The sequence below is a fragment of the Neomonachus schauinslandi genome, chromosome 2 (genome assembly GCF_002201575.2).
Source record: "Neomonachus schauinslandi chromosome 2, ASM220157v2, whole genome shotgun sequence".
NCBI classification, from domain to species: Eukaryota; Metazoa; Chordata; class Mammalia; order Carnivora; family Phocidae; genus Neomonachus; species Neomonachus schauinslandi.
Genome location: NC_058404.1, coordinates 118,693,527 through 118,837,705, shown reverse-complemented (window position 1 = coordinate 118,837,705; position 144,179 = coordinate 118,693,527). Strand labels below are relative to the sequence as shown.

General features: G+C 36.8%; 1 protein-coding gene across 1 annotated transcript; it reads right to left on the bottom strand.

Moving 5' to 3' along the window:
• Nucleotides 1–63,969: 63,969 nt before the first annotated feature.
• On the bottom strand, nt 63,970–141,325 carry TACR3 (tachykinin receptor 3). The gene is made up of 5 exons (XM_021680369.1): nt 140,790–141,325; nt 102,271–102,459; nt 99,442–99,592; nt 65,751–65,947; nt 63,970–64,282 (listed from the first exon to the last, which is right to left on the bottom strand). Exons 1-5 carry the CDS (start codon nt 141,323–141,325, stop codon nt 63,970–63,972), a joined length of 1,386 nt encoding a protein of 461 aa, XP_021536044.1.
• Nucleotides 141,326–144,179: the final 2,854 nt, after the last annotated feature.

Here is a 144,179-nt window from a genome sequence, read left to right as displayed (position 1 = left end):
AACATAGTGTAATTACAGGGTAGAATATATTCAGGAATCAAGAATATCCTCATTTATGATAGATTTTCTGTGCTGGTAGATCCTGGTTCCAAGTACATTTCTGAACTCCATGCTGCAGTATCAGATCCATTCCACAATAAGTACCTGGGAAACCAGTGAAAAGATCTCTGACCAGCTACAAGCTCTTCTGCAATGCCTCAGGGGAAGATGGTTTTATTTATTTATTTATTTTAATTTTATTTTATTATGTTATGTTAATCACCATACATTACATCATTAGTTTTTGATGTAGTGTTCCATGATTCGTTGTTTGCATATAACACCCAGTGCTCCATTCAATACATGCCCTCTTTAATATCCATCACCAGGTTAACCCATCCCCCCCCTCCCCTCTAGAACCCTCAGTTTGTTTCTCAAAGTCCATCGTCTCTCATGGTTCATCTCCCCCTCTGATTTCCCCCCCCTTCATTTTTCCCTTCCTGTTATCTTCTTTTTTTTAACATATAATGTATTATTTGTTTCAGAGGTACAGGTCTGTGATTCAACAGTCTTAAACAATTCACAGCACTCCCCATAGCACATACCCTCCCCAATGTCTATCACCCAGGAAGATGGTTTTAAAAATGAACTTGAATGAGCACTGGGTGTTGTATATAACTGATGAATCACTGAATTCTACTTCAGAAACCAATATTGCACTACATGTTAACTAACAAAATTTAAATTACAAAATTGATGAAGAAATCCAAAACTAAAAATAATACACAAACAAACAAACTTGAAGAAATGGGAAGGATTGTGGCTTTAGCAGTAACAATTTTAGAAGGCACATACATAGCACTTAACTATGAGCCTGGCACTGTTTGGTGTGCTTAGTAAGTGTTAATTTGCTTACTGATGCTATACCTTGTTCCATTACTAACCCCATTTTTCAAATGGAGAACTGGAATACAGAGAGGATGACTGAATGAAATCAAGGTCACTCAGCTAGTGAGTGATGGGCCATGGCTTGAATTAAGGAAGATTGGCACCAGAGACTGTCCCTGACCATTTTGCTGAGCCACCTTGGTATGGCAACTAACCACTCAGTCCTTTATTTTTTGTGTCCTTTATTCTTTTTTACATTTAAAGAGACCAAGAGATGGAGAGGTTAAATCTAAAGTCACATAATAAATTAGGTAATTGGAATTTTTTTGAACCCAGTGTTGTCAGATTTTGTTGACAATGACATATCTTGTTCTGATATTGAACAGTACAACCTACTGCAGGATTTTTCTGCAGGTTGGCTTATTCTGGGATGGTCAAAGAAAAGGACACAATGAGCTTTCTTGTTTGTGACCCAGTTAAAGGCACAGACCCACATTTTCCTAAACTTGAATCCTTTTGAGGAGAAAGTTTCATTTTCAGAGAAATAATAAATTATTACATACATGATGTATCAATTTTATATTTATAAAATTAAACATAAGATAATATATGAATGAGTGCTTATTTTAAAAGTGCCAATAATTTACATATAAAGAGTACATAAGCTAAGTGTTTCCTATTTCTTCACTCCATTATTGTTATATAACCTTAAAAATAATACATCTTTTGAGGTAAATACATCCAAAATCTACTTAACAGTTTCTTATGTCTGAATATTATTCTGTTACAATGTACATTACATTTGTTTACTGTTCTCTAATTTTTCTTAAATTGTCAAATTTTAAAAATTTTATTATGTTATGTTAATCACCATACATCATTAGTTTTTTTAATTCTGTTATGTTAATCACCATACAGTACATCATTAGATTCTTTTTTATTATGTTATGTTAATCACCATATATCACATCATTTGTTTTTGATGTAGTGTTCCATGATTCATTGCATGTAACACCCAGTGCTCCATGCAGTACGTGCCCTCTTTAATACCCATCACCAGGCTAAACCATCCCCAACCCACCTCCCCTCTAGAACCCTCAGTTTGTTTCTCAGAGTCCATAGTCTCTCATGGTTCATCTCCCCCTCTGATTTCCCCCCTTTCATTCTTCCCTTCCTGCTATCTTCTTCTTTTTTTTTTAACATATAATGTATTATTTGTTTCAGAGGTACAGGTCTGTGATTCAACAGTCTTACACAATTCACAGCGTTCACCATAGCGCATACCTTCCCCAATATCTATCACCCAGCCACCCCATCCCCCCCAGCCCCCCACCACTCCAGCAACCCTCAGTTTGTTTCCTGAGATTAAGAATTCCTCATATCAGTGAGGTCATATGATACATGTCTTTCTCTGATTGACTTATTTCACTCAGCATAATACCCTCCAGTTCCATCCACATCGTTGCAAATGGCAAGATTTCATTCCTTTTGATGGCTGCATTATATTCCATTGTATATATATACCACTTCTTCTTTATCCATTCATCTGTCGATGGACATCTTGGCTCTTTCCACAGTTTGGCTATTGTGGACATTGCTGCTATAAAGATTGGGGTACACGTACCCCTTCGGATCCCTACATTTGTATCTTTGGGGTAAATACCCAGTAGTGCAATTGCTGGGTCGTATGGTAGCTCTATTTTCAACTTTTTGAGGAACCTCCATACTGTTTTCCAGAGTGGCTGCACTAGCTTGCATTCCCACCAACAGTGTAGGAGGGTTCCCCTTTCTCCACATCCCCTCCAACATCTGTGGTTTCCTGACTTGGTAATTTTAGCCATTCTGACTGGTGTGAGGTGGTATCTCATTGAGGTTTTGATTTGGATTTCCCTGATGCCGAGTGATGTTGAGCACTTTTTCCTGGATGGCCATTTGGATGTCTTCTTTGGAAAAATGTCTGTTCATGTCTTCTGCCCCTTTCTTGATTGGATTCTTTGTTCTTTGGGTGTTGAGTTTAAGAAGTTCTTTATGGATTTTTGGATACTAGTCCTTTATCTGATATGTCATTTGCAAATATCTTCTCCCATTCTGTCAGTTGTCTTTTGGTTTTGTTGACTGTTTCTTTTGCTGTGCAGAAGCTTTTTATCTTGATGAAGTCCCAATAGTTCATTTTTGCCCTTGCTTCCCTTGCCTTTGGTGATGTTTCTAGAAAGAAGTTGCTGCAGCTGAGGTCAAAGAGGTTGCTGCTTGTGTTCTCCTTTAGGATTTTGATGGACTCCTGTTTCACATTTAAGTCTTTCAACCATTTTGAGTCTATTTTGTGTGTGGTATAAGGAAACGGTCCAGTTTCCATTCTTCTGAGTGTGACTGTCCAATTTTCCCAACACCATTTGTTGAAGAGGCTTTTTTCCACTGGACATTCTTTCCTGCTTTGTCGAAGATTAGTTGACCATAGAGTTGAGGGTCCATTTCTGGGCTCTCTATTCTGTTCCATTGATCTATGTGTCTGCTTTTGTGCCAGTACCATACTGTCTTGATGATGACAGCTTTGTAATAGAGCTTGAAGTCCGGAATTGTGATGCCACCAGCTTTGCTCTTCTTTTTCAACATTCCTCTGGCTATTCGGGGTCTTTTTTGGTTCCATACAAATTTTAGGATTATTTGTTCCATTTCTTTGAAAAAAGTGGATGGTATTTTGATAGGGATTGCATTGAATGTGTAGATTGCTCTAGGTAGCATTGACATCTTCACAATATTTGTTCTTCCAATCCATGAGCATGGAACGTTTTTCCATTTCTTTGTATCTTCCTCAATTTCTTTCATGAGTATTTTATAGTTTTCTGAATACAGATCCTTTGCCTCTTTGGTTAGATTTATTCCTAGATATCTTATGGTTTTGGGTGCAATTGTAAATGGGAGTGACTCCTTAATTTCTCTTTCTTCTGTTTTGTTGTTGGTATATAGGAATGCCACTGATTTCTGTGCATTGATTTTATATCCTGCCACTTTACTGAATTCCTGTATGAGTTCTATAGCAGTTTTGGGGTGGAGTCTTTTGGGTTTTCCACATAAAGTATCATATCATATGCAAAGAGTGAGAGTTTCACTTCTTCTTTGCCAATTCAGATGCCTTTTATTTCTTTTTTGTCTGATTGCTGTGGCCAGGACTTCTAATACTATGTTGAATAGCAGTGGTGATAGTGGACGTCCCTGCCATGTTCCTGACCTTAGGGGGAAAGCTCTCAGTTTTTCCCCATTGACAATGATATTTGCTGTGGGTTTTTCATAGATGGCTTTTATGATATTGAGGTGTGTACCCTCTATTCCTATACTCTGAAGAGTTTTGATCAAGAAAGGATATTGTACTTTGTCAAATGCTTTTTCTGCATCTACTGAGAGGATCATATGGTCTTGTTCTTTCTTTTATTTATGTATTGTATCACATTGATTGATTTGCGGATGTTGAACCAAACTTGTAGCCTGGGGATAAATCCCACTTGGTCGTGGTGAATAATCCTTTTAATGTACTGTTGGATCCTATTGGCTAGTATTTTGGTGAGAATTTTTGCATCCATGTTCATCAGGGATATTGGTCTGTAATTCTCCTTTTTGATGGGGTCTTTGTCTGGTTTTGGGATCAAGGTAATGCTGGCCTCATAGAATGAGTTTGGAAGTTTTCCTTCCGTTTCTATTTTTTGGAACAGTTTCAGAAGAATAGGTATTAATTCTTCTTGAAATGTTTGGTAGAATTCCCCTGGGAAGCCAAGCTTTTGTTTATTGGGAAATTTTTGATTACTGCTTCAATTTCCTTAGTGATTCTGGGTCTGCTCAGGTTTTCTATTTCTTCTTGGTTCAGTTTTGGTAGTTGATACATCTCTAGGAATGCATCCATTTCTTCCAGATTATCTAATTTGCTGGCATATAGTTGCTCATAATATGTTCTTATAATTGTTTGTTTTTCTTTGGTATTGGTTGTGATCTCTCTTCTGTCATTCATGATTTTATTTATCAGGGTCATTTCTCTTTTCTTTTGATAAGTCTGGCCAGGGGTTTATCAATCTGTTAATTCTTTCAAAGAACCAGCTCTTAGTTTCATTGATCTGTTCTACTGTTCTTTTGGTTTCTATTTCATTGTTTTCTGCTCTGATCTTTATTATTTCTCTTCTCCTGCTGGGTTTAGGCTTTATTTGCTGTTCTTTCTCCAGCTCCTTTAGGTGTAGGGTTAGGTTGTGTATTTGAGACCTTTCTTGTTTCTTGAGAAAGGCTTGTATTGGTATATATTTTCCTCTTAGGACGTCCTTTGCTTCATCCCAAAGATTTTGAACAGTCGTGTTTTCATTTTCATTTGTTTCCATGAATTTTTTAATTCTTCTTTAATTTCCTGGTTGACCCATTCATTCTTTAGTAGGATGCTCTTTAACCTCCATGTCTTTGAGTTCTTTCCGACTTTCCTCTTGTGATTGAGTTCTAGTTTCAAAGCACTGTGATCCAAAAATAGGCAGGGAATGATCCCAATCTTTTGGTACTGGTTGAAACCTGATTTGTGACCTAGGATGTGATCTATTCTGGAGAATGTTCCATGGGCACTAGAGAAGAATGTGTATTCTGTTGCTTTGGGATGGAATGTTCTGAATATATCTGTGAAGTCCATTTGCTCCAGTGTGTCATTTAAAGTCTTTATTTCCTTGTGATCTTTTGCTTAGATGATCTGTCCGTTTGAGTGAAGGGCGTGTTAAAGTCCCCTACTATTATTGTATTGTTGTCAATGTTCAGGATTTTCTCTTTGTTTCTGAGACTCATAAGTTTTACTATTAGATGTTGGGGTGTTACCTATTTTTATTGATTTTGAGGGGGGGTTCTCTGTGCCTCCTGGATTTTGATGCCTGTTTCCTTCCCCAAATTAGGGAAGTTCTCTGCTATAATTTGCTCCAATATACCTTCTGCCCCTCTCTCTCTTTCTTCTTCTTCTGGGATCCCAATTATTCTAATATTATTTCATCTTATGGTATCACTTATCTCTCAAATTCTGCCCTTGTGATCCAATAGTTGTTTATCTCTCTTTTTCTCAGCTTCTTTATTCTCCACCATTTGGTCTTCTATATCACTAATTTGCTCTTCTGCCTCATTTATCCTACCAGTTAGAGCCTCCATTTTTGATTGCACCTCATTAATAGCCTTTTTGATTTCGACTTGGTTAGATTTTAGTTGTTTTATTTCTCCAGAAAGGGTTTCTCTAGTATCTTCCATGCTTTTTTCAAGCCCAGTTAGTATCTTTATAATCATCATTCTGAACTCTAGTTCTGACATCTTACTAATGTCTGTATTGGTTAGGTCCCTGGTAGTCAGTACTGCCTCTTGTTCTTTTTCTGAGGTGAGTTTTTCCATCTTTTCATTTTGTCCAGAGGAGAACAGATGAATGAGAGAACAAAATGCTAACAGGGTAACAACAACCCCAGAAAAATATACACTAAACAAATCAGAAGAGATCCGAAACTGGGGAAAAGAAAGGGAACAAAAGAAAAATGAAAAAAAAAAAGAAAAAGAAAAAAAGAATATGATCAAAAAGGATTAGGCCGGTGAATAGATCAGTGTCACATACAGATTTTGGGCGTATTTTGGTCTGTTAGAAGATACTGCATCCCACAATTTTAAAGAAAGAAAAACTTATGTATGTACAAAAATAAGGGTAAATATGATGAAGGGATGTAATATGACTGTAGAGATGAAAATTATAAAAGATTTTATAAAATGAATTGATAAGAATTTGGTTGAAAAAAGAAAGAAGAGAAATTAAAAAAAAAAAGGGACAGAATGTGGTCAGGCAGGAAACCAGAACAATGCCATACACTAGAAATTTAGGATATATTTTGGTCTGTTAGAAGAAACTGTATCCCAAAATTTTAAAGAGAGAACAACTTATATATATACCAAAAATAAGGTTGACTACTATGAAGGGATAGAATATGAGTCTAAAAATAAAAAATAAAAAAGAGTTTTTAAGAAAGGGATTGATAAGATGTTGGTTGAATAAGGGAAAAAGACAGATTCAAAAAAAAAAAAGAAATGAAAAAAAGAAAATTAAAAAATTAACTTTGAAAGACTAAAGAATCAGGGGAAAAAATCCATGAATTCTATATGCTGTATTCTCCTAGGGCTGGTGTTCTGCCATTCTCATTGATGGGTAAACTTCGTTTTGGCTGGCTGTTCTTGCAGATCTTCTGGGGGAGGGGCCTGTTGCCATGGTTCCCAAATGTCTCTGCCAGAGGTGGAATTGCCTTGCCCCTGCAGGGTCCGGGCTAAGTAATCGGCTCAGGTTTTCTCTCGGGAGCTTTTGTTCCTTGTAAGCTTTCCATACAGCTTTGGGGGATGGGAAAGAAAATAGCGGCCTCCTAATCTCCTCCCCAGAGGAGCCGAGAACTCAGGGCCCTGCTGCTGTCTCTCTGGTCTCCGGCCGCACTCTGTGCTCACCCGGCCTGTGACCAAGCATTTCTATCTCTGGCACACGACTCGGTGTGGAGTCTCCAAACCCAGCAGATCCCTGCGGTGCTCCCATACCACTCCTCCTGGGGAAGGAAGAGGAGTCTCCCCGGATCTGCCACTTGTTGGGTCCCTGCTGGAGAAGCAGTGACGTGACTGTGCCACAGATCATGGTTTATGGCAACCCTGAGCTGTGAGCCCACTCCTTGGCTCCGTCTCTGCAGCCGGCTTCCCCGCTCCAACACCTGGGAGCTCTGCCACACTCAGGCATCCGTGGTCTTTCTGTGACCCTGAGGATCCTGAGACCACACTGTCCCAGTGAGGATTCCACCCCCCGCTTAGCCACTGGAGCGACATCCCTCAGTGGAGCCGACTTCTAAAAGTTCTGATTTTGTGCTCCGCTGCTCTATCACTTGCCGGTAGTGGCTGACGGAGGCCCCCTCCCCCCGCCATCTATCTTCCTCTTTGTCACCTCAGATTCACTTCTCTGCTTGTCCTACCTTCCAGAAAGTGATCACTTTTCTGTTCATGGAGTTGCTGCTATTCTTTTCTTCGATCTCCTGTTGAGTTCGTAGGTGTTCAGAATGGTTTGATCCCTATATGGCTGAATTCCTGGGACCAGACAAAATTTAGGTCTCCTACTCCTCCACGATCTTGCTCCTCCTCCAAATTGTCAAGTTTTTAAAATGTTAGTGAACATGATAGCTGCTGACATCAATGTTTATCTTTTATATGAATTCTCTTAGTAGTTCAAATGTTTCAGTTGATTCTCTTGGATTTCCTAGTTACAAATTCCTATCAACTGCAAAAAGTGATGGTAATATTTTTTTTCCTTTTCATTTCTCTCTGATTTATGCAGTATTGAACAGAGGTAAAAAGCAGGGCTCTCAGTAGTCTTTCTTGGTATGAATCTCAGCTCTGCCTTTTAGTAGTTTTGTGACCTGGAGCAAATTACTCAACTTCTTTGTGTCTCATATTCTTCAAATATAGAATGGATGTAGAAATAGAGCCTACAGCATAGGGTTCTTGTGAAATGCTGAGACTAGGTGCTTGCTTTAGGTTTTACCAAACTAAGTATTCAGAATAATTATTGTTTGATGTATAATAGTGTTGACTGACTTTTTCATGTAGTTTAATGGGTAAAGTATGAAATTGGGTATCAGGAACTGAACAATTTGGGAGTGTTTAGGAGAATGGGCAATGCTTTCAGGCAAATCCATGTTTAATTCAAAGGTCTAAATGCCTTGATTGGTCTGACTTTGGGTATTTTATATAGCTTTTCTGAGCATCAGGTTTTTTTTTTTAATTGGTACAATGGGAATAAGAATAATGTCTATCCCTTAGTTTTTTGTGAGAATTAAATACTTAATACATATAAAGTACCACATTGTTTAGCATTTAATAAAGACTCAAACAAAGGTCATTATTTGTCTCTAATGAGCTGATTGGTGTTAGAAATGTCTCTAAATTATTCAGGTCCAAGTCTTCATCTGCAAATAGACGTGGAGTATACAATTTTCTCTAATTTCTTTCCAGGTCTAAAATAGAAATTCAGGCTATGATAGACCATATATAAGTCATAGGACAACTTGTACACTGTAATTTATAGGAAAGCAATTGTCCACATAACTAGATGCTCCTTGAGATGTTGGTACATAGATCCTTAGTTTAGATCTGTGAGGACAGGCAGAACAGTTTTTCTCAGACTCTGTTTAGGTAATCTGACACAATATCATTTTGGGAAATTTAGGATGGAATTTAATATAATCTTCTCTTTGGCTGAAGGGAAGCTAGATGCATCAATGGCATTTGCCATAAATGGGAAAGATAGGTTGTCAAGTTATTTAATTTGTTGACCTGGTAACCATCCCAGCACAAAACATAGCACTGAGCTCATAGTAAGTGGTTCATCAGTCACTTTGCCTGAATAATCAATTTGATCTTTCTTTAAGAATTTTAATATTTTACAAATAATTCAAGATCACAAGTTCTTTTAGGGAAAGTGCCTTTTCTTACTAATTTATTTTTTATCTACAGCATCTAGTGTGCTATTTTGAACATATTAGATCATTAATGTATCCTTATTAAGTTATGAATGAAAATGTATTTGAAGACTGACTACTTTTCATGATTTTCTTCACACTGATTTCTACAAACTAGATAATTTCAGTCAAGGTTAGGGTATTGGAAGGCTTTGATATAGCTAAAGAGACATGAATTGGGAAAGAAAACATATGATTGTACAAAAAGATTGTTGAATAAAAATTGTCTGAATTACCTGCACATCCTTAAATAACTCAATCATATCCTGCCTTAAATTATCCATATATTGGGATACTATTTTCTATTTCTTTTCTTTTTTTTTTTTTAAGATTTTATTTATTTATTTGATAGAGAGAGACATCAACAGAGGGAACACAAGCAGGGGAGTGGGAGAGGGAGAAGCAGGCCTCCCGCGGAGCAGGGAGCCCGATGTGGGGCTCGATCTCAGGACCCCGGGATCATGACCTGAGCCGAAGGCAGACGCTCAACGACTGAGCCACCCAGGCGCCCCTCTATTTCTTTTCTAAGAATGAGCTGGATTCATTGGTTTTGTTCTCTGAACTGTAATCTGACACTCATGCATCCCCTGACTACTGAACTACTAAAGATGAGTAATTTCTTTTTTGTCTTCAAGTTTATTATCTGTTCTTTTATTCTCAAGAAAACTTTAACCAAAGCATCTACACCTGTTTTGGTTTCCATCAAATAATTCATGATTTCAAACAAGCATTAGTGAACTCTATAGAATTGATTGAGGTTAGAAATTACCCACCATTAGGGTTATACCCTCTATTGTTACTCAAAGCATTGGTATCTCAATTACCCACCCCTATAAACTTATTAAAGCATTCCTTCCAGTCACAAACAGACTTTCTGAGAATTCTTTTTCTCTTATTTTTGTTTTTTAGTGTGTGCGTGTGTGTGTGTGTGTGTGTGTGTGAGTGGGTCAGGGGCAGAGAGAGAAGAGAGAGCGAATACCAAGCAGGCTCCACACCCAGCACAGAGCCTGATGCAGGGCTTGATCCCATGACCCCATGATCCCATGATTCCAAGATCATGATGTGAGCCAAAATCAGAAGCCCGATGCCCAGCCGACTGAGCCACCCAGGTGCCACTTTCTAATTCTTATGAATACACTTTTGCCTCTTTTATTTCAAAGTGGTTGAATCTGGGGATGCCTGGGTGGCTCAGTCAGTTAAGCATCTGACTTGATTTCAGCTCCGGTCATGATTTCAGGGTCATGAGATGGAGCCCCAAGACGGGCTCACACTCAGCAGGCAGTCTGCTTGAGATTCTTTGTCTCCCTCTGCCCACCCCAACCCCGCATGTTCATGCTCTCTCTCTAAAATAATAAATAAATCTTTAAAAAAATGATTGAATCTGAAAGCCTTATTTTAGTAATAAAACAACAATAATTTTATAGGAGACAATCTATTAGGAGGTAACCACTCCCCTCGCCCCGAAAGTCATCTTAGTGTTGTCAAATCTCCTGATTTGTAGAAAGAATCAAGTGCACAAATGCATGTAAAAACTGTTATAACTTGGAAGCTCTATCCAATTGTAAAATAGTGGTGTATGGGACAGGGCCCATCTGGTTGGCGGATACAATCATACATTTTTCTAACTACTAGAGACTCATCTGTTAGCAACCAGACTGAGGCATACTCTTTTTCTTTTCTTTTTGTTCTTTTTGATATAAAGAATACATGTAGAGCAAGTTTAAGAATTTTCTTAAAACTGAAAACTAAGGGAGCTTGGTTTCTGATTAAATTTCAACTAGTTAGCTTGAGCGATAAAGAAATGCCATTTTTTATTCTTTTCCACCCTCTCTGATATATTTACTGACTATGGAATAATTCAAGTAGACAGCGAAAATGTAGCTGTGTTTAGATAAACACCTCACCGATAAAACATTTAGAGAAGTAAAATAATTTAAAACTTACTTGTGTAATTTTGCTGTGGTAGGCAGAATGACAACCCCACCCACCAAGATGTTCACATCATAGTCCCTAGCGTCTGTGAATGTGTTACATTATAGGGCAAAGGAGAATTAAGGTTGCAGGTAGAATTACACTTGGTTTGCTAGTCAGCTGACCTTAAAATAAAGAGATTGTCCTGGATTATCTCAGTGGTCCCAATCTAGTCTCAAGGGTTCTTAAAATGTGGAAGAGGGAGACAGAAGAGTTGGTGTCCCAGTGATGTGATGTAAGAATGACTCAACCAGCCATTTCTGGCTTTGAAGAAGGAAGGGGGCCATGAAATGAGAAATGCAGGTGATCCCTAGGAACTGGGCTAGGGAATGGATTCTCTCCTAGAGCCTCCAGAAAGAACATCTTGATTTTGGTCCAGTTGAGTCCCATTTTTTATTTCTGACTTCTAAAACCATAAAATAATAAATCTGTGTTGGTTTAAGCCACTAAATTTTCGGTAATTTATTACAACAGAAGTAGGAAATGAATGCACTTGCCTAAGAGAGCTTGTTTAATTCTTGACTAAATAACATAAATTATTTATACCTGAAATTCAGATATAAATTTATATTTTCAGAGTCTTTAGGCCCAGTATTTCTGATTTTTGCACTAATATAAAGTACTGCTTGTATTACAGAAACCCCTCGCTTAACCACCTGAGCCACCCAGGCGCCCATGTACAAGACTTTTGATGGACATGTACATTCATTAGTCTTGGGCATATACCTGTGTGTACCTGACAATATACCTTGTGTATACCTGTATATATTCCAGACTAATGAATATACATGCTTACCAAAACTGTTGTACAAGAACGCTTATAGCAGCTTTATTCACAGTAGCACAAACTTGGAAATAATAGAAATGCCCAATAATAGTAGAATGACTTAGTAAATTATGGTCTATTCATACGTACACAGCAATAAAAATTATGACTATATTACTACATGTAATACATGAATCAATCTCATAGACATAATGTTCAGTGAAAGAAGTCAGACATAAAAGAATTTATATGGTATGTTTACATTTATTTGGAATTCAAGTATTGTCAAAATTAATCTATGGTTTTAGAAGTCAGAAAAGTAGTTTCCTTGTGATGGTAGTCTTATTGATTTGACAGTGGCATGAGGAAGTCTCTGAGGGGCCGGAAGTCTTTCATATCCTAATCTAGTTAGCGATCACATAATTCATATATATTTTTAAAATTCATTGAACTATATGCTTAGGATATATGCATATATCTTACATCTTTTTAAAAATCTACTGAACTGTACACTAAGAAATGTGCACTTTACCTTACATGTCTACATCTCAATTAAAAAAGATTAAACCCTCTAAATTAACTCATTACTAGTCCCAGTACTGGCTCTGAGTAATTTTGCAACCTGTATTGACAAATGTGTTGAATCTTTTGTTTAAAAATAAAATAAAAATAAATTTAGAAAATAGGGCCAGAACAGATAAAAAGTAAAAATTACTCATGTCTAATTAGCATGTTTAATTAACAACTCATATTTATGCTTAGCTCATAAGACCGTGAATTTGTATACACTTTCAGGGAGATGCAGCAAATTTCCTAACCTATCATATCTTCTAATAGAAGCCTCAGGCTTTCTGGCTTTCTTTCTAAGTAATTAGGATAAAAGTTAACGTTTATTTTACATAATCAGTGCATTGTCTTGAAAAGCAGTTCAGGAAATGAATTTTTTGCTCAAGCAAATACTGCCTTAAATATCACATTAGAAGGCCTTTTCTACCTTGTCATTCCAGATATTCTCAAAAGGGGGATGACTGAAAAGTATAATTTTTTAACAGAGATGCTGTGTATTTGATTAAATGGCTACTTAGGGCGAAACGCTGACAAGCGCAGTTTCCAAGCACACCTACCGCCCTCTTCCCAGCCGTGTGTGCGCGTGCGCACACATGCGCCACAGAAACGCAAATCTCAGTGGATTCTGCCACCAAGAGTAGAAGAAGAACATCTGAAGTGTTCATGGACAAAAGGAACTGGGATTCCATCCAGGGGTTAAACATGAATGGCCAGGAGGATCCTAATGAGAACCTGAACGATTTTGAACCTATATCCTAAGTGTTTTAGGAGCCTCCTGGGGATGTAGTCATTGACAGCCCTGCAACAAGCACCAGCCCACACAGAGGAATGAGTTCCCACAGCACCACAGTCCTCAGTGCCCTATCAGCAAATTCAAGACGAGGAGGGAAATACTGAAGTAGGAAAACAGACCAGATTGTAGGAGAAAGCCTATATCTTTTCAGGGGAAAAAATAAAAAATATTTGAAATGAGAGTCATAAAATTCTTAGAAACGCTGTCTGTGAATAATTCTGTATCATGATTGCCTAAATAAAATTTTATTATCAAATTTCATGGATGTACAATCTTTAAGAATTTCATTTTCTGAGAACAATACCTCCTAAAAAAGAAAAATATATAGTAATGTCTTTTCGGAAAGGTAAACTTAAAGAACTGACTGTGAAAATTCTACTGAGAAAAATAGCTAAAAGACAGAAAACACATTTTATCAAAAAAATAGTTGACTCTATGACAGGTCATTTTAAAAAGGGAAGAGTTGCATACTTTCCTATAAAAAGAATTCACTCAGTTTGTGTAAAGACTTTGAAGGGTAAAATGTAATGCCATTACCTACAGTTTAATCCTATCTGTGAACTGTTTATCTTTTTAATTTGGTATTTTACCCAGAGAAAGTCTATTTTGGGGGCCTTTTTCTAATACATTTTCCTTTCTTTATTGGCAAGTAGTCGTGACTCAAAACAGGGGCAGTGGTCCAAGGGCAGGAACAGAGGAAAAGCAAAACAAGTATGATAAAGACATTACCAGAAAGCTTGAAAAGTCATTGTCCCAGCAGGAAACAGCTCAACACAGCTGGGTTATAGAGGACTATTTACAAAAGTTTGTACAGGGTGTAGGGAAATCAGAAGAAATGATGCAGTACCTCTATGGATGGTAACAGTAGAGAGCTATTACCAACCTCATTCCTAAGGGGCAAGGGGAGAGAGCAAAGAGGACAGCCTGTGTAGCCGGTTATCCAATAGGAGTCGGTGGTGGAGAGAGGCGGCCAGCAGAGGGTGTCCCAAGACAGGGCCTCACTCACTCTCCTTCCTCCTAACCTCTTAAGCCTCCACAAGAGGCCAAAGAGCGAAGGAGCCTGTAGCCGTCCATACAAGATAGCTGCCTAGGGCACAGAAAAAGGCACAGAAAGGAGAGTGAAACTAGGGCACAAAACAGATGAAAACCAAAACAAAGTTTATCAAAATAACACCACTGTGCGGTAGTTTATGAGAGCCTAGTGAAATTAAACACTCTGCTGGAATTGCTCAGCGGAGGAAATCTCCTGATTGTAGTAATCAAGGAACATTTCAGAAAGGAAGCATTGCTACAGAATGTTGGCTGCCAGGGGTTGGGAGCAGGGGACGAGGAGTCATTGTTTAATGGGTACAGTTGCAGTTTTGCAACTCTTTGGAAAAGAGTTCTGGAGGGCACCTGGGTGGCTCGGTCGTTAAGCGACTGCCTTCGGCTCAGGTCATGATCCTGGAGTCCCGGGATCGAGTCCCGCATCTGGCTTCCTGCTCGGCAGGGAGTCTGCTTCGTCCTCTGACCCTATCCCCTCTCAGGTGTTCTCTCTCTCTCATTCTCTCTCTCTCAAATAAATAAAAATAAAATCTAAAAAAAAAAAAAAAGTCTTGTACAAAAATACTTATAGCAGCTTTATTTATGGAGGGGTAGGCATATAGTGTTATTTTCAGTAACTTAAATTATTTAGCTGTGGTAGAGAATGTCATTTATCTATTTTTGCTTTTATTGCCTGTGTTTTTGGTGTCATATTCAGAACATCTTTGCCAAGACTAATGTCGTGAAACTTTTCTTCCATGTTATCTTCCAAAAATTTTCTAATTTCAGGGCTTACATTTAAGTCTTTAATCCACTTTGAGTCACTTTTTGTATATGGTGTAAGGTAAGGGTCTGATTTTATTCTTTTGCACACGGATTTCCAGTTTTCCTAATACCATTTGTTAAAAAGAGTGTCTCCGTTGTGTATTTTGGCACCCTTGTTGAAGATCAGTTGACCATATATGCATGGATTGATTTCTGGGAATGAATTGATTCAGTTTCTTTGGTCTATATGTCTGTCTTTATGCCTGTACCATATTGTTTTAATTACTATAGTTTCATAATATTTAAAATCAGGAAATGTGATGCTTTTTCCAGCTTTGTTCTTCAGGCTCAAGATTGCTTTGGGTTTTTGGGGTTCCCTATGGTTCCACAGAAATTTTAGGGTTTTTTTTCCTGTGGAAAAAAAATAGCCATTTGGATTTTGATAAGGATGACACTGGATTTGTAGATCACTTGGTGTAGTATGGACATTTTAACAATATTAAGTTCTTCCAACCCATGAGCATGGATGTTTTTCCATTTATTTGTGTTCTCAGTTCTTTCATTAATGTCTTGTAGGTTTGAGTGTGTAAGCCTTCTACCTCCTTAGTTAAGTTTATTCCTAAATATTTTATTCCTTTTGATGCTATTGTAAATGGAATTGTTTTCCTAATTCCTTTTTGGATAGTTCATTGACAGTGTATAGAAACACGATTGATTTTTTAAAAAGATTTTATTTATTTGAGAGAGAAAGAGAGGGAGAGAGAGATCACGAGCGGGGTGAGGGACAGAAGGAGAAGCAGGCTCTCTGCTGAGCAAGGAGTCTGATGTGGGGCTCAATCCCAGGACCCCACGATCATGACCTGAGCCGAAAGCAGATGCTTAACTGACTGAGCCACCCAGGCTCCCCTGATTTTTGTATGTTGGTTTTGTGTTCTGTAAATTTACTGAGTTTGCTTATTTGTTCTAACAATTTTTTATGAAGTGTTTAGTGTTTTCTATGGGCAAGATCATGTTCTCTGCAAACAAGGACAATTTTACTTATTTTCTGGTTTGGATGTTTTTAAATTTCTTTTTCTTACCTAATTTCTCTGGCTAGAAGTTTCAGTACTATGTCGAATAGAGAGTGAGCATCTTGCCTTGTTCCTGTGTTAGAGGAAAAGGTTTCAGTTTTTCACCATTGAGTATGATGTTAGCTGTAGGCTTTTCATAAATGTTTTTTATTATATTGAAGTAATTTCTCACTAGAAACCTTCTGCACAGCAAAGGACACCATCAACAGAGTGAAAAAGCAAGCTATGGATTGGTGGAAAATATTAGCATGCTTTATATCTGATAAGGGATTAATTTCTAAAATGTAAGGAACTCCTACAACTCAACAGTAAAAGAACTAATTAGTTAAAGAAAGGGAATAAAGACTTCAATAGACATTTCCCTAAAGAAGACTTACAAATGGCCAACAGGTGTGTGAAAAGATGTTCAATGTCATCAAGATTAGGGAGAATACAAAATAAAACCATGAGGTATCATCTCACACCTGCTAGGATAGCTGTTACCAAAAACAAACAAAGCAAAAGTCAGCAGGTGTTGGAGAGGATGTGGAGAAATTGAAACCTTTGTACACTGCTGGTGGGAATGCAAAATGATGTGGCTGCTATGGAAAGCAGTATAGTGATTCTTCAAAAAATTAAAATAGAACAACTATATGACCCAGCAGTCCCACTTCTCATATTTATTCCAAAGAATTGAAATTAAGATCTTAAAGAGATAATAGAATTTCTATGTTTATTACAGCACTATTCACATCAGCCAAGATATGGAAACAACCTAAAAGTCCACTGGTGGATGAATGGATAAAGAAAATATGGTATATACATACAATGGAATATTATTTAGGCTTGAAAATGAAGAAATTCTGCAGTATACGACTACATACATAAAGCTGGAGGACATTATGCTAAATGAAACAAACCAGACAAAGACAAATACTGCATGATTCCACTTATATGAAGTATCTGAAGTAGTCAAACTTACAGAATCAAGAGAGTGGAATGGTGGGTGCCAGTGGCTGGGAGCAAGGGGAAATGGAGAGTTGTTAATCAACAAGCATAAAGTTTCAGTTATGCAAGATGAACAAGCTCTAGAGATCTGCTGTAGAATATTGTGCCTGTGGTTAAGAATACTGTATTGTACACTTAACAATTTGTTATAAGAGTAGATCTCATGTTGAGTATTCTTCCTGCTTCTATAATCTGATTATTTGATTGCATTTGGCCTTTTATGAAAAACTCAGTATAAAATTATTTTTAAAGTCTATGTCTTTCTAGTGTTATTTATTATTAGCTTTCCCTATTACTTTCTGGTACTATATTCTAGAAATGACATTAGAATTTTTATTAAAAAAGAAAAAAATCAGAAACTGTATTCTAAGGTCTGGTGTTAGAATAGATACTTATGAACACAATGAACAATACCAAATATTTGGGCTACCCTATATTAAGATTTAATAATAAAATATCCTCGCTGAAGAAATTGAAGCATTCTACTTTTTGCATAATTTAGTATGCTATCAAGTTTTTCTCTAAAAAAGATGTAATATTTTCAGTAATACAATGATAAGTTAGCAAGAAAGCCTTTTGTTAAGTGTTCAGTTACAAAAAACAAAACATGCTGGAATAGATATTGCTCTAGAATATAAATCATTTCCTGGGGGGCGCCTGGATAGCTCAGTTGTTAAGCGTCTGCCTTCGGCTCAGGTCATGATCCCAGGGTCCTGGGGCTGAGCCCCTCATCGGGCTCTCTGCTGGGCAGGAAGCCTGCTTCTCCCTCTCCCACTCCCCTTGCTTGTGTTCCCTCTCTTGCTGTGTCTCTTTCTGTCAAATAAATAAAATCTTTTAAAAAAATAAACCATTTCCAATTTATAATATTCTACATAGCTATTCAAATATAGATGGGATAAATTAAAATTTTAATTATTTTTTATTTGTATGCAAGATTCTTTATTAGATCACACTTTGAGTCTTCAAAAATAAGTAAAATCTCTGGACATTAGTAATTTTAGTAATGCTAAATTAATTTACAATTAATGCAGGTAACAGGAGAGCTGTCCATAATTAGTGCTCCGTGGCCTAGAAAATGATGGTAAGATATCCTGGAAGAGAGATCCATTTACAGTTTTCAATTGGCTATGGATTAGTATCTCATAAAAGCTGTAGAGTTATAAAACAGGTTCAGTTATAAGGATTTTATCTTATCTCATTGTGACTTAACAGCTGGGTCTATATTGCCAAAGAGAAATAAAAATTCTTTGCAATTATTTGACAAATGTTTATCAACCCATGGTGTACTGGAATCAACTTATAAAGAGAGCTGATGGTGCACATCTTTTTGTTCAATCATATTATACTGGTAACAACAACAGCTATGGTGGGAGTATTTACACCACAGAAATTGGCAAATGCTACAAATCATGTTCTTTATTTCTAGAAGGCTGTTTGTTAAACATTACCAGCATACCACTGATATTAATTCACATTTTATTTCATCTAATCTTCACAATAAGCTAACAGCGTAGGTTTTTGTCACCATTTCATAAGAGAGGAAGTTGGAATTCAGAGAGATCAAATAATTTTCTGAGAATTTAATGCAAAACAGAGTCAGGATTCAAACCCAAGTCTATCTGATCCCATGGATAATGAATTTGTAAAATTTATCCTCTTTCCTTTTTGAGATAGGTATTTAGGTGATATCTTGATATTACTCAAGTCCTATCTTGAAGTAATTATCTATTCAATAACATCATAGAGCTGACTCTTCACAGGATGTTAGGATTTTTAGGGTAGGCTTGGAGAGAAGGGGGAACTAGAAGAAGAATGTAGTATAAAGTTTGTTTTGATAAATCTATATACCGTCAAGGATGGGTGAAGAGCTGAACAGGAAAAGCATACATCACATCTACAGTGTAGAAACCTGATTTGGGCATAATTCTTGTTATTCTTAGCACTTGGAAAAATGATCAAGCAATCCAATATTAAATAAATCAATATTAACATTAATTAATGTTAATATTAACATTAATAGTACCCTATAACTATCATAAGTACTGACATTACTATTATTGCTATTACCCCTTCTACCATATTTTGAGTGCCTACCATGGCCCAGGTTGTGTCAAAATGTTTTAAATAGTAATGTCTTATTTGAATCAGTCATTCAACATATATTTAACACCTGATCTTATAAGACATTGTCAAAATCTCAAAACTTTATAAAGAAGTGTTATGGACTGAATGTTACGTCCCCGCAAAATTCATGCTCAGAACCTAACCCCCAATATGATTGTATTATATGGGGATTTGGGGAAGTGATTAGGTCATGAGGGTAGAGCCCTAATGAATGGGATTATTGCCCCTACAAAGAAGACCACAGAGAGCTCTTTCACCCCTTCACCATGTGAGGACACAGTGAGAAGACAGCCATCTATGAACCAGGAAGAGTGCCCTCACCAGACACAGGATCTGTTGGCATCATGACCTTGGACTTCCCAACCTCCAGAACTGTGAGAAACAAATATTTGTTGTTTAAGCCACCCAGTCTATGGTATTTTTGTTACAGTGCCCTAAATAACTAAGGCAGCAGGTATTATTGTATTGTTATAAAATGGGGATCCATTTTATAGGTGAGAAAAATGGGCTTTAGAGAAGCTTTCCAATTTGTTTAATATTCAAGTGTTTGGACTCTTTCTTAACCTTACCTTGTTAATGTGTGATTTGCTAGACTTCTGGAATTCCTAGGCAATTTTCTCTGAGATAATATAACTGTGCATGACTGAAATGAAATATTCATCTAATGGGCCTTGGGGTGATATTGGAGAGCACCATCACACCTCCACTTATCTTTTGAAGGGAAAATTTGAGGGCTTATAAATCCATGTGAGATGTGATGATATAAAACCTACTTCCTTGGCCATGTGAAGCCATGATGTGCATAAAAATTCACATTGATAAAATCCACAGCTTTTTAAATCTCTGTGTTCCTCCAGAGAATGAAAGGGACCATAAATACTTGGAGAAATGACCAGGTGTTAACACAGGGAAAATGATTAAACAAGTACTGAGCAGTTCTAATTATTCTAATAATGATGAAAATCAGTAACATACATCGACAACAAGTTATAGATCTTCATCATTATTAGAAGAATTAGAGCACTGGGTGTTATATGTAAGTGATGAATCACTAAATTCTCCTGAAACTAATATTTACATTATATGTTAACTAACCAGAACTTAAATAAAAACTTGAAACAAACAGACAAAAATAATTCCAAATATAACATAAGGAAATAGATTGTTTCTCTATAAAAATTCACTTGGGACAAAGACTGAAAAAAAAATTACTTATACAATGAGAAGTCCAGTAGGCATTTTCATTTCTACTTTGAAGGGATCTTGAATTGGAGTCCTGACTTCACTCCTTAAATTACCCTTGTCCAACCAATAAAAAATTCATTTCATTCAATGGAATTACCCCAAATGCTAGATTTTATTATTTTTACCTGATTCTCATAAAAAAAAAAAAAACCTCTGTATTTATTTCAAAATGGTGTGTTGTTGCTTTAGCCAAGACATGTTAAATTTGATAGTTTTGAGCAACATGGTGATGACCAACCAGGCAATTTAATGGTCTCATGACTCAGACTCGAAGCAGTCTAGAGTGAACGTTATAGAAAACTCTATCCTCAAACTAAAGAAGACCATAATTAAATTGTCAAGGCTAGGTACATTTTACTTTTCTAGGTATACATCTCAGAAAATAATTGCAATTTTGACTTTCATAGGAGTTTTGATTACTCCATATCTATCTGAAAGCATGTAATTCTTGAGCATTTCACAGATCCATTAGAGATAAGGGGGGAATGCAAGGCAGCTATCTGAGAACAATATGCATGACTGGTTGGAGCTGGCAGCATGATGTACTTTTATATTTTATAGTATTAAAGGCATTGTAGAGATCATTGAATCTAACTCCTTTCTTTTAAAACTCTTTATAATGTTTATAACAGAACTGCAGAAACAAGCTAGAATGATCAAGAAGAAAAAGAGAGATGGTCATTTAAAATCCTTTTTCTTGGGCGCCTGGGTGGCTCAGTTGGTTAAGCGACTGCCTTCGGCTCAGGTCATGATCCTGGAGTCCCGGGATCGAGTCCCACATCGGGATCCCTGCTTGGCAGGGAGCCTGCTTCTCCCTCTGACCCTCCCCCCCTCTCATGTGCTCTCTCTCTCTCATTCTCTGTCTCAAATAAATAAATAAAATCTTAAAAAAAAAATAAATAAAATCCTTTTTCTTCTTTGTAATTAGTCAAAATATTAGGGCATATAAAACCAAAAATGTACTTTGAGCATTTCTGAATTTTTAAGTATTATTTCTATTGATAATTAATGATGATAGGAAGTATCAAATGATCATTATTTGCCAGGCACTGTTTTAAGTACTCTATGTAGATTTTCTCATTTGAAGTTTCTGTTGTTATTAGCAGAACTTCCATAGCTATTCCTGTAAGAATATTAATGTTACGGGCGCCTGGGTGGCTCAGTCGTTAAGCATCTGCCTTCGGCTCAGGTCATGATCCCAGGATCCTGGGATTGAGTCCCACGTCAGGCTCCCTGCTGGGCGGGAAGCCTGCTTCTCCCTCCCCCACTCCCCCTGCTTATGTTCCCTCTCTCGCTGTGTCTCTCTCTGTCAAATAAAGAAATAAAATCTTAAAAAAAAAATAAAAATAAAATGCTGATGTAATTTGGGTTTATTTAAAAAAAAAAGAATATTAATGTTACGATCAAATAAATAGCATCTGAGTTGCCCTACAAAATAAATATTTTGAGTGATCATATTTTCACACATATTTATTGAGTGTTAGCTATTTGGAACCACTTTTTAAATTCTAGGTAAATCAGAGAGTCTAAACTTTTGACCTCATGGACCATATATTCTCGAAGGTGAGGCAGGAAATAAAATGAGTATATAATATAATAGGTACTAATAAAAAATTAAAATAGAGTGAGAGAGGATAGTGAGTGATGGGAATGCTATTTTAGATAAGTTAATGAGAGAAGTTCTTTCTGAGATGCGCCTTTTGAGTAGAGGTATAAATGAAGTAAAGGGGCAAGCCTTATGAATCTTCAAGGTGAAGGTATTTGGTGAAGAAGGCTCAGCAAGTCCAAAGACTCGGAGATGGGAATGCACAAGGAGGCCAGGATGACTGGAGAGGAACAGGCATGGAGAAAGCGGTAGGAAAAGGGGAGGTCTGAGAGGCAGCCAGGGGTCAGTTGATCAAAAACTTTGTAGTCATGACTATATAGACACATGCACCTTCAACTGCCTTGCCCCTCTTTTGTTTCTTTGTAACTGTTTAGAAAAATCACATTCTGGTTAAATCCAAATCTCTGTCTACTTCAAGCCTGAACTGCTTCAGCTGAAACTGGAAGAAAAACAAAAACATTTTTTCTACCTGATCTCATTCAAAATCCATGGTCATCAGCCTCAGGTGAACGGGTCAAGAATTCTGTCAGGCACTTGTTAAGTATAAGACACTTATTATAAATCAGATGGAGATGTAGAATTGGATAAAAAGTGAGGAGTGTGGGGTGGGAGATGCAGGCTGATAGTAAAAATTTGGAAGTCATTACTGTGAAAATGGTATGTGAGAGAATATACATGGCTAGAAAGACTGAGTCCTCATGGACACCAACTTAGAGAGTGTAGACACAGAAGAGGGTGCCGCAAAGGAGGCTAACAGAGCAATGAGTTATGTAGGAAGGAAATCAGGGCTTGTGGCATCCCAGAAGTCATGTGAAGACAGTGTTTCAAGTAGGATGGTGTGATCACTCATGTCAAATATTGTGAAGGGTTGAGCAAGAAGGGGTTGATCATTAGATTTGGCAATGAGGTTGTCTTGGGAAGGGCAAGTCTAACTGGAACAGGCTCAAGAGGATGTAGGAAGTGGAGTTTGCAAGTTTGGACAGTCCTTTCCAGAAGTGCTGTTATAAAAAGGATCTAAGTCGAGTGGTAGTTAGAACAACATATGGAATCTAGGGAGGAATGATTTTTAATGTTATAGCGTGTTTGTATGGTGATAGTAATAAGCCAGTAGAGAGTGTGAAAAAATTGATGATGAGACAAGGTATAATTTCAGAAGCAATTGCTTAGAGTAAGTGAGAGAAGGTGAGACCCAGTGCCTGAGTGGAGAAGTTGGCCTTGGATAGGACCCCAAACAGTTTGCCTTTATTTTTTTATTTATTTATTTTATTATGTTATGTTAATCACCATACATTACATCATTAGTTTTTTAAAAAAAATTTTATTGTTATGTTAATCACCATACATTACATCATTAGTTTTTGATGTAGTGTTCCATGATTCATTGTTTGCGTATAACACCCAGTGCTCCATGCAGAACGTGCCCTCTTTAATACCCATCACCAGGCTAACCCATCCCCCCATCCCCCTTCCCTCCAGAACCCTCAGTTTGTTTCTCAGAGTCCATAGTCTCTCATGGTTCGTCTCCCCCTCCGATTTCCCCCCCTTCATTTTTCCCTTCCTGCTATCTTCTTCTTTTTTTTTTTTTTCTAACATATAATGTATTATTTGTTTCAGAGGTACAGATCTGTGATTCAACAGTCTTACACAATTCATAGCGCTCACCATAGCACATACCCTTCCCAATGTCTATCATCCAGCCACCCCATCCCTCCCACCCCCCACCATGCCGGCAACCCTCAGTTTGTTTCTTGAGATTAAGAATTCCTCATATCAGTGAGGTCATATGATACATGTCTTTCTCTGACTTATTTCACTCAGCATAATACCCTCCAGTTTGCCTTTATAATTGGGTAGAAAGTAGAACACGAATGAGTACAGATAAAAGTGGGTAGGTGAGGGGCACCTGGTGACTCAGTTGTTAAGCGTCTGCCTTCGGCTCAGGTCATGGTCCCAGGGTCCTGGGATGGAGCTTCGTATTGGGCTCCCTGCTCAGCGGGAAGCCTGCTTCTCCCTCTCCCACTCCCCCTGCTTGTGTTCCTGCTCTTGCTAGCTCTTTCTGTCAAATACATAAATAAATAAATATCTTAAAAAAAAAAGTGGGTAAGTGAGGTAATGGAAGTTTGTGGAAGTTCTTTCTTAATTGCTTTTTTTTCCCTCTGTGACATAAGAAAGATCAGTAGCTGAGAATAGTAAAAAGGGAGGGTCTTTTGGAGGTTTAAGGAGAAAGAAGGTAGGAATAGCTTCTTGCCATCATGGAAGAATGAATGAAATGAGGAAATGCAGTTTATTAGAATTTTTGAACTTATGTTCTTCATAAGTTTAAAGTCAAGGTGTGGAAGAAATTGTCTAGGCAGGGATTTGAGTTAAGACTTATAGAGGGACAAATGGTTTAGACAAAAACAACCAGCCAGATACTTGAGAGCAGGTATTTTTTAGGGAATAAGGAACAACAATGGTTTAGAAGTGGTGCTATAGAACAGAAGGGCATGATCTCCCTTCCAAGATCAGTGCTATGTGTAGTTTAGGAGATAAAACAGCCAACACATGGGAGGGCTTCAGAAGAAAGAGTGAAAGCATGTATTCATACTTAAAATCAAGAAAAAGAGTTACGCTGTACAAGTTTAGGAATCTAGTTTAAACAATAGTCTTCTCTCATCTTCCAGGGCTGGGTAGGTTTTGTTTAAATATCTAAAAATGTAAACACCTGGCTAATCTGAATTAGGATATCCTAATGAGAACAAGTTAAAAAATTTTACATACATATTAAAATTTATACTTCATTAAGCCTTAAAAGAGTAACAACAAATAGTGCTTAGTTTTAATTTTTCATCTTATTATTCTATCATTAGCATGAAGATAACAGCTTGATTTCCTGTATTTGACTTGTTCTGCTGTCAGAGATGAGACTGTGTTTTAGATTACTTGATTTTAAAGTTTTTTTTCATTGAATTCTTCCTTACATCTCCTGGAATGTAGAAAATAATTATTATATAACTATTGCATTATATGCTATTTGTTTCATTTTTAATACTCAGTGCAAGCTCCATGAGGGCCAGAACCACATCTGGCATGACCCCTGCCTCATTCTTTGTATATGTCATAATGTTTGGCGGATTGGAAGCACTGATATTTGTTAAATGAACTAATCAAGATCAATCTTTGTATTATTATTTTGTATTCTTTCTCTAACAAGATTTTAAGTTCCTCAAGGAGAGAGAGACGCCTTAATATATATGTGTGTGTGTATGTATACATATATATATATATATATATATATATATATATAAATCTGACACACTTGACTAAGTAAATTAATGAGCTGTGAGGCCACTTTCCATCTCAAATAATAAAAACATAAAATGGAAACACTAAGAATTTTCACGCTCTTTATATTTTTTTTTCCAGTCTTTTGTTACAACCTCTTCTTTCCTCTTAGGCATTAACTATTTGGGGGTATTTTTGATGCTTTAAAAGTAATTAATAAACAAGCAAACAAAATCTTGCCTATATATGCTCCTCTCTTTAGCCATCACTTTGGTCTCTCTCTCTTCACTGACAAACTTTTTGAAAGCTCAAACTGCATGGCTGTTTCTTTCCTCAACTTCATTCATCAGTGCCTAAAAATCCACTTGAGTCCTTGCCATTCTACTGAAATAGTTTTTCTGAAAGCACTAATAGCTTCTTAATTGCAAATCTGAAGTCCTATGCTCAGTTTTTATTGTGTTTTATTTCTCATGAGCCTTTGACACAGCAGACCACTCACTGAAGACCTTTCTCTTTTTTTTTGAGACCAGCATATAGCCTGGGTCTCATTCACGTCTAACAACTTTTGAACTCTGCCGTTTCAGTGACTCCTTCTCTGTTTTTTCTTTTTCTTTTTTTTTATTATGTTATGTTAATCACCATACATTACATCATTAGTTTTTGATGTAGTGTTCCATGATTCATTGTTTGCATATAACACCCAGTGCTCCATTCAATACGTGCGCTCTTTGATACCCATCACCAGGCTAGCCCATCCCCCCACCTCCTCCCCTCTAGAATCCTCAGTTTGTTTCTCAGAGTCCATAGTCTCTCATGGTTCATCTCCCCCTCCGATTCTCCCCCCTTCATTTTTCCCTTCCTACTATCTTCTAATTCTAGGTGGTTTCTCTGTTGAATTAATCCCCTTCCATGTTTTCACTTGCCATCTTGCATTCTAAAGATTCGTAAGTATGCATCTCCCCCCCCCACCTTTCCAAATGTTGCTTTGAACAACTGTACTACATACACTATATGAACCTTCAATTTGGCATATCAAGATGGAAAGTTACTATCATCCAATATTCAACTACTTTTACTTCTATATCCATTTTGGCACTCGGAATGGCATCCATCCAGACTCCCAATCTAGAGACCTTTCCTCTCTCACACCCAATAGTTAATGTGCTGTCTGGTGAAGGTGCTTTTTCCTTAGAGTTATCTGTAACTTCTTGTCTTCCACTTTCACTTCCATTCTGTTTTCCAAGGTCACATCATCTTTTGCAATAACCTTCAAAATGATCTCTACTCCACCAATTTCTACCCACTCCAGTTTATCCTTCACCCCTCACCAGAATTACAATGCCAAAAAACAAAATAGAGTGTATTGTTTCCTTAGTAAAAATATCTGTTGATCCCATTGACTTATAAAATATGAACAAAAACCATTCTGGGATACTAAGCCTTTTAAGAATGTTACAGGCTATTTTTTCTGTCCTTTCTCGTTTTTTTTTTTTTTTTTGGTCTGACTTTCCCCAGGCAACTTACATGCCGTCTGCACTGAATGTCTATCATTCCCCATATTTGCTAGGTTTTTTTTCAAGATTCTGAAATTGTTCATGTGTCCTCTCCCTTCCCCCACTATGTTATAAATTCACTTCAAGAAGAACAATACTTACTTTTGCTCACCATTATATTCCAAGTACTTTTTATAGTAGTTGTCATGTAGTGTCATCCAATAATATATGTGCTGGATCAAGCAATGAATAAATAAGGAATAGAACATGCCTACCTGGGATGGGGAGAAGGGAGACAGATATTAAATAATCATCCTACCGAATGCAAAATTTAGAACAGAGATAAATACTCTGAAGGAAAGGGATAGGGTACCATGAGAGTGTCTGAAAAAGGTTCCTGATATTTCCTGAGAGGAGAGGGTAGTCAGGAAAGGTTAAAGTATAAGAAAAAGAAAAAATAACTGGGTAAAAAATAGAGGAACGGGCATTCCTGACAAAGGGGTTAGCATTAGCAAAGACCTCATGGTGGGAATGAACATGACCTGTTTGAGAGACTGAGAGAAGATCTGTGTGGATGGAACACAGAGAGAAAGGGGGCAAGAGGTAGGCACTGAATTTGGACTAGTACTCAGGGGAGCAGCTACACAGGATGTAGGTATCTAGGATGAGGCTTTTGGTCTTAATCTTAACATTGGTGGAAGCTGTCAGATGGGATTAACTAACTGAGCCACCCAGGAGCCCCTATCAAGCTACTTTTTAAACTCAGTTCGTATATTATCCATTCAGTGCTCACGTCCTTAGGTACTTTTGGCACAATGTTCAGGTCTCTTTATGGCACTTAAAATAATTTCTCTGCTGAATAACTATCTCTTCAGTTATTATGGGACTCTGAAAACAATCACCGTGCTTTATTCTTTGTATTGCAGCATGTGAGATCATACCTTTCAAATAATAGATGTTCATTGAAATTGCTTATTGACTAACTGATAGAATAAATTAAAATGTCACAAATAGAGTCAAAATTCATTAAGTCAGCACATATACTGACATATAATAATTAATGCAGTTTCATTTTTTGGTATACATATCTACATACAGATAGGCTTACTTCACTGAAGAAATCAGGAGATTATTAAACCTGAACTCTTAGAAAAAATATTTAGTAGTGTGTACTTTCAATAATTATGGAAGACTCTGCAAACTCTCAATTTGCAGTTTTCATTTATTATCCCATATCTTTTTCCAGTCTCTTCAAAGAACTTTGTGGCTAACTGCACAAACAATATATTAACAAATACACCAAACACAGATTTTTTGAAATGTATAATATTTATTCCACTGAAAAATGGTGTATTTCAAAGTTTTACTAGAACTGTATTTTGCAAATGATTTGAAAATACTATTAAAAGTATGAAAATGAAGTAAGTGAATGAATATGTTGCAGTGATGCTTTATTTTTCAATATCCATATCCTGCTTAATTTAGCAATACCCATATTCTACCTTTTTCTGTATAAATTAATTATATTTCTTTTAAGTACTAAGCATTTTTTATATTTAGCATTTTTGTGAGGGGTTTACATAATTTTGTCTATTTTTCCCATGCTGTGTAAAATACAAGTTACTGAATAGATTGTTAAATCTTTTTTGATTAGTTGATATTTATTATTATGAATTTTATTCTGTATAACTTATTGAATGTTTTGTGCAAGGTGCTATTTGAGTGCTAGAGATTCAAAAGCTTGGAGTCTCCAGGGCTAGGAAAGAGAGACTTTCCATATAAAGGTCAGATATTAGAGCAAGGCAGGAAGAGAATGCTGTGGGAGTGTGGACGCGGAGCTGGCTGACGAACTCTTTCTGAGGAAATCAGAGAAGCTGTCACAAAGACGTAAATCTTGAAATGTCATGAAGAATTGGATGTTTAGGAGGTGGAAGGAGCAGCATGGCTGAAGGTCTGGGTTGTGAACTATGTATGCTCAAGTCATTGGAAATGCTAAGTATGACAACAGCAAAACGTTTGTATGGTTTAGTCTGAAGACGAGGCTGTGTGTTCTTTCATCTTCTGGTAAAACAAACAGCAACCCCAAAAAGCAAAAAAGAAAAATAATCCTTACTATTTAATGAAATAGTATTAATCCTTATCATTCAAAGAATTAATAATAGCAATAGCATCAGAGTCTCAACTCCAAACCATTGACCACCAGCTGAACACTGAAAAGAATAAAGATATTATAGATAGATATGCCAAAATTCACTAAAAATGCACTATTATTTGTAGTATTAATGAAATATGGACCCATATGAGACAAGATGCTGAGATAGTTCGTATCATCTCAGAACCTGGGTATGGTGGTAACTCTAAAAGTAAGGGCTGTGCTTCTGAAGGATTTCTGTAACACTCCTTTCCTAGCTTAGAGCAGCAAGATCTGAGGCATAAAAGGGCTCTGGAAACATGGCAGTGTCTCTAAAGAGCCTCAGCTCTATACCACTGAAACCACAACATGGCTGGGACGTGAAAGTTTCACCCGCACACCATTGTCATCTGCAGTGTAGCCTTCTACTGTTGGAGGCTATATGGAGGTGAGGGCAGAGGTGAAGAGAGGATAAACAACATCACTAGATTCAACATGACGAGAGGGTGATTTAAGGAGCTTCTCTGAAGTTATTTCCTAAATGCTGAAAAGCAAAGTGAGCCATGCCCCTAGGCAGAGGACAAAAGAGGTTGGGTAGTAGGACATTCCCAACTATAAAGCCAGCATTGTCATTATGACCCTTTCCTGGCAGCTCACTATTCCTGTGCTGATCCCACATTTCTAGAAATAGCCTAGCAGATGTCCGGATGGAGCAGGCCCTATTGACAGACAAAAAAGATGAAAGATAAACAGGAAAGAACCCACACCAGGTCTATAAATACAGAAGGGAAAATAAAATGAAGAAACGAACATAAGCAGAGGCATATTGAAATTCAAAGGTAGTGATTTTATTGTCTGGTTTTACAAAAGTGATATACTGTCACCAGGTCTCATTAACGTTGCTGGGGCATATAGACATTGAGATTAGACTTTAGGATAGGGCACATTGTTTGCTAGTCATTCTTCAGGTATTAACTAATAGTTCAGATTTTTATGTGTTAAAAAACCAAGACCTATCTACATTGAAACGTCAATCTCTCTTCCATTCCAAACTCCCACTGTGTCTCTACCCCCAGCTCAGGCCAGCTCTTACAGTCCAGTGGAGAAAGAGGATGTGATCTGCCTTTCCCTCTTTTCCACCTGTTCTTCCACTCCATTCTCACCACACTGCATTCCTTTACCTCCAATGTCAGGGCCGAGAGAAGCCTCAAATGCTGCTGTTGTCACTTGGCTTTACGCCTTCTGTCTGGCAGATGCATAGATGTTAGCTTTCCCTTGTAGCCCCTTTTTGTGGGTTATCGGAAAACTCTACCCACCCCAGCTGATAATCTTTGATATTCTAGCTCCTGATGGTTTGACCTCCACTGGCTTCTTATGGCTCTTGTTCAACAGCTTCATAATGCCATGTGCCATGCTTGCTTCTTTCTGCTTCATTCTCATAAACACAGCAGGTTTTTATCCTGGGAGGGAGTCCTTTAAAAACTGACCAAGTCTGGCTAACTTCTAGAGTGTCCATTTTGGCTTATGGAAATTATGCATATTCATGCTCCTCTGCCAAGCTCTAGAAGTTCAAGCCTTTTTCTGCAGCTTTTCGTCTCTCTTGATCAGCAACCAGGAGTAGCTCTTGCCACTTAGTGTCTTTTGAGTCTTCCAGGCAGAAGGCAAGCTCTGATCTTTGTACCTCATCCCTAAGTTTCTTCAAGGACTGTCATACTATCTCCTCAGTAGCAGCAGAACAAAGACCTGCAAGCTTCCGCACTCAGCAAATACCCAGTCCGTGGATGAGTCTCTCCTCTAGCAACCTCCTTGCTGTCTCCTGGAGCTTTTTATTCCCCTTTCCTGGCTTGGAGGACAGCCTGCCCTTCTTTTGAGGACAGCCCGGAAGGGAATCACAACCTTAGCATAATGTTACTGCTAGGCCTATCACACTTTTCTGCAAATGCCCCCACATGATAGTTCTTATACATAAATAGAAGCTGGAGAGGGTGATGAGGTTAGGGTCACAAACCTAGTAGGATTCTCTTTTTAGCAATTCTGCCATTAACAGTCTATCTTTCAGTCTTAGAAAATATATTTGTTTTCTAGTGTGATTTTCACCAATTACCACAAACTTAATGGCTTAAAACAACACAAATTTATTGCCTTATCATTCTTTCAGTTAGAGGTCTAATGTATCTCACTGGGTTAACATCAAGGTGTTGGCAGAATTGTGTTCTTTTTTGGAGGCTCTAGGGGAGAATTCACTTTCTTACATTTTCAGCTCCTGGGGGCCACCCACATTTCTTGGTTCGTGACCCCTTTCCCCCGTATTCAAAGCAAACAACATGGAAACTCTCTGAACCTTTTTCTGTAGTGTCTTAGTCTGTCCAGGCTGCCATAACAAACTACTACAGACTAGGGGGCTTAAACATTAGAAATTTATTTTCTCACTGTTTTGCATCCTAGAAGTTCAAGATCATGGTGCCCTCAGGTTTCTGACCTTTCTTCCTGGCTCTAGACACCTTCTTTCTGTGCCTTCACACAGTTTCTTCTCTACCCATGAACAGAGGTGGGGGCTGGTAGGGGGGTAGGGAGGGAGAGAGACAGAGAGAGAGGGAGTGACAGAGAGAGGTCTGGTATCTCTTTCTTTTCTTAAAAGGACACTAACCTGGGGCACCTGGGTGCCTGGGTGGCTCAGTCGTTAAGCGTCTGTCTTTGGCTCAGGTCATGATCCCAGGATGCTGGGATCGAGCCCCGCATCAGGCTCCCTGCTCAGCGGGAAGCCTGCTTCTCCTTCTCCCACTCCCCTGCTTGTGTTCTCTCTCTCTGTGTCAAATAAATAAATAAAATCTTAAAAAAAAAAAAAAAAAAGGACACTAGCCCTATCAGATTAGGGCCCCACCCTTAAGACCTCATTAACCTTAATTATCTCTCTCAAGGCCCTCTCTCCAAATACAGTTACCTTGGGGATTAGTGCTTCATCATATGAATTTTGAGGAAACAGGTTTATAATTTATAGTCATACCAGTGACTTTCTGTGACTACCGAAAAAAAACATCCTCTGTTTTTAAGAACTCACAGTGACTGGACTGGGCCAACTCAGATAACCAAGGGTACTCTCTCCATCTCAAGATCCTTAACCTGAACTACATCTGCAAAATCTCTTTTGCCATGTAAAATAATGTATTCACAGGTTTTGGGGATTAGGGTGTGGACATCTCTGGGGGTCCGTTATTCTGCCTACTACAGGAAATTCTAGTTATGGGAAATGTCCAGTTGAACATTCTGTTACATAGGTTACCAATTTACAGTCCAGTGAACACCATTTTAGGATGTGTCAATTTCACTGTCTCTGAACATTTCATTTTATCCATTTATATAAGGAATACTTGTTGGAGAAGATAGTTTAGGCCTGGAACATTGAAAATTTCAATTTATTAAGTTATATCTATTACATTTAATAATTGTGGCTTTTTATGACTTAAGGAACATTTTCTCTCAGTTTGTGAGTTGAATGATTAGCCCACTAAAAGCACCCACTACAGAGAGTTAATAACTTCAAATGAGGGCAGTATCAAGGAATAATGTCCTTTTTCTTTCACACACACTGGAGAAGAGAATGCAGTTTAGGAACAGAGATGGAAGTTCTTATTTGTAGTTTGCAGTTCTTATTGAAACTAAGTTTCAATATGTACTGAACTGCAGAGCAGAGGATATGAAAGACAGAAAAGGAAAACGTTTTCTGCCAATGCATTCAGCAAAACTTAAGGAGAGAGAATTTGGTGAACAATAGAAGAAACCATCCTGATTTATAGGAATGTGTAATGGGTCACATATATAAATTACCAAACCAACAAGTACATAGATAAGTGGCAGTCCCAATTTATCTTCTTGGGAGCAATTAAGGATAAAAAGAGAATTTATTGAGCTACATGTTTCTATAATTACATGGTAAGCTTAATCCTCTGTTATGTCTTTGGGGAGATGAGCTTGCAGCTGGCTTTGCCTTTTTTGGAAGGCAATTGGAGGGTACCAGAAAGACCTTTTCGAAATATCTCTGCCACCCAGATCCTACAATGTCTAGAATTTCACTATGGTGTAAGTGCTCTTTTTGGAGTGAAGTCTTGCTTTCTCCACTGTGTGGTAATGGGACTTTTAAAAAAATAAATATATTAAGTCGTGAACATTTTCACCTGAAATTTAGCATGTTGCTGACTTCTTTCAGGAAGTTTTCTAGGAAGCTTTCTAGGAATAGCAAGAGAATGCTATGAATTTATAAGTGAAGGACTTCTGCAAGGGGAGATGATACAAAAAGGAGAGCTGGAAGGTACTTGGAGCTTTGCCTTCTTTCTTACAAAGTGGGGGACCAGTGCCTTGCTTTCCCAAGCTATTCAGATGTTTGACTCAGAACCATGAGTGAAACTCTGGGGAGTGTAGAATCCAGGAGTTTCCATGTTCTTTCCTAAAACTAGAAAAGTGCTGAAATGTGGGGTGTTGTATTGGACTGGAAGGTACATTCAGATACTGGCTGAAACAAATAGAGAATATGAATAGAGATGGAGAATTTATAACATGACACTTATTTTTCCAGCTATTTAAAATATGAATGCATATAGACAAGGACAAGGTCATAATATGGGAAAAAGAAAGGGTAAGTTAAGGGTAATGTTTTACTTTTTAAAAACCATTTATTTATTTTTTTTTACAGTGAAATAAGAAAAAATATCTATCTGAGGGGTGCATAAGAATAATTGAAATTCTCAACAAACTCAGTCTTTAGAGGAAAAAAAATCACATATATTAAATTCACTTGTATAAAGGAGAAGGCAGACGACAACTAAATATTTCTCAATAAAATTTGATTCTTGTTTTTCCTGAACTGCAAGAGTGTAAGTCTGAAAAATCAAAAAAAGACTTTCAGTATTGGTTATAATTTCTTATAAAAATACTTAGACAAATATATATTTTGGAAGATCTACTCCTGGAGTTCAATTTTATTTTGTAGAATTTTTTCTGATTTCCAAAATATGGAACATGCTGTGGACCATGTCAGATAGAATCTTGAAAACAGTCTGTATAAGAAAAGTGAACAGAATTGTCTTCTTGAACATGTAAGCATTTCCACTCACAATGAATGAGAATTCTATTTGGTTGTATTTTTCAATGATTTTGATAGATGCATACATTGTGATATCTCATTGTTTTCATTTGCATTTCCTAATGAAAAATAATAGTGAGCATCATTTTATATATTTGTTATATGTATATCTTCTTTGGTGAGGTATCTGCTCAGATCTTTGCCTATTTTTAAATTTGGGTTTTTTCTTTATTGTTGGGTTTTAAGAGTTTTATGTATATATATTTAAATAAATATAAAGTTTTATATATATAACATATATATAAAGTTTTATATATATTTATATATACATACACATGCATATAAAGTTTTATATATACATTACATATATATATTATATATATTAAGATTTTTATGTATGTATATTTCGTTATAAGAGTTCTTCGTATATTTTGCATATAAGTCCTATGGCGGGTATGTGTTTTTCAAATATTTTCATCTGATCTGTGGCTTGTTTTCTCATTCCCTTTACAGTGTCTTTGGCAGAGCAGACTTAAAATTTAATAAAGTCTAACAATTTTTTTCTTTCATAGATCATGTTTTTGATATGTAAAATCTCTTCACGAAACCCAGGGTCATGCAGATTTTCTCCTAGAAGTTTTATCGTTTTCCATTTAACATTTAAACCTCTGATCAATTTTGAGTTAATCTTTGGGTACAGTGTGGACCTGTAAATTTTTGACTTGAGCAACTAGGTGTATAATGATAACGTTTACTAAGATGGGAAAGGCTGGGGGTAAGTCAGTTTTGGGGTTGGAGGTTAGAATCAAAAAAGTTCAGGTGTGGACACATTATATGACCCTATCTGATAAACATGGTTATGTCAAGGAGGCAGTTGGAAAGAGAAGAGTAATGAATTTCCACATTCCAGTAATATCAGGAAGTCCAGGAATCTGATTCATACCTTCACCAGCACCTTGAACTCCATCCTTCCTTACCTCTCCCCCCATCCTTGAGGTGCGGGTTCCTAAGGTTAATTGAATAAAGAAGGTCTCATGGATATTTAGTGAGAAGAAATAGTGGTAGAGGTGTAAAGACAGGTGTGCAAATTATATTTGCGAATCTCAGATCAGAAAATGAATTGGGGAAAATGATGAGGTCTGGAATAGAAACTTTAAGAGTGTTTTGTCAGAGGGCAGTGAGAGTGAATTTTGTTAGATGGCTGTCCACATGGGCATTGTTTTTCAGAATGATGACTGGACTCTGTGGAAAGACTATCATCCAGATCCCAAAGTCCTCAATAAATGTTGCATAAGGAGGTGGAGGTCAGTTGATGACAATGATGAAGATGAGTAACACAGGGCATAGTTGAATTTTCAGGGACTCACGTGAGGAGGGGTTTTTGGATGAGTATCAAATGTAGTGAGAATGAAATGTAGTGAGAAAGAATAGTGAGGAGAGAGATGTACATACCTCCTCACTATAAAATGCAAGGAGAATTAGTTTCTTTTGAGGACTTATTGAGTAAAATTATATCATTAGAGGAGAGCCAGGTTATAGTTAGGGCCAAGAGGTAGAGGGAACTGTCAAGGTCTTGTGTATCATGGAGAAGTTTCTTTGAAATAGGATGGGATTCTATGTAGTTTCAGTAAAAGGAGGTAGAAGCAGAATCAGAAAGAGAATGATAGCTCTGAGAAAGAGAAGATATAAATTAGATGGAAGGTTTGCAATGTGAGTTATAGATCAAGGGCACTAGAAAGGCAGGGAATACAGAGGAAGATGGGACATACTTGAAAGTAACTAGCCTCAGGGTTCCAGCTGGGGCTTTGATGGCAAGTTGTATTGTTGTTGCTGCATATCTGGATCCAAGCATCCCTGGGAGCCAAGAACAAGGGGCAGATTGAAATATAATCTCAAGGAATACCAGAGTGAGAAAAAATCTTGTATAAAAATGCAAATTAAAATTTAAGTGGAATAAAATAAAAGGGCATGGTAATTTTGAGGGGAAAATGAGGAAAATAATACAATCTATTTTATAAATTTATCATTTGTGTTACTTACCAACTTTGCAGTGATCAAGATGGCCTTAATATTTTCCTCAGTTAGTCTAAAATTGAGACAGGCTTCTTTCTGTCTTCAGGTCCCTCACTCTCATCCTGGTCCTTACAGAATCTATACCCTAGAGGTCCTTCCCCTCCCTTAGAGTATTCAATTTCGAACACTTGCAATTGTAAATTCTTCCTCTGCCCCTTTGAGATGTAAATCTTTGTTATTATTATTTTTTACTTTTTAAAACATTTTTACTATTGAGGTATAGTTAACGTACAGTGTTATATTAGTTTCAGGTGTACAATATAGTGATTCAACTACTTTATATATTACTCAGGGCTCACCACAGTAAGTGTAGTTATCCAGTGTTATTACAATATTATTGATGATATTCCCTGTGCTGTACTTTCCATCTCTGTGACTTATTTTATAACTGGGCAATTGTACCTCTTAATCTGCTTCACCTATTTTGTCCATCCTCTACCCCCTTCTCCTCTGGCAAACACCAATTTGTTCTCTATATTTATGAGTCTGTTTCTAATTTTTTAAAAAGATTTTATTTATTTATTTATTTGAGAGAGAGAGAGAAACAGCATGAAAGGGGAGAGGGTCAGAGGGAGAAGCAGGCTCCCCGCTGAGCCGGGAGCCCGATGTGGGGCTCGATCCCAGGATTCCGGGATCATGACCGGAGCCGAAGGCAGTCGCTCAACCAACTGAGCCACCCAAGCACCCCGTTTCTGTTTTTTTGTTTGTTTGCCTATTTGTTTTGTTTTTTTCAGATTCCACATATAAATGAAATCATATGGTATTTGTCTGTCTCTGTCTGACTTACTTTACTTACATTAATACCCTCTAGGACCATCCATATTGTTGCAAATGGCAAGATCTCACTCTTTTTATGGTTGAGTAATATTTATAATATTACTAATTTATAATATTACACACACACACATATATATATAAAACATTTTCTTTATCCATTCATCTATCAATGGACATTTGGGTTGCTTCCATATCTTGGCTATCGTAAATAATGCTGCAATAAACATAGGGGTGCATCTATCTTTTAGAATTAGTGTTTTCATTTTATTCAGGTAAATACCCAGTAGTGGACTTACTGGATCATATGGTAGTTCTATTTTTAATTTTTGAAGGAACTTCCATACTGTTTTCCACAGTTGCTTTACGTTTATATTTACATTCCCACCAACAGTGCATGAGGGTTCCCTTTCCTCCACATCCTCATCAACACTTGTTATTTTTTTTTAAGATTTTATTTATTTATTTGACAGAGAGAGAGTGAGAGAGGGAACACAAGCAGGGGGAGTGGGAGAGGGAGAAGCAGGCTTCCCGCGGAGCAGGGAGCCCGATGCGGGGCTCGATTCCAGAACCCTGGGATCATGACCTGAGCTGAAGGCAGACGCTTAATGACTGAGCCACCCAGGTGCTCCAACACTTGTTATTTTTTTATCTTTTTTTTGATACTAGCCATTCTGACTAGTGTGAAGTTATTCTCACTGTAGTTTTGATTTGTATTCCCCTGATGATTAACGATGTTGAGCATTTTTTCATGTGTCTATTGGCCATCTGTATGTCTTCTTTGGAAATATGTCTGTTCAGTTCCTTTGCCCATTTTTAAACTGGATTGTTGTTTTTTTGGTGTTGATTTGTGTAAGTTCTTTATATATTTTGGATATTAACCCTTTATCAGATATATCATTTGCAAATATGTTCTTCCATTCAGTAGGTTGCCTCTTTGTTTCCCATGCTGTGCAAAAGCGTTTATTTTGGTGTAGTCCCAATAGCTGATTTTTGCTTCTCTTTCCCTTGCCTAAGGAGATGTAAATCTTTTTAAATGCCTTTTGCCAGTTTTGACAGTACCAGAACTATCTTTTTCAAGGATCTGAGAGCCGTCTCTTTGAAACGTAAACATTACAGAAGATAATGCCCCTATCTCCTAGTCTCTTTGGGAGGGTAGGTGCCTAATTTCAGTGAGTATCTTGTTCCAAGTTATAAAACTATCTCTTGCCAGAAGGCAAGAGAAAATTTGCTTTTTCTTTGGATGAGGCCAATGAGCAGACACAGATGGACAATGTGTTCCATCTCACCTCAATGCTGAAAATGATCCCACCTTTTGTTTTAGGGAGTTGAGCACAGACTGACTTCTGATCTCTCTTCCTTATTAAAATAAACTTGACTAAAGTCTTCCTTACTTGTTTAACTCTGCTGGAATTTCTGTTTTGACAATAGCTTATAAATCTTTTCTGTCATTTCTCTAAGGACTGACTTTTCAGAAGTAGACGGTTCCTTAACCAAGGGCAGGGAAAAACAACTTGAAATAGCTTTGGAGACATGATTACTCAGAGAAAACTTTCCAAGCCTGCTAAAATTTCTGGAAGCTATTTTCACAGAAAAACAGGGTAAGTATATATTCAAGTAACCTTCTTTTCCTGGGCATGTAAGAATGCCACAGAACACTTACAAAGTCAAGAATAGAAGTTTGCCTTCAGATTACCAGTATTGACCTCCCACCTTTCAATGAGTCATCTAGTGGGGTGATTAAACCTTCCCTCAAGTTGGTCTCTGAGAAATTCTGTTGTATTTGCCAGAGGACACCACTGATGATGCATTATTTCCTCTGCAAATCACCCTCACCTTTATGCTTTCCCATAAATGACAAACCAGGTGGTCAGCCAATGCTTGACTGTAACAGTTTGTATCCTGTTTATAAAAGCAATTTTGGGGGTAATACATGTTAGAAAATTTATCAAAAAATGTGCTCAGTGAGACTGGAGGTGGTCATTAGGAAGCTTCTTAGAATCCTTGTCTTGGAACATTTGAAAGTGTGGTTTAGACATTTTGTAGATCATAATTGTTACTAAGACAGTCTTCATCAATAGACATTAATTTTCTTCTCAAATATTTTCTTCTATTGAGATAATGTATATGTGTACGAAACATTAATTAGAAAAAGTAATTTAATCATCAAATACTTGTGAATATGTAAGTAGATACCATTATACTGATATGAACCTTGTCCTTAAAGAAATAATAACAGCAACAACAACAATACCTATGGAAGAATGACTATGCATTATGTTGTGCTTAGTGTTTTCATATATTATTCAATTTGTACAACAATCAGAAACTTAAATTACACACACATATATATTATATAATATATTGATATTTTGCCAGTGAGAAAGCTGAAGCTTAAAGAGGTTGTATAACTCACCTAAGTTTACATAACTGGTAAGGAAAGGATGAAAATGCAAGTGTAATTGATGAAAAAGTTTGGGCTGTAATTCACTACACAATGCTGACTACCTGGGCTTCATATTTGAGATATAATGAATAGAGCAAGGTAAATAAGTATTTATATTTCCATTTTAGAAGTATGTACTTTTGGTTTCCGAGCTTTAGATCATTAATGCTCCATCATCCAGCTGCAACACTACCATCAGTTGGCATCAAGTGGGAACCCTGGAGGTCAGTGTGCTTGGGATAAAAGCATCACTCACCTGGCTTCCATGCTTCCATGAGTGAGAGTGAAGAGAAGACCTCATAAGTCTAAGATTCTAGTCTTTTCCATTGCAGACAATTGCAGATTCCATGAGTTCCTTTCCCTTCTCCAACCTCTCTTGAAGAGGAGGCTAAGCACCCCTCCACTCTCCCTCAAGAGGGGAACCACCATAATGCTCTCTACTTTTATGGATTTCTTTCATTTTCATCTAGCTTGAAGTTGTCAAAGGAGCTGTTTGCATAGCTCCTATTAAGTTCAGTGTGCTTCTCAAAATGTATCATCCATTTTCTCCAGCTTTAGGCATTAACTGAAATTTTGAGATAGCAGAAAAAGGCCTATTCTATATATTAATGCACTTCAATTGTAAATCTGTTCCTCCTTATCCTCTAAATATATAAACATGCTTAATTTTCACTTCATTTTATTTTAGTGTAAATAATTCACAAAGAGAAAAACTGGAAAAGAAGGTCAAAGAGAGATTAGAAGACAAACTCACACTAAGGCAAAACAAACCAAATTTAAAACTAAGCCTATCACTCTGCCTGAATAAAATGTCACAGAACTGGATAAATGTCTAAGAATCAAGGATTAGGTTATATAATCTTTTAAAGGCATTGAGATATTATTTTAATTATCTTTAAATCCTTTCTATCTTTTTCTATCTTTTATTCTACAAGGTTGAGTTTTACAGAATTCTCCTACAAACCCAAGAGATTAATGTACTCAGAGAGGCTAAAAAAATCAAACTCTGGGTGTGATCTCCCTAGGAAACTGGAGCAAGCTAATAGTCTGTTCTATCCTAGCAGGGTTTGTTTTGTAGGGGAACACTTCACTAGGGTCAATTTCTAAAGCAAATCTGATTTAAAATCCATTTGAGAACATTAGCTGCTTTTTCATTCTCTTAAGAATTAAAATGAACTAAAAAAGCCACACTTATTTTCTCTTTAACTGTCATCAGACTTACAATATTTCTATTCTGGTCTTCCCGGTGTCCTATGAGCATGACTACACTGGGCAGTGGGCCCCAATTAGGAGTACAGGAAACTGATGTCTGCATCCATTTGGGATGAGATTTTGACTATTTCGTGTGTGTGCACATAAGTTTATTTCTCTTGTATAAATAGCCAGGAGTGGGATTAGTATGTTTGTTTTAACCTTATGAGAAGCTAGCTGCAAACTGTTTTCCAGAGTGGCTAAAACTCATGCATATCCTCCTTTACTTGGATTTTTTTCTCTGTACCAGTCATACCTTGACAACCAGGACCTCGCAAGAATAAGAGAATTATGTCAATGAGGACCATGCTGGCAGTGGGATGAGATTAGAAGGAAACAGCTTTCCAGAAGTGGGTTCCTTGAGCTGCAAGCAGTAGAGCTGTGGAACATCCCTGATTTCCAGGTTAGTCCAGACTTCAGTTTAAAATAAAAGGAATTTTAAAGAAGATGTGGCACACATATACAATGGAATACTACTCAGCCATCAGAAAGGATGAATACCCACCATTTGCATCGACATGGATAGAACTGGAGGAGATTATGCTAAGTGAAGTCAGTCAAGCAGAAAAAGACAATTATCATATGGTTTCACTCATATGTGGAACAAAAGCAATAGCACGGAGGACCACAGGGGAAGGGAAGGAAATCTGAAGGGGGAGAAATAAGAGAGGGAGACGAACCATGAGAGACTGTGGACCCCGGGCGACAATCTGGGGGTTTCAGAGGGCAGGGGGGGTGAGGGGAGGGGGTAACAGGGTGATGGGTATTGAGGCGGGCACGTGTTGTGATGAGCACTGGGTGTTACACGTAACTAATGAAACATTGAACACTACATCAAAAATTAGTGATGTACTTATACAGTGGCTAACTGAACATAATAAAAAAAAGGAATTTTAACTTGTTTAAAAGCCAATATGGAGCAATAAGAACTCTCATTCACTACCAGTGGAAATGTAAACTTGTACAGTGACTTTGGAAAACACTTTGACAGTTTCTTATAGAGATAAACAAACTTTTATCTTACCTACAACCTGAAATTTCATACCTAGGCATTTCCTCAAGTGAATTGAAAATTTACGTTCCCACAAAACCCTGTACACATATGCTTATGGCTGCTTTATCCTAATTGCCCAAGCTGCAAATAACCAAGATGTCCTTTAACAGGTGAATGCATAAAAACAAACAAATAAACAAAACAAAGTAAAAGCAAACAAACAAAAACTGTGGTACATCCATACAATGGAGTTCTCTATTCAGCAATAAAATGAAATGAACTATTGATTCTGCAACAATATGGATAAACTTTAAATGCATTTTGCAAAGGAGAAGAAACCAGAAACTACACAGTCTCAAAATGACACTTCAACTTAGCCAATATAATATTATTAAAAATGTTTTATTGAATAAAATGACACATAGGAAGGTAAATTATTAATATCTATATAACTAAGGGAAAAGTAACTTTCATCATATTTTTGTGTTGTTATTTATAGTTTTGCCCAGTTTCTTTAGAGGGAGCCCCTCTCTTTTAAAACTAATGATCCAGGCACTTAGGTGGCTCAGTTGGTTTGGTGTCTGACTCTTGGTTTTAGTTCAGGTTGTGATCTCAGGGTCATGAGATCGAGCCCAAGTTGGGCAGTACTCGCAGTGCGGATTCTGCTGGGGATTCTCTCTATCCCTCGCTCTCTACTCCTCACCCAGTTCACACTCTCTCTCTCTAAAAAATAATTTAAAAAAATAAATAAAACTAATGATCCATACGAAAAAGTTTTTTTTCTTTAATTTTAGAATTAAATATTTTTAAATCCTAAAACAATGGCAGCTCCTCATAAAATGTAAAATTTAGAAATGTTTCCAAAAAATTATAAACTATTTTTACAAAACAAAATTATGTAGTAAACTTACCTTTTTTATTTCTATGTAGGAGGTGATAAGTAAATAAGAAAAATTTAGAGATTTTAAAGTAATGATTCACTGTGTGATTATGAAGTTAGAGAGATTGTAACGAGTATAACGAAAGACCATAGTAACAATACAGTAGAGGTACTGAGAAAAAAATGGGTTAAATCCGAACATGTACACTTTTATCCCCTAAACCCTACTTTAGAAAAATCTAGAACATGACAGAATACACAAGCATGCTTTCCATTAACTACCAGAGTGATGATGTCATCATACATCATATAGTCTCTGGAAAACTCTACCATACATTTATGAAGAAAGGGAGTGAAAAGTCTATTTTGAAAATAGTCACGTATCCACTGCCGTACATTGAGAGCTGCCGTATTAGGCTGTGACAGGTCATTGACAGGTTGGATGGAAGGAGAAATATAGGAAAGTATAACTAAAGGTTCAGATTCTTAGGTGTCTTAGTGATGGAACTTTAATAAAATGAGAACATCTTAGTCTTTATTAAAATAATTGAGAGACAAAGTCAAAACCACTTTATATATCTTTGTCATTTGTTTTTGCCAATATTGCCCATGAACATTTTGATAAATATTTCTTATCAAAATTTGGTAATACAATAGAGTTTTGTCATCAGTGAGCAGGGAAACCATTTGATCTGTCATCTAAGCAGAGCCCACCAAAACTGAAAGGGGTGCTACTATTCTTACACGGAGCCAATAGATGCAAAAACTTTGTCCTAGGGGAACCAGAACATAAAGTCATCTTATCTTCGAAACACATGTTCTGGAGCTTGGTGGATTTCTAAATTTGTGAATATTTCTGTAGCTTATACATTTCACACATTAATACTCAGTAAAGTTTACATTTCTGAGGGTTGCTGAATTTGTATGATAAATAGCAACATTTAAGCAATGATGAGATTTGAATACTGAAATTTTGGTTGGCTCACTCAGTAACTAAGTTACTTCTATACATCCATTTTGACATAGTTGAATCTATTTTATATACAATGGAATTGAAAAGCATTATCTGGCCCTAAATTACATGTAGTTATTAGTATATTCTCTTGACTATACACAGGTTTCACAACAATGCTCAACATACAAGACAGGTGCATGCCCTTTATGAAAACAAAAGATCAGAAGTATGAGAATGAATCTTTAGCCCAATAACTTAATATTAATGTTATTATTATTTTGGTTATATCTAAATGTGTTATATTAAACACGAATTATGTTGATAGTCTTTTTTTTTTTTTAAAGGTTTTATTTATTTATCTGAGAGAGAGAATGGGAGACAGAGAGCATGAGAGGGGAAGGGTCAGTGGGAGAAGCAGACTCCCTGCTGAGCAGGGAGCCTGATGCGGGACTCGATCCCGGGCCAGGATCATGACCTGAGCCGAAGGCAGTCGCTTAACCAACTGAGCCACCCAGGCGCCCTGTTGATAGTCTTATGAAGAAAAATATTTAAGATTGTATCTTAATAAAGGTATATTTGGTGGCAGAGATGGCCAATGAACAAAGACTTGATACAGTTTATCTCTTTTTTTTTTCTACTAGTGGCTAAAGACCAATGGAATTATCTTGAACAGAAACAGAATAAAATATTTATGAGGATTGGCTTAGAAAAAGCTTCAGGAAGTAGTTATTCTTTTCACAGTATTTTAATTTGGGTTTTGGAATGTTAAGCAGTTGTTATGTGTGGTGTTTGTTCCTTTAAGAGGGAAAGAATTCTCCCCAGACATAGTAGAGAGCTGACACATGGGCATGAAAGAATGGTCTCAGAGCTGCCACTGTCTTGCTATGGGCAGTCTTGAGTCATCTAACCCACCTTTCCTTCAGTAGATAAAGAATGGATTATAGGAATTTTGCACTATTCCCCAAAAAGCCATTGAAATGAACAATTAATATGAATTACTGCAAAGCAGTAGTTTCTGTTTTATAGACCTCCAAGGGCCTGATTATCCAATTTCCAGGTTGTCCAGGATCTTCACATTGCCTTCTTTATTATGCTGCGTGCCTTTTCAGATATATATTCTTTTTTTTTTTTTAAGATGTTATTTATTTATTCGACAGAGATAAAGACAGCGAGAGAGGGAACACAAGCAGGGGGAGTGGGAGAGGGAGAAGCAGGCTTCCCGCCGAGCAGGGAGCCCGATGCGGGGCTCGATCCCAGGACCCTGGGATCATGACCTGAGCCGAAGGCAGACGCTTAACCATCTGAGCCACCCAGGCGCCCCCAGATATATATTCTTGAAATAATGCTTTCAATGGAGAAAGAGAAAATTGGAGACTTAATATCCAACATTTACTGAAAAACTAAGGGTTCTTAAAATACATTAGCCCTTTCTTCCCACACTGTGCTTTTTAGTCACGTTCCCCCAAAACTCTCGTCACAAAGCTCGCCATCTACAATGCACTTTATCCCACCAAGCTTCAGATCAGGGAGTGGTGAGCTCTTTCTTAAGTCATCATCTACCATATCTGAATTCTGTCATAGAACATCACATTTAAAGCCTTTATAAACAGGTTCTAGCTTTACTTTTTTTTAATTGCAAAAAGCAATAAACTGTGATAGATTATTTATTCCAATATAGATGGCTTTCAAAAAGCTTTTCATTAAAGTTCCATCAGATTAGTTCAAAGTCTCTTTAACTTGATGGAATCTGTGGAGCTTCAGTGGTTCTTTTATTCACCAATATTCCTTTTTTTTTTTTTTTTAAACTGCTTCTCGTCTAATCTCCCGAAACTGCTTTCTTTGGGAGACATTACCTTTACAACGAGGAAAGGTAGCATGGTGGTTAGGATGTGAGCTCTGGATCTGGACTGCCTAGGTTTAAATGAGGATAATAACTGGACCTTCCTCACAAGGAAATTTTGAATATCAAATAAGTTAATTCATGATATGAAATAAGTATTTAATAAAATTTATTGAGGGCCTACTATAATTCAGGGCCTGTGATAAACAATTTGGGATATAGCTAAAAAGAGAACACATCCTTAAGAACTGAGTTTAGAAGGAAAAGTGCACATTGAAACAAATGGAATGGAATGCAAATGGAAACTGCATTGTTCTAATATCATATAAGTTACAGAGGTGCCATAAATTTGGGGGGTTTCTGCAAAGTCTTCCCAAAGATTACAACTAAAATTGAACTCTGACTGGGTAATGAAGAAGAATCATCTGGCCTCTGTGACTTTGGAAAGACAGAGCAGGTGGCATCCTGGGCAGGTGGCGTCTCTGCCTGGAGGCTTGCCCAGGGCCTACCTCTCAAGGCATTCTAATGATTTAGAAAGTTCAAGGAATTAAATTGCTTTTTGCTCAAACTAGGTAGAGCAAATTTATGTTTTTTCAGTAGAACCCTGACAAATATAGTGGCTTATATTATTTTTTTTCACATGATTTTTTTAAGAAATCATACTTCTGATAACTGTCTGCTCCTAATCCTGTTTACTCTCAATCTACATATAAGATAGGCATCACATCTATACTTCTTAAATGCCAAGTCCTTTTCTGGATCGTATCTTTAAAGTGTATTTTAAATATTCATTAGTATCTATTTGTACATTTCAAAGAACTTAGCCTTCATGAACTCTGACTTGCTTAAATGTAAAATATAGACACTAATACCTATTACATATGATTATTATGAAGAGACAAAATAATTGTTTTTATAAAAATGCTTTGAAAACTGCAAAGGATTGTAGTAAACACTAGACACTACACGTATTTGTTTTGATCCACTGTCATGGAATTCTCAGAAAAAATATTATCAGCTGAAGAGATCCACTTTATAGCAACAATGCGTGGAAGTGGACCCATGAACATGGAATTCACTGGTCATATGACATTTTGCACCATCCAGAAGCTGCTGCCTAATAGAGAATTAGAATGGATTGCTGAAGGCCCAGGTGAAGTTTTGTTTCAAGGCAATATTTCAGTAGCGTTGGGAGTTATTCTCTAGGCCTCAGTATACACCATGAGTAAAAAACTTTTGTATGGTTCTGGGCCTCAAAAGGATAGTACGTGGATCTGGAAAACAAGGGCGTATAAGCAGGACCATCACTTGCCATTATTCCAGTTGACCAGATTGGAGAAATTTGGGTGCCTGGCTTCTAGAATTCCGGGTTATTGAATTAAAAGCTATAAATTCCACTTGTGCATTTTGTCCTCCTTGTGCTCATCAACCATCCTGAAGAAAGAGGAGTCACCAACCTGGCAGAGGTAATTGATTCTTATCATTAGGAGAGGGTATGGACATTATTACACATTGAGGGCAGGAAGAATATGGCTACCAAGCAATCCACTGAGTACTCCCCTTAGGACTCTCTTGCCCAGTTTGTTATTGCTGTTTTTTTTTAATAGTCAAAATAGCTTATTTATTTAATTTTTAGAGAAAAAGACCTGGAGAGGCAGAGGAGAGGGAGAGAGAATCTTAAGCAGGCTCCACACCCACCCAGCCCAGAGTCCAATGTGGGGCTCGATCTCATGACCCTGAGATCATGACCTGAGTCAAAATCAAGAGTTGGATGCTTAAGCAACTGGGCCAGATAGGCTCCCCACAGTAGTTTATTTTGCTTATGAATGTGGGGCTTGGCTGGGCCCACTTAGGCTGTTTCACTCAAGGTTTCTCATGCTGATGTGTCCAGATAGTGCCTAGGGCTAGAGTCATCTCAAAGGCTTATTCACTCTTGTGTTTGGGGCCTAGTCTGGGGAGATTCAAACAGCTGAGGTCTGAAACAGCTGGGAGTCCTTAGGCATCTCTCTCTTTCTCTCTCTCTCTCAATAGTTTGTTCATTTTTGTTGCTGTTTGCAAAATTGCTGTTGCAGTACTTTGTTGAATGAATATACCACAATTGATTTATCCATTCTACTGCTAGTGGGCATTTGGGTTGTTTCTAGCTTGGGGCAATTATGAATAGTACTGGTATAAGCATTCTTGAATGCATTTCTTGGTACACACGTGTAGATTTCTCAGGTATATAGCTAGGACTGGAATATTACAGGTTTAAATGGAAAATTAACAACTTCCAACATAGTTCTAGTGTATGTTTGAACAGAATGGTGATAAAAGTTTCAACAACTGTTTCCTTTGCTTACTTTCTTCCAACTGTCCCTACTCCTACCACAAAGACGAGGGTTTTTTATATCCCTGTGATCTGGTGCTAATCACAATTGTAAAATGAATCATTTGCCTTCTCGAATTTGGCCATATCTTTTAAAAAAATAAAAAGGAATTTTTTTTTTTTTCTGGATGAAATTGTTGTGTCAACATTTCTCTGTAGTTAAAAACCTTTCCGAGTTGTGCCTGGAATTTATAAAATCTTTTTTGGGGGGGTGATAGTCAATCCATCCATCATTCTTCTATTCATCCATTCATTAAATAGCTCAGTGGGCCCAATGTAATCACAAGAATCTTATTAAAAACAATAAGTTTTTTCTGTACCAGAAGCATATAGGTATAAGATAAAATTAAAAATTGATACCATTAATATAGTATCTTAAAACATCTGGTATTTATGAATAATTCCAATGATTTCTAAGCAGAAGCTTACTAGTTACTGAGAAAAATAAAATAAACCTAAAGGAATGCAAGTATATATGTTCATAAATTAAAAACTCAATGTTGTTTAGATATTAATTTTCCTCTCATTTATTCTTATATTTACAATCTCATTTGAAGATGAACAGATTTTCTTGTTAAAAATGCAAGCTAATGCAAAACTTCAAAGAACCTAGAATAGCCAAGACAGTCTTGAAGAAAAGGAAGAAAAGAATTGGAGGGGTTTCACCTACACATACCAACTTAGTAAAAGCTATAGTATTAAAAGTCACACAGAGAGATAAACAAACAGACCAGTGGAATAGAATGGGATCCAGAAAAATAGCTACACATATTCATACTGCCAAAAAGTGGCATTTCAATTTAGTGAGGTGGGAGAAAGATGGTCTTTTCAATAAAGTGGTGCTGAAGCAATTAGACATATGTAAGAAAAAAAAAAATCTTGACACCTACTTCACATCATACACAGAAATCATTCCATACAGATTGCAGATCTAAATGTCAAAAGTAAAACAAAAAAGATTCTGAAAGAAATCCAAGGAGATTATGTTCCTAAATTTAAGGTAGACAACCATTTCTTTAAGGACACAGAAAGCACTAACTATAAAGGGAAAGATTGGTGAATAGTAGTATATTAAAATTAAGAACTATTATTCATAAAAAGATATTAATCAAATGTTAGAAAATTCAAGCTACACAGTAGAAGAATATATTTAAATGTACATATCTGACAAGGCACTCATATTTAAAATGCATAGATATTCGGGGCGCCTGGGTGGCTCAGTTGGTTAAGCGACTGCCTTCGGCTCAGGTCATGATCCTGGAGTCCCGGGATCGAGTCCCATGTCGGGCTCCCTGCTCAGTGGGGAGTCTGCTTCTCCCACTGACCCTTCCCCTCTCATGCTCTCTGTCTCCCATTCTCTCTCTCAGATAAATAAATAAAATCTTCAAAAAAAAATGCATAGATATCCTACGAGTCAATTAGAAGAAACAAATAATCCAATAAAAAATTGAGCGAGAGACTCAAGCAAGCACTTCATAATAGAATAGATTAATATGACCAATACATTTTTTTAAAGATTTTATTTATTTGATAGAGAGAGAGAGCACAAGTAGGCAGAGCAACAGGCAGAGGGAGAGGGAGAAGCAGGCTCCCTGCTGAGCAGAGAGCCGACGTGGGGCTCGATCTCAGGATCCTGAGATCATGACCCGAGCTGAAGGCAGACACTTAACTGACTGAGCCACCCAGGTGCCCCTGACCAATATATTTTTAAAAAGGTGCTCAACTTTGTTTGTTGGTCATAAGTAAAGAATTAAAACAATAATCTAACTTAATGCACCACTGCCAGGACAGCTAATGTGAAAAAGACAGATAATCCAAAAGTTGTTGAGGACGTGGAACAACTGGAAACAGGAGTATAAATGACTGCAACCACTTCTGAAACGGAAGAATGCTAAGATTCAGAGTGATCATACACTGGGATTTGAACAATGGCCTGTATGAATCCAAACTTTATGCTTTAACAATTGCATTCCTTTGTTTTATTCATTTGTTCTTTTAGCCATTAATTTCTTATTATATGTCAATCATGGCCCTGGATACTGAGATTGTAAATAAGACAACCATGATTCCTGCTGTCATCAGCTTTCAGTCTGGTAGCCGAGACAGTTATAAAGCAAATGAGCAAATAAATAAGCAAGAAAGATATCAGATGGTGGTAATGTATGAAGGAAATTAAAAGAAGGTGATATGATAGAGACTGAGAGATCAGGGAATATATCTAAGAGGAGATACCATTTTAACTGATTTTAACTGAGATCTGATTGACAATAATTAGCCAGCCATGACAAGATCAGAAGGAACTCTTTCCAGGCAGAAAGAACAAGTAATGTAAAAGCCCAAAGGCAAGAATCTAGTTCTAGGGACAGAAGAAGGTTAATGTGGTTGAAGCAGAGTGGGTGATGTGAAGCAGAAGGCAAGATGAATCAAGGAGGCAGGCAGAATAAAATCATTTAAGACTTTGTAAACTAGCAAAAGAATTTATATTCTAAGTGTGATGGAAAACCACTGGAGATTTTTAAACTGGCTGTTGTGTGAGTAATGAATTGTTTATGATAAGAGTAAAGGCAAAGGGTCCAGCTTGAGGGGGTCACTGTAGTGATATAGGTGAGAGATAATGTTAGCTAAACATAGGAGGTAATGCAGATGGAAAGAAACAGTTTTTAAGGCAGAGTTGATGGGACTTTTAAACTGATTAGATTGCATAGGAGGAAAGAAAAGAATCAAAGATAGCTTACTGGCTTAAACAACTTGTTGGATGGTAGCACTATGTATTGAGATGCAGATCAGACGATGTTATGACCACCTCCGATTCATTCCATTGGTGAAGGAAGGATCCTGTACCCTAAAATATAGGAGATGGTCAAACACACAACACCTGATACTGGATAGATGAGATTGACAGCAGTTTATTAGTCATGCATTCTCAGCGCAGAGGAAGAGGACACTGCATGCTATGGTAGGCCATACAAGTGTTGCACTTGGAAGCTGGGTGAACCAGAAGGGCTGTGGGGAGGCAGGCCTTATAGTAACAGGAGGGTGCAGTGCCCATTGGTTTCTGCAGGAGGATATGATTAAATAATTTTGTGGGTTGGCAGGGAGGTGAATCTGTTAGGTTGAGGATCAGTTTGGGGGTGGGTGCCACTGGTCCAGCTGATTAGGGGAAGTAGTCAGATGGGGAAACTTTCCCACTGGGTAGGAGCATTTCTGGCAAGAACAGAGGAACTCACAGCTAGAATTTGGGGCCCTGTGAGGCTCAAAGATGTCAGGGCAGCACTTGAAATTCTAAATCTTATAATACAGAGGGGACATGGAGTTCTTTTGGCTATGGTATATTTGAGATAGAGGTTTGTGTGAAGATTCCATTCACATGGAGTTGTCAAGTTGGATATACACATCTAGAACTGTGAGGAGTCAGAATTGGAGGTGATGATTTAGGAGCTATTGATATATCAAGTCATAGTCCTGGATGGGAGAGTACATAGATACAGAAGAGAAGAGAGCTCAAGACTTAGCTTTGGATATATTTCCACTTTGAGAGAAGTATCAAAGAGACTAGGAAGAGTAGCTGGTGAGATAGGGAGAACATCAGGAGATAAAGTATCATGATCCAAGAGAAACATTTCAAGAAGGAAGTGATCATATGTGACAAATAACTCCTGAGTTGTCTTGTAAGATAAGTAATCTTTGGATTTACAACCTGATAACCTTGAGCAGAGGGTATTTGTGAAGTTGTGGGAAATGGAGAGGAAATTGGACATTTTTTGCTGGTCCCCATTTATAGTTCATTGAAACCAGTGGTATCTACTGGTCTCTAGCATTTAGTTATTGTTTGATTTTGACAACAAAATCCCCTATGGAATCTAAAGCATGTAGATATAGAAAATAAATATTCAGGGGCACCTGGGTGGCTCAGTCAGTTGGGCATTAGAATCTTGGTTTAGGCCCAGGTCATGATCTCAGAGTCCTGAGATTGAGCCCTGAACTCTGTGCTCAGTGGGGAGTCTGCTTCTCTCCCTCTCCCTCTGCCCCCCAACCCCCACCCCGCACTTTTTATAAAATAAATAGATAAATTTTTAAAACAAAAAAAGAAGCATTCATTCTTTTTCCATAGGAAGTTAGCCTTATCTGTCTTTCAAAGGCCAATGTCACAATTTGTGGGGTGTTTCTTATCTAATAGGGTAAGTACTTATCCCCTGAGAAATTGCAACAGGCAGAGATATACGCACCTACCACATGGCCCTGCCTTCTGTAAAGTCACACTCCCTCAATACCTATGCTGAAGCTTGGCTAGCCTTTTAGTTTTCACAAACAAAACAAGTTCTTGCTTCAGAATATTTGCATGTGCTTTCATCTGTGCCTGAAAAAAACAATCTCTCATTTTCTTCTGTATAATCAGGATCATCCTAGGTACTGTTTAAATGTCTGTTTCTCAGGAAAACCTCCCTGACCTCTCAGGTTAGGTTATGTTTCCTTGCTATGTATTCTCATTGTGGATTTTTCTTTTACAATTCTGATGATCATAATTAAATGCATATCCAGGTAATTATTTGAGTACTATCTCTTTACTTGACCATAAGTTCTAAGACATCCTAATCTCTATTTTGTTCTTTTTTTAAAGATTTTATTTATTTATTTGACAGAGAGATTGAGAGAGCACAACAAGGCAGAGCAGCAGGCAGAGGGAGAGGGAGAAGCAGGCTCCCCACTGAGCAGGGAGCCCGATATGGGGCTCGATCCCAGGACCCTGGGATCATGTCCTGAGCTGAATTCAGGCAGCCACTTAACCAACTGAGCCACCCAGGTGCCCCTCTATTTTGTTCTTGATGATATTTCTAGTGTTTAGCACAAGGCTTTGTATAGTGTGAATGAACAGTAAATACTTGGATTGTTCTCTTCTCAGTCATAAGGGGAAGTAGAAGGGATCCATTTAACAGTAAGGATAAAAACAAAACCAATTTCAACTGTTTTTTTCATTTTATCTTATGCCTAGGATAGCTTATTGGAATAGTTTTTAAAAAATATTAGTATTACTGAACTTATAAGTTTCTGTGTTCAACTTCACTCTTAAAAAAATCTATTCGAAGTTTGAACTGTCATATTGACTTAAATAATAATAATAATTCTAAGGAGGGACACACTAGTTAATATAGAGTTCTGTAGCAAAATAATTCTATCTGATTGATCGATCTATCATCTATGTTGTTATTCTTATATTGCATACATCTCTTAAATATTAACATATGACAAATATGGGAAGATTTTGTTAAAAATTAAGTAATGCCTCAGAGTTACTTCATACATGATCTTCACTCCAGCCATGACTCACTCTGAACTTGATGTCACTCCATTCTGACCTCTATATATTTCTTTATTCCACCCTAAGCCATTTATCTCTCCACTCACACTTGACCCTCATCTTTTCCTTCATTTCATCCCTGACCTTAAGAGGTCGGTCTCAGACATGGAGTGAACACGTCTATTTTAAACAGTATGATATAAAACAAAGCTGAATATTTCATATTAAAGTCTTCCTGAAATAAAAAAAATGATTGCATTAATGTTTCTGGGTCAAAATAAAATGTTATGTACCCAATAAATCCAACAGCTTGAACCAATAGCATAGAATAATAAAAAATTCTTTTCATTGCTTGCAATGATTCAGGAAATTCTCTGCACACCGAGTTTAATGTGAAATGTTAGACAGGAAAGGCCTTGGTCATTTGTAATCAGATTAGTGTCATTCATATGACTCTGATGCATGGCTGAAAGAACCTAAGAGAATGTGAGGGGATGTGAGCACTTCTTTGGTTGTGTGAATCTAAATTGGTATTATAAAAGCTGGCAGAAGTAATCTATTATTTGGCATATTCAAACCTCAAGACAATTTTAGTATTGGCTTTCTTTACTCTTAACTTTGAAAGTAATTTAACAGCTAGTGAAAAAAAAAAAACTTGTGGATTATTTAGGCCTTCTTGCCTCTGTGCACTCTGTTCTCTGTGACTGACTTTTCTTCTCTTTGGAGAATTCCTATTTATCCTTCAGGATTCAGCTCAAACATCATCTATGAAAATTATTCTCTATGCATTTCTTTCCTTGCAATTTTTCCAGGGAGGCAGAGGTGCTCTCCCCAGTCTGTTCCCATGCCGCCTTACTGTAAATCTCTTAATCATTTATTATGTTGTAGTGAAATTATTATTATTATTATTTTTAAAGATTTTATTTATTTGACAGAGAGAGAGACAGCTAGAGAGGGAACACAAGCAGGGGGAGTGGGAGAGGGAGAAGCAGGCTTCCAGCTGAGCAGGGAGCCCGATGCGGGGCTCGATCCCAGGACGCTGGGATCATGACCTGAGCTGAAGGCAGACGCTTAATGACTGAGCCACCCAGGTGTCCCATGTTGTAGTGAAATTATTGTTCATAAATGCAACTGAGCTTAACATTTTGAAGATTCAACAAGATAGATTCAACAAGGATAGATGCTATATTTATCAACAGTGTCTTAGTCACAGATAAGAATTATAGTCCAAGGAAAAAAAATAGAGAAAACCAATAAAAGAAAATGACTATATAATAACCCTTGTGATTCCATGTTCCTCAGTTTCCTGAATAATTGTTTTTCCATGTAGGATGTTAGTGTGCTAGTTAGCCAACATTCTGGTATTTTCTCCAGTTTCCTGTCAGTTTTGCTAAAATAACTTAACTCTCCTGATTTGGAATCAACCCTGAGATACCCTCAGGCTTAGAATAAGAACCAGGACAGCTGGGCGCCTGGGTGGCTCAGTTGGTTGGGCGACTGCCTTCGGCTCAGGTCATGATCCTGGAGTCCCTGGATCGAGTCCCGCATCGGGCTCCCTGCTTGGCAGGGAGTCTGCTTCGCCCTCTGACCCTATCCCCTCTCATGTGTTCTTTCTCTCTCAAATAAATAAAAAAAAAAAAAAAAAAAAAAAAGAACCAGGACAGCTATTAAATTTCACAGTTTTTTCGACCACTTAGTCTGGATGACTATTCTTAAGTAAAGAAGCAATGTTATTCTGACCTATACTCATGAGGCCTTGAAATGAAAGGGTGAAGAGTGTTGTCTAGGAAATTTATGCTCTTGATCACTTGTACCTTTATCATATAAGCAGAGAAAGTTTAATTTCAGCCAAATTCCTTCATTTTTTAGTAATGAGCCATATTTGTCAAGATTGTCATTTTAGCATGAATTCTATGAATATACAAACATATATTTAACTATGCAAAATTGTTTGAGATGTCTGGGTTCTTCTCCTAGTACTGAACATTTCTGAGTCAGGTTCTCTTGCTTAAAACCATCAGACAACTCTTCACTGATCCAGGGTCCCCACTGTACTCCCCACTAGGTCAGTTTCACTTGCTCTCTCTTTGCCTAGTTCAGGTTCTCGGTAGCTTCTTGGGTGCTCAGAATTTGTTGCTATTATGATTGCTTATTTTGAAATCAATTAGTTCAACCGTGCATCCCGCAAACTCTCTCCACCCACTACACTTGCTTATCTAAGACTTAATGGTGCAGTGTTAAAGAGTCATGTACTTTTGGGGTCTGCCTTTTAGAAATACAAAGTTGAAGCTTTATATGTTTTTGTGCTTTACATGTTTACATGTTTTGTGCATTTTGTTAAAATGCATTTGTCCTCTCAGGCCACCGAGGACTGCCCATACAGATCCACTCTCAGGTTATTCGGAGGTTGGAGGAAGATGGAACCCAACATCTGAGACCTCCGGTGCAAATGAGAATTCTGATTTAGCACACAGGGCCATATTCTGATGTCTTTTCATTCATACGCTAGGATCTTTTTCTATAGCTTTTCCAATATACTTTACAAGGAACTACATGTGTCTTGTTATAAATTGAAAAGACCATTTTATTGCTAATAAAATATAAATTAATCAAAAGAGGTCTTCACCTTGTCCTCCTGAAATCTCAGACTGGGCAATTTCAAGGTCCTTAGGAGGAGATGAGGTCATCATTCATCATTCCTTGTTTGGCTTGTCAGAGTCACAGGAGTTACTTTAATTTATACATGTGTTTATGAATGTGACATTATATTTAGAGAGTAATTATGTTCATTTCCCCTAATAGCGATGTCATCTGCCAATCAGTAGCCAAATAGTCTAACCTCCAAAAACTGTAGCAATTGTTTTCCATGTTCGCAAGCCATGGTAACAATAACCTTGAAAAAAAGTGGACACATTTCTTATGAATTCAATTAAAATTGAAAGCTTCACTTTTTTTTCTGCAGAATAATGCTCTTGAAAATTTTTATAACTTATACAGTATTTGCTTGTTAAGGAAAATATGGTTAAAACAAAAATAAAAGGAAAACTGTAAACTGTGCTTCTACTAACTAAAGGTATTTACATAACTTAAATATATTTCCTTTCCCCAAGGCACCTGTTACAAACATCTGCCATCCTTACTGAATACGTAGCATGTGTGTTTGGGGAATTTCCACCTATGAGGCAGAGCCTGGCTCCCATTTTAGAAGCAGGAAATCTAAGCCTCATTTTCAACTGGGCCGGGAGCTGAGGGCATGCACCCAGCGTAGGCTACCCCAATTGGATGCAGCCGCCATGGGCTTTGGATTGGAAGCGGCTGAGCAAAGCAGCAGAGACGCAGGAAGACTCAGTCCAGCGAAGGCGGTGCAATTTCCAGAGGCTAGAGGCGCAGCGGTTCTTCAGCCGTGCTGGCTGCCTGCTTTGGGGGATGAAAATTTTGTGAAGAACAGTGATTGCGCCCAGCAGTTCTGGTGGCAGTATTGCTACTTTCGTGGCTCTGAGATGTTCTTTTGTCTGTCGCCAGTGACTGCATTGCCCCAGGCCTGTTCTTCCAGTTCTCAGAGTTTGTTAGATGCCTAACGTGTATTATAAAATTCTTTCTAAGAGTACCTGAGTTCATTTCTATTGCTTGTAACCAGAAACACTGAATCAGCAGATTACTTTTTGTTATATGATTGGAATCCTATTGCAACATGCTTCTGAGTCTGGGGTAAATTCTACCCCTGGGCTAGGGTTTTCTGAAAAACATTCTTATGTTCCCTTTCAGGGTCTTTTGGGTTCCTGGACCGAATTGCAAGGCGTGTGTATGTGTGTGTATGGGGGGCGGGGGGAGTCAGGCAGGGGGTCTTCCCACACATCAAGCAATTCTCAGACAGGAGCAGGGTGTCTGAGAATTCAGCTCAATTCGGACAGTCTCAGAATCCGCAGGTTAAAGGCTTGATCCTATAAGACTGCTTCCCCGCCTACCTCCAATTCATATGCCAGTCTGAAGCCAGGGTTGCTATGTGTGTTTCTTACCCTTTGGTTACAGATTGGAAGTTCCAACAACCCTCTCCAATTCAGGATGCCAATTGCAAGTCCAGGTTGTTTACCTGTACTTCTGACCAACTGGCTATAGATCAGAGGTTCTCATCACCTCCTATTGGGGTTCACTTAATTTGCTTGAGTAGCTCACAGAACTCAAAGAAATATTTCACTTACTAGATCACCAGCTTATGATAAAAGGATATAACTCAGGAACACCCAGATGGAAGAGATGCTCAGGGGGAGGTGTGGGGAAAGTGTGTGGAGCATCCATGCCCTCTCCAGGTGTGCCATTCTCCTGTTACCTCCATGTGTTCACCAACCCGGAAGTTCCCTGAACCCAGTGCTTTTGTGTTTTTATGGAGATTTCCTTACATAGACAAGAATGACGGATTAAATCACTGCCATTGGCAATTGATTCAACTTCATTCCATGATCCCTCTCTAGAAGTAAAGGGGTGGGACTGAAAGTTCCAACCCTTTCATCACAGGGTTAGTTCTCCTGGCAACCAATCCTAATCCTTAGGCAGGGTCCAAAAGTCACCTCATTAACATAACAACTCATTATTGCTCTCAGAATTTAGGAAATTCCAAGAGTTTTAAGAGCTTTATGTTAGAAATGGGACCTAGGGCCAAATACATATTTCTTTTTTTTTTTTTTATTTTTTTATTTATTTATTTGGCAAAGAGAGGGAGAGAGCACAAGCAGGGAGAGCAGCAGAGGGAGAGGGAGAAGCAGGCTCCCTGCTTAGCAGGGAGCCCGATGAGGGATCCCAGGATCATGACCTGAGCAGAAGACAGATGCTTAAATGACTGAGTCACCCAAGTGCCCTGTATTTTTGTTTTCATTCATCTCAAGTGTTTTCTAATCTCCCTTGTGATTTATTCTTTGATCTTTTGATTAGTTGAGCATGTTGTTTAATTTCCAGATATTTATGAATTTTCTGCTTTTTTTGTTGTTGTTGTTATTGAGTTCTAGTTTCATTCCACTGTGGTTGAAGAAAATATTTTTTTCTAGGTGAAGTGGGAAGCCCTGAGAGGATTGTGAGCAAAGGAGTGAAATGATGTGAAGTTATTTTAAAAGAATCACTCTGATTGCTTTATTGAGAATCAATTTTTGGGAGGGCATGGGGTAGAGACTTTTGCAATAATCCAGGTAGGAGATGATGGTGCTTGGACCAGGTTTGTAGCGGTTGACATGGTGTGTATCAGTTGAACCTTGGGTATATTTTAAGAGCTAGAGGCTGTCCCGATGCTTTGGATGTGTGGTGGGCTGGTGGAGATATCCTGCTTCTTTTTTCTCTTCCCTTTATTGATAAGTTGGTAAGATAGGGTAGAGGATACTTGGCTTGTATCTGAGTGGGGTTGAGGAAGTAGATCAAGGAAGATGTCTTTACAGCTGTTGGAAATGGATAGGCAATGAGGGTCATTGCTGACACCTGACGTGGAATTGTCTCTGGGCACTCTTCTCAGACACATGGAGGAACACCAAGAAAGCAGTCTGTGGAGCTGCCCAGGAGCCCTGAAAAGAAAATTTCTGCATTCTCTTCCTTATCTATTTTATTTTGAATATTCTTTTTTTTTTTTTTTAAAGATTTTATTTATTTGACAGAGAGAGACACAGCGAGAGAGGGAACACAAGTGGGGGGAGTGGGAGACGGAGAAGCAGGCTTCCCGCTGAGCAGGGAGCCCGATGTGGGGCTCGATCCCAGGACCCTGGGACCATGATCTGAGCCAAGGCAGATGCTTAACCATCTGAGCCACGCAGGCACCCCAAGTTTTTTTTTTTTTAAAGATTTATTTATTTGACAGAGAGAGACACAGTGAGAGAGGGAACACAAGCAGGGGGAGTGGGAGACGGAGAAGCAGGCTTCCCGCTGAGCAGGGAGCCCGATGCGGGACTCGATCCCAGGACCCTGGGATCATGACCTGGGCCGAAGGCAGACGCTTAACGACTGAGCCACCCAGGCGCCCCTATTTTGAATATTCTTATTCTTCAACCTAAAATGGCTGCATCTTTCTTGAGAAGTGGGTTTAACTTCACATGTCCAAAGCCACTTCTATTAATTCGCCATTTCTAACCCTTCACCTCTACAGCTTTCCCCTACATGGGGGCCCAGGGCCAGAGAGCACATTCCCAGAAAACGCATGCGTAATCCATGCGATCTTGCGCAGACTCTGAAAATAGCCCAGGGCTAAGGCTTAGGAGGCTATATGGCTACTCATGCCTCAAAGAGCTTTGGATGGGGGCAGATTGATACAGGCATGAAAAGGTTTCTTTAATATTCTCCCCATGCACACAATGATACTAATGAAGTTTTGAACATGTGTTTAATGTTTGGCCCTGTGCTATTCATGCATAAGCTCATTCAATTCTCACATCGGCATTTTGAAGAAATTATTATTTTCTCTTTTTTTATTGATGAGTTAAAATGAGGCTCAGAGCAGAACCACTTGCCCCAGGTTCCCCAGCTCTCAGTTGGTGAGGCTTAGCTTTAAACTCGTCTGTCATTTGTTAGAGACCTGATGCTGTAGCTCTAAAATGCTATGCTCTATACTCTATATTCCAATTCATGTGCTCTCCACACAGGATGTTTTCTACATTTTGATAACTTTTCTTTCCATAGATGTTTTTCTCCTGCATCAAGGTAACTAAGGAAAACTAGATATTTTCAATGAGGAAAACTAAGGAAGAAAGCAACACGCAATATAGTTCTGAGGGTGAGTGTGTTCAGACAACTTAGGACCTTTTTTTGCTAGCCAGGAGGAAAATATTAGGACTGCTTTTGCTTTTAATATTATTTTTAATATTTTTAAAGAAAAAAGCAAAATCAAATCTGTCACATATTACCACATATACAAAGGGTATGAATGTATTAAACTATTCAGTATAACTAGAACAACTTAAAAAATACTTTATTCACTAGCTACAAACTTTATATTCATTTATTTCTTATATACACAGAATTTTTGCCAAGCTATTTTATAACACACAATCACTGACCTTGTACAGAGCTATTGTACTTTATTCTTCATTCCTGCTTAGCCCTAAGGGAAATTATTACAACATTGTTCTACATGGCCAGTGTCATGCTTCATTTCCTTAACTGTAAGAATGCTATCAGCAACAAGTGGGATCTCAATTTGTTACTGTTAAAAGTGTGAGAAATTGTAACTCTCCTGACTGCAGTTGATGGAATAATTTACCAGACGCTAATCAGAAGTTTTTTGATGAAATTCTGCATTAACAAAATTCAAGTTCAAATCTGAGCTGGCTAGCATTGATTTTTCACATTTATTTTGTACTTCTGAGGTTTGATGCTAAGCTTCTTGGCATTCTTCTTTGTGCTTGGTAAGCATGGAGGTCACTCTGAAGTTGGTCGGATCTCTGTTGATAAGAGATTGGCAGGATCTGGAGAAGAATACAAATTTGGCTGCTGGGTCAGAAATGTCACCATCATGAAGTTAGGAGATGGAAAACTGCAGCAGCATACTGAGCTTGCTAAAAAATAAAAGATGTTAGATAAGATTCTACAATAATCATGTTTGCTTTAATTTTTTCCTATGCAGGTAATTTCAAAAACACTTTTTCCAGATGCAAAATAATGAAAATACAACATTCATTATTTATTTACTTTGGTCTTTTAAAAAAATATTTAAAATGATGCAAGTCTTTTTGATTCTCTCAGATTTTTCTCAAAAGATTTTGTATTTTTCTGTTGCTGACTTAAATCCAAAATATCCTAGGATGTTTTAACCATCTGCCTAGTATTTCTAGTCAGTTTTTACCTTCAAAGAATGGAAAAGATTTGGAGTAAACTTTAACATCAGAGAGTAGGGTGAATTTTGGAGGTAAATTATTCCAAGCCCTGACAAATGTGAACATATCAGCATAGCTTTATTTAAAGTCACCTCTATTGAAAATGATTTCATGTGTGTTATTCTATAATTCTCAGTGTCAAAATTCAGACTAAAGGACTAAAATCTTCTCTCTTTCACATTGTTCTGATTTTAATATTATTTTTTTAAACTTTTGACCTTAAAAATTCTGCTTCATAAGTTTTCATTTAAGGTCATAAATATTGAGTTAATGATGTCAGTTTTCCTGGTGCCATCTGGACCTAAGGTGTTTCTGTCACACTCGAAAGATGAAACTTGGTAAGCACAGCAACAACAAATCTACTGGAAAACCCCAATAAAACAAAAACCAAAATAAACCAAACAAAACAGCGGATTGAAGCGATGTTTTTCCATAGATGTCCTAGCAAATTATACTAAATTTTCCTAACATATGAAGGCCAGGAATTAGGTTTTTCAAACTGTATCTGGTGGTGGCTGACTACAGTGAACCTGAGGGCCAAACTTCACATTCACGTTCTGCAGCTGAATATGGCCCCAGGTATCTAGAATGTTAATGCTACTCTCATAATCATCTGTAAATTTAAGAAGATAATGTTTGCTTTAAAGTATTAGACTTTTTCTCGACACTGTAACATTGTATGATAAGCATTTACATGTTTTGGAATGAACATTTAAAAAATTATATTCAACAATTAAATACTAAATAATGATAAATAATGATAAATTTGCTTATCCAAAGCATGCACACAAGCTTCATAGAATTTGTTGATCTTTTTGTGGCAACTCTGTAATAACCACTTACTATTTTGGCATTCAATTTTGAATTTAATTCTTTGAAGCTGTTACATACATTAGAATGATTGTATTTACAAACCTGTGAGTGTATATATGTGTGTCTGTTTATTGGTACAATCAGAAGAAATCAGCTTAAACACATGGTGGAGTTGTATAGACTTTTTTTTTTTTAGCACTTTGTAATAATTAGATATTTCTGGCTTTGGGCCCAAAATAGGAAAGAGGATTGGAAAATTTAATGTAGTGGCAGCAATGGACCATGATTTGCTTTTGAATAATTGCTTTTATCTTGTTCTTCAAAACAATAGTTGGTTCTATGTTGATGGAGGCATAAAAATCCAGTAAAGCATTACAGGTAATTAGTTTAGCTGGGTAGCTTTAAAAAAATCTAACTGAATATTTTAAACTTCTTGAAAAGTTTGTATTGTACATACACATTCTCAGGTTTCTGCTTTTTTGAGCAAAACTGACAGTATTTTTATTCAAAAAAAGATGATTATAGCACTGAATTCTACACTTAAAGTGTACTTTTTTTGTGTTATGGCTCTTAGAAATATGACAGTAAATTTTTTTATAGTAAACAGATGCTTCTTTAGGACCATTAGCTCATTTCTTTCTGGGGGATGTCTGAATTATTATTATTATTATTATTATTTTTAAAGATTTTATTTATTTATTTGAGAGAGAGACTGAAAGAGAGAGAACATGAGAGGGGGGAGGGTCGGGAGAGTCAGAGGGAGAAGCAGACTCCCTGCTGAGTGGGGAGCCCGATGCGGGACTCGATCCAGGGACTCCAGGATCATGACCTGAGCCAAAGGCAGTCGCTTCACCAACTGAGCCACCCAGGCGCCATGAATTATTTAAATAGACAAAAGGAAAGCTCTCTGTGGAAAGGTGTGTATTATACTCTTGTCTGCCTGGTATTAGTTCACATATATCCACTCTTGTTCTGCTTTCTATTCTAAAAGTTGATTCACCTTTCTACACATGTTTATTAGTACATATAGGTGGTACGTAGAGTTACTTTTCTAAGGATTTGCATTTGAGTATATTTTCTGATATCTCCCCTAGTCCTTGCTTTTTTTTCAATGCAGGGAGAGGGTAGGAGAAGGACACTATACAATTGATAAAGTCGAAGTCCATCTTAAGCTTTTTCCTTGAGTTATGGGGAGAGACACTTCTTCCTTTGGAGCTGGTAGATGTTCCTGCCTGCCATCAGAATTATGAATTACGATCTTTAATTCTTGCCTAAAAATTGGTAGCCAGTGTCAGAGACAAATGGGGTTCTTCCCTTCTCATTAGAAGGCATCTTTAATGTTTTATAATCTGCCTGTTTGCTAAAAATTTTTAAATATTTGTGAAAAATAAAGTAAAGAGGATCATAGGAATTTGCTTTGTCCTTTTAAGGTCCTAACTTTGACTATTTCTTAGCTTGGTACTTTATATAATGGTCAGAAAGTAAAGGGTTATTTTTTCTTTTGAAGCCATTTTCTCAGAGAAAATAATAAAGAGAATGACATGTACAGCTATCTAATGATTTTGCTAGATTTCCTTTCCAGTTACATTTCATGGAGAAACTCTTTAAATCTTTAAAATTTTTCATTCTACAAAGTAAGTTCATTTGAGCAAAGATTTTCATTAAATCCTACTCGTTGAGGCAATTTTCCTTCATTCCAATGGGAAAATGAGTCATTTACTTTTTTTTCTGTTTTATGGCTACAGATGAAAATGTTTCATTTATATAGATTTTGTTTTTATTCACTTACAACGTTATGTTTTTAAAGTTTCTTTAATCTCTTGGAAAAATCATATGTTACTTTAGTGTCATAAATGTATAATTGCAACTTTTAGATGAGAAAAGTGTAACACCTTAGAAGTATTTTTCAGATCTATTGTTGGTTTGTTGCATGTAATAATTTAGAGTTTTCAAAGAATAAATGGAAAGCCCATTTTGTTTTTGAGGGGACAAATATTTTAATAGTGTCTTTGTTACATTTCTATTCTACCTTCCTCAGTTGAAGCACAGCTGCCCAAAATTGCCCTCTGTTTCCAGAGAGTAGGTAGGACAGGACTGCTAAACACGAGAATAGAGGCTTATGCTGACACCATGATGCCCTCACACGACTCTCTCACTTCAGGAAATGAATTTAGGAGTATTCATCCACAGAGGTATAGGGCGAATTTATAAAACTTGAAGTGGTGGAGGCAGATTTGGAATTCCTGCGGGAGCAGCCGCTGAAGCTTGGATCTCTTGGAGTCGCTCTCTTCTTCTGACCGGATCTGGTGTTGTCTGCATCACTGGGCTCAAACACCACTGTCATGGACTCCATCCTGATCACTGTGTACAGGCTGCTTTGCCGAGTGGGGTGAAACCTGGTGGTCTTGAGCTCCAGCTCATCATAGCTAGAAACTTCAATGAAAGGACACCAGCGAAATGCTCTCTTGAAGCCAGCTCGAAATCTGAAGAGAAGCAGGCCACAGAAAGAAAAAGTCATGTTTTCAAGTGGAAATTTCCTTCAATTGCCACAGAAAGCCCTACTTAAGGCAATCAAGCAAAATCAAGTTTTGAATTTGATTTCCAACTCTTAAATGTATGCCACGGTATTGGTACTAGTCTTTTAAGCTTTCTTGTTTGAATTTTAGTTTCCTATCAATGAGAAGCAAGTCATCGAAGAGCAAAAGCACAGCGTCAGGTAATCCTTATGCCAAAGAAACAGTGTACATTTCTTCAGTAATTTTATACGTTTGCAAAAGTGTGATTGAATTAGGCTTGGTGGTTAAGGCACTTAAAAATGACATATTTCAAAATAGCTTCTTTCGGAAATGATTACACATTTATACATTAAAGTGTCATTTAATGTTAGAATTAATTACTAATCTTGGTGGTTTTTGTCTAATTATATGTGAAAGCACAAAATCCTTTGCTTTGTAAACCATTAAGTGAAGTTGATTAAAAACAGATGTACTGCTTGTGGGGTGGCTTGAATTGATATATGGCTTATGCAATTAATGAAAAAAAAAAAGGAAGAATTAAGTGTTTAACAAACTTAGGCACAGTGTAGTGGAGGCCCAACTGGAAAGAGAGTTTAGGATTTGGCTTACAGTTACTTACATGAAGTTCTATTTCTAGTTGTGCTCAGAACACATTGGTTTCTTCAGGGAATTACCAATCTTAGGAAATTTAACCCTGCCCCTCCGTGTGTTTTATACATACAATCAAGGTGTTTTTATCTGGAAACATTTTACCTTCCTTTCCAGTCTTAAATTTGACTATAGTCAAATACTGCCTTTTAAAAACTTTACTATAAAAGTAGCTTTGCCCTGACCTCTTTAATTTCTTCACAGCCCGTTTCCATGGAGACTGCACCCTGTCTTACTCATTGACCTCATTGTATAGGCAGGAGGATTGGAATTCTCCTCACCTTACTGTTGATTCTATAACCCTCACAGCAACATCTGCTATTTTGAAATCTATTTATAAGACATCCTTGTTAATAGAGTCCACTCACATATGCCATCATTTCTCCCCATCTTATAAAAATTATCTGTATATTTTTATGAAGTGTCTTCATTTCTTTGAGGACTTGAGCACATATTCAACTCACCTCCTTCAATCATGATGGATTTTTTTTTTCTTAGCTGACAAAATTCTGAAGGGTCTGGAGGGAGAATTTAGGCCATATAAAAATTTCCCAGTTAGAGCTTCTAAGTTCTGTTTTGAGGACGTAATTGTTAAGGTGGGATTTTTATTTCATTAAGTAGGGGGAAGTCTAGAAAAAAAATCAAGCTCTGTACTCCTCTCAGTGAATTTTTAAATTTTTCCTTCCGTTTGCATTTTTAATTTGCACCAAGGAGCTGGAACAAAATGATATGCTTTCAGCTAAGCCAGGAGTGACAAAAAACTTGGGCTTGGTAATTTTGTGTCTACCTTTTATTCAGACAGCAGTAGATGATGGGGTTGTACATGGTTGAGCTCATTGCCAGCCAAAAGCTGGCCAAGTAGACCTGCTGGATGTATTTCCACCTATTTAGCTGTTGATAGACTGCAGTGAGGATGAAGTAAATATGATAAGGCAGCCAGCAGATGGCAAATGTCACCACAACAATTATCATCATTTTTACAACCTAGAAGGAAAGAAGGAAAGAGGTCAGTTTTGGAAAATTTAAAAGTCATGAAATGTATTAGTTGCAGTAGCTTACTGCAAATCATATTTTTCTGCCAATATAGTTAAATACATATAGCATGCCTAAGGATTAGTATTAAAAAGTGGGAGGTAAGCAGGGACAGCTGCCTAAGATAAGTCTCAAGAAAGCATGCTGATCGCACCATGCCTTCGTTGCCTACCCCAAGTGAATGGATGGCACTAACTCAAACAGAAACAAATATATATTAATTGGCCTGAAGAAAATAAGTGTTTACAAAAATCCAACAAGCTTAGGGGAGAGAGGAGCAAGATTTGGCTGTGCTAGCCTGAACAGTAAAATAGCAGAGATATTATATCTAGAGAAACTGACTGTTGAGTCATGGTGGGGGTAATTTAGGCTGTAAGGGTTGGGCTGGTTCCTCAGTATTTACTATAGCCTGACTATAGCTTAAGACCATTCAGATTTCTTTACTCTAATACCATGCTCACCAGGCAACCTTCTGAATATCAACTTGGTTTCTCTTGTAATCTGGTATTGGGAAAGGTTTCTCTGGATAGTGATTATGAGTATTCACATTAGTCTGAGGCAATATCATTAACTTTAAATTTGTAAATAGGCAGTCAACTGGTTTCTACATTAGGTCTTATGAATTTGGTAAGCATGGATCATTTCCTTGGTTTTCACACCTTTGAAACAAAATATTCTAGAAAGCCCTGGCCAAAGTAGCCTATCAACCTTTATTTCTCCGCCACTAGGCCTTAAGTTCCTAAAAGGCAGAGAGACTGTCTTAATTATCTTAATATTCCCAGCATCTAGCACAATCCAAAGTATATAGCTGAAAATAAATTAGATATGGAATGAATGAATAATGAATGACAATGTACAATTTGCAATAGTAGGTTGAATGGGAGGATGTTTTATGTGTCCCTAAATGAAATAAAATCTGTCCATTGTCTGTGCCTATAAGAAAGGTAGACTCAAAGCAGCTTGGCTTTGTGTGGAAAAGGAAATAATAATATTCTATGATGACCTCATTTAATATTTCTCACCAGCAATCTGTCTACTAAATTTGTCCATACTTCTTTTGGCAATTTGGAAATAGTAAAATGTTTAGAATGATATATGTTAAATAAAATAATTTTGGGGTTTATCCCTAGTCAGATCAGCACACAAATCAGAGAGAGTCCCGACATCAGTGATCTATGAGGCATCTTAGAACTAAGAAAATACAATATTTATGGACTGTACTCATCATTTCACTGCAAGTTTGGGATTCAGATGAAAAGTTGGCAAGGTTAAGAGTCAGGAGAGACATGATTCTAGAACAAGGCAAAGCATGAAGTGGATCAGTGTGGAAGGCAAAGCTTTCCCAAGGGCCTAATCACCGTACCATCGAGGTAACTAGTATTGAGCTTCATCAGAGCTGAAGATCTAGGTCAATAGGTCACAGAATGTCATCACTGGCCCCACCATCTAAAGCATTTTTTTCTCAATGCTCTTTAAGCTGATTTTTTTTTTTCCTGAAAAGCTGTATTCAGATTTCTGCATTTATCTCTCTGATTTCTTATTCGTATATTTGCGGAATATAAATAAGAACCATATTTTAATTCACATTTATACAATGTTTCATGTATTTAACAACTTATTAGTTGGTTTTCAATTGTGCTTTAGGAAACTAAGGCAAAGACCAAAAGATTTGACCACTGTGATTCATGAAACAAGGCTGCAGTTTTTTGTTTTTTTTTTTAAGATTTTATTTATTTGAGAGAGAGAGGGAAAGCACAGAGGGATAAGCAGACTCCTCGCCTAGCGGAGAGCCCGACATAGGGCTCGATCCCAGGACCCCGAGATTATGACCCAAACAGAAGGCAGACATTCAACCAACTGAGCCACCCAGGCGCCCCATGGCTGGAGTTTTAAAACTAAGATTCTTAAATCTTTTTTCTTCCTGTCTACAGTTAATAACATTTGTTGAATGTCTCTTGGGTCTAGAAAACAGAATAGAGAAAAATAATGAGTAGAGGACCCATTTCTTATCCTGAAGAAGCTTACAACATAATGAAAAAATGTAAATAAAAAATGCATGGAAATGTGGTGAATATAAACAAGTGCATATAAAATTGAAATAATATTTATGAGAACTTACTAGTTTATTATAAGCAAGAATGATCTGGTGCATGGTAACTGTAGCCCAGGGATAGAAGACTGAATGAAACAAGTTTTATTGCCTTTTTATTTTGAATATACGAACATCAGACTATTCCTTGAATACGACAGGCAAGCTCCTGCCCCAAATTATTTGCCCTCCAGAACACTCTTCCCCCAATTATTCCCACGGGGTACCACCCTCATGTTCTTCACGCCTTTGCACAGCTGTCACTTTCTCTGTGACTCCCATTCTGACCAGCCTGTTTAAAATTGCAGTCTGCCCTTCCAGCACCAAACTCCTTAGCTTGCTCTTTATTTTCAGTTTGTTATGTTTATTCTTTACTTTCTGTCTCCTCATGTTAGAATATAAGAGAGCAAGAATCTTCTGCTTGCTTTGTTTTTTGCTGATGGATTCAGGCACATAGATTGGACTTCATACATAATCAGTGCTCAAAAATTTATTTAAATAAATACATGGAAGTGAATAAGAAAAGAAATGAAGAGTCATATAGGTGGTTAAGAGATGTCCCCAATTTTACTTGGTCATTAATTACTGGTATCATTTGTCCTCCAAATTTAAAATGGGCATGCATGTATGAAATGAGCCTGATGTTTTAGTGCTATTTCATTTTTCTAGGCAAACAAATTCAAAAGAGTATGCGTGTACAAACAATATAGCCAATATATTATTTTAGGTGCATGAAAACATTAAATTTTATTCTGAATAAATGTTAAGGGCAAAAAAAAAAATCTATGACAGTGTGAACATGGTGCAGGCTACTGTGATAAATGCAGTATCAGCAAATATGCATAAAAGCTTCTCTGAATGCTTTTTTGCAGGCTCTCCACAAACTCCCTGTGCACGAAGTTGTTTTCCAACAATAGTAGTTAAAGACCTACAAAGGCTATCCGAATCTTTTAAGTGAATTCCAACCATCAATAATGTGGAGAAATTAAAGTGCATGTGGAGAATTAAATTAAATGAAAATGCCTCTGGAACAGAAGTTTCAGATAGCTTCTAATTCACAGATATAGGGCCTTATGGACCTTGTTATAAAACATTTCGAAACTTATTTGAAAATAAGGAACACTCTAAAAGACTCAAAGAAAATATCTTTTACAGTGAAACATGGTTATAGTATGCTTCACTTTTTTATTTCTATAAAATACATTTTAACTGTTGGCTTCAGTCTCTGCTCACAAAATCTTGTGGAATCATTTCAGATATCCAACTTTCGGGACCCCAGGTGTCACGCAAATGCAAAAGCAGGGTCGTAGGTGGGGGAAATTGCATTGCTCTGTGAAGTGCCAAAATCATGAAATTGTAATCCTACTCTTTAAATCGCTAAGGAAAAGAGCACTTTGAAGCACAAACCTTGAGCAATGATAGATGCGCAAAAGCCGTGAACAGTCCCCCCGTGTCTCACGGCTGGGCGATGGCACTAGCACATAAATCCCAAGCAGGAAAGGACTTAGTTTGGTAGACTTCCTCAAAATCCTGAAATTTTTAGGCAAGATAAGAGATTGGGATAGAGACAGTTCAAATCTTTCACCATGTCTTAACAAATTGTGTTACAACTTGATTTAAAGTTTGATTGATGTTGGGTATTTCATAAATCTGAGATGCATCCCACTTCTGAGGCAATGGGATTTATTTTCCATTTTCCGTGGCAACAAGGACAGTCGTGGCTGCCCACTGTCTTTGGCACAGACACTTACTAGCGGGAGGAAGAAGGGAGGTGGGACAAAAGTGATGTAGCTCATACAGTTCTACTGTCTGCTTTAGTAGTTAAGAATCCACTTTGCTCACATAGGCAGGATTGAAATGCATGTCCTGGTAAGTGAAAATAAGCTGTGGGAACCTTTTGTTTGTGTATCAAAGGGGAAAAAAAAAATCTTTGATTTTTGTATCCTAGAGAGGTTAGACTGGAATGCCTGCAGCTGTTCTTATCTTTCATATTAAATTAGTGTAGGAGGTACGATTTTGAGGTTTAGGTCATAAAAGAGAAAAAAAGTAAGTCTAGGAAATGAAATAAAATGGTGCCAACCATAAAAAATGTCTAAGATTATATTCTTCAGTGTAGGATTCATTCTTCCTAAACGTCTGACCTGGAAGTTTTCAACGCCATGTGACAGGAAGCTTCTTGCTATGATTAGAACCTCTTCAGAACGTCTGTTCTGGGGGACCGTCCCATGGGTCACATCTTACCACTTCACCACGCCTTTTGTCTGTACAAACATTCTTAAATGGATTTATATTTAAGTCAAAATTGCAGGCCTGCTTATGTTAACCACACGTTAGCAAATTAAGATAATATCCTCTAGAGTAGGATGCGGGAAAAATTTCCATAAAAGCATCAAAATGTAGGGGCGCCTGGGTGGCTCAGTCGTTGATCCCGGGGTCCTGGGATCGAGCCCCTCATCGGGCTCCCTGCTCGGCGGGAAGCCTGCTTCTCCCTCTCCCACTCCCCCTGCTTGTGTTCCTGCTCTCACTATCTCTCTCTCTGTCAAATAAATAAATAAAATATTTAAAAAAAAAAGCGCATCAAAATGTAAAGTACCATTTCATGGGCTATTTAGGTTGAGCTTTCGTGGCTTCAGTTACATTCAGTAGGCTTAAAAATTTCAGTTTTGAGTGAGAACATAAGAACTCAGTAATAATAGTTGTGAAAAAAAGGGCACATGGTCCAGAAGCCGAGTTGAATTTTGCTAGTGATTTTAGAATTAGATGAGAATACGGGCGCCCTGTGTCAGTGTCATCCAAGAAATGTGACACAGGTGCCTATTCCAAGTAACACATGCCCACAGTTAACGTTAGGATAATGCCTGTAAGAAATTATGTCAAGTCCAAGCAAACGAAAAAAACCTATGTGTGTGTGTAAGTGCAAGTGTGGAAAACATTTCTGTGTGTGTGTGTGCAGTGTTGTATCTGGACTCTCCTTCTTTACATGTTTCGTTTTTAGTGTATTTTCATTTTTTCCATTGAAAACTTAGACTTTGAGAGCATCATAAAATTTTAGGCTTATGATGGTCTAAAGCCAAAGAAAGCAAAGCAGCCACAAAAGGGAAGATGAGATGAAATTAGAAAAGGAAGTACATTAAAGCAAGATGAATAAGGTCTGATGTTATGGGATCATGGTTGGAGACAAAAATGTATGGAGTCTTCTTATGGACCAAATTGTGTTCCCCCATTTTTTTTAAGCTTACAAGCCTTGTTTATTTATTTATTTATAGCTTTATTGAGATATAATTGATCTCTAATGTGTACATTTAAAGTGCACAATGTGATGATTTGATGTATGTATGTATTGTGAGATGATTAACACGATAAGCTTACACATAATTACTGTTTTTGGTTTGTGCATGTGTGTGTGTGTGTGGTAAGTACATTGAAAATTTACTAGCAACTTTCCAATATATAATCCAGTATAGTTAACTATAGTCCCCATCCTTCACATCAGATCCTCAGACTGTATTCATCTTATAAATGGGCCAGTGGGAGACCTGCAGGAGAGGCATCCCCAGCTGCTTGTGGACTGGCGTCCTGTAGAGTCCATGACTGGTTAGTAGAATCCAAGTCCTTCTACTGGGTTCCATTTACCCTGCTTGCTGTTTTCCCAGCCACTCACCTGCCTCCTAGTTCAGCAGCTCATGACTCAGTTCTCTGGATGGAGGGAGAGAGAAATGGGCCTTTTTGGCAGCACCCTGCAGAGCTGGGGCAGTGGGTACTCACTCACTCACATACTTTCATTTCCCCCCTTGGGAGAAATCACCTCTGAGAAAGACCTTCTTGGCTCTGAGCTGTGTCACTTTCAGGGAGAGGTGATGTGGGGGCAGTCAAACTGTCTTCTTACCCTCTCCAGGGCATCTGCATCACATTTTTTCTTTTCTCTAGTGCTGTGCTGGAACTTCTCGGCTAGGCTCCTGGACTTCCACATGGCTCTCTGGTCCATGGGTGATTATCTAAATCAGTTTTGTCCAGGGCTCCTGGACTGTAGCTGAGAGGAGCTAGAGCTGGTTCATGTGCCACGGTAGGGTCCACAGCTGCATGGAGGTCCATTACCCGACTCACGGTGGGTGAGATTCCTCCTGGATCCTTTGGTGTTTGGTGCTGGTGAAAGAGCTAAAGCCAAATGAGGCAAGAGCCAAATCCTCAGGGGTATAGAGCTGTTTCTGGGTCTATAAATGGGACCTTGTTTTAGCCTCCTGGATGCAGGCCTGCCCTCTCAAAATGACTCTCCTCTTTCTTGGACTGCACCAGATCTATCTGGATCCTTCAGCTCCTACAAAGGCACTTTTGCCTGTGGATGCATGCCACATTGTTATTAGGGAGATGACAAGAGATGTCTTATTTTGTCATCTTGCTGATGTCAGTCTTCAAAATTCCTGTTGGTGTCCTAATTCCCAGTACCTCAGCATGAGACTGAATTTGGAGATAGGGTGTTGAAAGAGGTAATTAAGTTAAAATGAATTCATTAGGAGGAGGCCTCAATCAGTATGACCGGTGTTGTTGAAAGAAGAAGTGATTAGAACACTGCCACACAGAGGGAAGACCATGGAAAGACAGAGATTTGCAGCCACCTGCACACCAAGCAGAGAAGCTGTAGAGAAAACCATCTCCGACGACACCTTCAACTCAGATGGCTGGCCTCCAGAACAGCGAGAAAATAAATGTCTGTTGTTTAAACCACCAGCCTATTGTATGTTGTTATGGCAGCCTGAAAAGTCAGCAACAGGGTTGGAAATGCTGAGGGCACTAGATGATATGGCTTCATGCCCAGCAAAATAGGAGGCAAATACCCTACAGGGTCCCAGAAAATGGAGATTTCCAGAGGGGTTTGGATTGCCGGTAGAATTGCTTTTAGCAATATCAGAAATAGACCAGGATCTCCATTTGCATCAGATGAGCCTCACTTAGGTTATATACGGTCTTCCTCAGGAGCACTGTTTTCCATGGTTAATTCCTTTGCAGCGGAAATAATGACACTGCATATAGAAAGCTTGCTTGCTAAATGAGATGATAGATTTTTCTTGGTTGTTATACAATTCAAAAATCCAATTGAATCTGTCACTCGAGCTTAGACTGAAGAGTGGTCCCCGTGATTGAAGCAAAAGACTTCTTTGTTATCACACTTAGGTGTTCACCTCTGAAGGAGCAGAGCTGTTATGGCTTGTTAGGTTAGAGGAAGAAAATTAAAATAGAAAATAGCCAGAAAACAATTTCTACGGTTTACAAAAACAGTAGAAGTAGATTTATTTACCAGCATTTCATGGGTGTCCAAATAATCAAGAGTAATTTTAATAAGAGTTTTTGAAAAGGAATTGTCACATATTGTGAATACTGGGACAAAGTCATGTTTTTGAGGCTTCTGTTTTATTAGAATGGAAAGGAATGTCAGAGTATGGTTAAAAAGTGTGGCTTACTTTAAAGTGTATGTTTAGCAAATTAACACAAAAATGTAATACAAGACTACAATTCACAACATGTTGACAAAACATAATACTAATTCATAATGCACTACGAGATAGTGGTCTAGTAATGGGAATGAAGTTTGAAATTCTTTGATCAGTATTTGTGATCTTAGGGAGAGGGGCTGGGTTGTTACATTTTAACTGGAGTGCAGTGAAGAGCCCATTCCTGACTCTGCGTTTCAGATTTCTCCTTTATAAACTCTAGAAGGTACAGCAGTGTTTTCAAATATATCCTGTGCTCTACTTATTTCATCCTCCCTTCCAAAGCTTCTATTCCCTTACCTTTTCCCTCATTACCTTCCTGCGCTTGTTTCTGGTGCCACGGACTCTGCTACAGAATGCAACGTTCAGCCCAGGTCCTGCACTCTATGCATTGGGACGGTAGTTCTAACACTCATTTTGAGGCTCAGCAAAGGAAAAGCATGCTGATAGCAACATTGTCCTTTGAGTGAGGCAAGGCCAGCAGATGCATTTGAGGGTGATACTGATGGATGACTCAGTGGAGTGGTATTCACTTTTGACTTTAGTAACAAGCGTAGTGCTTTTTATAATCATTGAAAAATAATCTTTCCAATGTATGAACTTCTCTGACCTTCATGACAAATCTTTGACCGTATAGCTTCTCCATTTTATGGGTGAAAGACTTAAAACCCAGGAGGTGGGGTGCTTTCTCAGCATCCCAAAGGTAGGTTCAGAGCTAGGATTCCTGGATCTCTTAATTCTTCATTAGCTAAGGGCTCATTTTGCATACATTCTCCTTCTCAAGACCTTTAGAAGTAGTCCTGGCTTCTTTCCTCATTTAACATGATCAGGGGATGGTTAAGTGAAGGGTAGTCGGACAACCTTATTTTGCCAAGGAATTGCCCATTTGAGCTTCATGTAAGATGGGATCTTTTCCTAAAGCTGGAAGACCAAAGAGTGAGAAAAGAAGTTGGAATGGTGGAGTGGGCTGGGAACTTGAAGTTGGAATCTGGTTTATCTATTGCTATGGGAATATGGGCAGATTTATCTGCATTGAAACTATGAAATAGGGACTCAGAACTTCAGATATTTTATGGGCTCATGTGGCACCACTTACACAGACTTCATTTATGTTGAGCATGTTTGAAGACAAATGGACAAGAAGCATAAATTCTTGACAATCTCCTATATTCTTTTTATCTAGTAGCCATAAAGCAGGTCTGCGGAAAAGGATTACTTTAGTCCCAAATAAATAGTTACTGTTGGGATTTAAGATCCTTTGACATTCACAAAAGGGGAGTGAGCGAAGAGAATTTCTGCCTCAATTACCTTCGTGGGGAAGTGAGTGCGAAAGAGCAAATAGCTGCAATCAGCTGCCAGCCTGCTGGCAACATGGCATGGGGTCAGCTCTTCCTTTTCTGTTCCGGAGTTGCTGGGGGAGATCTGGTATCTCGGGAGTGTGCCTGGCCAGGTGAGAAAGGCTAGGCTGACATCATTTGCCCGACCAAGAGATTTTATGTCTTGCTCTATGTTGACATAACTTGTCCTTTTAAAAGTACACTGTTATTAATATACTGCGGTCTGAAATATTAAGTAAGCCAGTGTCTTAAAGTACTTTGGCAGTTGGCTTTTTGTCTTAAAGGTGTGTATACCTTAAGTGCTTTTTGAAACAGCATAAATCTAGAATACTTAAAAATATGTTTTACTACACTAAATTTGGTAGAAAATAAGATCAGCCACTGAATATTAATATTTTTCTCTATGATATATGACAATCTGATAAGGCGTGGATTATAAATAATGTTATTGTCCTGATTTGTAGTTACCTTGAAATAAACCTATGTGATTCGCACATGCTTATCACTCTGGAATGCCCCGATCTGATATCTTTCCCTGTAAAATTCTCTATGCATCTTTCGGGAGGTCACCTCAAGTTCACCTCTCTCAGTAGCTTCCCTCATTTCTGACTGCAGGTATTGTTAGATACTTCCTAATGAGATTTAGCAAATCATGCTTACATCTTGTAACACAGATACATGGTATAGTCAAGCATGTTTCTGTTTCCTTCCAAATATGGGCATATGCATTATTCGTTTTTGTGTCTCCAGAACCTAGCATAGTTCTTGACATTGACTGAAGGTATTGAATTTTCTCACTCATTTTATGAACACTTTAACTGCAAGAAGCATCATTTATTTTTGTCTTCCCACTGTTTTGCCCTGTCATGCACATAATAAGATTTAAAAAATATACATTTTTGAATTAGGAAGGCAGAATTTCTTTTTCTTTTTTTCCTTCTCCCCCTACTCCCTTATGCTGTGACTTTTATTTCCATGACTTATTCAGGCCATAACTGGGAGCCTGTATCTCCCACTCCCCTTCAACCATTTTGTCCAAACCCCTATCCTCTTCCCCTCTGGCAACCATCAGTTTGTTCTGTATATTTATAGGTCTGATTCTGTTTCAAAAATATTATTTAAGTGAATAAAACAAAAATATATTTAAATATCTTATATCTAAATTAAGATCATTATTATTGCCGTTGACTTTTGTGTTTAGCACAAAGTTTGAAAAGAATATTTGAACCATGTGATGGCTTAGGCTTAAGAAGGAAGTCAATTATTATTGCATACTTAATTTATTTTACACTTATGTAAAAAAACTTATGTTTTACAATAATGCCATTTTTCTAAAGAAACCAAGGCTCCAGACTCTAGAGATACAGTGCTAAATTAAAAAAGAAAAAATGTTATCTATTTTCATAGCATTTATATCCTCTCAAGGAGACATTTGTTAAATAATAAGTATAGAAAACATACGACATTACAAATTATGGTAAATTCTATAGATTAAGATAATCACATGTAGATTTGTAGAATACAATGGAAGGTCTGTTTGAGGAAGCACTATTTAAGCTGAAACCTAGAGGATGTACAGACAGAAGAATAAAAGGCAGGTTAGATACATGTCTGTATTGTACATTGTCTTTTATTTCAATGGTGGCTACAGAAACTATTTCCACACACAAACTTCTTTTTGTAGAGTGTGATCCTGTGTCAGTATAGATTTATTTACACCCTAAGGCAAATATAAGTCAAGATATATATTCTAAAAGCTTGTACTTTCTTCTCCTAATAGCAGCAATGGTATAAAGAAAGAAATGACTTTTTATTGTAAGAAATTAACTCAGAATGTGGTACTAACATGTAGGTGCATTTGGTTTTATAAGAATATAAGAATATAAATATAAGAAAGAGGATAATAAATAAATAAATACTTCAAAAAGTAAAGAACAAATAAGTTGAAGGGAAACTAAAATTTGTTGAGGACCTGTTCTATGCAAAGGACTGCGCTACATGTATTCTGTGTGTTACCTCGCTCTAACTGAGGCACTTGGTACATATTGGAGGTGCCCTACTGTGTTTCAGTTACAGTTAACTAGACATACATTTCTTTTCTAACAAGGAGTGTTGTCAAGAAGTAGAAGAGGCTGATTCTGGACATAAAGGTAAATAAAACATTCTTCTATACAGTGAGTTCTTCGTTTTTCAAGTGAATGAATTCATATCGCTAACCTAGACTCCTCCTCTAAACTTCTGTTACTTGTTCCCTCATGATCCTTAAGCATTTTGTATATTTGTGTTTTGATATATTTCTTCACTTCGCAATGGTGACATCTTTTTAACAACTGGAGTTTTACATTTAAAAATCATGTATTTAGTCTCATAATTTTTCTACCATAATTAAGTGATCTTATCTTTTGTGTTTTAGTTCATGAAGTACAGCTTATTCTAGGTGCTCTGTTTCTTTGTCTTGTTTCTAGCAGCTGGGTTCCCTGTGGTTTGCTTTTCTTTCTTTCTTTTTTTCTTTTTTGTTTTTATTTCTTTATTTTTTTAAAAGATTTTATTTATTTATTTGACAGAGAGAGAGAGAGAGAGACAGCGAGAGAGGGAACACAAGCAGGGGGAGTGGGAGAGGGAGAAACAGGCTTCCTGCTGAGCAGGGAGCCTGAAGTGGGGCTCGATACCTCTGAGCCTAAGGCAGAAGCTTAATGACTGAGCCACCCAGGAGCCCTCTTTTTTTTTTTTTTTTTAAGATTTAAAAAAAATTTAAAGTAATCTCTACAGCCAACATGAGGCTTGAACTCACAACCTTGAGATCAAGATTTGCATGCTCTACTGACTGAGTCAGCCAGGGGCCCCTGCTTTTATTTCTTTTGTCCAACTCCAGGCCCTGTTCATCCTTGCTTATAAAGATAAACTGAAAGTGTTCTCTTCAAGCAGCAAATCTGCTTGTGTGTTCTCGGAGGATGCAAAAAGCAGTCTGCCCCACGTGGACCTAGTGGGAACATTAACATTCTCACAGTCTCAGGAATGATGAGGTTGATGCGTAAAACCCTGGGCCTTTGTTTCCTGGGTTGCAGCACCCCTGGGCTTCACACACCCCTCTGAGCTTGGCCCACTGTCCTATCTCAGTTGCTGCTTCACTCAGGCGAATTAGCAAGTTGTAGACGAGAAGGTAGAACTCTAGCCTTTCTCAAATGTGAAATGAGACTAACCTTACATAGGATTGGCAGGAAGATTATTTCAAATAATGCTTTTAAGCATCTTATTGGGGAAAACTCCCAAAGCTACTATTATATTTTAATAGCTAATAATAAAATAATAACTGTCTTAGCTCAGACAGCTATAACAAAATATCATAGACTAGATGGCTTAAATAACAGACATTTATTTTCTCACAGTTCTGAAGCCTGGAAGTCCAAGATCAGGGTGCCAGCATGGTCAGTTTCTGGTGAGGGTCCACTTCCTGGTTTGTAGTCAGTCACCATCTTACTGTGTGCTCACAGGACCTCTTCTTTGTGTGCTCACAAAGAGAGAGAGTGAGCTCTCTGGTGTCTCTTCTTATAAGAACATTATTCCTATTGGACCAGGGCCCTATCCATATGACCCCATTTAACCCTAATTATCTCCCTATAGGCCCTACCTTCAAATACAATCATATTAGGGTTTAGAGCTCCAAAAATCTGAATTTTGGGGGGGACACAATTTGTCCTTAGCAATGATAAATGTAGGATAATATATTTTCAAGTGCTCATTTTAGGATGTGTTTAGTTCCTTTATTTCCTAGACTTTTCCTTTGAGTTGCCAATTATCTATTGTGCTTTCTAGAAAGTAATGTTTTTCTTTTGATATTAGTTTTAATATTTATATTAATATACTGTGATTCACTGTTTGGCCTAGGAAGAATGATGTTGAAATTTGGAGAGACACACAACTTTTTTAAGGAGTTGTTGAGAGGAATTCTTTCCCTGATGTTTTAAGGCATTATTAACTTGGTTCTATTTAGTGTTGAGGCAAAAAAAAATTGTAATGGCTCATCACATGGCTGCCCAGTGGTGTGTTTTTAAGCATACACTCTCTGGAATAGTTAGAAGACTTGAAGCCTTCATTGCACAGAGATGTACTACAGTGTCAAGAGCACTAGATTCTAAGACTTTGATTTAAATCTAAGCCTGTTCATAAACAGCTACGTGACCTCAGGAAAATTACTTAATCTTTCTTCATATCAATAGTGTTATTAGTGAAGAAAAGACAAGAACACTTTTCACGTAGGGACTGTGAAGATTAAATGGAAGTGTGGATGCCAGGCTCATCAGATACTCTGGGCATCCTGAGATATTCATTTTCACTTCATTCCCCAATCTGACTAATTTATAAGCAAATTTTAAATCGTTGGTACCATGTAAATTGATTGCAAACATGCCTTTTGTAAAGGCAAAGAAAGACTATGGTGGCAGGCTGGGGGACAATGGGTAAAATGCAAATTGAGTACTAGAAAGCCAAGAAATTTTGTCAAATTTTGTAACAGAAATTGTGCAGACAATAGGAATTTTAAGAATGGCTCTTTTTCAATCATAGTCCTACTATCTTTGTGTGAATGTGTGTGTCTGTGATTGTGAATGAGAGAGACAGAGATAGTGAGAGAGAGGGAAACAGAAAGTAGAAGTAACATCAAATCCATGTTATCCATTACAGAATAAAAAAACAACAAGCCCAATTATTATATACTTACAGTGGCTTTGTCATTTCTCCAACATGGCATATTTCTATAAAACAACAGGATAACAGGTATTCCTTAAAAAACTTTCCTATGTAAGAAAACTATTATATTACCAGGAAGAAAAAGAATAATAAATGTTTTGTTTTTGATATTTCTTTTAGCTTTACCACTGGAAAATTAGCAATGTGAAACTTAGTTAATAAAATATTAATTGAACAATAAAAAGACCAGAAAAGTTTTTAAAAAGTTACAGAACACTTAGACTGTCATGGCCATTTAATTTTTAATTGTAATATGTAGAGCATAAAATTAACCCAAGGCTTATAATCTCAGGATTTTTTCTATTAGTTTTTAAGATCTCAATTGGCTTGTGAAGTTCATCTGAGAAAAAAGAAAATAACCTATCTATCTACTCCTTTAGATGCATGAGTAATTTCTGGGAAAGACTGATATCCTCTGCTCTAACGATTCCAGAAATATATTTTAAAACAGCAAATTCTTCTTCCCCATAATGTGTCAGGAAAATTGGAAGTGATTTAGAAAATTAAATTATATGGACTCAGATCAGTAATGTCAGAAATTAATGACTTGTGTTAGAGGAAACTCCAAGGTGGGATATTAGAGAATATGAAGTGAAACATTAGTACCAGTTTGTGGGTCACTACACAGAAATGTACAATCAAAGATAAAGTGCAGGATGTATTATAAAGATGTTTCCAATATAAGAAACATTAATATATTATATAACTTGTATATGTATATATATATATATAACTTGTATATATATATATGGCAGCTATATATATTTGCTATATATATATATATATATAAAACGTGTGTGTATGTGTGTATATATATATATGGTCTTATATATATACACATACACACACAAGTTATATATATATATATATATATAGCAAATATATGACTATATATATATAACTATATATATATATACACATATGTGTGTGTGTATATATATATATATATATATATATATAGTTCCGTCCTGCAGAACAGATGGGTTGCTGTGGAGTCATGGAACTCAGTTGCATGGAGCAAGAAGACCCAGGAGTGACAACCATTGTTAAGGCCATTGGGGAAGGGCATTCACCAGCTTTAAGGAACCACACTCCCCAGAATTAAAATAAATGCATAGTGAAGTTTGAATCAGAATGAATTGGAGGACAGAAATCAATGGGAATGCTGTAAGGTCATTTGCTGGATCTACCTGTCCTCAAATTGGAATATACCTATGACTGTCTTAGAAAAAGGATTCAAAATAGATTCATCCTTTTCTCCTTAAAATTAATATAAACAAAACTAGAAGCTAAAAAAACAACTAGAAGCTTTTTTTTTTTTCCAGCCAACTAATATAACTTGGTACTGTAGCTGGATGAGAAAAGAATGATTATGTGTGAAGCAACGCATTTCAGAGAGATGAGAATCTGATCTATGTTGTTTAATCACCCAAAGACATGGATTCTGTGACTTTCCTACAAAACTTTAAAAAATATTAACAATTTCACGTGCTGGAAAATAGTTCCTTTTGCTTACGGCAAAATATTTTTTTGGTTTGTCATCACAGAATATAATAGAACAGCCATTTGTATGTCATATATGTATTAAAAAATGAAATCACTATAGCAAAACATTCCTGAACCATGCTTCCCTTTTGGGCCATGGGACTTGAGGAAGGTGCGGGTAAAAACCTTCACATATGAATCATTTTCTCAAAGCTGCCTAAATTCTAAGATGTCTTATAGGAAGATAGGAGAACAACAGAAACGGAGTTGTAAGGTCTGTGGTCTCCCACTCAACGTATTACAGGTGATCCCCAAGTAAATGCAAGCTGATTTATTAATTGTCTCCCAGCCCTGGAGTTAGAGCTCTCTGTACAGAGTCCTTGCTAGTAAAATCCCTGGTCTGGTAATGAAATGTTCTATGAGATGTCCCATGAAATCTCCTGGCTAGAAGTTAGACTGGGGTTGTGATGATGGAGACCTGGTTTGTTTTCTCAGTCAGGTGAATGAAGTAGTGTCTTCTAGTTCTCCATGAAGCCTTGTTTTAAAATAAACTGGTCTGTGATGTTCAAGCTGGATTAATGTGGTATATGAGCTTATGGCCATCAATCATGCGTTTTCAATTTCCGGTGAGGCACTGTTAATATAAAGGAAATTATTATCTCATACTTGATCTTCTGCCTTTTAATCAGCATGGATAACGCTGAAGGACCTGTTGTTTATTCTAATTAATTCTGAATTCCTTTTTGGTACGCAACTACTATTCTATCCATTGTTTTCAGTTCTTTTAAGATGATCTTTTCCTTTACAGATTTAATATGTGAAGCATGTATGTGTTCCTTTAAGGTGTCAGTGAAAACCATTCTTCTCATCTGGGCTTAGATGGCTGTGGCAAAAGGCTTTAGAAATTCCTATTTCAGAGATTTGTATAATGCTGCCAGATCATGTTGGAGAATGATGAAATAATGAGGCAGAAATAATCTGAGGATAATACCTGAGAATGAAAATGTAAGAAGAATTCACAATGTATTATTTCTCCAGTTCTAAATATTTCCAAATAAAAACAGATTAAAGATAGGTTTGGAAGGAATATAAATGATTTGAAAAACACATAAATTTGGAAATACACTGAGGAAAGCATATAGAAGTGCCGAGAATCATAGTCCTTTAGGATTGACCACCTAAGCAAAGTAGGAGAGGAAAGTCTCTGAAATCTTTTCAGAAATGAAATAAAATAAAAACAGGAGCACAAAGACACCTGAAAAAGACTTAGAGCAAATAATTAGAATCACATACATAAAGGGTCTGTCAACATAGTGTGACAGAAAACAACAATGTCGACAACAACATTATTTTCCAATTTGTAATACTCTCCTGACATGGAAAAGAGAGAGAAATCGAGTATAGGGAGGATATATTGTTTGCTGAGAAGGGTAATGGATATAGATGAGAATTTGCAAGTTTGGAACTATTTGAATTATCGGAACAGTACTATAGTTGGAACTCTAGGAACAGTACTAAATTTGTCCTTGAAAGTTGTGGGTGCAGGATCTTTGTGGAACAGAGAAATGGATCAAGGAAGGGCTGCAGGAAGGAAAGGTGGGGAGGGAGAAGGTGAAGAGGGAGAGAGACTGACATAATTACCTGGTTGCTGACTTGAGAAGACATGCTAAAGGAGTTTTATGTTTTGAGAGGCAAATTCTCTCTTTCGACTAATCTACAAAGTCCTCGAGAGAGTTTACATTTTTCATTCAGGACATATGAAAAAAGTGATATGTATGAAGTGAGTTAAAAACCAGGTCACATAACTAATGATAAATGAATACGGAGAGTCCTGGGAACGGGCTGTCATTAAACATGCGGGGAGTAAGAGTCACTCACAGAGCGCTGTGCTGGGGGCCTCGGGCATCATGCCAGGCACTTTAACAGGACTGCAGAGATTACATAATGATGGGAAGGTGAAATCATTTCAAAAGGAATGGTTTCTTTGAGGGCAGGAATGAAAAAAGAGGACTGGAGGAGAACGGTGAAGTGCAAAGGGCTCTCACAAGCAAACTGCCAACTAGGGATGAAAAAGAATAAAACGTTCAAGTCAAACAAACAGAAAAATGGTTTCAATTTTCTTTCAGCTGAAGATAAGCCTGTTGGAATGAAGTGGAGAGGAGCACTACCCTAGCCCTCATTTAGTGCACTCTCTCTCCCTTGTGAAGGATTTGCCTCTTCATAACAGAGCAGAAATACTCCTTGGTGACAGCAAGCAGCCAGAACCCTGAAGTGACTTAATCAGAGGGTTCCTTTCTAAAAATTAGGAATGACATCTTTGTTATGGGCTGAATTGTGTCCCCCTCTCAAATTCATATGTTAAAATTCTAACCCCCAGTACCCCCGAGTGGGACTGTATTTGGAAACAGGGCCTTTAAAAAGCTAAATAAGGTCCAGTGAAGGTCCTATGGATGGACCCTAATTTAATATGACTGGTGCCCTTATATACAGAGGGAAGTCACATGAAGACACTGGAGGAAGATGGTCATCTACAAGCCAGGGAAAGAGACCTTAAAGAAACCAACCCTGATGACCCCTTGATCTTCTTCTTCTTCTTCTTTTTTTTTAAGATTATTTATTTATTTGACAGAGAGAGACAAAGCGAGAGAAGGAACACAAGCAGGGAGAGTGGGAGAGGGAGAAGAAGGCTTCCAGCCGAGCAGGGAGCCCGATGCGGGGCTCGATCCCAGGACCCTGGGATCATGACCTGAGCCGAAGGCAGACACTTAACGACTGAGGCACCCAGGTGCTCCGACCCCTTGATCTTCTAAGCCTCCAGAACTTCGGGAAAATAAATTTCTGTTTTTAAATCCCTTAGTCTGTGGTTGTTTGCTATGGCTTCTCTAACAAACTCATACATTTTCTTTCCGCCTTTCTTCCTCACATCCCCTTATCACTTCTGAATCATCTGTGGCCGGTATTATGAAATATAACTGATATTTGTATTCTGTTACCTAACCTAGATAGATCCACAGTAAAGCTGATACATGTGCAGTTCACATAGCTGCTCCTGGGGCTGAAATGGCTAGTTTAATCTGGTATCTCTTACTGGTTACCTCCAGCAGAGAGAGCCCTTGATTCTGTCAACTCCTGTGTCCTAGTTGTCAACCAAAAGGACACTAAGAAAGAAAGGCTTGTTTTTCATGTATTCTTTGGGTTTTTGGAAGGGAGTTTTCTTTTTAGAAAAAGCTTCACGACTAATGTTACCAGCTGAGGGCATGGGCGGAATGGGAGGTTTGTGGAAATGTTTGCTAGGATGGCAAACCTGCTATGGGGATAGGCAATACGTAAGCCTAAGAGTATACCCTCTGCGATCCATCATTCTGTTAGCTGAAACTGTCTGTTAGTTATTGTACATGGTCAGGCAATTTATGTTTGATATTGATAAAGTTAGTCCTGCATAACGCTGAAGTATTTTTCTCCCTTATGAAAGAAAGGAGGCTTTTTTTTTTCAGCACAGTTTGGTGTTAAAGGAATTTGGAATTGTATAATGAATATCATATGCATGCATATAAACTCTTACTGGCTAGACCTTTTAGCTTACTGGGATACTGTATCACGAATCTATACAATAGGGAGAGTCCTATATATTATTTTACTTGTGGCAGGGCTAAGAAATATTTTTATTTAATGAAATATGGAAACTTTTCAAGAACAGTTTAACTCATTCAGCAATAGATCAGTAGACTTCATTTCTAGTGCTGAGGATTTTAATATAGTCCTGAAGACATTCACTTTACTCCACAGATTTAGACTAAAATCTTTCCTGTGTGTGTCAGGACAAGGAGCAGAGTTCCAGGGTAGAACTCAGGAAGTCTAAATTCCAGAACTGGTTCCCCCCTTTCACGGTTTTGACTTTTACCAAGTCACATCAGGTGACTTCACAAGCAGAAGACTACACATTATTATTAAAGCAGGCCGTATGATGATGATGCAAAATTAAATAGGAATAGAAGAAGACAGGTGATATTCACTCTCTTCCTTTTGAGAGCACAAGAATAGCTGCAAAAATGGTCAGTTAGCCATTCATCTGTTTCAAAGAATATTTTACTAACCTATTATTAACTGGTTACCTCTAGTAAAGAGGAACAATTCTATCAATGGAAATTTCTGCATGGGTTGAAAGATCTTTTTTAACAGAATTGGAAATAATAAAAAATAGAAAGAATGAAATAAATATAAATAGAAGCAGGTAGTTCTGGCAAAAGAATTTTTCTCTGCTCCTCTGACTTGGGCTTCGGGAGGTTGATGGTGTGGAGAATGGGAGGAAGGAAGGGACATGAGCAGAGGAATTTGTGTTCCTGATACTCAGTAGGTGGTGCACCTATATTCACCATTATTATGTCCTTCAGAGGGTGGGATAGAATGTTCTTCTTATGAAAATTTCTAATCACAGTACAGAATAGATTGGTTGAAACTTGTGGTGTTAGATTACAGAAGCGTGAGACATTTTCTGCAGTTGTAATATGAGCTGTCATCTTCCCTAGCACGAGTAAGCGTTCCCTCTGCTGGAACACACCTCCAGTTGCATGTGGACCATTTCCACCTCGCTGGGTTCTTCTAAAAGTGAACTCATCTTCACTCCAAATTGCTGGATTTGCTCACAGGCAAATTTCTTGTCACAGGCATCTCAATTTTCTCAGCAATTGAGTCTTTAAATAGAACTTTTAATTTCCTCTCTCTCAGTCTTCATATCTAATCAGTCACCAAACTCTGATGATTATTTTAAGTTTTTCACATTGATCTCTTTCTATTTCACCTTTACCTTTTCTAATGTTGACTCTCTTGCTTATGTATCTCTAAAGTAAGATGAAACCTTTCCTATCTATCCTGGAGCATTATTGTGAGCGTAAAGTAAAATAATGTAGGGATTGTGTGTTATAAGGGTTATGGAATTGGAAAATTTTTTCATCATAGATTCTGAGCTAGTTTCAGACTCCATTATTGCTTCCTTACCTCATCATCTAGTGCACTGCTGCAGTGCAGAGAAAAACATTATGTATATTTTATATGAATACATATTTATATAAGTAATGGACACAGAACTACTGCATATAAACAACACCGCCTTACACTATAAGCATAAGTTGATACTCTAAGTATTAATGTTTCCTGTGATTTTCCTTCCTGTTTTCTGTCCCATTAGTGTTCCTATGAAACACTTGCCTAAGCATATGTCAAAGCACATAATTTTTCTTCCCCTCAACTAGACAGGGCTTGGGGTAGGAGGTGGAGGTGGAGGGGTGGCTGAGATCAGAGAGAAAAAAATGGAGGGACTGAAGTGTTACAAATTAGAAGAATAAATTTTATTTTTGAGTGGAGGGGACTCCATGCTGAACTGACCTTAAGTGTGGGTCTTCCCATCTGTATTCCTGCATGATACATCACTTGCAGACATTAATATAATATGCGTGACTTTGGTTGCTTGAGTGAGGTCAGAGATAGGAGGAACACACCAATTTTGCTTTGGTGTGTAAGCAAAATCAACTGCACAGAACCCATTAGAAAATTTCCAGTGAGCTTGGGCCACTAATATTTCTGACCTGAAATATAGCCTCTTTTATAGGATTTTGTAAGGTTAAATAAAATCACTTGTGCACAATGCCTAGTATACACTCGATGTTGAATAAATAATTCATGAACCTCAATCATGGATATTTATAGTTGGAAGAGAACTTAGAGATGATATATCTCAATCTTCTCATTTTACAAATAAGACAATGAGCCCAGAGAAAAGTGGTGATTCAAACAAGAGAATGCTGAAATACACCAGGTCTAGCGCTCAGCTGTCCTGAATCCGTTTTCCTTCCACTGTATTATAAAACCTTTCATCTTTTTTGTTACAGATCATGTGTATCACTCTCCTTCCTAGTTTTCTTTCTTTTTTTTTTAAAGATTTTTTATTTATTCATTTGAGACACAGAGATACAGAGAGAGAGAGAGAGCATGAGCAGGGGGAGGGGCAGAGGGAGAGGGAGAAGCAGGCTCCCGGCGGAGCCAGGAGCCCCATGTGGGGCTCGATCCCAGGACCCCGGGATCATGACCCGAGCGGAAGGCAGACGCTTAACCATCTGAGCCACCCAGGCGCCCCTCCTTCCTAGTTTTCTTTCCTTCCCTTAATCCCTCTCTTTTCATCTTGCTGTCTGGCACACACAAAATGTTGTGCTTATTTGGCTTTACAAATCTAAATTTTCTCCAAATATAAGAAACAGTTGTATTTATATCTGTCTACTGATATTTGGCAATGGCAGTGTAATTATTGTGAAATTGCTTTAGTTGCTGCAAAACCATTAATTAATATCAGTGTGCTTTAGGATGTTATAGTAACTAAGGGCAGTTTGTTGGGGGGGGCTTGTTGTTTTTATTTCTTAGGTATTAAAAGGAGCTTTAGCACGTTAAAAATTGATCTGAACAAAAAACAAAATAATACTATATATTGAGCTGACTTACAATTTTTAATGATCAGTGACACATTTTTAGTGCACATTTTTGCATATCTAAAATAGACGCCTCTTCAGTTTGGTAAATACATGCAGTCTTAGTTTACTGATGGATTGTTTTCTAACAATTAATTTTTAAGTTGATTGCTGATACTGGAAATAAAATTTTTTTAAAGATCTTATTTATTTATTTGAGAGAGAAAGAATGAGAGAGAACACATGAGAGGGGATAGGGTCAGAGGGCAAAGCAGACTCCCTGCCGAGCAGGGAGCCCGATGCGGGACTCGATCCCGGGACTCCAGGATCATGACCTGAGCCGAAGGCAGTCGCTTAACCAACTGAGCCACCCAGGCGCCCACTGGAAATAAATTTTAAGTTGACTGCTAGTACTGGGAAATAATTATTCTTTAAAAACAATGTTATGTATTTTGGTTAGTTTAATCTTCAAAAGCCTTTTAATTCAGAATATGTCAATAAATAATACAATAATATAATTCAATTGTATTACTGGTAATTAAATAAATTGAAAAATAAGTGAAGAATTCTTTTATCTTATTTACTCCCCCCACCCCCATACTTGGAGCAAAGTATGGAAATGATCAGTATAATAGAGAGGTTAAGAACATGTTCTCTAGGGGCACCTGGGTGGCTCAGTCGGGTAAGCATCTGACTCTTGACTTTGGCTCAGGTCATGATCTCAGGGTCCTGAGATCAAGCCCTGCATCAGACTCTGCACTCAGCAGGGGAGTCTGCTTGAGATTCTCTCTCTTCCTCTGCCTCTCCCCCCCCATGCGCGTGTGCACTCTCTCTCTAAAATAAATCAATAAATCTTAAAAAAAGGAACACATTCTCTAGAATCAGATTTGCTGGGTTCAAATCCTGACTTTATCATTCAGGAGACTAGGCAATTCCTTACCCCATCTATTGACTGCTTCTTCATCTGTAAAATGAAATAATAATAGTACTTTCCTCATGTGGTTGTCAGAATTCCATTGGCTCATCTATTTAAAGCACCTAAATCAAGTGTCTGGTACATAACAAGAATAATAAATGCTGTTGCTTTTATAAAGCTATCATAAGCATTATTTTTATTAGTGATCATAATTAGGTTTATTTTTGTCTCATGAATAGATGAAAGTAAGTGTAGACTAGAATTGCATATTTATGAGCATTAGGTACCAGACACTTTAATACATACATTATCTTGATTAGCCCTCATCAAAAAGTTTCAAGAAAAGAAATAGTATTTTGGTATTTTATAAATGAGAAATGGAGGGTGAGAGATTAAGGGTGAGAGAACCAGTAGCCAATAATCCAGGAATCAAACCAGCCTATCGGACTCCACAGTTCATGTTTTGTTTTGTTTTTTCCCCATTAACACTGTACAAATATGTTACATGTATTTGTGTTAGGCATGATGTCAGAAATGTAAGGAAGTCATGATGGCCCTTTTCTTATAAAGAAATCTTTACTTATGGCTCAAGAAACTTAGTAGCCAAAATAAGTGTATATATGTGACACAAGATAGTTAAAATACAGATAACATGTAATAAGAATCAAGAATAGAGAAAAAATATTTCAAATACCAGAATTCTACGAGCAAAATGTTAAAGTAAAGGAATCTTAGTTTTTTATGAACCTCATGGTAGGATTATTAATTTTCTTCAATTCTTACTACATTATCACAGTAAATGAGAGTAAACATTAGTTGTAAAATAACTAGATGGTTTATTGCTTTTATGCCTTTTTAGAGTAGCACTGATAAAAATATGGTAGTCACTACCCAGATGTGGCATTTAAATTTCAATGTACATTAATAAAATAAAGTAAATTAATTTTCATTTCTTGTTATCGTGGCTGTACTTGGTGTTCATTCATTGGGTGCATGTGGCTAATGACTATCCCACTGGGCGGTCGAGATACAGAACATTTCCATCATTGCAGAAATTTCTATCGGACAGCACTAGTCTAGAGTAAATCAGGATGTGTAATGGAATGACCAGGAAGAAATTTTTAATGCACAAAAGACTGGCTAAGGGTAGCTGCCAGTTCTTTGCAGTTGAATATAACGGAAGAAATGGTCATCTTGCATTCCATAGTACTGAATGGACTCCACGTATACAATTATCAGCTGTGTAAGTTTGGGACACTTTCACCTTCCAGGAGCTTCAGTTTGTTAGTGGAAGAAAACACCTTCCAACAGGCCTACTTCCTCAGGGAAATTATGAAGCTCAGTACAGACAGTATATAAGAATGCCCCTTGTAGGGGCGCCTAGGTGGCTCAGTCCGTTAAGCGTCTGCCTTCGGCTCAGGTCATGATCCCAGAGTCCTGGGATCGAGCCCTGCATCGGGCTCCCTGCTCAGCAGGGAGTCTGCTTCTCTCTCTCTCCCACTCCCCCTGCTTGTGTTCCCTCTCTCGCTGTGTCTCTCTCTGTCAGATAAATAAATGAAATCTTTAAAAAAAAATGCACCTTGTATAATACAAATAATACTCAGACATAAAGTACCATCCTGAAAACTGGTTATTTGAACTAAGTAGTTCTCTAAAAAAACACAGCCTTAAAAACTTCTGTCCAGGATTCAAGTCCAAGTTCTGCCACCTATTAATTTTATAAGTTTGAGACTCAGTTTCATTTTTCTGTAAAGCAAGAAAAAGTCACATACATATTGTGAGAATTAAGTAATATATATGTGGAAGGGAAGTCAGTGTAGGTGGATAGGGGGATGGATGAAATAAGTGAAGGGGATTAAGAGCACACACAAACACAATGTAGGTCAATATTATATTTAAAAAGATAAATGGCCAATTTTATACCTCTTTACTTTGCTATCACATGATGCTTTCTGATCTCTACAATACCGGCATATATATTCACCGTAAAGTACTGGCATTAACAAGTACCATTTACTGAGAACAGTTCTATGTGCTAGCCACTCTTTGGAGTACTTAACATTCATTGCCTCATTTAATCTCTATACAGCCACATGTATATGCATTATTATTATTTTTCCTTCATTTTATAAGGGTTGTAACCTCTCTGAGGCTCAGATAGGTATATAGCCCAAGATAGGTGCCAGAATCAACATTTGAACTTGGCACACTAAGAGTCTCTGTTCCCAGTCATTACATTCAATTGTCTCAAGTAATGTAAAAGAATGCCATTGGTTTAGCCATTCATCAACCCATTCCATTTTTTCCCTTACTAAATATTTATGGTCCAGTTCTCTCAAAGTTAATAAATGTTATCTAATTTCAAAATCAAAAATCATTTTTAACTAGACAAAATGATTTTATAACATTTTTATGTAAAAATAAACATGTAAGAATAGCTAGAAAATTCTGGAAAGAAAAAAGATAAATGGAGTGGAGAGTCACCCTGTCAGATATTAAAATACATTAAGTTTCATTAGTTTAACCTATATGGTGATAATGCATAAACAGCCAGACAGAAGAGAATAGAAAGTCTCCTGGGTCTCAAACACATTTAAGAATTTAGGATATGATAATTGTGACATTTTAAGTTAGTGTTGGAAAAGATGGCTCATGCAGTAAATAATGGCAGGTACAACAGAAGAGCATCTAGAAAATAAAACTGTTTTCTCATTCTACAGCTTATATAAACTTCAGATAGATCTAAGTTTTAAATAACAAACACACAAAAACCAGTAGAAGATTTGATTCAATCTCATCTATCCATATGGTGATTTTGTAAAACCTATAATAATTGATACTATTCTTGTGTGTGCATTTGTGTGTTTGTGTGTCCTGAAGTATTGAGAATTTTAAGACAGTGGTCCAGTTTCATTCTTTCCTATATAGCTGTCTAGTTCTCCCAACATCGTTTATTGAACAGGCTGGCCTTTTCTCATTTTATATTCTTGGCTCCTTTGTTGTAAAATAATATGTAAGTTTATTTCTAGGCTGTCATTTCTGGTCCATTGATTGATGTGTCTGTTTTTTATGCTAATACCATACTGTTTTAATTACTATAGCTTTGTAATATAGTTTGAAATCAGAAGTATGATCCCTCCAGCTATGTTTTTCGTTCTCAAGATTGCTTTGGCTATTTGGGTTTTGTGTGTGTGTGTGTGGTATGTGTGTGTGTGTGTGTGTGTGTGGTTCCATACACATTTTAGGATTGTTTGTTCTTTTTCTGTAAAAAATGCTATTGGAATTTTGATAGGAATTGCATCGAATCTGTAGGTTGCTTTGGGTAGTATGGGTATTTTAACATATTAATTCTTCCAATACATGAGCATGGAGTATCTTTCCATTTATTTGTGTTGTCTTCAATTTCTTTCATCAATGTTTCAGTGTACAGGCCTTTCACCTCCTTGGTTAAATTTATTCCTAGGTATTTTCTTCTTTTTGATGCAGTTGTAAATGGGATTGTTTTGTTTATTTCTCTTTCTGATAGTTTGTTATCAGTGTATAGAAATGCAACAGATTCCTGCATATTGATTTTGTAGCACTTGTTATAGATTTCATATGCTAAGCTTAATTTTCCTGTGAGAATTCCACGATTTCTGAACCTGATCCCAATCTTCTCTGAACCTCTGATTGCAGAATGAAAACTATTAATGGGTAATCCATGGAGGAATCTTTTCAAGTAATTGCCAAGCACTGAAGGGCTGCAGACATTTCCTCCACAAGTGCTATCTTTTCAAAAACGAGTAAACCCCTCCTCTTCTTGAGTACCTCTGGAAAACCAGAAAGAAATACACAGAAACTTTTCTAGGTTTTTCAAAATGATTGCCATCCACTGCCACCCATAGAGAGCAGGGAGAAGATTGCAACTAAGTGGCATCTGCAGTCAATGCAAAGCTCAGGTGTAGGAGGCACTCCTAATTGTGGGTTGTAGTCCCCGGGTGGGGTAGAAGTTAATGAGACAGAGCAGCTATTAGTTTCTTTAAGCTTCACTATTTCAATTAGAAGTATTTCGTGGTAATATTATTCCTATCTATCATAAATTTCAGGTACTTTTTGCCTTGTTTTGATCTCAGTTCTTTTCCTTGAAGACATCAAGGTTTTTAAAGACCCAATTCATATAAATTTTCATCATATCCTGATGGACTAAAGTATTTATATAATTTTCAAAATAAAAAGAGCAGATATGTTCTAATGATGCTCATTGATTCATCGGCCAAAACACAAACTGTTCTCAAAATATATGAATGAAAAATAGTTGATAAATTATCATGAACTTCTATATAAAAGTGCTTACAATATTTATTTTTCTTTGTGGGGGAGATATTTTGTGATACATGACAAAAACTTAAAAAAGATATTTTATAGTTCTTTATTTTCATTTCCCTAGAAAATCTACTACTAAAATATTGGTTTTATACCTGTATAAACTTTAGGTTTATATATATATATATATATATATATACCTATATATATGTATACCTATACCTAAAATGTATACATTTTAAAGGAAAGAAGACATGAGAAGATATGTATTTCTTAAAATATAGAGATTTTAAAAGGGATATATGGTTTTATGATCAACAACATTTATAATAATATTATTATGCCAAATTATTGGGGAAAGATGCATGGAAATAAGTGGAAATGTGTCATGGAGACACAGAAATGAGGAAGGGACACAAAGATAGGAAAATCACACTGACTTACATACTCGCTTGTACATTTACATAATGTATTAGCATTTGAAATCTAAATCCTATAGATAATATCAAGTTTTTTTTTTACTGCAACAAAGTGAAGTACATAAAGATAGAACAACTGTTTATGGGGAAAGAGTCAGACACAAAACTTCTAGTTTATTCACAAAGCCAGCATTTCAGCAGATTCCCAATTAATCTGAACGCCTTCCACTGCTGACATTGCACAGTGAGCTCTCTTTTAGAAAAATATGCACATGCTGTGTTACTTTATTTGCTACAGCTGGGTAGCTAAAGGAAGACAATTGCTAGGGAAAAAAAATCACATTAATAGCATAAAATGTGATGTAAATATTAAAACACAGAAAAGGAAATGTGCTATCAAATTATTGATTCACCTTGTTTTAACGGATATTTTCCAAGACTAAGAGGCTTATAGGCTAAATCTGAAAAATTGAAAGTAACTCTTTCTCCCCTTGTGGTTGAGCTGTTGTTGTTACTTTGGTTAAATGTAGTCACAGGAAATTTTCCATTTATATTTTTTGTTAAATTAATGCATAGAAAAAAAAAAACAACTCTAGGCCACTTGGAAATGGATTTTATCTTTAATGTAATTTATCTCAAAGGTAAGTCTTGATAAAGTCCACAGCCATCTTAAACACAAATCATTGATTTATTAAAAGGAGTAAAGTGAGAGTCAGATATTAATGTTTGGGCATGAGTTCTGCATTCAGTTTTATGTTCTCCATATTGAAAAAGGTAGAAAATGGCTCAAGAAGAGGGAAATATCAACAGGAACTAAGTGCCTGCTTTGTAAAAGGCATGATGCTGGGCATTAGAACCACCGAATTTTAATACGAAAGGTCCTTTCTCAAACCTCCACAGTCTTAAGTAAACAGGGACTCTGAAAGTTAAAGAGATGTGTCTAAGATCACACTGATAGGACAGTAACCAGAATAGAGATCAGTTGGTGGGGCATCTGGTGGCTCAGTTGGTTAAGCACCTAACTCTTGGTTTCAGCTCAAGTCATGATCTCAGGGTCATGAGAATGAGCCCCAGGTCGGACTCTGCACTCAGCATGGAGTCTGCTTGAGATTCTCTATCTCCTTCTGTTCCTCCCCCTGCTCTCTAAATAAATAAATATCTTTAAATTAAAAAAAAAAAAAGAATAGAGATCATTGACATCCAAGACCCCACCCTTTTTGGTCAGCCAACGGATCAAGACCATACAGCATGCACAACCTATCATGCACAACCTATCATGCACATGGCACTGTGTTCTAGGTCTTCCTAGATCTTAATTCAGTCATCTAATATTCTGTCTCTATATGTAGATTTATTTATCATGGCCACAGAGTTGATATTCTTGTTATTGATCAGTTTTGAATGAGGTAGTACCGAGGCTAGAGCTCTGTGGCGTGCCCCTCAAAGCCTCTGTTTAGACTGACATCATTCTTTTCATCAGCACACATGGAGTGTCCAAATTCAATCAATACTAATATGATTTGCAACAAGGCCATTTTTCTTTATCTGGTTTATAAGGATATTACAAGATAGCAATTTTTTTTCTGATATCAGACAAACTTTGTCAGTGGTATTTCTACAATAGGAACTTTTAATATATCACCTTTGATGAATGAGTTAAAGTTGATCTGATATAGTTCTTACCATTGTTTTCATTCTCTATCTAGCCACCATTTATTTTTCTGATAGATGAATTTAATAATTATAATTATTTAAAGTATTAAGCTATGTTTTATGTCCAACTCATATACCTATTAATAAACATAATTTATTTTCTTTCCATCTTGCTTATCACTGGTCTTCTGGAATTTATGTTCTACATAGTTACTCCAAGATGTCAGCAGACTCACACATATATTTTGGGATATATTTTGTCATTGCCAAGAATTTAATATCATTTATAAAAGAATGTCACTACTTTTTTTTCACCCACATTGCCAAGAAAGTAGTCAGTATATGAGAATACTAAGTGGGAGAGATGGATAGGAACTCTTGTCTGTTTCCAAAGTGTAGCTTTCAAACTGTAGCTGTGTAGATTTAGTTGTAGATAAGATCCTAACTCAAATAAGCATTACAATGGCTTCTGAGACAGTATCTATAGTTTTCTTATTTCTAGATACTTAAGGAAATGGAACAATATTGACAGGACTGAAAAAACATCAAAGAACATACTTGATTTTTTTTTTTTACCAAAACATCCTAAATATGAGATGTTAGCACCCCGTACTCATTTCTTCCTTATATTGCATTTGATTTTAATCCATAATAGCAGTAAGCAAGGGATTCATGAAATTTTAAGTTCTGATCAGATCTGTCATTCTAGAATACATTTTTAAAACTGCAAATGTATTTTAAAATCAGCCTGTGAGTTGACCACTAGATATTTAAAATCTGACTTTTTATATGCCAACATAAAGAGATACAGTTTCAAATTTTGTCATATAATTGTTATGACTTCAAGTAGATTGCTTTCATGCACAGCGTTTCAACCACAGGTAGCCAAAATCTGTGACTATATCCACCAGTAAGCAAAATAAACAGGATCAGTTTTTTCTTCTGGACACTAAATTATTCTTACACTGGAATGTAAGCATTAGTATAACAAGCTCAGCAAACAGGATAATGTTAGAAAAGCATTCTCTTAAAAATGTATAAAAATATTATAATTTCAATTTTCAATTTGAATGTTATAGCAGTGTACAAAATAATGCACATTTCCTGAAGGAGAGCTTTGGCAAGAATATTAACCAATTACTACCAAAAAAAAAAAAAATAGAACCAGTGAGAGCTAAGACTCTGGGGATTCTGTGATATTAATTGAAACTTTATATTTTGCTACTATTTGAAGATAATCTTATTTAAAGTGCCTGGATTTAAGTTAACCACTTTATTACATTAAAGGTACATTATTATTTCAATATGCATATTTAAATAGACTTATATTGAAAGCCAATGGGTATATAACATACAATATTTAAAAATCTAGCACATTTGCTATAAATTAAGGATACCTCATTGTACTATGAGGTAAACAAAGTGCTGTGAAGTTGTAAAATACACTTACATAAGAGTTTATTAATGTGATTGCTAACATATTTTTGGAAGACTGGTTCTATATATGTGACTCAAATGTCAGACAATCCTACCTATTACCTCCTAGAGTTTAGCGAGCTGTTTAGAGCCATCGAATTTTAATACTGATTTTCAGTTTCAACACTCCAATTTTAATGATGAGGAAATATTTCTAGAGGTATTAACTTATTTCTCAAGACTAATAATTTAGTTTAGTTTAGTTTTTTTTTACCTGGTGCTGGCTAGAACTACTGGTATTATTTTCAGACTATATATATACTTAGGCAGGTCATATGTAAAGATTGAGTGGGGAAGTTAATCCTTAATTATCTGAAAGTTTCGTATTAGTTTAATTTTTAGGTTGCTAAATTCATTATGGTTTAGACATAGTAATTTATTTTACTGGCTGTTCTTCAGAGAATTTAATGTATAATATTTTAAATTGAGCATAATTCCTGCAGATTGTGGGAGAAAGAGAAATGGAAGTAATGCTTCTCAGTGGTGGCAGAGATCTCAGTGACTTGCCTAAATTTCATTTATTCTTGTTCATGTGTTTTTGGGGGCTCCACTACTCTCTTATTACTAGGAGGCTGACTCAGAGTTGTTTATGGAGTTTTTTCTTTCCTCACAGTCATCATGAATTTGTACTGTCATAACTGATTCCCTCTTATTTAATCTCTGAAGTCCAATCTGTATTATCAAGGATGTATTCTTTAAATGATAGCATATAATTAAAGTGCTCATCCAGAGTAGGATTTACATCTTTAAACTAAGTTGTCATATTAAAATATAAAAAACATATGATTACTAGATAAATAACTGTATCCCAGACCATATCAGACAATATTTTAATTTTAGGTACAAATAAAGAAATTAAGAGAAAAGCCAGCTCTATTTTGAAATTTAAAAATTTTAGACAAAATGAGTGTTACTTCTGAGATACCGATGATCATTCAAATACATGCCTGTGAAAGAAATCCAAGGGCAAGGTGATTAATTATGAGAAGTCCATGTCATGGATATCATTTTGTCTTATTTTAGCCCAGAACACAGTATGACAGAAATATGGACTGGAACTTTTAAATGTCTTACTTTTTTGAAATGTTCTAGAAGGGTCACTCTCTCAGTTTGAATTGGTATTTATACTTTGAAATTGTAGAGTAATGAAATAAAAAGTAAATATTTATGCATTGTTCTCATCAGTTATAGAAGTGCAAAGACAAAAATATTCCCTCTTGCTTTTCTTCCCTCTGGGACTCAAATAAAAAATAAAACGGAACACTCACATTAACTTTTCATTTCTTGCTAGACAATATTACATGAATATGAGAAAAAGAGAACAATCATCAACAATTACTGGGCTTATTTTAATTTGTTTAGGAGTGAACAAGAAAAAAAAATGTAAAAAAAAAGAGATGCCTAAACCAAAAGAAAGAAATAAAAGATGGGAAACTATGTGGGTTCTATAGACACAGACATTATTCTGAAATAGCTATCAGTTATTTAATGTGATGACCCCTAAAACATAGCTAAAAAAATATTACTCTCAAAAGTATTCTGCAATATGAGCACGATGTTGGAAAATGAGCTGAAATTACAAAGTAGAAAGAGAAACTGTTCATTTAAGATGTGTGTTACTGTTGTTCTTCTAGACTTAGGTTTTTTTTGTTGTTGTTGTTGTTCTGTGCTAAAGGCATAGTTTAATTGTGCACTTCATTTTTAAGGTAAGTTTCTTTGAAAGAGAAATAAATCTATAACTTTATCCATATTATAGGCTGAAATGACTAAATTAATGTGCAGAAGTTCATGCTACTTTTTTTTTCAAATACTAGAGACCATGATAAAATGTGAGCTGAACATAAATCTTATCTTCCATTATTTAATTAAAACAGGAAAAACATAACAGTACTAAAATGGAATCAATTTGCTACATTAGATTTTAAAACGTGATTGATCTTTGTTAAGTGAGAATTTGTAGGTAAGTGGTTTTTAAATTGTTGAGTGCTTTTTTTAAGGGAAGTGTCCATGTAATAATTAGTAGTTCTACATAAATAAATGAATCGTGGGCACCTGGGTGGCTCAGTTGGTTAGGTGACTGCCTTCAGCTCAGGTCATGATCCTGGAGTCCCGGGATCGAGTCCCACATCGGGCTCCTTGCTCAGCAGGGAGTCTGCTTCTCCCTCTGACCCTCCCCCCTCTCATGCTCTCTCTCTCTCATTCTCTCTCTCTCTCTCAAATAAATAAATAAATAAATGAATCATAAATGGAATAAATAATAATTGGCATAATCAGTATGACTCTTTCATCTTTGGGAAAACCTCTCTGATTTGTATTAGGAACACATTGACTGGAGAGAGGAAGATGGAATAGATGACTCTAGGATTCTTTTCAACTCCACAAATTTCTTAAAAATCTCACTTGAGTCACGTGATGGTAGAAAAAATCTTCATTAAAAAAATCCTAATAAAATGTCAATATAATAATTTTTAGAGGCTTTTTGTTTCATGTGAATTGTTCAAAAATAAGCTTTTTCTTGCCACCCAGTAAGTCATAGAAGAGCATTAGTGCAGCTCGCATCTTTTAATCAGGCTTACATGATGGCTGGCTAGAAACCAGATGGGGCTGGGGGAGTAGGGGAGGCATGTGTAGGGGGATAGGGATGGATAGATGGGTATTTGGAAATTATAGCACCTACTAGGAGAGATTCCTGGGATAAAAGAAGCTGCTGGAAGATTAGAGGACATCAGAGGCATTCGGTTCAATAAAGGACAAAGGTAGCTATAGCCGCAGAAATATAATCACTGGAACTTCAAGTGAAATTTCAGAAGTTTCAGGTGGAGTAATTGAGAACACTCTGCAAAAGGTAGTGCAAGTCCTGCTATAAGAAACTGATTGTATTCCAGACTGATACTGTACATAGACAGTGCTTATAGAAGACATAAAGAAATTAAAAGAAAAAATTGATAGAAAGAATGAAAACAAGACAAAAAAATAAGAGTAAAGCATCCAATCGTATTATATTAAAATGCCATGACTAGGTTTTCCCCTCTCTGATGGGCCACTAACACAAATGCTAGGTAAAATGATAATGGAACAGTACCTTTCTTTTAGCCTTTAGCTGCTCATGATACTTGTCACAGGTATCTCCTGGGATCTCTCCTCCCCAGAGAGTAATTCCAACAATGGTGTATGTGACACCCATGACGAGCAATGGGAAGCAGTACACCAGTATAATGACAATAATATGGTAACTGCAAGAAATGAAAAAAAAAAAAAAACACATGCTGAAGAGCATATCGAGATGCAATATGTGGAACTTCGAATTCATTCCCTTTTAAATAATAATTGAAAATTCCAAAGATTATTTCCACATTTTCTCCAAGTCCTCATTTCCCAAATCCATCAAGATATCATGTTATTGTCTACTACAGGCATCCAAATGCTACCAGTTGATCTTTGTCAATCTCTGATTCATATGCAAAAACTATAGATGCATTGCAGTCCTGATTTAAACTATCCATGTTCTTCCTGCCTAGAGGTTCAGGATGAATGCCATTTCTTTGCTTGGTAATTGTTCAGCTAATCTAATTAAATTTATCATCAGAGAGAAAGAGATAAGACAGAATAAACGAATCAACTGACAGATATTTTCTCATATGTAAAATTATTCTATATATCTCTGCAACAACAGTCATATTTGAAATAAATTGTTTTCTATCTGAATAAAAAATGTAACTAGATACTCTAAGCCACTTTGGATCCACCAGCTATATGACTGTAATTTAAGAAAATCAGGTAATGACATTGACATGCATTTTTCCAACATCATGACACATCTGATAGCATTATTAATTTGGTAAATAATATTCAGATATTTTAGTCACACCAGTGTCATGATACTTTTAGCAAACTAAATTCTAGGACTTCATAGCTTTCAATCAAAATTATAAGGATGCAGTTGGGGAGGAATAGGAAGGCAACTGATAACATAACCACACAATTAGAATTTGTAGAAGTTTTGCGTAATTTCCACTGTCTTAGGAAGGCTTTAAAGTAATTAAAGAATTTGGAACACTAGTCTTCTCAATATCTGTTTCTTTGTAAAGAGAATCTTAAATCTCCTTGCCTTCCCGTTTCCTGATAGCTTATTAAATAATGAATTACTGTCAGTGGGAAGCAATTCGGTCAACAAATAATTTAATTTTATTATCATGGTTACTTTTATTTTGTTATACAGCTAAGATTTATTAATATCAGATAGAATAACAGTACTCGGTTTAATAACCACTGCCTTCTTTTCCTTCAATAAGTACTTCTTAATATTTTTCTTTAAAAATCTGGACTCTGGGCAGTCAGAGAAAGACAAATACCATATGATTTCAATCATATGTGGAATTTAAGAAACAAAACAAACGAGCAAAGAAAAGAAAAAGAGAGAGAAACAAATTAAGAAACACTGTTAACAATAGAGAACAAACTGATGGTCACCAGAGGGAAGGGTGGTGGAAGGATGGATTAAATAAGTGATGGGGATTGAGGAGTATACTTGTGATGAGCACCGGGTATTACATGGAATTGTTGAACCACTATATTGTACAGTTGAAACTAACATTATACTGCATGTTAACTAACTGGAATTGAAATAAAAACTTAAAATAAAAAAAAATCTGGACATTGGGTATAGACCAGTTTGATAAAACAGCTGCTTTAAAAGATGACCATTATATTTGTATTCTTGTTATTGTTAAAGGGAAAAATAGGACACTACATAAGATTTTACTGAATTAAAATTTAAATGATCACAATAAAAAGTGCAAACAGGGGCATCTGGGAGGCTCAGTCAGTTAAGCTGCCAACTCTTGACTTCGGCTCAGGTCACGATCTCAGGGTCCTGGGATCGAACCCCATGTTTGGAAGCACGGAGTCTGCTTGGGATTCTCTCTCTCTCTCCCTCTGCCCCTCCCCCAGTCTCTCTCTCTCTTTGTCTCAAATAAATAAATCTTTAAAAAATGCAAACAGTTGCCCAGTTATGTTTTTTTTTTTCTTTTTAAAAGATGGGTCCAAAATATGAAATATCAAATTCTATCGTATAGAATTCGTATTTCCATTCTAACCTAGTGTTTATGTTTCTTTAATGCTAAAAGAAAGGAACACAACTAAGAGCCTACCAGAACTGCCTTTCCCTGGCCAGGATTTTAAAAGGGCAGTCAACACCTTTGGGCTTCAGTTCTTCTTTTCTCATTTTTTTCTCAATCAATAATAACCCTGCTTTTGTTTGTGTAATGCTTTCATCTCCAGGGATCTTATCACTTCCTCCAGGAAACTCTCTAGCTCTACCCCATATAAATGTCATCAAATTTTTCCTATTAGAAACCTTTGTAACTTATAAAATTTATTGATCATATCATATTGCAGTATTTTAAACCTTTTTTTTAAAAAAAGATTTTAGTTTTAAGTAATCTCTACACCCAATATGGGGCTCGAACTCACAACCCTGAGATCAAGAGTTGCTCTACCAACTGAGCCAGCCAGGCTCTCCATGTATTATATTATTTTATTTATTTTTTTAAAAAAAAATGTTTTTTTAAAGATTTTATTTATTTATTTGAGAGAGAGAGTGAGAGAGAGAGAGCACAAGAGGGGGGAGCGGGAGAGGGAGAAGCAGACTCCCTGCCGAGCAGGTAGCCCGATGTGGGACTCGATCCCGGGACTCCAGGACCATGACCTGAGCCCAAGGCAGTCGCTTAACCAACTGAGCCACCCAGGCGCCCCTGTATTATATTATTTTAATATGTCTATTTTCCCAAGTAATGTGTGAACCCTTGGGAGGAAATGCTTATGTCTTATTTGCTTAATTGTTTCTCCCAACCTGTAGTTTCCCAAGTGTTCAATAAATTGAATTGAAAACCGCAATAGAGAATTAACTTACGTGAAATGTTGTTTGGGACCTTCTGGCCATTGCACATAGCAAAGAGTACGGCCTGGCATGACTTTAATTTTGGAGTAAAGACACTGAGGGAAGGCAAGTAGGAATGCTAGAATCCAAATACTTCCAATGACGATCTTGGTTGCTGTGGCAGACAGTCTGGGTTTCAAGGGATCAATAATGGCCATATACCTATATAAAAACAAACAAAACCATTTTGTTGTATCTCTTGCTACAGAGTTACAAATGGAGTTTCAAAGGAGCTATCTCTCTGGTAAGCAAGTTAATGAGGATTTTGCTTACGTAGAGTTAGCATAGAATGATAATCACGTCATAGTCCTAGGAATCAGGCAGATTAAGTTTCAAATCCTATTCTGTCACTTATTTAACCTTTTTGAACCTCAGCTTCATTATTTTAAAAATAGAAATAAGAACACCCACCTCGTAGGGGGTGAAGTCAAGATTAATAGAAATAATGTAAGTGAAAGGTATTGATTATTTGGTGCTGTGCCTAGCACATTATCAGAATTCATAAAGGTCTGCTGAATGGGATTAGAAAAGTGTGTAGTAAGTGCTTAAAAATATGAGTTCTGTACCTCAAGACCTCCATTTTTCTTCTGTATGTTTACCTGTTTGCAAGAAAATTCTAGAGAACTAATATGGATATGATGGACAAAGATGAGGAACCCCTATAAAGATATCATCAACAACTTCATTTAAAAACATCAAGATACAAGTTCAGGATTCAGATAATAATGAATAAGTCCAGTTTGACTGAGGCTGTGCCTTGCTGTTACCTCTAAAATTGAATTCATGGTTTATCATGAAAATCTTCACAGTATCTATGTAACTCTGTATAACATAATAGTTATAGGAAAAATATATTTGAGACTCTTAAAAACACACTTGCATATGGTTTTTGTAGTGCAACTTTCTAGGAAATTGGAAACTCTCTGAATATGGTAACAAAAGTTATTTCACTTGGTAAAACAGTAACTATGTCTGGGAGAATCAATTAAAGTTTTAAATTGGATAATATGTCTAACTGCCAAATTCTGGCTAATAGAGCAGAAAGTTAATTACAAATTATACATAAAATCAATTATATTTCTGCACTTCTATCAATAAAACATTATTTAAATTATTTTACTGTTGACCATTTTGTGTTTTTCAAATATATTTTGATTTATGCAAAATTTCCGAAGGCAACAATTTAATCAAAGAATGAGTGTTACTTAAACCCCAAACATTTTAATCTTAAGAATAAATGTTTCAAGATAAGGATAATTTATTAATTTGCTTATTGCTCTTTGTTTTATAACTATTAGGCAGAATTGGACCTTTAATAGATATATTGGAACTTATCTATATACTACTAATAATATTAACTTTAGTTGAAATTTACTTAAAGGAAATATCCTTAGTTTATTATGTATGACAGCTAATAGGTATAAGTGAATGTTAGGTATGAAAAAAAAATCATAAAAATAGTTTCAGAAAATTAAGTAAACCACACAAGAAAATAAGATGCATATGTTTAAAACTGAAAATGTACCTCTTGTGCTTATGTTGGTGAATAATAGCAACATTTACTGATTGCCAACCATGAGCAAGAAATTTATTATATACACTATATATATTTAATATCTAGAACAATCTAGTCAACCAAATAATATTATTATCTCTATTTTACAGAAAACTGAAGCTTAAAGACATTAAGTAAATTGTTCAAAATGACCCAGATGGGAAGGGCTTAGAAGTCTAAACCAGTTCTGCCAGTCTTCAAAGCCCATATGTTTACAGACTGTGGCTTTGAATATGACTGCTTATGTAAGGAATTGTGGAAAAGAAAGAAAAATATATAAGGTAGATGCCATCCAAAGAATCACATTTTGCCTTGGAATCCAAAAGCGTTCATGTGCAATGTTAACGACAAAAGTCAAGCATAGAAAGGTAATATTTGTAGTTGGGCATTTCTGTTTCCACTGCTGCTGATTATGATTCACCACAGCATTTCTCTCATTATATTGACTTTTGCTTAATGGACGTTTCTAGAGCCAAGCATGGCACTTACCAATAAATTTTGTTGTACTGAACTGAATATTTCCCAACTCTCTCATAATCTTTGGCTTTTTTGCTTGCCCTGGAAGTATATGAATGCAGTTTGGATGTTTAGACAGTTGATTTTTTGAGACTAAAAAGAGAATTTGAGTGACATGAGCAGGGTTAGAGTTTTCTACAGTTACTACAACACAAATAATGCAAAAAAGGGTACAAGTTGCTTATTGATTGTTTTGGTGACTTACTCTATATTACAGAAATTATTTCCTGACAGGGAGAATATTGTCTTATATGAATTATATGAAAACAATCAATTTATATTCTCATTAACTAACACTTTAGTGAAAATAGAAATTTAGGAACTTCAAGTTGACATTTTTATCATTTCTGGTTTGATCCATTATTCATTCAACCAAACATTCATTGAATGCCTACTGTGGTATTCTAAACACTACAGTGATACAACACTGAGGAGAAATGACCTTCACAGAGCTCACAGTCCAGTGAAGTAGATAGATACTAACCAAATAATGTAAAATGAACATAAAATTACACATATGACAAGTGTTACAAAGGCAAGCAACATATAGCCATGTGAATGCTTTTACTGGGAAAAACATATTTAGATTGTGACTCAGTCTTCCCTAAGAAAAGTCATTCTGGCTTGAAGTTTGGAAAGGTGACTAGGCAAGGTGGCAGAAGAATAAGGATTGCCAGAAGATTTGTGGAAGAGCAAAGGACATGTGAAAAACTTCTGTGTTAATGGGTTTTTATTGGTTGAATTGTGTGTCTCTAAAAAAGATATGTTTAAGTCCTAAACCTCTGTACCACAGAATGTGACCCTAGTTGGAAATTGAGTTTTTATAAAGGCAACTGAGTCAAAATGAGGTCATTAGTGTGGGCCCTAATCCAATATGACTGATTTAAAGGAGAAATTTGGGAAGAGAGAGAAACATACGGAGAATGCCATACGAAGATGGAGGACTGAATGATGCATCTAAAGAAATCAGAAGGGGAGACAAACCATGAGAGACTCTTGACTCTGGGAAACAAACTGAGGGTTGCGGAAGGGGATGTGGGTGGGGGGATAGGGTAATTGGGTGATGGGCATTAAGAAGGGCATGTGATGTGATGAGCACTGGGTATTATATGCAACTAATGAATCATTGAACACTACATCAAAAACTAATGATGCAATGTATGGTGATTAACATAACATAATAAAAACAAACAAACAAAAAACCCCAAAAAACTAATGATGTTGGCTAATTGAATTTAAATTAAAAAAATAAATAAAAGCCAAGGAATGCCAAAGACTGCCATCAAACCACAAAAAGCTAGGAGGAGGCAAGGATTTCCTTACAGGTTTCTGAGGGAGCTTGGCCCTTGTCAACCCCTTGATTTCAGACTTCAAGCTTCCAGAACTGTTAAAACTGTAAAATTCTGTTGTTTTAAGTCACTCCATTTGTGTTACTTTGTTACAACAGCCCCAGGAAACCAAAGCAATGGGTAAGGAGGGGGAAGCATTGGGCACTTGAGTAATTAAAGACTACTGTAACAGAAACATAGAAAGTGAATGGGGGAAGTGGTTTGATATGGAGTTGTACAGCAGGGTGTAGGTCTTTTGTCCTATGGCAAGTAGTTGAGGTGATCAGTCAGAGGAGAATAATCAGATTTTAGTATGGAGAATGGACTGAAGGAAGGAAAAGAATGGAAGCAGGGGAGTAAGTAACTTGGCTATGCTTTGGTTTCAATGAGAGGATTGCTGCTTCGAGTAGGGTGTTACCTGGGAGATTGAATTATGTTAATGGTTTGAGGAAAATAAAGGAATGTTGAAACATTGTAGAAAGGGAGAGCCAGTTGGCCAAAGAAGTAGGTACAATTGCCAGGCACTGCTGACAAGACCAATTTGAAATTGGTAATTAAGAATTCTTTGTGGCATCAATATTTCCTATTCTGTGACTCTCTCCAGCAATAATAATTTGCTCAAAAGTAGGCATAAAAAATAAAAGGATCCTTGGGCTCGTCCACATGAATATCCTCTGGACCCTGAGAAGAAATGATCCAATCTGAGTTATATTATCACCTAAATGATTGTCAGTACTTTTATTTCTCCTTTCAAGAAATTTGTATCTTTGATGTGATCACATTAGCTGTTCCTAGGTTTTTGTCTGAGCTTCTCACTACCATTCTTCCCTCACTAAACAGATTCTCAAATACGTTAGTCTCCTTGGTCTGATTATTTCGTATGTAATAGCTAAGATTGGATTCTTCACTCTTCCAATTAGCATATCACTTAAACAAGTTTAAAATCACTTTTTATTAGCGGCCCTCTTGGCGCCGTGGGCAGCGCGTCAGTCTCATAAAATCACTTTTTATTATCTTTTGAGTCTGAAATTTTCAGAAGCATCCATTGAAATCTCATATTTTTAATGCCATATTTTATCAATTTTCCTTTTCATTCTAATGAATTCCTTTACCACTTACTTTTTTCTGATATAATTGAAGGGTCTTTTCTGGTCCTTTGATGTCTAAAATAGAATATTTTGACATAACTTTTTCAATAAGTAAGCCTTTTCCATTTTGCAATTCTTCTTGATATCTGTCTGGTATAATTCTTCTTTTTGTTAACATTTTTATTAAGCTCTGTTTCTGGATCTTTTTGTGCTTCTGCAAATTTTAAAATTTTGGTATGAAGACAGAGTGCACTCTTCAGATGGGTACTTGATTATATTAACAATGCAAAGAATATTTGCGAAATGACATGGGTTTGGCTGTTTTCCAATTTGCTTCTGGCCACAGTAGACAATGTCTTAGTCCGTAAAGCCCATATATAAAATGCTATCTAGCTACTGTCTGTGCAAAGTAAAAATTAGTTGCAATAGGTGTTCATGACACATAAAATTTCAACTTCTGACCTTTGGTGCTAAGGCATTTTCTGCTTTGAAAAGTCACTAGAGAGAAATATAATCTTTTCTGAAATTGCGTTTTGTAGACAATTTTATTTTGTGCTTTTTCATAAGTGTTTTAAAGAAGCAAGAGTGAGCCAATTAATCTGTTATATTGTCTTAGTGAATTTTGAAAGGAACAAGTCTTTATTAAAATGAACATATATACATATATTCAAATACATGTACACATATAATAGGAACTTTAAAATATTATCAAGCGAGAAACAAATCACTACTTAATCAAGTTTTTTTATTTTTTTAAAGATTTTATTTATTTATTTGTCAGAGAGAGAGCGCACAAGCAGGGAGAGCGGCAGGCAGAGGGAGAAGCAGGCTCCTGGCTGAGCAAGGAGCCCAACGTGTAACTCAATCCCAGGACCCCGGGATCATGACCTGAGCCGAAGGCAGACACTTAACGGACTGAGCCACTCAGGCATCCCAAGTTTTTTTGATTTTTATAAATAAAATTTATAAACAGGCATTTGAGGGAGATTATATTTAAAAAATAAAGTTTCCGAATAGTGAAAGTACTTGACCCTCACTATATATACTTTCAATTTAAATTTAGCAATTAGGTCTATCTATTCATTTATTAACCGAATATCAGCTATTTGTTTTCAACTATTTCTTGAATGCTTTTTTTCAAGATTGTATTACAATCTTTGGCCATATTGGTAAATGAAATAGATATAGTTCCTACTCTTCTGGAGTTCAGAGTCTAACGCAGAAGATATACATTATTCAGATAGTCACAAAATACGTTAAGAAATTACTACCTAAATGTTGCTTAGGAAACATTGCCTCTGGGATATTTAGTTAAACTTTCCTTGGAGCTTTATTGTAATGACCTGCGCAAGTTCAGCACCCTCCCCCATGACTTCTAAGTGAAATCCAATCTGTCCTATTTGGTACCCTCTGTTTCTGTTCTTGAATCTATATGAAATACATTCATCTCACCCATTGTGAACCTGGCTGTGAAATTGTACTGATGATTTCCACAACAAATCCAATTATATAAAGCATTTCAGATTTTAAAATTTTATTGGATTTAAGAGTTTAGGGGAGGGGAGAATATACTGGCACTCTTTGCTCTGATTCTAAACTCGACTTCTCTTTGTTATACTCACTTTATTTCTGTAACTTAAAAAAAAACTCTCCATGTAACATGGGTGACCCTACCATGTACAATGCCTTGAGCAGTTTAGCCCAGTTGCCTGTACTGTCAATAGGCTAATCTGTCTAGCATAATCCTTTGGGAAGTCTGCAAAATAAAACTGTCTCCCTTGTGTACACCATGATGTTATGAAGACATGTACTAGTAATTATAAAGCATAAAACAAGCAATTTGACCTAGTCTGAGGTATAGGTTGAAATGATGGTAGAGATATTAATAGGCATGGCTTCCCTGAGGAAGCAACATCAGTTTAGAATGATAAACAGGAGTTAATTAGAATGAAGGTGCATTTGGAAGAGAAAGTAATAGCAAGTCCTGAGGTTAGAGAAAGCATAAGGTATTTGAGGAACTAAAAAAGCCAGCTTCTCTACAGCACAGAGGAGGGAAAAGCAGAGGTGTCAAATGAGGATGGAGATGTAGGTATTAATCATGACTTCACTGATATTATATATCCAATATATATTTAGATTTTCTTTCTCGACAATAAAAGCAATAATTGCTAACACCTGTACCAGATGCTATTCTAAGAGCTTTATATATAAATCATTTAATCTTTAAATTCTATTTGTAGTAATTACAAAATGAGTTATAACAAAATGCTACCTCATTAGTGAGTATGACGTAAAACAATTTCTCCTCAAAATTTCGGACACGAATTTAGAAGTGGTTTTCTAAATTGACAATATAAAACTTACTGCTAATGATTATCTTATGTTACTTATACTACCTCTGATGATAAATAATTCAAAAATCAGAACAGAATAGGTTATTTCATCCATGAGATACTATAAAACTCTAAATCACTTTTTTTGAAGTCCAATTTACTAACACTTTGTGTCATTTCTATATTGTTTCAGAAAAATAATGGGAACATACATCACCACTTCTATATATCACTTCGAAAGTACTGCTTTCACAAAGTCACCTTTATGTTATCAATCATGTACTAAAAAGTTAATTAGTTTCTTTGCTAAGAAACTAATTCCTCTTGAAAATACTTTTCAACTCTTGGCAGATTATTTTCCTGGAAGCAATGCCTTCATTAAAATATATCTGAAGTTGAAATTGACCTATAATATTTTTAGTATTCAGTATTTTATAGAGATAACACAAAACACTATACGTAATTGTGTATAGTATAATTATACATGATATTCCATTTATACTATAAGGTAATATGCTTCCTAAAATGCATACAAAACCTCTTTTCAGAACAATAAGAAAAGATATTCAATCCAGTTTAATTTCATTTTATAAGGAAAAGAGTTTTTAGATGAAGGGACAATTCAAAAGGTTGCCCCAAAGTGGAGAAATTAGAGTAAGAGCTAAAGAAACTCCCAGGTGGGAGCAATAGACATGTCAAATTATAATTCACGGGTAAAGGAAGTGAAATTTCTTAAGAAGAGAAGAAGACTCAGGACACTTGCTAGCTTTAGTCAAATGTATAAAGAGCTGTAGTGTAGATAGTAGAGCAGTTTTAGATCACTATAGGAGGGAGAGCTCAGACTACAGTTTCTGGAGGAAGATGAATCACAACTCCCTAGGGGACAATAGATTGTCTCCAATGGTAATAAGTCTCTTTTTCTTCTCTCTCTCTCTCTGTTGTTGAGGCACTCAGGAATCAGGAATAAAATGAGTCACCATTTATTGAGTGAATTAAAGGATTATAAACGTAAGGTGAATTGTTGAAATAGATAAAAGTAGTCTCCCACACAACTTTGAGATTCTAATTTTCATCAGAGGGAGGTTGTCTGAAAACTAATTATAGTTCCAGGCCCTCATCATCAGAATTATAACAGGAAGCAGATTATTGGGACAACTGAGTGAAGTAACTTATTACTTTGTGTAATTTGCAGAGTACTACAAGTATGACTCATATATCCAATAGTATTGAGCCAAAATTCACTTCCCCTCTATTAGCTTCCCCTTATAATTATTTGACTTCTCTTTTTATATGACTTTTATATGCATTGATTAAGTAAAAGCTACATATTATAATTGGCACTGCAAGTCAATAATTTTGGCAGACATTTTTCTTAACTAACAGCAACATTAAGAGGATTATGAGAGTGGATGGAAACATTTTATATCTACTCTTTGACAGGGTGAATGACTTCAGAAAAAACATGAATATTACTATGCATATATGAAAATATGTTTATATTTCAATAATAGGTTTTACATTTTGGGAAAATGAATACTTTTTTGAGTGTGCTCATTGTAAGTATTATTCATATGCACATATGAGTTACTCTGAACCCCTTTATTTTTCTCATTTCCTTTGCATAATCATAAACCTTATCAGTTCAGCTTCTGACACCATCAAATCTATTCTGTCCTCCCTTCCAACTCTCAATTCCTGAACTACTGGAACATCACCAAAATGGGTTTCCCTGATGCTACTCTTTCTTCACAATGGCTTTAAAGTTATCTTTCTAAATTATTTCACTGTCTCTTCACTTTTGACAGGATTAACTGCAATTCTGCACACCCTTTAGTACAGTGGCACTAAATATCTTACCTTTCACTCAAACTTACTACATTGTATCAGTCAGAGCTCCAGAAGAAACAGATGGCACACCTGTGTGGGAAAACTAGAGAGTTTTGTTTTTTTTTAAGATTTTATTTATTTATTTGACAGAGAATTAGCGAGAGCAGGAACACAAGCTGGGGGAGTGGGAGAGGGAGAAGCAGGCTTCCCGCCGAACAGGGAGCCCGATGTGGGGCTCGATCCCGGGACCCTGGGATCATGACCTGAGCTGAAGGCAGACACTTAATGGCTGAGCCACCCAGGCGCCCCAGGAAAACTAGAGAGTTTAATAAAGAGGTCATTTATAAAATTAAATAGATAAGCCATTTACAAACCCCATTTTACAAAAGTGTAAGAGGAAATCAGCTTGAAATGAACATTCCTAGGAGTAGCAATAGCAAGGAGTGGGAGGACTGGGTGTCGCCCTTGGCCAGGTCTGAAGGATGAAAGAATGCTATAATCTGAAGTGAGGAGATGAACCCTTAGGGGAGGAGCACTTGACAAGAGATATGTTGGGGGCTTAGCCAATTTGCAGCAAATCTGAATGGAAGGAGTGGTAGTAGATACAACCCAAAGTTGCTCTCCTCTCTTCCTCCCATTTCCTCCAAGTGTCTCCCATTAGGCAAAGCCAAGAAGAGACCAGGGAGCAAGGGACCCTATACATGCATTTAGTCCACAGATATGGTCAGCCTGGTGGGGAAGGGGCAGAAAAATGGAGTAGACTAAGTAGAGAGTAAATGTGAGCTGAGAAATGGAAATTGTCCAGCTCACATAGCCTTTAATAATTTCATGTTTCTCACCTGGTAGTTTCTTTGCTGGAATGATTTCTCTTGCTCATACCTTACTCTAAAGTTCTACAACTGCTAAACTTTTAGGCATCCTTCAGTTTCCACTCAGGTTACGGAATGATCACTGTGGATTCCTTCCCTTCTCTCTGTCCAGAGTTAGTTTTTAACTTTCTCAGTGCTCCAACAGCCTTATGCTCATATTTTGATTTTAGATCATTGGAATTACTGATTTACTCTTCTCTGTGTTCTGTAGCACCTAACAAAGTATCTATAGTAGTCGACATGATAGTTTAATAGTGACTGCAAATGGTTATTACATATTTGGACGTTGAATACTTGAATACTTCTATGGTTGTTGAATATTTGGATGGAGTGAATAATTGATTACAAATGGAGACTTCAGCATGTATACAATTTTTAAAGGAATAGCTTTCTTAACTTTGCTAAATGGGAATGATAAACATAATATAGAGTATGATTATAAGGTTAAAAGAACATTAAATAACACAGTATATTCAAAGAGACTTAGCTAATGTCAGGCACAGTAGACACTCAATCTAAAACATTCCTAACTACGTTGAATAAAATGAAATTAACACTTAGGACAAAAACAAAAACAAAACAGCTCAAGTGGTAAGTTTGAGACAAAAACAAACAAAACAAGTTAACATGGTTCTTAGAACTTGTGATTGGCATGGAAAGAAAAACAAGTTTATGTCCAAATTCTAATCTAAGGATTGAAAAAACATCTTTTGATATTGTCCCTAGCTCTTCAACACAAACTTATCCTATAAGGGTAGCAACACTATAGGTATTTCTCTTCTAATCTCTCCATCTGAAACAATTTTCTATATAGGGAGTAACGAAATTTCTATGCAACTTCAATAAGGACATTTAATGCTCAATGATTCAATGAGTCAATGATTCAATGGAAATATTCAGTGTTACGTTTGGAGGTTTTTAAAATTCTTTGTGTATACTAGGAATCAATTTTGTCTAATGTGGATCTACACCATATCAAACTCCTTTCTGAAATAAATAGTGGCATGTAGCAGCTCCACTAGATTATCTTTAAACTCATAGAGATGATGACACTCATAAAGCAGGAGGATTTCTAAATCTTTGGGTATTTAAGTTCTGATGATGTAAAGGCTTCTTTAACTGTGCAAATGGAAGAAAACAGGTAATAGATAACCTTTAAACTTGGATTATAAAGATGGAAAATGAAAGCTTTTTCATATCTTATTTTCTTTCTAATTATGTTTTCATTATATCTTTTTAAGGTAATTTGTGCTCAAATTATTCAATGATAGGAAATGATAGGAAAACAATTTTAAAAATTTCTTCCATTCACTCAGTCATGCAAGAAATATGTATTGAATGCCAAATATATGTAGTCATTATCCTAGATGTTATGAATATAGTAGTAAACAAAATAGATAATAGTAAATATTATGAAGAAAAACAAAGCACAATATGTGGATAGAAAATAACATGAGGCTACTATTTAGATGGTGATCACTCAGTTCACATATGATATACGCTGAGAAAAATGAAAGGTATCTATTCATTTCTTTGTAAGAGTTGCTTTTTTGTCCTCTTACAACACAGCTATAAATATAAGATAATTTTATTTTAATAACTTTTCTTCTTTGTGGGCCATAACTCTTCCATGCTTTCCTGAACAACAATATGCCAACCAATTAGAAAACTTAAGTAAAATTGAAGAATTCCTAAAAGGAAATAAAAGACTGAAATTGACTCAACAAAAATAGAAAATCTGAATTTACATATAACAAATACAGATATAAAATTAGAAATCAAAAATATTCCCACAAAGAAAAATCAGGTTTAAATCATTTCAGTGGTGAATCTGCTTAAACATTTAATGACATAATATTACCTGTCATGGGGATGTAGTGTACAGCATAGCTCCCATAGTTTATACTGTATTGTATAGTTGAAAGTTGCTAAGAGAATAGATCTTTTTTTTTTTAAGATTTTATTTATTTGCGAGAGAGAGAGAATGAGAGACAGAGAGCATGAGAGGGAGGAGGGTCAGAGGGAGAAGCAGACTCCCTGCTGAGCAGGGAGCCCAATGTGGGACTCGATCCCAGGACTCCAGGATCATGACCTGAGCCGAAGGCAGTCGCTTAACCAACTGAGCCACCCAGGTGCCCAAGAGAATAGATCTTAAAAGTACTCATCACAAGAAAAAAATTGTAGCTGTGTGGTGATGTATGTTAGCTAGACTTATTGTGGTGATAATTTTATAATATACACAAATATCAAATTATTTTGTGTATGCAAAACATAATATAATATAATATAATATAATATGTCAATTATTTCAGAAACATACAAAAAAGTATTATCCATCATGGAAAAGTGGGAATTATTTCAGAAATTCAAGGTTGATCTGAAAGTCAGTTAATATAATATACCATAGTAATAGGATAAAGAACAAAGACCATGTGGTCATATTAACAGAGGCAGAAAATAATTATCCAGAATCCAAAAGTTTTTCAGAATAAAAACTCTCCACACACTGGGAATATAAAGGAACTTCTTCAACCTGATAAAGTGCATTGATGAAAAATCTACAATTAACATCATACTTAATTGTGAAAAATTTAATTCTTTCTCCTTATAATCTGGAGCAAGGCAAAGATGTCCAATTTCATCACTTCCAATAAAAATTGTACTGGAAGTTCTAGCCAGGTTAATCAATCAGGCAAAAAACAAACAAACAAAAATAAAATATAAAATAAAAGAAATAAAGAAATAAAAGGCATCAAATTGAAAAGAAGAAAGTAATGTCTTTATTAGCAAGTGACATGATCCTCCATACTGAATATCCTAAGGAATGCACAAAAGCCAAAACCCATTAAAATTAATAAAAAGCGCATCAAGGTCACAGGGATACAAGTTCAATCAACTGCATTTCTACATAATAGCTATGAACAATCTGAAAATGAACTTTAAAAATTCCGTTCAGCAATGAGGAATTTGAGAAAAAAAATAGATGAACATATGGGAGGGGGAAATAAAAGAGAGAGGGAAACAAACCATAAAAAACTCTTAAAGATGGAGAACAAACTGAGGGTTCATGGAGGGAGGGTGGGGTGTGATGGGCTAGATGGGTGATGGGTATTAAGGAGGGCACTTGTTGAGACGAGCACTGGGTGCTGTATATAAGTGATGAATCACTGAATTCCATTCCTGAAACCAATATAGCACTGTATGTTAACTAACTAGAATTTAAATAAAAATAAAAATTTAAAATTCCATTCAGCAGCACCAAAAAGGATAAAATATTAGGAATAAATTTAATGAAAGACTTGTACATTGAAAACTACAAAACATAGCCAAAAGATATTAAAGAAATTAAGGAATACCTCAATAAAAGGAGGGACTGTCCATGGATGGGAAGTCTCATTAAGCTGACATTACTTCCCAAGTTGATTGAAAGGTTCAACACAATCCTTAAAAAAATCCTTATTCTAATTTCAAAATTTAAAAAGCTGATCCTAGAAATAATTTGGAAATGTCTCCTGGAATAGTCAAAACAATTTTGAAAAATAAGGACAAAGTTGAAAGACTTACACTTCCATATTTCAAAACCTATTATGAGCCCACAGTAATCAAGATAGTATAGTACTGGCAGAAAAATAGACATATAGATCAATGATCTAGAAATCGCAAGTGTTCAGAAATAAACACTTACATTTATTGGTTGATTTTTTGTATTGTTTTTTTAAGATTTTATTTATTTGATAGAAACAGCGAGAGAGGGAACACAAGCAGGGGGAGTGAGAGAGGGGGAAGCAGGCTTCCCCCTGAGCAGGGAGCCCGATGTGGGGCTCGATCCCAGGACCCTGAGATCATGACCTGAGCTGAAGGCAGACGCTTAAGGACTGAGCCACCCGGGCGCCCCTTATTGGTTGATTTTTGACAAATGTGCCAAAGCAATTTAGTGAGGGGTAGTCTTTTCAACAAACAGTACTGGAACAATTGGATAGCCACACACAGAAAGATGAATTGTTACCCCACAGCTCACACCATACACAAATATTATCTCCAAATGGATCATATATAAATGTAAGATCTAAACCTATAAAATGACTGGGAAAAAAAACATAGAGCTGAATCTTCTCTACCTTAAGGTAACTAATGATTTCTTAGATTGACTACAAAAGCACAAACAATGAAGGGGAAAAAATGATATATTGTACTTCATCAAAATTAAACATTTTGCTCTTCCAATTCACCATGAAGAAAGTAAAAAGACAAGCCAAAGACAGGGAGAAAATATTTGCAAATAATACGTCTAATAAAGGACTTGTGTCTAAAATACACAAATCATTCTTACAAAAGGTATAGCATAAAGGAAAAAAATTATTTTGTGTTCTGATTGTGGTGGCTGTTAAGTGAATCTATTCATGCATTAAAAATCCTGCATTTGTACATCAATTAAAATCAATTTTACTGTCTGTTAATTTTAAAATAAAGTTATATAATTGGAATTTAGATTTTCAAACATCATTGAAATCAAATTTGTGATTTCTAATCATATTAAATATTCTTGGTATTAAAATATTTGTGTGAAAAGGGTTATCATGTAAACACTAGCTCCCCCTCCCCCAAAAGATTGACTATATAAGGGACGCCTGGGTGGCTAAGTCATTTAAGCGGCTGCCTTTGGCTCGGGTCATGATCCCAGGGTCCTGGGATCGAGTCCCACATTGGGCTCCTTGCTCAGCAGGGAGCCTGCTTCTCCCTCTCTCTCCCTCTGCTTGTCCTCTGTCAAATAAATAAAATCTTTAAAAAAAGAAAAAAAGATTGACTATATAAGTTTCACAAACTTTAGACTTGAAGGCATGAAGTGATACTAAATATAAAGATGGACATTTCATAATGATAAAAAGAATAAGTTCAACAGGAAAGCATAACAAATCCTAGATTTGTATTAACACTGCTTTAAAATATGCAAAACAAAATGGACAGAACTAAAATAAAAAATACATTCCAATCACAGTTGGACTATCACATAATTCTCTCACTAACTGATAGAACAGAAAGCAAAACAACAATAACAAAACCTAGAAAAGATGAAGATGTGAACATGATTAATGAATTTGATGTACTTAGGAGAGTTCATCACATCAGACAATGTCAACACTTCTCTTGATTTATTCTGAAACTTAATATATGTGGTGCTTGTAGGATTTTTTAAAACAACCTATCAGAGTGATTTTCCCTAAAAATTAACAAATCGAATACTGGAATCATATCCAAATAGCAGATGAATGGAAAATATTGTACAAAGGGTCATTAAATATCCCCTATTATATAACTCCAGAGCTTTGCAGGCACAGGTACATGTAAAGAACCTCAGGATGAGTTCTAAGGAACAGGTTACAGCAAAGGCAAAACCATTGTCCAGGCTTCTAGCAAAGTAACAGAGTAATGAGAAAGCATATGAACATTCAGGTCTTTCTACAAAATGAAATTGTGGAAAAGTAATCTTATCCTGCTTTATAGAAAGTTACATTTTCCCCTCAGATTATTAAACTGAGGGTACTAGGGTATATTAAGAAAATGCAGGGGCGCCTGGGTGGCTCAGTTGGTTAAACGTCTGCCTTCAGCTCAGGTCATGATCCCACGGTCCTGGGATCCTTCCCTGAGTGGGGAGCCCGCTTCTTCCTCTCCCTCTGCCCCTCCCTGTGCTCATTCTCTTTCTCTCTCTCTCCCTTGCTCTCTCTCTCTCTCTCAAATAAATAAATAAAATAAAATAAAGAAAATACAAATTCCCCATAATCCCGCCACTAAGGGACAATATTGCTATATATCTTGGTTCATTTTTCATTTCCTTCTTACTATTTTATTTATGCATATGCATACTTATGCATGTATCATTATATAATTATATCTTGTACCTGTTTATAATTATCTACATTCTCTATAATTAATATTTGATTGCATGCTCTTTGAATATAAATATTATCAAAATACTATTCTTAATTACTACATAATATCCTAAAACGTGCATAAGAATGTCTATTTCTGACCTTTTATGATGTGAAAAAACTGCAAACAATAAAGTCATTCTTTTTTTTTTTTAAAGATTTTATTTATTTATTTGAGAGAGAGAGAAATGAGAGAGAGCACATGAGAGGGGGGAGGGTCAGAGGGAGAAGCAGACCCCCTGCCGAGCAGGGAGCCCGATGCGGGACTCGATCCTGGGACTCCAGGATCATGACCTGAGCTGAAGGCAGTCGCTTAACCAACTGAGCCACCCAGGCACCCAATAAAGTCATTCTTTGCAACCTTATTTTTTATGGATAGATACCTGGAGTTAGAATTGCTGTGTCTAATGGAATGAGCAATTTTAATATATACATTACCAAATTGATTTCTCAAAATGTTCTGATTTGTTTCCACCAGCAAAAAATTAGAATGCCTGCTTTCCTAACTTTCATTAGCACTGTATTAACATAAAATATTTTTAAATGAATGTATATTTCTTTGGTTATTGTTAAGATAAATATTTTTCATTTATTTATGTAGTAGTTTTATTCCTTTAAAAACTGTCATTTTGCATATTTGCATTAATATTTTCTTATTGATTTATAGGAGCTCATTATAAGTTAAAGTTATTAACCTTGTGTCTATCACTTACATTGAAAATAACTAAAACAGTTTGCTTGCTATTTAATTATGCTTTAATACTTTTGATTTTGTGGTTAAACTATATAAAGTTTTGTTTATATAGTTTCTTACAGTCAAATCAACTAATTTCTTTCTCTGTATTCTTTTGCTGTCCTGATGCTTAGAAATTTTTTTCCCACCTAAGATTATTTAATAAGTTTTTCTATTTTATTCTTCATGGTTTAATTGTTATATTTTAACTATTTAGTCTATCTGATATTTCTATTAGCACATGGTGTAAAGTGAGACTCTAACTTACTTGTGTTTTTCCAAAATAATTAGATAAATTCCAAATTTCTTATTTTGACTAATTATGCTTTTATTGGCTTGTGATATTTTCTTTGTATAATCTCATATGTGTAGGGATTTCATTACATATATTATCAACCTGACTTGGTTCTTGTTCAACAGTTCCAAATTTTTTCATTTATTATAACTTATAATACTTTCTCATTCGCAATTCCCTTTGTTATTATTTTTATTATTAACAAACATTTCTTGGTTAGTCCCACCAACTTATTGTCAGAAAAACTGTAGTAGACTATTTTAGATTCTATTTAACTTCCACTGTGGTTTTACTAGAATTACATTGAGCCTTAAGACAACGATTACATTTTTACGGTTTAGTTTTTTTACTATATGTCTTCATTTTCAAGCCTGTGTGTGTGTGTGTGTGTGTGTGTGTGTGTGTGTAAAGTTTATTTCATATAGTTCTCACATATTGTGTTTGGGGATAAATATTTGTTTATCATGTTAAGAAAGTACCATATATTGTAATTCACCAAGAATTCTGTTAGGAATGTGTATTGAGTTATCTTGGATGCATTTCAAAATTCATTTAGATGATCATTTGTTATTTTTGACAATATATATTAATAGTTTCTGGTATTCAGCCAATTCCTATTTCTCTGGGTTGTCTTTCCTACTGGATCCTTCCTTTCTCTCATTTTCCTTTTAAATTCTCTTTGCACAGCTATATAATTTGTATCTCTGACAAAGGTACTTTTTTTTAGTTTTTATTTATTTTATTTTTATTTTTTTATTAAATAATTTTATTTTATTATGTTAGTCACCATACATTACATCATTAGTTTTTGATGTAGTGTTCCATGATTCATTGTCTGCGTATAACACCCAGTCCTGCATGCAATGTGTACCCTCCTTAATACCCATCACTGGGCTAACCCATCCCCCCACCCCCTCCCCTCTAGAACTCTCAGTTTGTTTCTCAGAGTCCATACTCTCTCATGGTTCATCTCCCCCTCTGATTTCCCCTCCTTCATTTTTCCCTTTTTACTATCCCCTTTAGTTTTTATTTAAATTTCAGTTAGTTAACATACAGTGTAATATTAGTTTCAGGTGTACAATATAGTGATTCAACACTTCCATACATCACCCAGTGCTCATCACAAGTGCCCTCCTTAACCCCATCACCTGTTTCACCCATCGCCCCCCTCACTTCTCCTTTGGTAACCATCAGTTTGTTGTCTACAGTTAAGAGTCTGTTTCTTGGTTTGCCCCCCCTCTTTTTTTTTTTCCCCTTTGCATATTTGTTTTATTTCTTAAATTCCACATATGAGTGAAATCATATGGTATTTGTCTTTCTCTGACTATTTTGCTAATTATTATACTTTCTAGCTCCATCCACATCATTGCAAATGGCAAGATTTATTCTTGAATAATATGATAATTATGTTTGGCGAATAGAATGGTCTATATGTACTATCTATATAGTGTGTAAATGCCTGAGACAAAAGTATTTATTTATTACCAAACTTAGGCAATTAGGTTGTGATACTTGCCATGCCAGCAGTTCTCACTTTGCCAAGTATTATGGGAACATCAAAATGACCATGTAAGTTGAAACTGTGTAAAATTATCTTAATAATCAATGAGAAGGGCGCCTGGGTGGCTCAGTCATTAAGTGTCTGCCTTCGGCTCAGGTCATGATCCCAGGGTCCTGGGATTGAGCCCCGCATCGGGCTCCCTGCTCAGCGGAGAGCCAGCTTCTCCCTCTCCCACTCCCCCTGCTTGTGTTCCCTCTCTCGCTGTCTCTCTCTGTCAAATAAATAAATAAAATCTTTAAAAAAAAATCAATGAAACAAATGACAGATTTTCTGGGACCTTTAAAAATATGTCAAAAATTTTAAAAATCTTACTTTCAGTTATGTATACATAAGGAAATGAAAAAATAGTAAAACTAATATTTGATACAGTGTAATTTTAAACATTAGAAATGTTAAAAATAAGTGTTGTTTTTTTTTTTGTAAAAGAAAGAATCGCGGGACTTCTGGTTTCTGGTTGTGCATGTAGGGAGCTTGGAAGTTGCTACTCCATCCTAACAAGTAAAAAGTTGCACAGACTGAAAAATCAACAACTTTTCTCAGATCTGGAAGACAGGGTAGGATGCAGGGAAAACCACTGCACCTAAGATTGGGCAGACAGGCAAATATCTGAGCAGAGGCTCACAAGCAAAAATTTCATCAGAACTAGTACCTGAGCTGTAGTATGTGAATTGCTGGAGGCTCCGAGTGGACATATCTGAGTGTTAAAGACTTCAGGGAGACCCAATCATAACGGAGCCCCCACAATATTATCAGATTTATCTCCAGGAACTTGACCATGTTACTATGGTAACTATCAGGAGAAACACCCCCTCGTGCTCTGGCAAGGAGAGGGGAAGAGGAACCAAGTGAAACACATCAAAGACTGTTCTTAGTAAGGTCTGCCTGCAGGGGAACTAGTTAGCCAGAGCCTAATCAGATAGGGTATTACCAGAGTCTAACTGTCCTGGGGGAAAGTTATAGCTAAATCCAGCCCCGGATGGCCTTCCAAGTAGAAGGGAGATATCCCACCCTAGCCCACTCTAGGCATCCTGCGCCATCTAAGGGGGAAGAAAAAGAAAAATACTTCAGAAGTTCACAGGCCAGAGGCATGTGCTCAGTAAATGACTAGACCTAATCACAGGAATCAAGAACACGGGCCCTTTCTTCACACCTCACCACCACATTACAGTTAATATGACTTGGTAACTAAAATTTTAGCCATGTTCTTGAGAGGACTGATATATAACTAAATCTGGTAACTGAAATTTGTGCCGAGTGAGAAGTGCATGTATAAAACTGGCAATCTGTTCACACAAATATTTATTCATCTATTTATCTATTTAATCTTCAGCATATGGTATTCTGTTTGTGAGCTGCTAAAGCTATGAAATTGGTATCATTTTATATGTTTCTCTGTTTCATTCCTGTTCATTAAAGATATTTATCAGCAATGGTTCTGTGACTGGTGAATGAGAATTGCCAGTAATAATATAGTATAATATAGGAAAGATATTTTAATCTATTATTTTTTAAAACAATAATACTGGATTATCCTCATTTTGTTTGATTCTGAAATATTTCACCATGAAATTAGGATTATGTAAGTCTCTGTTGACGAGATATTGAAAATATTCTGATTTAAGGAGTAAAATATTTTAAGCTAATGAAAACATGATGCATAGTTTAAGAATTTTGAATTTATTTTATACTATGTAGTTAGCTTACTGGAAAAAACTACCTACATATATCTATTCAATTTGAAGGTATAAAAATCAATATACATGGTGCTGTGCCATCTTTTAAACTTAATAGGTTTATTCATCTGGGAATTCTGAATTGTGATTAATAGTCCTTACTCAACATAAACACTCAATTTTATGAGTATTTTGTCTTTTCAAAATTGTTCCGTATGCTTTGAAAATCTCCAAGTCTTTTTCTTTATATATAATTCAGCTGAATAATATAATCATGCTTTAGGCGGAATAGAGTATTTAAGATGTTTTATTTTTATTTAAATATTAACTACTCATAGTTAATTTATTAGGAGATATTTTCTATTCCTCTGTACAATGAACTTTAAAGATGCTTCTACAATTTCTGTCTTTTTCTGTTCTAACACTCCACATGTGCTTTCCCCTACTATGTGTTCTTACAGTTATCATCAACTTTATTTTTCATTCATTTAATTGAAATACAGGTCTAGTCTGGTCCTCATGGAACTTATAACTCAGTAGGACAGATAGACAAAAAACAATAAGCAATAAAGATGAACTAATTATATAGTATTTCAGAAGGTGATACGTGTGATAAAGAATAAAGCAATTTTTTTTTTAAGCAATTTTAAGTAGAGTAGTCATGGTTCAGAAGTAGTACAGGGAATGAGAAATGTGGCTATCTGGAGAAAGCATGTTTCACACAGAATGTAAGAACCTGAAGTGGAAATGTGACTAGTATATTGCTGAAACAGAGGAGACTAATGATGGTGGAGCAGAGTGGTGGAGTGGTGAGTAGCAGGAGATAAGATCAGAGAGTAACAAAGGACCAGTTACTACAAATTCTTACAGAGCACTGTAAGAACTTTGATTTCTACCCTGAGAGAACTGAGGAGCTATTGGAGACTTTGCTGAGGGGAAAATGACCAGATTCATTATTAACAGGATCACTCTGGTGGTTTCATTTAGAACAAATCAAAAGGGAGCAAGAGTAGGAGTAGGAAAACAGGTGAGGTGAGAAATGGATTGACCAAGACTAGGAAGGCAACAGTAGACACCTTAAGAAGTGATTAGGTTCTATATATATTCTGAAAATAGAGGTGTTAGATTTGCTGATGGGCTGGATATGGAATATGAAAGAAGAGATGAGTCAAGAATATGTCTAAAAGTTTTAACCTGAGGCTCAGATTTTGACCTCAGAAGACTGCAGGAGGAGTAAGTTTGGAGGAATATCGGAACTCAGTAAAGTCTGGAGACACCTCAATCTCAGTAAAGTCTGAGATGCCTGTTAGACATCTCAATGGTAAAGTCGAATAAGTTGTTGGATTTAAGATTCTGGAATATAGTTGAGGGGGTTCAAGCTAGATATATTAATTGGTTTCATTAGTGTATGAGCCATATCTACCTCGTTTATCCCAATGTGTACCATTCCTATACCATGTTTAGTACTTAGAAGGTACTCACGAAATACCTGTTGAGTGACTACAAATATAATGAGTTGTGTGCTGGTAAATGTTTAACTACAAGCACTCTGCAGAAAAAAATCAAACTGAAAACAAAACTCTGATTTCTAGTGTTTGCAGATTTTCGTGGTGTAAACTCCTACCATGATTTCAGGCTACCAAAATAACATCACTAAATGCAGAGTTGGGAAGAAATGTGTGTGATTGATTCCCTTTAACTGGTATAAAGCAGCTCCAGCACAAAACTAAGCCCGCTCTTGTTTAGTGATATAATCATATACTTATTTAATGTTTTTTGACTTCTTTCAATCCATTTTCCCATTCCTTCCTATTCTTTTATTATTTAATCTATGATCTTAAATGCTGGCTTAAAATAATACTATCTTGGAGGTCGGTCGGGAGATGGGTGAAATAGGCGATGGGGATTAAGGAGTGCACTTGTGATGAGCTCTGGGTGTTGTATGGAAGTGCTGAATCACTACACTCTACACCTGAAACTAATATAACACTGTATGTTAACTGTACTGGAACTTAAAATTTTTTTAATTAAAATTTCTTTAATGTTTTAAAAAAAAAAAAAATGAACCTTTCTTCCCCCCCCCCCCCCCCAAAATCATATACATATTTTCCTTACTAACAGGTGTGCATAAAAAAAAGACTTTTAAATAAGCTTGATAGTTGGGCAGATAGGAAGGAAAAAAATCTCATAAGTGATAATAAAAGCTCAAAATGGGGGATTTAAGCAAATATTTAAAAACCTACGTCACATAACAAACTAAGTTTATCCTTGTATATTTAGCCAGGCTTTTATATTATCCACACATCTGAGATATTATTATACAATGCTTGGGAAAAAGATTTCACAGCCTACAGAATAATCTGTTATAAGGTTAACAGTACTCTTTTGCCAGAGATTTCTTCATAAATTTGAATCCAGCCTAGAAAATGTGTTTAAAAATGTTGCCATAAAACATCTACCACAAGAATGTCTATACAAAGCTTAATCAAGTTGTTCTGTTCTGGAGTCCCAACTTGTTTGGCATATATCTCAGTCACTATTGGTTCTTTAAAAAATACTCAATATTTTAAAAATTTGTACTGTGGTAAAACATACATGAAATTTAACATTTTAACTATTTTTTTTAAAAGATTTTATTTATTTATTTGAGACAGAGAGAATGAGAGACAGAGAGCATGAGAGGGAGGAGGGTCAGAGGGAGAAGCAGACTCCCTGCCGAGCAGGGAGCCCAATGCAGGACTCGATCCCGGGACTCCAGGATCATGACCTGAGCCGAAGGCAGTCGCTTAACCAACTGAGGCACCCAGGCGCCCCATTTTAACTATTTTTAAGTGTACAGTTCAGGTATTACATACATTCACATGTATGTTCCTTCGCCACTATCTATAGAACTTTAATTAATTAATAATTTGTTTCATATAAAAGAAGTGCATGTTGTAAATAATTTAAAAAGAAAAGTACAAAACAAAATAAAATTCCCCAAAGTCTCACCATTCAGAGCAAATCAACCTTGTTGTACATATGGAATTATATCAGACTGTTAAATCCATAGTCTAAAAATGCCTCATGTGTTAGAGATTCTGCTGAGTCTAAAATGGGATTCAGACTCTGACTGTGTCTAATGAAGTGGTAGGGCTGCAAACCCCAATTGTCTATTTTGCAGCATTTATTTAATGTACCAGTGAGCAAGCCTCAATAAAAATGATTTATGCTCAGAGTGATGAGGCATGGGGAAGAGGAGGTATGGACAATTCCCTATCCTGGACATACCATTTATGGCTGAGCCCCAAGGAGAGAGAGTTGCAAGTAGAAGATGAAGGACTATTGGTCATTAGGAAATTGTTAATGGAAGAAAGATTAGGGACAAGATCATTCTTCTAAATTTTCTTTCAACACAAATAGTCATCACAAAAATTTCAAGCAAAGGATAAAGTTTGTAACTTATGAGTTTCACAGATTTGGATGCAATGTGCCCCAAACAACAATCTGGAGAAGGACATGGCTTCCTCCTCCAGAGAAACTGTCATGCTCTGTACCAATGTGAAGACACTGCTTTTTCTTCTCTTTTTCCCCTAGGGCGGAATGGGAAGATTAGAAGTGCTAAAGAGGACTACTGATGAACTGTTATCAGACCTCCCTAGGGATTCTGAAATTATTGGAGACTGGCAAGAAGTAGTTTATAAGTAAAGGTTATGAGCTAAAAAAATTCAGATATTTATGCTAATGTTACCACATTTATACATGTGTGCCTGGAGACTTGAGAGGACTGATGTTATATATTCAAACATATGACTTTTAAATTTCATTTTGGCCTCATAGATACCCCATCATTTATTTGGTCATTTGCTTTTTTTAGGGATTTTTAATGTTTTCAGTTAATTTTGGTTTGAAAAATGTCCTTGAGGGGCACCTACACGGCTCAGTCAGTTAAGGGTCTGACTCTTGATTTTGGCTCAGACCACAATCTTAGGGTCCTGAGATTGAGCCCTGTGATGGGCTCCTGCTTAGGATTTTCTTTCTCCCTCTCCCTCTGCCCGTCCCCTGCTCTCCCCTGTGCACGATCTCTTTCTCTCTCTCTCTAAAAAAAGAAAAAAGAGAGAGAAAGAGGAAAGAAAAATATCCCCGAATATATTGGCAAATTGAACTCCTGAAAGGTTTTGACAAAATATATCCAACTGTTAGGCTAAACCATATAAAATATGACATTTTAAACTAAAAAATGGCGGGGTGCCTGGGTGGCTCAGTCAGTTAAGCATCTGCCTTCAGCTCAGGTCATGATCTCAGGGTCCTGGGATTGAGCCCCACATTGGGCTCCCTGTGCAGCAGGGAGTCTGCTTCTCCCTTTGTGCTCCCCCCTCAAATAAATAAATAAAATCTTAAAAAAATAAACTATAAAAAATGGCAATTGCATATGGCTCAATCTAAAACTATATGTAAAAATGCTCTGTTCATTACATACTTACCAATTTCTGCCAATTTTAATAAAGAGTTGTATCTCATTACTTTAATTTTCATTTGTTTAATTACTCTTATGATTCATTTATTCAGCAGTCCCGATTGTGTCCTTACCATGTGCAAGCCACTATGATAAGCATAAGGATACAAAAAGCACTAAGATCAGAACTGAACCTGTCTTTATGGAATTTACAAGTCTATTAGAGGAAATTATTAATCAAATAGTCTTAAATATAAATATGAAATTTAATATATGAGAAATGCCATGACTGAGATGTGCTGAGTCTATAAAGGGACATCTAATTTAAATTGGGAAGCTCACAGAAGGTTTACCTGTGAATGTGACATTTGAGCCATTATTTAAAAGAGGAGTACATTTAACTAATGAGGAGTTGGTAGAAGGGAATTTGAAATGGTAAATTGTGTTCAAAAGCTTTGTGGCAGGGGAGGAGCAAGATGGCAGAGGAGTAGGAGACCTGGAGTTTGTCTGTTCTCAGGAATTCAGCTAGATAGGGATCAAACCATCCTGAACACCTACGAACTCAACAGGAGATAGAAGAAAAGAATAGCAGCAACTCTCTGAACAGAAAAGCGACCACTTTCTGGAAGGTAGGATGTGTGGAGAACTGAATCCGAGGAGATATTTGGGAGGATAGACGGCGGGGGAGGGGGCCTCTGTCAGCCACTTCTGGCAAGTGATAGAGCAGTGGACCACAAAATCGGAACTTTTAGAAGCCTGCTCCGCTGAGAGACGTTGCTCCAGTGGCTAAGCGGGGGGTGGAACCCTCGTGGGACAGTGTGGTCTCAGGACCCTCAGGGTCACAGAAAGACCGGGGGTGCCTGAGTGCAGCAGAGCTCCCAGGTATCGGAGCGGGGAAGCCAGCTGCAGAGACGGAGCTGAGGCGTGGGCTCTCAGCTCGGAATTGTCATAAACTGTGGTCCGTGGCACAGTCGCATCACTGCTCCTCCAGCAGGGACCTAACAAGCGGCAGATCTGGGGAGACTCCCCTTCCTCCCCTGGGAGAAGCGGCGCAGGAGCGCACCGCAGGGATCTGCTAGGTTTGGAGACTCCACACCGAGTAGAGTGCCAGAGATAGAAATGCTTGGTCACAGGCGGGGTGAGCAGGGAGTGTGGCCGGAGACCAGGGAGACGGGAGTGATGGACAAAGACATTTGGGAACCATGGCAACAGGCCCCTCCCCCAAAAGATCAGCAAGAAAAGCCAGCCAAGACGAAGTTTACCAATCAATGAGAACGGCAGAACTCCAGCGCTAGGGGAATACTGCACATAGAATTCATGGCTTTTTTCCCATGATTCTTTAGTCTTTCAAAGTCAATTTTTTTAATTTTCTTTTTTTTTCTTTTTCTATTTTTAAAAAACTTTTTCTTTTTCCCATTTTCAATGAACATCTTATCAATCCCTTTTTTTAGAGTCATATTCTATCCATTCATAGTAGTTAACATTATTTTTGATATATTTATATATATATATATATATATATATATATATATATATATATATATATAAGTTGTTCTCTCTTTAATGTTTTGGGATACAGTTTCTTCTAACAGATCAAAATATACCCTAAATCTCTAGTGTATGGCTTTGTTCTAGTCTCTTGCCTGATCACATTCTCTTACTTTTTTTTTTTTAAATTCCTCTTTCTTTTTTCAACCAAGTTCTTGTCAATTCATTTTATAAAATCTTTTATAATTTTCATCTGTACAGTCATATTCCATCCCTTTATCATATTTACCCTTATTTTTGTACATATATAAGTTTTTCTTTCTTAAAATTTTGGGAGCCACTTTCTTCTAACAGACCAAAATATGCCCAAAATCTAGTGTGCAGCACTGATCTATGCACCAGCCTGATTATTTTGATCCTTTTTTTTAAACCTTTTCTTTTCTTTCTTTTTTTTCTTCCTTTCCCTTTGTTTTCCCCTGGTTTCAGGTCTCTTCTGATTTGTTTAGTGTATATTTTTCTGGGGTTGTTGTTACCCTGTTAGCATTTTGTTCTCTCATTCATCTATTCTCCTCTAGACAAAATGACAAGATGGAAAAAATCACCTCAAAAAAAAAAAAGAACAAGAGTCAGTACCAACTGCCCAGGGACCTAATCAATACAGACATTAGTAAGATGTTAGAACTAGAGTTCAGAATGACGATTTTAAAGATACTAGCTGGGCTTGAAAAAAGCATGGAAGATATTAGAGAAACCCTTTCTGGAGAAATAAAACAACTAAAATCTAACCAAGTCGAAATAAAAAAGGCTATTAATGAGGTGCAATCAAAAATGGAGGCTCTAACTGCTAGGATAAATGGAGGCAGAAGACAGAATTAGTGATATAGAAGACCAAATGATGGAAAATAAAGAAGCTGAGAAAAAGAGAGATAAACAACTATTGGATCACAAGGGCAGAATTCGAGAGATAAGTGATACCATAAGATGAAACAATATTACAATAATTGGGATCCCAGAAGAAGAAGAAAGAGAGAGGGGCAGAAGGTATATTGGAGCAAATTATAGCAGAGAACTTTCCTAATTTGGGGAAGGAAACAGGCATCAAAATCCAGGAGGCACAGAGAACCCCTCTCAAAATCAATAAAAATAGGTCAGCACCCCAACATCTTATAGTAAAACTTACGAGTCTCAGAGACAAAGAGAAAATCCTGAAAACAGCTCAGGACAAGAGGTCTGTAACCTACAATGGTAGAAACATTAGATTGGCAACAGACCTATCCACAGAGACCTGGCAGGCCAGAAAGGACTGGCAGGATATATTCAGAGCACTAAACGAGAAAAATATGCAGCCAAGAATACTATATCCAGCTAGGCTGTCATTGAAAATAGAAGGAGAGATAAAAAACTTCCAGGACAAACAAAAACTAAGGGAATTTGTAAACACGAAACCAGCCCTACAGGAAATATTGAAAGGGGTCCTCTAAGCAAAGAGAGAGCCTAAAGCAACATAGACCAGAAAGGAACACAGACAATATACAGTAACAGTCACCTTACAGGCAATACAATGGCACTAAATTCATATCTTTCAATAGTTACCCTGAATGTAAGTGGGCTAATGCCCCAATCAAAAGACACAGGCTATCAGATCGGATAAAAAAAACAAGACCCACCAATATGCTGTCTGCAAGAGACTCATTTTAGACCCAAAGACACCTCCAGATTGAAAGTGAGGGGGTGGAAGGCCATTTATCATGCTAATGGACACCAAAAGAACACTGGGGTGGCAATCCTTATATCAGACAAATTAGATTTTAAACCAAAGACTATAATAAGAGATGAGCAAGGACACTATATCATACTTAAAGGGTCTATCCAACAAGAAGATCTAGCAACTGTAAATATCTATGCCCCTAACATGGCAGCAGCCAATTATATAAGGGAATTAATAACAAAAGCAAAGAAACACATCAACAACAATGCAATAATAGTGGGGGACTTTAACACCCACCTCGCTGAAATGGACAGATCATCTAAGCAAAAGATCAACAAGGAAATAAAGACTTTAAATGACACACTGGACCAAATGGACTTCACAGATATATTCAGAACATTCCATCCCAAAGCAACAGAATACACATTCTTCTCTAGTGCCCATGGAACATTCTCCAGAATAGATCACATCCTAGGTCACAAATCAGGTCTCAACCAGTACCAAAAGATTGGGATCATTCCCTGCATATTTTCAGACCACAATGCTTTGAAACTATAACTCAATCACAAAAGGAAAGTCGGAAAGAACTCAAATACATGGAGGCTAAAGAGCATCCTACTAAAGAATGAATGCGTCAACCAGGAAATTAAAGAAGAATTAAAAAAATTCATGGAAACCAATGAAAATGAAAACACAACTGTTCAAAATCTTTGGGATGCAGCAAAGGACATCCTAAGAGGAAAATATATACCAATACAAGCCTTTCAAGAAACAAGAAAGGTCTCAAATACACAACCTAACCCTACACCTAAAGGAGCTGGAGAAAGAACAGCAAATAAAGCCTAAACCCAGCAGGAGAAGAGAAATAATAAAGATCAGAGCAGAAATCAATGAACTAGAAACCAAAAGAACAGTAGAACAGATCAATGAAACTAGGAGCTGGTTCTTTGAAAGAATTAACAAGATTGATAAACTCCTGGCCAGACTTATCAAAAAGAAAAGAGAAATGACCCTGATAAATAAAATCATGAATGAAAGAGGAGAGATCACAACCAATACCAAAGAAATACAAATGATTATAAGAACATATTATGAGCAACTATATGCCAGCAAATTAGATAATCTGGAAGAAATGGATGTATTCCTAGAGATGTATAAGCTATCAAAACTGAACAAGGAAGAAATAGAAAACCTGAACAGACCCATAACCACTAAGGAAATTGAAGCAGTCATCAAAAATCTCCCAACAGGGCGCCTGGGTGGCTCAGTCGGTTAAGCGGCTGCCTTCGGCTCAGGTCATGATCCCAGGGTCCTGGGATCGAGTCCCGCATCGGGCTCCCTGCTCAGCGGAGAGCCTGCTTCTCCCTCTCCCTCTGCCTACTTGTGTTCTCTCTCTATCTCTCTGTCAAATAAATAAATAAAATCTTAAAAAAAAAAAAAAATCTCCCAACAAACAAGAGCCCAGGGCCAGATGGTTTCCAAGGGGAATTCTACAAATTTTTAAAGAAGAATTAATACCTATTCTTCTGAAACTGTACCAAAAAATAGAAATGGAAGGAAAACTTCCAAACTCATTCTATGAGGCCCACATTACCTTGATCCCAAAACCAGACAAAGACCCCATCAAAAAGGAGAACTAAAGACCAATATCCCTGATGAACATGGATGCAAAAATTCTCACCAAAATACTAACCAGTAGGATCCAACAGTACATTAAAAGGATTATTCACCACGACCAAGTGGGATTTATTCTTGGGCTGCAAGTTTGGTTCAACATCTGCAAATCAATCAGTGTGATACAATACATTAATAAATGAAAGAATGAGAACCATATGATCCTCTCAGTAGATGCAGAAAAATCATTTGATGAAGTACAGCATCCTTTCTTGTTTAAAACTCTTCAGAGTGTAGAGATAGAGGGTATATACCTCAATATCATAAAAACCATCTATGAAAAACCCACAGCGAGTATCATTCTCAATGGGGAAAAACTGAGAGCTTTCCCCCTAACGTCAAGAACATGGCAGGGACGTCCCCTATCACCACTGCTATTCAACATAGTATTAGAAGTCCTGGCCAGAGCAATCAGACAAAAAAGAAATAAAAGGCATCTGAATTGGCAAAGAAGAAGTGAAACTCTCACTCTTTGCAGATGATATGATACTTTATGTGGAAAACACAAAAGACTCCACCCCAAAACTGCTAGAACTCATACAGGAATTCAGTAAAGTGGCAGGATATAAAATCAATGCACAGAAATCAGTGGCATTCCTATACACCAACAACAAGATAGAAGAAAGAGAAATTAAGGAGTCAATCCCATTTACAATTGCACCCAAAACCATAAGATACCTAGGAATAAATCTAACCAAAGAGGCAAAGGCTCTGTACTCAGAAAACTATAAAATACTCATGAAAGAAATTGAGGAAGACAAAGAAATGGAAAAACATTCCATGCTCATGGATTGGAAGAACAAATATTGTGAAGATGTCAATGCTACCTAGAGCAATCTACATATTCAATGCAATCCCTATCAAAATACCATCCACTTTTTTCAAAGAAATGGAACAAATTATCCTAAGATTTGTATGGAACCGGAAAAGACCCTGAATAGACAGAGGAATGTTGAAAAAGAAGAGCAAAGCTGGTGGCATCACAATTCCGGACTTCAAACTCTATTACAAAGCTGTAATCATCAAGACAGTATGGTACTGGCACAAAAGCAGACACACAGATCAATGGAACAGAATAGAGAGCCCAGAAATGGGCCCTCAACTCTATGGTCAACTAATCTTCAACAAAGCAGGAAAGAATGTCCAGTGGAAAAAAGACAGTTTCATCAACAAATGGTGTTGGGAAAATTGGACAGCCACATGCAGAAGAATGAAACTGGACCATTTCCTTACACCGCACACAAAAATAGACTCGAAATGGTTGAAAGACCTCAATGTGAGGCAGGAGACCATCAAAATCCTAAAGGAGAAGACAGGCAGCACCCTCTTTGACCTCAGCTGCAGCAATTTCTTCCTAGAAACATCACCAAAGGCAAGGGAAGCAAGGGCAAAAATGAACTATTGGGACTTCATCAAGATAAAAAGCTTTTGCACAGCAAAAGAAACAGTCCACAAAACCAAAAGACAACTGACAGAATGGGAGAAGATATTTGCAAATGATGTATCAGATAAAGGGCTAGTATCCAAAATCTATAAAGAACTTCTTAAACTCAACACCCAAAGAACAAATGATCCAATCAAGAAGTGGGCAGAAGACACGAACAGACATTTTTCCAAAGAAGACATCCAAATGGCCAACAGACACATGAAAAAGTGCTCAACATCACTCGGCATCAGGGAAATCCAAATCAAAACCTCAATGAGATACCACCTCACACCAGTCAGAATGGCTAAAAGTAACAAGTCAGGAAACGACAGATGTTGGTGGGGATGCAGAGAAAGGGGAACCCTCCTACACTGTTGGTGGGAATGCAAGCTGGCGTAGCCATTCTGGAAAACAGTATGGAGGTTCCTCAAAAAGTTGAAAATGAGCTACTGTATGATCCAGCAATTGCACTACTGGGTATTTACCCCAAAGATACAAATGTAGGGATCTGAAGGGGTACATGCACCCCGATGTTTATAGCAGCAATGTCCACCATAGCCAAACTATGGAAAGAGCCAAGATGTCCATCGACAGATGAATGGATAAAGAAGATGTGGTATATATATACTATGGAATATTATGCAGCCATCAAAGGAATGAAATCTTGTCATTTGCAACGACATGGATGGAACTGTAGGGTATTATGCTGAGTGAAATAAGTCAATCAGAGAAAGACATTTATCATATGACCTCACTGATATGAGAAATTGTTAATCTCAGGAAACAAACTGAGGGTTGCTGGCGTGGTGGGGGGTGGGAGGGATGGGGTGGCTGTGTGGTAGACATTGGGGAGGGTATGTGCTATGGTGAGCACTATGAATTGTGTAACACTGTTGAATCACAGACTTGTACCTCTGAAACAAATAATACATTATATGTTAAAAAAAAGAAGAAGATAGTAGGAAGGGAAAAATGAAGGGGGGAAATTGGAGGGGGAGATGAACCACAAGAGACTATGGACTCTAGGGGATGGGCGTAGGGGAATGGGTTAGCCTGGTGATGGGTATTAAATAGGGCACGTAATGCATGGAGCCCTGGGTGTTATACACAAACAATGAATCATGGAACACTACATCAAGAACTAATGATGTAATGTTTGGTGATTAACATAACATAAAAAAAAGCTTTGTGGCAAAAATAGAGCATCATACGTTCAGGGACTTGAAAGAAGATAGGAGTGTGCGGAACAGAGATTAGGTCAGTTGATTTACGGTATGAGAGGAAAAATTAAAAAAAAAAAGGAATATTCTTTTTCTCATAAGAGCAATGAGGAAACATGTGGGGTTTTAAGCAGGGGTGCAGAATCATATTCTTACATATATTTTGAAAGCATCATTCTTTGTCTGACCATGAGGGTAGCTTGGACTTGGGATACTGAGGTAGAGACAGAAAAAAGGTAATAGATTTGGGAGCTATTTGAACAACTGAATGGATGCTTGTACTGTTTGTTGAAATGGGGAACACTGGAAAAGGAAAAGGTTTAGAGGTAAAGTAATGCATTTGGTGGAGTTTAAGGGGCTTTTTATACATCCAAGTGGAAATGTCAAGTAGATAATTGAATATACATAACCAGAGCTCGAAGAAGGTTTAGATATAGGATTTTAAATTGTGAGCCATTTACTGAGTTTTAAACAAAATATATGTATTGTCTATTAAAAATTTAAAGAATATTATAGAGCAAGATAAATCTCTATATTCTCATATCAAATAATGTCCAAAATTTATAATTTGTTCAATAAAAGTTTAATAACAGTTTATTAAATTAAAAATGACAATAATGTGACATTTTAGTAGTTAAAGGAAAGGCATCTGTATTTATGCATGTATATAATGTACTGTGCACAAGAGATGTGTATATATGTCATACATATAATGTGAGATTATATAAATATATCACAGAAATGAGAGTTGAAATATGAATATGAAGATCATAGGCTGGCTATATGTGGGGAGTAGGACAAGCATATGTAAATTTATTTATTTTTATTTATTTTTATTATGTTATGTTAGTCACCATATAGTACTTCATTAGCTTTTGATGTAGTGATCCATGATTCATTGTTAGGTATATTTTTGTATTTTTTACACTGTGCATATGTGCCTCTTAAAATGAATGATTGAAATAATACATTGGACTAAAAGACTGGTATAGAGGACAGATAAGGATCAGGGATTGGGGGCTGGAAGGAAGATGATTTAGAGGGCTTTAGCCATAACTTACAACCTTGAGTTCTCTGCTTCTCAAACTATATCCAAAGTTCAGGTGAGAAAAATACTTCTGGGGGAAATGTACTTTATCCCTTCTTGTAATTTCTTCAGTGCATCAAACCTGAACATCTGGGAACTATTGAAAAAGAGAATTGGTACCCTGAGGATTTCATTCACTGAATTCTGCTTTGGCATCTGCCTTTAGCTCACCCAGAGGAACACTTAACAAACATTGGTGACAGTGTGGGTTAGGACAGTGTCCTCTTTATTACCCATACAAAGAATTTCTTAAAACTCAATACCAGAAATTCCTTAGCCCTTAATGAATGTGTATGTATTGTTTTTATGGACGGTGTAAGCTATATTACTAATTGTGTTTTTTTTGCATGTATATCAAGAGTTGCAGACACATCTGAAGCTCAACTTTTCATTAATGATTAGAACTCTTTACCTTAAATGTCTATGTTATAACTTCACCCTGATTTTTTAGTATTTTCTCCAGTCTTAATTTTTCATTCATTTATATTTGTCTACTGCACAGATTGTTATGTATCTTTATAATCCAGGAGAAAATCAATTAGATAATAGAAAAAAATGGGAGCTCTTTATTCAAAAGTGAAAAATAAGGTGATGGGCTTGGATGATCTTACCTGGGGAGAGAGAATAAAGTTAGGACAAACTCAGGCCCAGGATTTAGCATTGAGGAACCTATGTATTTAATCACTAGATAGAGGCAGAGAATCAGAAATATAAGCATGGAAGACAGACCAAGGATGAAGGATGGGACCTGGGAAGTTGGAAGCCAAGAAGCAGTGAGCTACCTGATAGGAATACTACTGAAAAATCAAGGAAGTTAAGGAGTGAAATGCCCACTGGGTTTCACAACTTATCTTCAGATAAGAGTTTTGGGAGACGAATTCAGATTTGAGTAGCTTGAGGAGCAAAGAGCAGGTGAAGAAATGGAGATATGGAATGTAAGCAGCCCATAATTTTATGTTTGTTAGACATTTTTTTCTTCTATGAACTCTGTTTATGTCTTTTGTTCTTTTTATATTAATGCTGTATCTTCTTATTAGTGTGTAAGAATGTGTTATATTTTAAGGTTTTGTCTTTACACTAGGTCTGTTAAATATGCTGCAAACTTTTTTTCAACATAGTCTTTCCCATTGCGGTGAATGTAACCTTGATATCAACTAGAGTTCTGCCAGCTATAGAGAGCCACTTGTGATTATATCTTATACTATAATGATCGTATGTTTCACCCATTCAATTAATGTATATTTATTGCTTGCACTATGTGCTTATGATTAATTTTATAAGAATTTGCACTATAATTTTAACAGAATGTTCACAGCTCACTACAGCAGTAATTTTAGTAGATATAAATGGGATATTTAAAAATCCTTAGATTACAACTACAAATTGTAGAAAGAGCTGAAGATTCACAGTAAATACCCTAAAAACAATCTTTCCCCAAACATAGTTTTAGTTACTATTTTGTAAATAAAGCAAAGATAGAGCAATTAATCTTAGGCTAAACTCATCCAATTCATCATCTGGGTTAAATATTGAATCAAGTCTTACCATAACACTAATAAAGAATATTACCTGCATGGATAGTAGCTGTCCCTAAAATAGAGAGGAATGAGGAGTTTGGCTCAGGGCACCAGAATTAAAAACTGATGAGGGAGTTTTTAAAAATTTACTGAAGTGTTTATATCCATAATATTCATAGCAGTGATGTAAAAGTAACCACAGTACATTTAGGTAATTTTTATCACATTGAGGCCTCATGATTTTTTTTTTAAGATTTTATTTATTTATTTGACAGAGAGAGACACAGCGAGAGAGGGAACACAAGCAGGGGGAGTGGGAGAGGGAGAAGCAGGCTTCCCGCGGAGCAGGGAGCCCCATGCGGGGCTCCATCCCAGGACCCTGGGATCATGACCCGAGCCGAAGGCAGATGCTTAACGACTGAGCCACCCAGGTGCCCTGAGGCCTCATGATTTTTTATAACTACATATTTTTTATTTGTCCATAATAAACTTCAAAAGAAATAGATGTTCTATGAATACTCTGCATAACAGCTTTATGAAAAAGGATCTTCCTAAAGAAATTTTAAAAAAAAATGAAGAGTAGCATATAAGATCAACTTTTATCTATTTGGATGAAAAATAAAACAGTTCAGTTAGATAAAATACTTCTTTTACAACTATTCATGCTGGGGGTGTGTCCATGGATTTGAAGAATATAAAGTATTTTTTGCTGTCCTTGTTAATGTTTTAGGACTATTAAATAAGACATATTGAAATGGTTCCTTAAGGTTTCCAGGTAAGAAAGAGTGAATGTCATTTTAAAAATTCTCTAATTAAATATTACAATCAATACTGGAGTATGAGTTCTGAAATTTTCCTTTACTATATATTAATAAACCCTTCTTAGAGTTTCTAACTTAATCTCAAAAATGTGCTTAGAAAACGGAAGAAAATATTTTCTGTTTTTTAATATATTCCCACATATCAAGTGGTATATGGCCATAAATGAATAAAATGACAATATTTGTATTATATTAATAATTTTCTATTATATACATTCTCAATTACAATAAAGGTACTATATACGTAAGATGTGTTAAATGTGCATTTAAGATATATAATATATAGATATATAGTTTATATCATATAAACAAGCACTAAATTCTAATTTAAATGAAGGTAATAATTTGTCTAATTAAACTCTACAACATTCAGAATTCCTTAGGAGCCATTTTACTAACGTAGAGGCTGAGAATAGCAGACCCTTGATTGGGTTACAGTGGTTTGAATCTTGGCTCTACTGCATGATCTTGGGAAAGTTTAGCATCTTTTGAATAAATGTTATGTTTAAATGTTAAAGTTCAAAATGGTAAATTTGGGAAGGATGGTGAAGAGAAACAGTGACCTGATTGGCAAATAATTCCAGTGTGTGTGTGTGTGTGTGTGTGGGTGTGTGGGTGTGTGTGTATGTGTGTGGGTGTGGGTATTGATGTGTAGGGATGCTGAAGTAGACTTCCAGGCAAGAGGGAACTGTGTAGAACTGAAAGATGGTTTCTGAGCCAAAAAAAAAAGAGTCTTGCAGAAATTTTTAACAAAACAGAAGGTAACGCGTATCAGGATAAGACCAGAACCTGTGACCTCACATGCACATATTTGGTAGAATTACCAGAATTATACAAAAACAAAACAAAACAAAATGTGTGACAGTTAGCTTGAGGTTCTCCATTTGTAAAATACATGTGTTCACTAAGGGAATATCTATAGTCAGGTCTAAAATTTCCAAGTTCATAGGAGATTGCAACCATTTTGCTCTAGCTGAAGAAAAGCCATTTGTGTCTGAGTCAAAGCTAAAGTAGTTTTCAAGCTCAGAGGATCTTTTTGATTTTATGCAGAGGGACAGAGTGAGTTAAATATGTTTTCTATTTAGGCTGGGAGAATACAATTCAGTTTATATTAAATGAGGATAGAAAACACAATTCAATAAGACAAGTATTCACATCAGAGTCTAAATGATGTATTCCTTTATCAATAAGAACTAATTAGGGAACTAATAACCTTTATGATTATTTCAATAAAGCATTAATTATACAGGAAAATATAATTTCTGTGAGTACATACTATTGCCTATATCCTATATGGGGTGGGGAGTCCATGCAACCATAACCAAAGGCATCATGACTCACCTGAAATTTCTCAGAGAGGGTAAACCTTGCAAACTTGAATCTATAAAGTAATGGCAAATACCACAGGACTAGCTTTTCCAGTTCATGTTTGCTAACACACAAGTGCAGAAAGATTCCACAGGATGGTAAACTATTGAAAATTCTAATAGCTGTTATGTTTGAATGATCTTTGATTCTAAAAATTATTTTAAACAGGTTTTTCTATATGTCTGTATTTCTTTTCATCAATTCTGTGCACAAAGTATTACTTTAAATAACAGTTTTTGAAAAGATTTTCAGTATCTAAGCTGAGCATGCTTCAAATTTTGTTGCAAATTGCATGCTCAATAAATTTTGTATTGTTTTGCTGATTAAATAATGTTTTCTACTAAAGAAATAGTAAAGAAGAAGTAAAGTATTCATTAATTTCAAATCAGTGACTGTGATGAAATAGCATTATTTTAAAATAACTCCAAGACCACTTCAGATTTTGTCTAACTGTTGGCAGAAAATAACTGGAAAAATACCCCTTTTTGCCCCTCAGACTTGAAATACCAATTTCACAACACTAAAATTTCATCAAATCTCATTAGGAATTATTAATATTTCAAGAAGATGGCGAGAATTTTATAATATGATACGCTAATTCCCTTCCTGATCCCATTGAAAATCACATGTTTACAAGTAATTTAAAAAAAGAAGGAAAAGGAAACCAAACCAAAACAAAAGGGAAGATGCTCAAGCTAAAGGAACATTTGTTTCTATCTTGGTGGAGAAAATTAGGGGCAATTTCACCTATTCCTCAACTTGGAGCTGATTTTGTTCCTTCTTTGCACTCACTCCTGTTCCTACAAAAGTGAAGGAAGAGATACATGTGGAAGATCAGAGATAAAGGGAAGATTAGTTTTAGAGGCCTTCTAAAAATGCTAATGTAGTAAGAATATTAAGTCAAAATTTCATTTTGAAACAGGTTGTTAATATAGAAGAAAAGTGCTCTTTTCTTTTCACAGTTAAGAACATTGAGGCTTGAAGTTAAAGTCACATCACCCCCCTACATCCCCCATGCAGCTGCCAGTCACAGAACAGACATGAATCAACTGGTGGTGTTGGGTTTTAGAATAATACTGAATTAGTGTAACCAGCTTTCAGTAATAAGTAGGGGTTTACCATTGTCTTAACAAAATTATGCATATTTCATAATGTTCCATAGGAGAAAGCAAATGCAAACAGAAATTTTAAAAACTTAAATATGAGAACAAATATTGGCAGTCTATCAGGCTCCTTTTAATTGTTTAAGAATCTCAGAATCCCCACTGTAGATGGGGGAACATTCTAAAAAATCATCTTAAATAGCTATAAAGTGGTACATCTCATTATTTAGGATTTTCCCCCCATCGTCTGAAACATTTGGCTGAATGTAATCTTCCAGGAACAAGGTGTACCTAGCCTCCTCAGATTCCTGAAAGTGAAATCTAACCCAAGTCACTGTGGAAACTTTCAGCATAAAGCAGTCTTTTGGAGGGACATCGTTACCTCTATTGGATGTTCCATGACTGGGAGGCCAAGCCAATATTGGCCTTGGAGCAAGGATAGGGAATAGGGCGGGTGGGGTTGAGGACCAGCAGACCAAAGAGAGGGGGGAAGGGTGGAGGGTGACTCATCGTCCATTTCTCTGACAGAAAAGTGACTAACAGAGAGAAGGAAGACCAAAAAGTTCCCTTTACAGAGAACGTAAGTTTTGTAGCAATTGTTTGAAGCCATTTGGGAAAGCTTGCTAGTATTGTTTCTAGTTGAGTTTGTCCCTCTTGGAATGACAGATTTTCCCCATCTCCCTCATTGGTCTTCTCAGTCCCTCTAGATGCCCTTAGTGGGATCAGGGGTTGGGGAGAGTGAGGGAGGCCATAGAAGCAGAAACTGGTTCAGCCAGTTGGAGCACTACCCATGTGTTAGTGACCTCCTTTCTCCAAGAACTCTTTCCTAGGCCCTTTCCTTTCATCAAATCCATCTTGTCACCATGTCCTTGGTAACCTTATCCCACTGCCCAGCTCTTCTCTCTCCCTTTCCCCCCATTCCTCCCTATTCTCTCCTCACCTGTCCACCGCAATGGCCGTCATAGAGTAGATGCTGGCGAACACGGCCGTGATAGGGAAGAAGTTCTGGAAGCGACAGTAGTTGGCGCCGAAGTACCACTCGCTGTGAAGCGCATAGATGAAGTTGATTAAGGTGTTGAAGGCAGCCATGGAGGCGTCGGAGAAAGCCAGGTTCACGAGGAAGTAGTTGGTGACGGTCCTCATGCGCTTGTGGGCCAGGATGATCCAGATGACGATGAGATTCCCGAAGACCGCCACGGCCACCACCACGCCGTATGCTAGGGACCACAGGGCGATGCGCCAGGACGGCTGCACGAACTGGTTGGTGAGGTTGGCCCGGGGCTGCGTAGGCGCCGGGGAGGCCGCAGGCAGTCCCGGCGCGGAGGAGGAGGCCGAGAGGTTGCCGGCTTGGACCAGCAGATGCAGCCACTCAGCCTCAGGCGCCCCTGCCGCGAGCGCCGCACTCAGGTTCCCGGCGTCCGCGCCCGCGGTGCCCGCACCGTCCGTCCAGTTCGCGGCTGCGGGGAGAGTGCCCATCGCCACGGGTCTGCAGCCCCGGATCTCCCCACTCACCGCCGCCAGCCGGAGCCGACTCCCTCGAAGTTCTTCGCCGCTTCCCGGTCCCTTTGCCGCTGGGCGGACCTCAGCCCTGCCTGGAAGCAAGGTGGAGAAGCTACCGCAGCCCTTGCTGGTTATGAGATGCTTGGAGCCAGCAGGTGATGGGTAGCAGGGGAGTCACTTTCTCGGAGGAGTTTCCGACTCGAGCAGGCAGGAAGAATGAGATGGGAGGGAAGGGAGACGTTAGGAGCTGTCACCAGCAGAGAACTCCGGGGTTGCCTCTGCTCTGGTTCCCGGGCCCTGGCTGGAGCACTGAGGTTCAGGCGCTGCAGCTGGCTTTATAGTCTCGTACAGTCCCCTGCTTTGGTGACGTTGTGGGGGCCGCGGAGCTGACGAACCCCTTCGCGGGCTACGATTGCGCTCCTTTCCTCCGTCGCGCCCTTCGCGTTTCATTCATTCGCTCGCTACTTGTAGCCACGCAGCGAGAGCGTGGCGGGTTGAGACGCTCAGGAAGGGCTGCACTTCCTCAGTTGTAATTAAAATCTGTACATGAGGGGTGCCTGGGTGGCTCAGATGGTTGGGCGTCTGTCTTTGGCTCAGGTCATGATCCCAGGGTCCTGGGATCGAGCCCCACGTCTGGCTCCTGGCTTGGCTGGGAGGCTGCTTCTCCCTCTCCCACTGCCCTTCTCATGCTCTCTCTCTCCGTATCTGTCTCAAATGAATAAATAAAATCTTAAAAAATAAAATAAAATCTGTACGTGATTGATTTTTCCTTTTTTAACTTCAAGATATTTTGCTGAGGTCCCTGCTCTCAGACATTTCTTATGGGCTGTTCTTTTCTAAACCAATTAAACCATTCACCACTAAAGCAGAGGCACGATCCCAGATTTGTCGTCAAGAGCGTGTGTGTATGTGTGTGTGTGTGTGTGTGTGTGTGTGTGTGTGTGTGTGTGTGACCTGCTGCAGGCTGCGGGTACAGCTAGACGCGTACTTTGGTAGGTGTCGCTGGCTTTTGGAATTTCGCTCCACTTTCTGCTTGTATGTGTGTTCTCACTTCTCAGATCCCTTTTCCTCACACACTTCCGAAGTCTACCCATTTGTCCTCTTCTAATCTCTGTCACCAGAAATCAGTCTCCTCCGCCTTCCTCCCGGGCAGAGACTCTGGTTTCTCCTGGAGGATTCTGCTCACGTTGGAATGCCATAACACACTGAGGGTAAATCAGAAACCCGAGATGCAGATTTTTTTTGAAATACGATGACAAGACTTGAATCTCTTCACTTCTCTGGTGTGAACATATCTTGTAAGCAATCTAAACACATTCATTTGGTATATGGCTTTGGACATTTGGCGCCTTAGTTTTCAGGCTGACCATGAGGACACTCTGATAAGGGTGAGTGACAGTAACCTGTTTCCTGTGCAGACCCGGAGGGTCTGACTTCTGAGCTTGGCTGGGAGCAGGTGAGCAGCAGCGTTTGTGGAGTGCAAGCTGGAGATGGATGTTACGGGCAATCTATCAGTATGTTCCAGAGAGGAAACTATTAGTTTCTTGGGGGCAGGAATAATGGGATTTGGAGTTAAACATATTTTAGCAACCTCCCCAAAACATTGACTTCTTTGAACACAAGTTTCCTCATTTGAAAGTGAATATTAAAAAAATCTCATTTACAGAATAATTAGGGGGCAAGTAGTTTCAACAGGCTTTCAACAACAGGGGGCAAGAGGGAGACCTCAATACATGTTAGGATCCTTTCTTCTTGTTATCATTGTTTTTTTCATCTAAACATTTTCAGGTAAAATAGACTGGCACAGAAAGTTGTATTAGCTTCAAGAAAAGGTAGCATGTGATTTGTGAACATTCTGTATTCTTTAGTTTCCTGGTGGAGAACATATTTCTCCAAAACTCTGCAGTGATTATTATACAAGTAGACCTGGATGTCTGGTAATGAATAATGTTTTCTTTCTTGTAGTTTTTATGACACACAAGGTAGTGTACAGAAATAACTTTTTTTTAAGATTTTATTTATTTATTTGCGAGAGAGAGAATGAGAGCGAGCAAGCACATGAGAGGGGGGAGGGTCAGAGGGAGAAGCAGACTCCCCGCCGAGCAGGGAGCCCGATGCGGGACTCGATCCCGGGGCCCCAGGATCATGACCTGAGCCGAAGGCAGTCGCTTAACCAACTGAGCCACCCAGGCACCCCAGAAATAACTTTGAGGCAACCTGATAATAAATATATTGATACAACCCTGCTTCAAAATAAATGCATGCTGAAAATAATAATTATCAAAAGTTATTATTTACTATTTCTTCTCAGAAAGGCCTGTGAAAATATGTGATAAATCATAAATGAATTTAATGAGATTCCACATGTCCTGTTTACTAATTCTAAACTAAACCATTTTCTTTTGAAAGGCAGATTATTTCTTTCTGCCAATTCACCACTTAGAAATTACTTGAGTTGCAAATGAAAATCTCTTTCTTCCATAAGGAAATCAAGGAAGAATTAAAAAAAAATTTGTATGACATTCATCAGTCACCAAATAAGTCATGTGGTCGCTTGGTGATTATGCATATTTTGATCAAATATTTAACGTTGTAAAATTACCTAGTTGTGTAGAAATCCATTCAGTTTACTCTGTGCTTTACTTATCCATACAGAGTATCGGGTCTGTAATTCTGCCTTCATCGGATTTTTCCCTGAGTGGAAATGATATGAAAAAAAAAGTGATAATGATAGAATTAGAAGTACTTACAATGAAAGGGGTATATTTAAAAAATGATTTTTTATTTTTATTTTTTTAAGAGAGAGAGCAGGTTGGGGGTTGGGCAGAGG

Coding starts and splice junctions, on each gene's coding strand:
- TACR3 (XM_021680369.1), bottom strand. CDS start 141,325: ATGGGCACTCTCCCCGCAGCCGCGAACTGGACGGACGGTGCGGGCACC. Junction 102,460..140,789: donor ACGGCCATTGCGGTGGACAG/GTGAGGAGAGAA, acceptor GTTTTTATATAG/GTATATGGCCATTATTGATC. Junction 65,948..99,441: donor AGCTAAAGGCTAAAAGAAAG/GTACTGTTCCAT, acceptor CTTTCCTTCTAG/GTTGTAAAAATGATGATAAT.